This window comes from Cyrtonyx montezumae, unplaced genomic scaffold (genome assembly GCF_038088225.1).
Source record: "Cyrtonyx montezumae isolate F1298 unplaced genomic scaffold, pur_monq_1.0 scaffold_3, whole genome shotgun sequence".
In the NCBI taxonomy this organism is placed as follows: domain Eukaryota; kingdom Metazoa; phylum Chordata; class Aves; order Galliformes; family Odontophoridae; genus Cyrtonyx; species Cyrtonyx montezumae.
In genome coordinates this window covers 114,366,683-114,480,392 of record NW_027072034.1, presented here as the reverse complement: position 1 = coordinate 114,480,392, position 113,710 = coordinate 114,366,683, and the positions used below count along the sequence as shown (strand labels likewise).

The window sequence follows — 113,710 nt, the reverse complement described above, 5'->3', positions numbered from 1 at the left end:
GCTGCATGTGGGGGGATCGTTGTGCCACACCTCTAGGGAGCTGTTCTGGCAGGAGGGTTGGACTCGATGATATCTACAGGTCCCTCCAACCCCTACAATTCTGGGATCCCCCTCCACCTCCCCTCCCGTCGGGGCTGCCCGCTGAGAACTACAGCTCCCATCATGCCGCGCGGCACCGCCTCGCTCAGCACGCCGGGACGCGTAGTCCCCTCCTGGCGGCTGGGCGGGGCTTGAGGGAAGACAGCCAATAGGAGAGCGTGGGGGTGCGGGCGCCCTCTCCTCGCGGCCAATAGCGTTGGGGCTATCAGGAGGGCTTCTACGGGCAGCGTCGCGCCGCGTCAGGGAGCGCGGGGCAGCAGGGCGGGCGCGGCGGCGGCTGCCGGCGGCCATGGAGCTGGGCGCGGTGCTGGAGGCCGTGGAGGGGCACGGCGGCGCCGCCGAGACCGCGGAGCGGGCCCTGCTGCGGTACAACGAAGAGGTAACGGGGGGGCTGCCCGCCTCGAGCGGCTCTGACCGACGCGCAGCCCGCGGGAGGGGCTCAGGGGCGGCCCCGGGCCGCTGCCGGCACGGGGTTTGGTTCTGGGTGTGAGCCGAGCGAGCTGGGCGTGTGGGTGTTGTAGGTGCATCGGGTGAAGTCCGAGGGAGGAGACTGCGGCGTCCGAAGGGCGGTGCCTCTGGAGGACTGTTATCTCTGGAGGACGCTGCCCTCGGCTGCTGTAACTCTGTGGCTTCTGAGGCGCAGAGGGCTCAGGTCAGGGGTCCTTCAGTCTCCGGTACTCACGCTCGGAAACAGCCCCGTGTTAAATGCGTTGTTAGAAAGCGTTGTTAGTGCCAGGGGGCAGATTGGGTAGAGCGCTCCAGATTCCGGATCTTCCTTCCATTTCGTCGTCTTTTTAAGGCATAAACAATGCTTACGCTGAAGAGGAGTGGAAAATGTAGTTTTAAGGTACAGGGGGCTATAGAAAAGCTCAGAGAACTCAGTAGGACTGTCCCGTTTGCAATGCTTATTCCGAATCTCTCTTTCTTCTCTTGTTATTCCTCTTTTGTTAACCTTCTCTTGGTTAACTGCTTATCAATTAATTAGTGTCTTCCCGAACTTGTGTGGTTTGTTGGTGGTGTTAAGAGCCCCGTGCCAAAATGCGAGTCATTTAGGGCTGGAGCACCTCTCCTACAAAGACAGGCTGAAGGAGATGGACTTCTTCAGCTTGAAGAAGAGAAGGCTGCGAGGAAACCTCATTGCAGTCTTCCAGTATTTAAAAGGGGATTATAAAAAAGGGGGAGAATCAACATTTTACTCGGGTAGACAGTGATAGAACGAGGGAGAATGGTTTTTAGCTTAAGGAGGGAAGGTTTAGATTGGATGTCAGGGAGAAGCTCTTTACAGAGGGAGTGGTGATGTGCTGGAACTGGCTGCCCAGAGAGGCTGTGGATGCCCCCTCTCTGGAGGTGTTCAGGACCAGGATAAATGGAGCCCCGGGTAATCTGGTCTAGTACCAGGTCTGGAGGTTGGTGGCCCTGCCTGTGGCAGAACAGTTGGAATGCGATGGTCCTTGGTCTTCCTTCCAACCCAAACCATTCTGTGATTCCTGCCACCCTTAGCTTAGTTCTTTGATGTAATTAACTTGTATTGCTGCTGTTCTGCACCAGCACTGAGGTAACTGAAGCTGCTTTTCAGAGGCCCTTGTGAAGCCTGTGCTGTTGGGTAGAGTGGGAAAAGCTCACTGGTTTACATGGCTGCTCTCTTCAGCTGAGACTGATTTTGATCAGACCTTTATAGTTTCGTAACTTCACAGCTGATGTTCATGCATAACGAATGTTTGTTTGTTTTAAACAGAATCGAGCTGTTTTCAGATTTGATCCAGCAGATGAAGATAAAAGAAAGGTAAGTAAAATAGGCTGTTGAGTTCCATATTTGCTCTGATTATTAGGTGTTGAGATGGAGGGGTAAGTATGGAGCTGTGAAGCTCTGTGGGAGACAGCGCTGCAGAAGAGTGCTCCTGCAAGGGAAGCTGTCCTCATCAGAACACACACTGTGCATGTGATGGGTAGCAAGTGTTTGTTTTGTAGTGTGGAGCTGTGCAGGTGTGTCAGGGCCTAACAGGACCCATGAGATTCAACCACATCTTCACATTTAAGGCTTCAGCTGCCCTTGACTGCCACCACCTGTTATTCTTATGACATAGGTAATGACAAACCCTTTTGGTTGTTTGTTTTTGTCTAATTAGATTTTTGGACTGATTTCTATAATTATTTGGAAAACATTGATGAGCAAATGAATGAGGCTGCATACTTCCTCTGCTTCTGATTTCAAACTTCATTTCAGAATTAGTGTTTCTGTAGAGTGGTGAGTCTCCAGTTGGACATTCACTCCATGATTTTAGTGCCAAATCTAAATATTTTCAGGTCTTAAATCTCTCTGGTAGGAATGTGTGAGATTGTAAGTCTCTTTGTCTGTTCTTTGCATTTCCAAGACCATGAGCTGTGTGTGCAGCAGTATTAAATTACAGTTCTTTGTGACACAAATGACTTGTATACAGGAATGGAGTGAAGCTGAAAAAAGGCCTTGGAGTGTTCAACACAAAAGCAGTGCAGTATGTGCTGCTGTTGTCTCAAATCAGAAAAAAAAAAAAGTGTGGAAGTCTCCCCTACAGTGTTCCTCTAGACTAAGTTTATATCACAAACATGGGAGCTCCCTGAAAGTGTCCTTTCGTGCTTTCCTTTTTGTATTTTACAGAACAGCTTTTTTTTTTTTCCTCTGTTGGTGTTTATAGCCTTCTTGGTTTGGATTTGGTTCTGTGTTAAATATGAAGCTATAGCTGGATTTTTATGGGCAGCACCTTTACTTTGTTATCGGATCTGGAAATTTCAATCAATGTTGAATGCTATAGTTGTGCAGTAGCCAGTATGACAAAACGATTGTGCCAGTGTGTTTGTAAGCTGAGTGTTTTAGTGGTGGATGTAGAGGTCAGTAATGTTTTATTCAGTGCTCTAAGCCTGTTGCTGTAGTTGGTTGGGGTTTCTGACTTAATAAGAAGTATTCAGAAAGCACCTGATAGAATTTTAACTTAAATGGGTTAAATTCTTGCATGTTTTGGGGACAAGTTGCTTTTCTGTCTGTGACACTACATAGATCAGCAAAGGTCATCAATGAATAGTCAAGATAGAATTGTTAAGCCTGTTTACTGTACTGAACAATGTTTTTTTTCCTTAAGTTTGTGCTTTTGTAGTGTCACTTTCTGAATGGCAAGTACCTTTTAATGTTAGTCACATAGCATTAAGGCAGCTTTTGGTTGTATGTGCATGGTAATGAAAAGCTGCATCGTTTTGTTGTTCTTGAATCCACCCTCATTGTTCTCTCAAAGAGTAGATGATAAAAATACCCCATCCTGGTGTCAGCTGAAACAGTTAATAGGACACCAGTGCTTTGGGTGTTGGGTGCCCTCCACTCAGTGTGGCACAGCCAGGGCAGGTGGTCTGAATTAGGCAGGGGATTGTCCCATGCCATGGGATGTTAAGGGGAAGGCTGTAAAGCTGTGGTGGGTTGGCTGAGGGCACAGCTGGTGTTTGGGGGCTGTTGGAGGGTGGTGAGGCATTGTGGTGGTGTTGGGTGTTGGTGGGTGATGAGTAATTGCGTTGCAGCTATATGTATTTTCATCACATTTGTTTCCATTTTTCTTTTCTGGCTCAGTAAATGGCTTCTGTCTCAACCCTTGAGTTCTGTTTTATTTTTGATTCTCTCCCTCATCCCACCAGGAGGTGTGAATGAGTGGATGGCTTGTACTGTTAAGGTACCTGCTGGGCTAAACTGTGGCAGAGACCTCTGAAGAGATGCCACTGAAAAACTTATATTGGTTCTAAAGCTTCAGAAGACACGCGTGCAGTAATAAACAAGCCTCACTTTCTTGTTTAGTTGTACCAAAACACACTAGAATTGATGGGACTTGCAGTTCTGTTATTAGCTGAAAATAATTGCAGCAGAGAGTTTAAATGGAGGGTCACAACCCATAATGAAGTTGTGTGTTAGTAAGTTCAGGTACCAGGGAGAATAAGGACAGAAATTCTCTAAACTGTGATATTAACAACAGTATGTGCTTGTTAGCAGTCTCTTGTTGCATATTTTGTTTATTCCTGCTTGAGATTAAATTTTCTTTTAGTTGTTCCCTCTGGCAAGCCTAGCAGATGTTGTGTACCTTTCTGGGCAGTACAGGAGTACAAGTAAAAGATGAACAGCAGCGCAGTGCATTCTTGGTTTTCATGCCCCTTCTCTGCATCACCACACAGCTTCAGCTGCGATTTTAAGCTTCTAAGGTCTGTAGTGCAATTGTATTTGGTGTGTGTAGTACAGCAGGCATCCCAGAGGTGACTGCTGCTTGGCCTCAAAGAGGAATGTTTTCCTTAGAACCACTTTCTCCTCATTTAAATAGTGGAGTAAATAGGCTTAGCTTTGTTCTCAGTCATGTGTTGGGTCAGCCCTGTGGTGTATAAATCTCCAGTCAGAATACCTTTGTGTATTCTTAACTTATTGCTCAGGTTGAGTTTGAGCCTAATAGATCTGAAACTGAAAGCCTGCTTTAACAGACAAAAATTTCTAGAGCACTCTCCCTCTCGAAATGATGAATGTTTTAAAGATGTCAGGATTGATGGTGCTAAATCCACAAATGTACTGTGGGACTCTCCCTCTGGTTAAATTAATGATGTTGTTGAGATTCCTTGAGGCTGTGTGCTGTACTGCATTTGAAGCAGTAAAGTATGTTGACATAGTAAGATGCTGTCATATGTAATATATATTAAAAAAGCCCTTGTTGATAGGCAGTGCTGTTGGCACTGTAACACTTCTGGGAGGTCTGTAGGATCCTGTAGGCACAAAGGCATAGAGCTTCTTCGTTCCCAGTAATTTCAGTGCAAGTTTTTCAAGTCTGCTGGTGAGTGTCCTATAAAAAATATTTAGCTCAGGCTCTCCTGTGGGCATGCTGTGGTATCTCAGTATTAGTTGTTACAACTTCACTGAAATCTCTTAGAGGAGTACCAGTCTGTAAGGGAAAGTGTCCCTCATTATCCAGAAGCATTTGTTCTAATTCCTTCAGGTCCTGTCCAGTCTCACCCAGCACTCTCTTTTTAACTTATCTTACATTTTATGTCAAGCCAGTGAAACTCATCTCTCCTTTGAAACTCTTCTTCAACCACTGGACTATGGAGGCTGCATTGGGCTTTTCCTTTCCCTGTTGGCGAGGGAGGAAAGCAGGGCTGCACAAATACATCCTTGCCAAATTTCACCTCACCTCTGTGACAGATGGAATGAACACACCTGGTTTGGTTCTTGACAGCACAGATTAGTGTGCACTCCAGACCTTACTCACGGAATGCAGTCCAGCCTGGGCTCAGATATTCAGACCTGCAACTTGAGCCTCTGCCAGAGAGGCCAACCTCCTGCTGCCAGCACAGGATGAATGATGAGATTTCAAAGTGAAGCAGACTGAATCCCCAAGGAGTATGAGTGTTCACCCTCCCCCACAGGAGTCAGTCTGCAGAGGCCAAGCAAAAATTGGGTGTAGACTTCTTAGAGAAGGTTGTCTGGTTCTCTCTTTATTCAACACAGTTAGATCCAAACATCAGATGATACTGTACTGGCTTCCTGAGAAAATGAAAGATTGAACTGTTTCAAATACTTCTGAGCTTGCTTGCTTGATGCCTTAGGTGATTGACTCTGGAACATAATGGCAGAATAAAATGATTAGTTTATTCTTTTAATGCTGCTCCTCTCAGCAGAAATGATCAGCCAACTTCTTACAAAGCAATTCCATGTCCCTCGGGTCCTGAAATCTTAGTTTTGATTTGCTGTTTCTCTAACCCTCTACGAAACTGTGTGCTTATAGCAAAGTAGAAGATAAGTTTGAGGAACAGATAGCAATACAAATGAGGAAAGCACTAGCAGAGCTGTGTGACTGGTTGAGCAGATGCGTTTTCTTGGGAATGTCTTTGTCACTGAACAGCTGCAGAAGCAGATTGAGTTAAATCAATAATGTGCTTCTATTGAACTTCCAGAGGGAACTTAAACTGAGATTTGCAAATTTTGAAAAGCATGGTTCAGAAGATGAAGGTGAACTAGAATGATTCCAGCCAACACAGGGGACAGCAAGCATGACTTGGTGCTACGTGCCATTTATTTAGGAAAGTGGGAGCATCGTGTGCTCTGACCTCCCAGTCCTTGTTGGAGCCAAAGACATTGTGGCTTCTGGTTCACCAGTGCTAAGACAGTAAGCATGCAGTCACTGTAGTGTCTGTCACTTTTATTTCTCAGCTTTTGAAGAGGGATGAGGACTAATTGCATCCTGTTTCCAGTTCTTAAAAAAATATTTTTAAGTTCAACCTCATGAGTATGGTTAAAAAATGATAATACTCGTGTTGCTCCTCATGTGGTATTGCCTCGTCCTGTTCTGTGAAGATGGATGTGTTTGTGCCTTGGAATATACCAAGAAGTCCCAGGAACACCTGACCTAGGGATAAGTGGCAATGTCACAAAATCAGGCGTATTTCCTGTGTTCTGTTACTGTAGAATTTCTGTTCTAGATGGACTCTTCTGGCAGTTCTGTTAGGAGCGTGCTATGCTACTAAATAAAATGGAAAATGGGAATAAGTTCTATTTCCAAGTGAATTTGGCAACAGTTTTTTTTCCTTTGCTTTAATTTAAGTGTGACTGATAAGCATACCTCTTCTGCTACTTAGGAATCTATGGCATGCTTCAAAAATAAGTGTGCAATATCAGACATGCAGTTCTGTTGTGCTTAGCAGAGTTCTTGTTCACCTTTAAATTGCAACTTCTCCAGAATGGAGTACTCTGTATCTAAATTAATTTTTTTATTCAGTGAAGCAGTACTGTTTGCTTGGATTTGGATACTCACTGAATGGAAACTGTATTGCTTTCTCTGCTCTAATCCAAAGGCATCAGTAAGTAAAAGTGATTTGCCAGAGGGGAAGGAGCAAAAGAAAATAGTTTCCTCTTCTCACTGACACACTATTGATGCTGAGAAGCTGCAGTAAATTTGACATCATGCAGTCAAATTTATCAAGTGCCAGATTTTTCAGTAACATCTGCTGTTCCCAACTGAGAGAGAGCCAGGAAAATATAAGCACACAGAAAGAGTCTGCTTAACAGAGACTGTTTTAAATATATAATTAGCCTGTAAACAGAAGTGGTGGTGTAGAAGTTAAGCCATGGTACTTTTTTGCCCAAAGCCACATAATAGGTCTATGGCTCAGCAAGGAAAGAGAGGGAAAGCACCACCTGAAGAAAATGGGAAGGGTGACAGTGCATTTGTAGCTCCTTCCTTTGTTGTTGTTCATCTCTGCACAACCTTTACATCATCCAGAAAGCAGAAACTGGTATGTGGTTTTTGCTTTTGGTTGTCTCCAAGGCAATTCAGTGGTAGGATGAGTCTCATTCCTTTGCCTGAGAAGTTTCTATGAGTAACTCTTCAACCAGCTTCAGATCCTCTTAAGTTTTTCAATCCTCCTCTTTGGCACTTAGGATGAACCAGCAGTTTCAGGCACCAGAAGCAGCACAAGGGAGAAGCTGTATGCTGGTTCCTTTAACATTGTTCTTGATACCTTGCTGGGGTCTAACTCTGGAGAATTTTGTAAGATTTCTACTCCATGAGTCTTAGATCTTAAAAATACAAATATTGCTGTAATGACTATGAAGCTTAGTAACTTATTCTGAAGTGTGTCATGGTTTATTATGTATTAAAGTTATTAATGTAGTATGTGTACGAGCATGTAATGCTTTTAGAAAGAAACTCTATCCTTATATTGTGGGATTTTTATATTGCCAAGGCTTCAGGAAGGTGCAGGAGATGAAGTACTGTACAAGCATGCAGATTCTTTTTTATTTCCAGTTTTAAGTAGGTTGCTAAATCTCAAAACATCGCTTCTGTTTCCAGTTCAATATTTATCTTAGTTACAATTAATCACGTGGTTGATTTTAATTAATCATAGGTAAGAATCTTCCACTGCTGTGTTTCACTAAGGTTTGAAGCCATAAAAGGTGATGGTTTTGATAACCTTTAATTAAATGTAAAGGCAGCCTTCAAATGTAGGTAAGGCTTCCATCTCCCATGGCCACTCGGTGGGAGTTTGGTTCCCTTTGGGGTCCCTCCTGTGGTGCTTCTGACACTTTGCAGTGACTCTTCCTTGTTAAATAGTTAAAAGCAGCAGGGTGGGTGTGACTTACTATCAAGAGTGGGTGGAAGCTCCCTTCAATTTCAAAGACTGTTGATTTGGATCACATCATTTATGAGTTGGTCCCTGTTATTTGAAGTCCCATCAGAAACTTTCAGTCATTTTACGTTAGCACTAGTAATGAAAAATCAGGTAAGTCTGTAGTACTGCTTTTATTTATCCTAACAGAAGTGGGCTTGGGAGGGGGCTCATGAAATTCATGCGGTACAAACTTAAGCTCCCATAAGCTGGTCAGATGCAGTCTGTATAAACTCTAACCAAGAATAGTCATGTTGCTTGTGCAATAGTAAGAGGTGGAGCTCACCCCGTGTTTCCAATTCCTACCAGCTAGAGCCAGTTAGAGCTGCCAGGATGGAGTCAAGACCTTGTCTGGCTGGATGTGCTTTTGGGTGGGCTTCACCCTGGAACAACACACTTCCAATTATACTGACTTTGTTTACAGAATATCTTTTTAACACTTGGAGATTTGTTGTTGGTTTTTTTTATCCCTTATTCTTCTGGAGCATCTGTTCTAGATTTGCTCTAGACAACCTTTCTTCTTTATTTTGGCTTTAGTTGTAGTGATTGTGGTAATGAGGCTCTGCTTGTGACAAGTGGAGCTTTTGCTTTGATCTTTGTGTTGGGGTGATGGGATGCCATGCAGGTATTGATGATCAGCCTGGAGATTCTGGGAAGTATTTTTTGTCTGGTTTTTTCCTATTTACCCCTACAATCACACTTGGGTAAAGTATCAGTGAATATTTCAACTTAAAGGGCAAGCTGTGTTGACAGAGCAGTGGTTTTAGTGCTTTAGTGGACTGCTACAGCTTAAGTATTCCAGTAAGTCCTTTGGAGGTCCATGTTTTCAAAAGCTAATATATAATACCTGTTTTCCCAAACCAAGTCAGCTGAAAATTCAAAACTAGGAGCTTAGCAAAAGTTTTCTACCTGTTGCTAGCAATGTTTAAATAAAACTGGTTGAGTTTTTGTTTCTTTTTGTCTTTGCTTAGAAACTGTGCGAAGGAATTCTGAACATCCTGGAAAAAGACACAAGAACCTCGTGTCAAACTGCCTGTCTGGAAGCACTGCGGATTCTGTCCAGGGACAAGAAGGTTCTAGTGCCTGTAACCACAAAGAGGAACATGCAGATCCTTATGAGACTAGCAAAGCTGGATGCTGTGGAAGATCCTTTGGAGAGGGTGTCTGAATTCCCTGTTATAGTAGAAGCTTTAAAATGCCTCTGTAACATAATTTTTAATAGTGCCGTTGCACAGAAGCTCAGTTTGGAACTGAATCTTGCAGCCATGCTCTGCAATCTTCTGAAGAAATGCAAGGACCAGCAGCTGCTCGGTGACATTAAGTGCTTTGATTTGCGTCTTCTCTTCCTCTTGTCGCTTCTGCACACAGATATTAGATCGCAGTTGCGCCAGGAGCTACAAGGGGTGCAGGTTTTGACTCAGGCTTTGGAAAGTTCCCTGAGCGTGAGATGGACAGGAGAATATAAAGCAGCAGAGGACCACGACAGGCTGCCTTTATCTTTGCAAGAGACAAATTGTGCCATTGAGGCACTGAAGGCTCTTTTTAATGTAACGCTTGACAGCTGGAATGTCCACAGCAAGGTAAGGTTTAGTTCAAGTGATTTTTTTTCTTTAAATGGATTTTGCTCACCCTGCAGGGTGTAGAACCAACATAAGCAGCAGTTTTTGTCCTAGCTCCGGGGCAAGGATTTTAATTTTTTTTTCTGCTGCTGTCATACTAATTAGAATATAGATTGCATTTTTAAGAACAGCAGCTGAAGTTACTACTGTAATTTTGTATTGGTGTCATAGCTTTTCTTATGGAAAACCAGTTGGAGAAAATTCCTCTAATATGTGAATATTGATTGTTGTATATTGATCAGAAGTAATTGGAGAGCTGGTGGACCTCTCCTATGAGGAAAGGCTGAGAAGGAGGGGATGGGCTTGTTTAGCCTGGAGTTGGGAAGGCTCTGGGGAGATTTCATTGTGGCCTTCCTGTCCTTAAAGGGAGTCTACAGCAAAGATGGGACATTTTACCAGGAACTGTAGTGATGGGACAGTGGGAAACGGCTTTAAACTATAAGAAGGAAGATTTAGAATTGATGTTAGGGATAAATTCTAGATGTAGAGGCTGGTGAGGCACTGGCACAGCTGCCCAGAGAAGCTGTGGTGCCCCGTCCCTGGAGACACTCAAGGCCAGGTTGGATGGGGCCCTGGGCAGCCTGAGCTGCTGGCTGGCAGCCCTGCCCACGCAGCAGTCTTGGGTCAGGCTTTAAGGTCCCTCCAAACCTGAGCTGTTCTGTGATCTTGGGATTTTAGGAGGTGTTGAGTCTCTAATGCTCATTTTGCTTAGAATGCAAAAAAAAAAAAAAAAAAGCCAACATCTTTTTTGCTCTTATTTCTACTTGGGCAAAAAAAAAGTCTTTTCAATGTGTTTCCTGTTTAACTGAAAAGTAGCTTGGATGATAGAATGCAATAATTAGAAGTGTATGTTTCCAAACAAATAATGCAGAATACAGTAGAATGTGTCAAGGAAGACTGTTTAATGAGAGTCCGAGATTTCTGAAAGAAAATAAACTGCTCACCAGCAATTAGTTGGCTAGGAAAAACTCTGTAATATAGTTGTACCAGCTGGGTGCATCCCTTGAGATTGTGGACTGTGGCAATAGAGTAACAATTAGAGCTGGGGAGTTTCACTAGTTTTGTTTCTGTTTTTCTGGGCTTGAGGATAAGCCCATCAACTGTAATTTCCAGCCACAAATAAATGGGGAAGAGAAACAGCAGATACTGTTTTGAATGTCTCTTTCTTCCATCATCGCAGCTCCAGCTTTATGTTTAAACATAACCTTTTAAGATTAGATCATATACAAGAACCAAGCACGTAGGATTTCTCTACTTTTTATGGGAACAGTGGGTCTATATTTTTTTCTCCCAGCCAAATATGCTTGTTTTCTGTTGTATCCTCAAATTTATAAACAAACAATAACAACTTTGTTGAATGACTTAAGCATACTCGAGAATAATAGAACTAAATAGATTGAAGGGCGTTCTTAGGCCACGTCATATTGTCTCTGAAACAGTTTAGCTAACTTTTCATTGGGTGTTGTAATCTGTGGTTTATGAAGCAAGTAGAGGGTAACAGTGGTTAAGACAGATGAGTAATTGTTCATTTTAGTGCGTTGTACTGAACAACAAATACAATACTAATTATTACACATTCCAAAATGTAAAACCATATAGAAGTATGACGTATTAATATCTCAGGGACATTTAAAATCCTTACATTTAAGATTAATTGGGCTTGAGTCAAAAAGAATGACCCAGAGTCAAGTGAAGACATGAATGTTCTGCTGCTTAGGAATTTATGAGTCATCATCTCTGTGAATTTTGACTTCTGTGTGGAGGAAGTAATGTCAGGTGTTAAACTGGAAAATGAGCCATTACTACACATTGGCCTCTTGAGAAGCAATATCTTGAAATCTCAATCTCAAAGTTGGTATACTTGCCCAAGATTTCTAAGATGAAAGACTGAGCTTACAACAGAAGGCTGGGTGGGAGGAGGTAGATAGTTGTGGTATTACCTGGTGAGGTTTCATTCAGCACCTGCCTTTAGTGTAAGGGTTTTCTCCCACAGATCTTTTCCTCGTTGAAAAGCCCGTGTCAGCAGCTATTAGAAAAATTCCCTTCAGATTTCAGGACACTTTTGTTATTAACCTTTTTTTATTTAGGTGGCTTATTGTATGGCAGCTGAAATCATTCTGGGACAGGAGAAACTTCTTTTGTGTTTTGAAATGGAGTTTATATAATGAGTTCTTAACATTCCTAAAAGCAAACAGCCCTTAAATTAAAGAGGTGTTTGATAGTTGTAAACTCATAACAAGGGGTTAGGTGGTGTTCTGCTTAGCCAGTATCCCTGTGGAAGTGTTAATGATCTGTAAGAAAAGTGAAGGGCATGTTAATTAAGGAGGCTGAAGATGCTGTATTTGGAAAGATGAGAGACAGGCAGGCTGGAAAATAAAAGGAGACCTGAGAGAGGTTAGGTGTGTGGGTAGAAAGATAAATGGAACTCATCATAAGGATATGAGAGCAATCTGAAATGCTGCTATTTAATGACTGGAGATGATTTCAAAGTAGCAAAGCCAGGCAAGAGCTGCAGCTGGTACGGTTGGCAGATTAGGGTGCTGATGTTACAGTGATGTATTTGGGGGTTTTGTGTGAAGACAAGCACATGAGAACATATGATGGATGCCAGGAAGAGCTAATAAAAAGGGTGGGACAATGGTAGGCACAGTTTCTTGATTACATTTACTGGCACACTTCTGTGTGACTGCGCTGTGGTGCAAGATCAGAAAGAAGAGTTGTTTGGAGAGAGCAAAAGTAGGGCAGATAAGGTTGCTGAGTGTAGAGAAGTTAGAGAAATGTAGAAAAATGTCAAGGGAACAGAAGCAGGCGAACTAAGAAAGGAAATATTGGGTGGGAGAACAAAACTGTTGGCAGCAAAAGGACTGAGTGAGAATGAGGCAAGCAAAGAACATATGTAATTTAAACTGATGAAGAGACATCAGTCCTGGGTGTAAACAGAAAAGAAGATAGGCATGTTATGTTAGGAACAGTTGTATGGAATTAAGCAAATAGTTCTAATGGGGTTTTCTACTAGTGGGCACTCGTTTGGCTGGAGGAAGGTCCCCTTGCCTTGTAGAAGGCCTCATTTATTAGAAGGCCAGCATATGAAAGGAGGTACATTGCATTAAGCATTCCGTGAACTCTAGGGTGTGTAGTCCTTTTACTGACAGGGATGGATGTTGTGGTCTAATAGGTATTTTCCATTTTTAATTTTTATTATTCTAGTGACCTGAAACCCTCACTTGCAATCTTCAAAATGAAAAAATATCTTCATAATTTATATTTATATAGAATGAATCTCATCAATTTCGTTACATGGCTGCCATCCTTCGATACTGCTTATTAACCACGGGCCCCACTGAAGACAAAACTGAAGAGTTGCACAGGTTGGTAAAATTGCAGAGACAATCTACTTATGCTGTTATTACAAAATAAGTCGCTTTCACTGATATCTAAGTGGGAATCTGAGAACCAGTGAAAACTGAAGTTTTGCAGTGGAATGCAACTCTTGTTGTTTTGCATAGAAGTTGATGGGAAATGGTGAGGTTTTTGTGTGCAATTTCTGCTGTTCTGATGCGTAGCAGAAGCAGCGTGCTGATGATTTTATCTCCAGTAGTTCAAGAGTACAAGTATCAATTCATAACTATCTGTTCCAGTTAAGACATCTTGCAGTTTTAGGTGTGTTAGTTTCTCCTCAGTCCCACACCCAACTGCTTTCTTTGTATTTGCCTCCAATAATTCAGTCGAAGCTCAGTGTTCTCACTGATTTCTGGTGGTTCTTCTCTGTTCAGCGTTAGTAGCTTTTTTCCATGACATTTTTATTTTTCATTAAATCAAGCTGTTCAAAGAGCTGAGCAGTACAGGAGCTTCAGATACCATCCCACAATATCTTGGGCAATGAAAACCTGTTTTGTAGTTTTCTTTTTCTGAGATGTCAATTTATCTAAGTGCAAGATCTTTTGATGATCCTTCTATGAACCTACAGTATCCAGCCAGGAAGGCAGTCTTGAAAGCATTAAATGAGCTTTACTAAAATCTTGGAAAGCTCTTAGAGATCAACAGTCGTACTAGGTAAGCACTAAAACCCCAGAGACCTTCTCAGTTTTTGCAGGCTGGTTTGGAATGATTTAGGAGACTGCTACAGTAGTTGCCATGACTCAAGTTAGTGCTGAGTGTGTCCTAAAAGGCAGTCAGTATTTTCTCTGTGCTGCTGCTTGTGGTGGGTTTTTTTTTTTTTGCTCTCTCATCCTCCTCAAGCAAGGACTGATGGGTCCAAGTTTCCCACTGCTTGGAAAATGGGACAGATTAAGTGTGTAAGTTCCACAGCTACTGAGAGATAGAGATGGTTATCATTTCAGCTTGTACAGTCAGCAAGGATTGCTTGATATTTTGATGAATTATTATATAGTGGATGCTCTTCTCATGGAAATGTGCCATGTTTCCTTGTTTGGGAATGTAAGACTAGCCTAATTACCCTGTAAAATATATCACCCTTGTAAAATTTTGCATATTAGGAAGGTCCTTTTGTATTTACCCCTTGCAGGTCAGGACCAAAGAGGGCTTTGTAGATAGAGGTAAGCAGCAAAGGAGAAAATGCAGTATTAGTGTGATTTCTATCTTTGCTTTTTTCAGTCAGAAGGAATATGTTCTGTAGATATGCTACTTACATAGAGCATCCCTCCTTATGGAAATGTCAAATCAAGGCAAGAATTCCCCTCAATTCTGAGGAGGGGAAGCAGAAGGAGTGAGGATGATTCATGGCCTTATTCCTTCAGTTGTCTCCTTTTCTCCATAAAATTCAGCATACCACTGCATTGGCCTTCTCCTGCTGTGCTGGGAATACAGCTTTCTCCGTCTGTTAGCCAACTGTAACTAGTTTGTTCAGCTCAAGCTGATAGAAGAAAGAGTGCAAGTGTAGTGTTGCTGTGTGTATTATTTGATATTGATTTATGACACGCTCAGGGTTGTTTTTTTAAACGTGTTAGAGTAGCACAGCACACATTGAGAACTTTGTGATTCAAGTATTTCAGCCCATCTGCAGAGCCTGAGTTTTGTCTTGAAATGCTATGTGCTGCAGTAGAAACTGAGTAGTTTAGGATGCTTTTCTGCTGCTTAGTGTCAATCACAATCTGGAACAGAGGGTTACAGTCAGAGGTTATGACCTTATGGATCTCAGGGGTTGGGTATCTCACTTCAATCCTCTGTGGTAATAACCCAAGAAAATCTTTCATTCCAGATTGCAGTTCCTGTAATATGTGGCTAAACTTGTGTTAGTCATCTATAGCTGGTGTGGGATAGCAGGCTGGGTTAGTTGGGCTGCTAAACAGGCTGGACATTGACCGTGGGGTCCTTATTGCTGGGTTCAGATGCAAGTCAGAAAGAGTTTGACTTTCCAGGCTTCATCCCAACTGGAGCCTAGAGGCAACACAGTTACAGTGTCATTAGAGTAGAATAGCTTAAGTTTATGCCTGGAATTCCTGTTCATGTCTAAGTCTGCAGAACATAAGATGTGTAATTGAAGGGTTTGGATGGCCTGTTATATTGTGTGTGTATATATATAGTATGTTATAGTATCTTGTGCTCTGAGAGTCTGAGTTGAAGATTTATTTTATATGAGCATCAGGTATTGGATACGTGCCCTTAATTGTGTTGCACTGATTGTTGGTATGACTTCTTTTTCTAAGAAATAAGCAGAAGCTACCTACAAAAAAATCTCTTAGCTAATTTAGTACCTGCTGTTGTTGTCATTCTTGTGGTTCTGTTGTGTCGTTACTTAACGTATGAATATGAACAGCTTACAGTACCACATATTACAGTACCACATTATATATACAGTACCACAGCTTGCAATACCACATATACAGTACTGGGGAAGATTTAGATTAGACCTGAGGAAACATTTTTTCTCTGAAAGAGTGGTCAGGCACTGGAATGGCCTGCCTAGGGAGGTGGTTGAGGCACCATCCCTAGCGCTGTTCAAGAAGCGTTTAGATGAGGTGCTAAGGGATTTGATTTAGTAGTTCAGTGGGTAGGGATGGCATTAGGAGGATGGTTGGACTAGATGATCTTGTAGGTCTTTTCCAACCTAATGTATCTACGAATCTATATTGGAGTGAGTGCTGTTTTTGCCTGCTAACAAGGCTCTAATCAAGGCATTCTGCAACTCTAAATAGGCCTTTGCTTCTAAATTTGCATATCAGGAGGGGGCTGGGAGCATGAGTGGGTGGATGTCATGTCCCAGTGATTAATGTTCTCTGGGAAGCCAAAAAGGGGAGAGTAATATACGCAGTATTTCTACCCCCTGGAGTAGGAATGCAAACACTATTGTGCAGATCTGTGCATAGTCGCTGACTTCCTGGTAGCTGGAGAATTTCATACACTCCTCTGCCACAAATAAAACTGTCAGTGAAGTGACAAAGATCAGAAAGCTGGGCTTCATTTATTGAAAAGAATAGCTCAGACACAGTGATCCAGAAAATTAATTTTGTAGGTGTTTGAGAACTCGGTTGCTTAATAAGGAACTGGTTAAAAAGAGAACTTTTGATGAAAGGACGAAAGCCACCGAATATTTGTTGAATTTCAGTCTGCTTTGCTTCTGACTAGTCCTGAAATATTGGAGAAGAGTGACTTTTGTGATGTAGAAGATGTCTTAAACAGGAGCGAGAATAATAATCTTTTTTTGGAAGTGCAAGTTGTCTTTAATTCAGTTCTTAGAAGAGCAGAAGGAGGGAGACAACACAGCGTGGAGCAGCTGCCCAGCCTGGTCAGACTCTGAGCAGCACATTTGTTAGAAATGCTCATTTAATTGCTGCATTTTGCTCTGATGTGCTAGATCTTTGTTAGAGTATTAATAACATAAAAACTAGGTGAATATCATCTAAAGTATTAACTGGAGTGAAGAGTTTCCTCTGTTCTTAGAGTTCTTGGTCACTCATTGAAACACTGTCACCTAGAGGTTTTTGGATAGCTTTGAGGTCTGCTTATCTAAAACCTGTATTGTTCTGTAGTGTTCTTAAATGCCTCTGTTTAAAATTGCAGTTAGGCATCAAAAGTAAATAATGACAGTTCTGTTTTGTTGCATCTGTGTCATTTAGCTTCCTTCAGGAGAATACAAATTGTGGTTTGTAGAATGAGAACAGGATAGATAGCAAACTCAAAGGATAGGTGACAGAGAAGAGTTCCTTGCGAAGTTAAGTTCTGCATTGTACTCTGCTTTGTGGATGGCAAAAGCTGCCAATTAGTGCTTTCTGTGCAAGTCTGATATTTTGGAAGTGTTAAAGCCTTCTGTATTTCCTGTATGCTGCAAGCTAAGGAGGAGTGAAAACATTTCAGGGAACCTGAGGAATTACCACCATGCCCCACTGATATACAGAGCAAATAGTTTTCCATGGCATACCTCTGTCCTAACAGGACGGAGGCCAGATTGTAAAATCTTTTTCAGTTTCAAGGAGGAAAAAGCTCTGAGCCCTGCAAGTCAATGTGAGGGTTCCCCCTGCTGTCCTGCCAGCTCAGCTGCCGTAATGCAGCGCTGGTGGCCATGACTTATCCTAGGGATAGGGTTCTGTGGGGGCTAGAGGTAATGCTGCACTGCTGCAATATTGCTTTTGGAGCTTTGTTCATTCCTTTTTCTTGCTTGTTGTGACAGCTAGCACTCGGGCATAATGTGTGCCAGAAGATAGAAAATAAAGTACTTCTTCAGTTGTAGGTTTTTTTGATTGTTGTTGCAGATGTTCAAACAGTATGGTAAGTTGTTCTGTTTGTAATTCTTCCTTCCACATGAATAACACATTCTAACATCTGTTTCAGCAATGCGATCAACCTCTTAAGCAATATTCCCGTTTCTTGCTTGGATGTCCTTATAACTCCATCATCCCAGGAGGAAACAGATATAAAATACAACGGTATGAGCATGGGAGCAATCCAGATTTTATTGGATTTCATGGAGAAGAGAATTGACAAGGTATGGTCTGTAAAGATTCTTCTCAAAGATGGCTTCTTTTGTCACATTAAGAAGTGGATGTCTGTACTGTTTGTAAGAACCTTTTCAGTCAGCATTAGGGGAGATGTGGATGTCCTTGCTTGATTCTAGATCGTGAAACACTTCAAAATTGAGGATACATTCCTGTGAATACCTGAAGTATACTTGTTTTTTTCAGACCATAAGAATTTGGCTCTTTGTTTATATCTCTGTAAGTTCATATTTTGATCACCATAGCACGTTATTGAAGAGTTCACAAGATTTGCATCTTAAAAAAAATGTTTGTTTTTATTTTAGGGAAGCAGCTATAGAGAAGGTCTTACTCCAGTTCTCAGTTTATTGACTGAATGCTGCCGAACACATAGGAATATCAGGAAATTTATCAAAGCTCAGGTATGTCAAATAGCCATTCAAATTTGAATATGAAACTAATGACATATTTCCTGAGATTTGTACATCAGTGCAGGACACTAATACTTTCAAGGCATGGATGGTTTCCTATTAAATTACTCAGAGTTCTCTCTCTGGTATTCATTTTCTTTCCATTATGTCTCAGATCGGTGAGCTATAGAAATATGCTTGAGTCATGTAAATCAATAGATAGTATAGCCTGAGTTCCATGATACATGTTGAGCTGTTAAATAATATTAACAGTATTGTAAAGCCACGTTAAGGGGGTCACTGTGGATGGAAAAGAAGCCTGGAGATGTCTGATCCCTTACATCTAGCATGTCAGAAGCACTTCAGTACAGTTTATCAAACTTTGTAAAGCTGTATGGCAGCTGGTGAGACTACAGGCATTTTGATCAGCTCTGTTTCAGCTTTAATCTGAACTCAGCAGGCAGGAATCATGGGAACTGAAGCTTGTGAGCCAAGCATGGATTTGTTGTTCCATTAGAGTAAAACGCTGTCCTTCACTGCTTAAAGGTCTCTTAAGAGAGCTGTTAAAGAAGTACAGATCCTGATGGATTCTTTACAGGGAGAAATTATTCCTGCGCTCTGGTTAAAGGTTAAACAATCACATGATGGCTGAGTGTGGTGGGTTTGGGGGTTTTATTTGCTGCTTTTCCTGAAGTTGAGGAGAGAAAACTTAAAATGCAAGCAAGGAAGAGACAGCTGAGACCAGCTGTGTGCTGTGTTTTTCCTAAACTGTGATGCTTTTTGGTTTGCATCTTAGATGCCTCTCCTGGATCAAAGCTGTGCCTGAATTCATAAATGGGATCTGTAACGGGGAAGAGCATATTTTGCATATATTCTCCCTTTCCTTCACCAGACAGTGTTTTTAGATTTTAAGAAACACGTTTGTGTTGGAATATTGTGTTTGCAGCAGTTTTTTCCTGGAATGCTCTTCTGATCTGTTAAATTTCTTTAAAAAGTTGCAGAGCAAAATGTTCTGAAGTTAGAAAGTGAGGTTGTCTGCGTGTTTCCACTGCATCTCAGCATCTAGGTGTCAGGATGCAGTTGGATGCTACCTCTTCCCACAGGAACACTGCCTTGTAGTGCAGAAAATGGATGGGTGCTGCTAACTGCACGACTGAATGTTCGATATTTTGCATTATCTTCATAGTTAAGCATTGGCCTTAGGCTTTATTTAGTGTGCACTATTCAAATTCTGATCTGAAGACAGAGTGATTAATTTCCTCATGGACTGTCCTGTGGCACTCATCATGGTATTTAGCGTTCAGCTATTCTGAAAACATTAATTCATTCTTACAGCACTCTGGGAAATGGCAGTCATGGTACTATCCCCTTTGGGGAAAGTAAGTGGGGACAAAGTAAAATGTTTTTGCTAATTATTTCAGTACTAGATTGGGGGAAAAAAAAAAAAAAAACAGGCACTGTTTCTCAAAGTAGTCAATACATAGCATTCATTTGTGTTAAGCATCAGCTCCCAGTGAGTCTGATCTCAGTAACTGTGCAGTAAATCTGCACGGAACACAGCGTTTTATGTTAAACATGTAGAAAACAAAGGACCTGCAGTTCTTAATGACAATTAGTGGCTGGCTTGGTTTTGTTAGCTATAGTAAAATGTAGGTGATCCATAATTCTTACGGGGGTCTTCAAAGTGACAAATATTTGATGTTACAGCTCAGGTTTGTTTGTAGGTCGTCTCATGTCCTCTGAATGCAAATTGATAATAAAAATGTGGGGTTTGAGTGCACGGGCAAAGAGAGGCCGAAGTTAGGCTGCCAAACTAAACACTTCTGGCACCATTTGTCTTTCTTGAGGGTTAAAGTTAACAATACTGATGATATGTAATGAGAAAATAGTGCATTTTAGGGTATGGTAAAGAATATTCTCTCCTAAATCTTTTGGAAAATGAGCTTCAGCTTTCAAAGGAGCGTTACTTGGGAGAAGGGCAAGTTTCCTTTCTACATGCAGGGACAGTTTCTGAGATTTGTATTAGAACTTGCTGTACAACTGACACGGAGAAAAGCAGGAAAGTATATTTGCTGTTCTGTACGAATTATGTATCATGCTGAGGTAGGTATCCTTAAGCTGTTATTCTTAATGCTTTTGCCAGAACCTTTAACAAAACAGAAGAACCTAAGAATGTGAGGTGGCTGTTGCCTATGGCCAACTATTTTGGGACAGACATTTGTGCTCTTGAGCTGTTAACAGTTGTCCCTTCTCAGGACAACTTGCTTGAGCTTCAGTATCCATTTACCCAGGATGGCAGACCAGAAGGGATGAATGTGTGATCAAGCAAGAGTCATGATTAGTCCATGTGAACACAACTGGTTTTGGCATTTGTCCCTTCTTTAAAGCAGCAGAACTCCAGTATTTTCTTACTCTCTTTACAGTGTTTCTGCCAGGATTGACAGGTGTTTCCATGCGTGCTCTGTCACTACTCTCTCTCTTTGATGCTGCTAGGTACTGCCTCCACTAAGAGATGTATCGAGTCGTCCAGAAGTTGGCACAACAGTGAGGAACAAGCTCGTGCGCCTTATGACACATGTTGACCTTGGCGTAAAGCAAATTGCAGCAGAGTTTCTTTTTGTTCTTTGTAAAGAGAGAGGTATGTTTGTTTGTTTTTTCTTTTCCCTTTTACATAAAGTCTCACTGTAACTCTTTGGATTTTGGCAGAACGATATGCTTTTTGTTTTGTAGCTGATTCTAAGCTGAATAATTCTTTGTGTCACTCTTTGCAGTTGACAGCTTGTTAAAATATACAGGCTACGGTAACGCAGCAGGATTGCTGGCAGCAAGAGGACTGTTAGCAGGGGGAAGAGGAGATCACTGGTACTCAGATGATGAAGATACTGATACTGAAGAATACAAATCTGCAAAGCCAAAGTATGGTATTGTGTTAAATTCTGTGTTCTTTCTCCCAGTCAAGGTGACTTGGCATAGTTTTGTTTCCCCTTTTACAGTATGGCCTGTTGTTGAATTGTGTGCCTCTATCACCTGTGAAAAAGAAATAAGAAAAACTCAAGATGTTTGGATGGCCTAAGATCTCAATGTTAGAAGTCCAGAATACATGTGTTGTCCATCTAAATGCTACCTTAAAATCTGAACTTGTTAAATGAGAGTAAAGGAGGGTGTAAGGGATGATACTCTTTTGGGGCGACAAGGCAGAGTGGAAAAGTTTTGCAGAGCAGAAGATTTGTTTCAGCACTTTAGGATATTTTCTTCTTTGTCTCTGCTCTTTCAGAAGCTTCATATCCAATGTATACATATAAGTGAACCTATAATGTCTCTTTAGTTAAAAGCTAGCACTGAAATGGAACATTCAGGACAAAATGTCAGTTGCATTTGATTTTCTGTGTTGTTTTTGTTTGTGGTCAAGCTATTTGAAACAATTTTTTCCTGAAAATGTGCTTTAAAACTAATTCTCTGCTTTTGTTACTCACCATCTCATCATCACCATTCACTTAGTTTCTCAGTGAAAATAACTGAGAATATAAGTTCTCAGTGTAATACTAATATGTTTTGAGCAAAAATGATCATGAAAAGGAAACTGAACTAATTCAACACTTCTTCCTGAGTAAGAAAATTTCCCTTTTGGTCTGTGTTTTTAAAATCAAGCCTGTAGGAAATTAGTTGCAATCACATATCTGTTACTCTGCTCACCACAGTGTGTGTCATTATTACTAATGACATTGTCATTAACAGTGTTATTACCTTGCTCTCAAACTACTACTTGTATAGTTTAGAGCATAACAAGAACTAGTGGAATGTGCACTACCAGAGTAGTTAACAAGAAATTATTCAGCATCAGCAGGAAGCTCATATTGTGAATCACAGGAAAGGACTGCAGAAGTATCAATATGAAAGTTGGCTGTTTGTGGTAAGAGCTTTCACATGCAGATCAGACAGCATTAGTCTTAGTGGTGTCTGTGTGTTGCTCTTAAGAAAAAATAGAGCTTACATGTGTTTTTCTGTAGAAATGTAAACTATATTATCTTTCCACCTCCAGCATTAACCTTATCACTGGTCACTTAGAAGAGCCCATGCCCAATCCAATGGATGAAATGACAGAAGAACAAAAAGAATACGAGGCTATGAAGCTTGTCAACATGTTTGATAAACTTTCCAGGTATTGCAATTCAGTACAGTGTAACAGCTGCTTTTATGGAGGCAGCTTACATCCTGGTTCTTTGCTCTTTACTAAAGTCTACAGCTTCAAACAGCACTATAATCAACTCTGCAGAATTAGGGCCACGTTCACTGCGGAGAAGAATAAGTGATATCTTACAGGATCTCGGAGGAAACCCCATTTGGAAAGGATTGGACAGAATCAGGTGATGGAACCTGCCTACTAAGTGGGCAGGCTGATGAATAATTAAAAGAATTTCTCCTTTTGATGTACAAGGAAGTGTGAGACAGGTGTACTTGCTTACCCCAAGTCAGTGAGCAGGATCTGATGATAACTACATCTTGCTGCTTATCTGAAGAACAATTACTGCATGAAAACAGCTGTCAGCAGAAGAAACGAGTTATCTGTTAGAGCAATTACAAGGGAGTATACAATTAAGAATTCGCAGGGACTTAATGTGGACTGGGTTACAAAGGAGGCTTAATTTTTTCTAGGTGGATATGGTAATGCCATAAAATAAATTGGGTATGTTATGTGACATTACTGGTACATGAAGTTGATTTTTATTTCCAGGGAACAGACCTGTGTTGTTGGTGATAGCTGCTTCATTCTCTGACTCATGTGCCTAGGATGCATTGGTTTTCGTTCACCCCATACTTGTAGGCATGCTGGAATGGTTGCTTGTGTTGTTTTCTGTGTAAGCAAAGTACTGGATTCTCAAGGAATGCCTGACATAATAACTCTGATCTGAGCTGTAGGAATTCAGGTAAATATGCAAGTGAATCATTTTTCAAACAAGGGGATGAAGATAGAAGTATGTGTTTTATAGAGTATCAGTGTCAGTGAGTATTCAAATAACAAAAGTTCTTGACAGACATTTCAGCCAGCTCAATGTTTTTACCTCTCTGCTAAGGATTATGAAATCAGCAAAAGCTGTGTGTGATTCTGTATTTCATATTAGCTGGCAGAGTCTAAAGCATAAACCAGAGTGTGAATGGGGAACAATTTGGAGACAGCTGAATCAGGGAAGTAACTGAATACTTTATCCAGGTTATCTGTGAGGGAAGCAAGTGTCATAAATTGGTCTTCTTAATAAGGAGAGGAAAACAGAATGCACGTGTAATTCTACTTAAACTATTATGTAAAACCTAATAATTGCTACGTGAGGTAGAGAAGTAAGATGTTGAGCATTAGAAATAGCATAGTGAAATGGCTAAATGGTCTACAACTTTTTCTTCTTTAAAAGGAAGATGGAGAGAAACAAAAAATGAAGACAAGTCGGTTGCTGCCACTATAGCAGTTGCACATAAAGTCCAAATGGCATTACTGTAGCCTAAGAGCCTTTTCTGTTTGGAGGGCTGGAGGCACCTGCTGTGTTGCCTGATAAAAACTGACAGTATCTAAGCAGCTGGTGCCCGGTGTTGCTCCTTCCCCTCTTGGCCAGCAGTATTGCTTTCACCTTGGGCTTTGTGTCATTACATCCACCTGCAGTTCCTTCTATGTTACAGGGACTTCAAGTTCTTCAGGGCTGCTGCTCTTTTTTGCTGCATGCATGGTTGGTTTTTAGTGTAATGATTCCTTTGGGCTGATTTTGTTGATGTGACCCTGTAGGTGCTGTGGTAGCTTGGTTTTACTGGAGAAAGGTATGGAGAACAGTTAAAGGACTGACAAAATCACTTCCCTTTTTGATTGAGGGTGGTCAAGGCAGTCTGTCATTGGGTTGTTTTAGACTTCTAATGACTGGCTTCTATAATTTTTGGAAAGCAACCTGAGGGACAGATTGAACTCCTCAGAAGACGTATTTGTAGAACAGTACTCCAGTGTGAATATGCAGCCTTTCATTAAAGGCTATCTGTTTACACTGTGTCCTTTTGTATGGATTTATTATAACTAATAGGTGTATTTTTTGCCCTTGTTCCGTGAGACACCATTGGATTGCTGCTTTCCAGATTTCTCTTTAATTTCAGTCATTGTCCCTGAAGAGTTGAAACTGCTTTGAGGTACTGTTAAATTGTTCCATGGCTTTGGTTGTTATAGGTCATATATCTGAGGCTTTTGTTTTCTATTAGGTTGGTGGCACTTAGGTCTGTCTGTGAGGTAATTGACCCTCAATAAGGCTAAGTTAAAAATAATCACCTAGTTGTATCAAAACATATGGAGGAAAGCTGAAAGTTACTTGTGAACCCATTTACTCTGCCCAAACATGGGCTTGGGTTCTACCAAAGCTTTTATGGAGGCTAAACTCTTGCTCAGATTTGGCAGGATGTGTTGGTTGTTTTTTTTTTTTGAAGTATTAAATGTGTAAATTATCCAAATTTTCATCATCGTTAGTGTTTTCTGCTGCAGCACTTGGAAGATATAGATGTCACTTAGGTTGCTGAATGCCTGAATTTGGCTCTAAAGTAACTTCATGGTCTTTGCCCGCAGTAAGAGCGGATGTTGGCTCTCTGAGAATTGTTGGGTAGCTGTAAATCAGTGTTGTCTACACGTGGTACACATCCCCAAGTCTGCAAACAGATTTAACTCAACCTTTATTATTTTCTTCTACAAAACATCAAAGAAAGTCAACTTAAACCATTGTTGTATGGTATTCTGTCTGTTTATATCATAGACCATTGGAAACGGTCTCTGTTAATTAAAATGTTCGAAGAAATATGCTAACATTATTTTCCTATTATAAATGGTAGGTAGAATTGTATATTAATTGACTAATTTAAAATGTCAGGATGCTTTTTCCAAGCCAACCTTGTGTTAATAGCAAGAATCCTTTTGCTGATGAAATGGTCTCCAATTATCACAGCTTTGGTTTTGTTATACATTCAACACAAGTCAACAAAAGTATGTAAGAGAACCTGCCTAAATAAGTAACCATACTCATTAAAAACACAAAATTAATCATAGGATGAATGAAGAAAGCAACGTTACATAGATATTTTTTTTCTTCCCCTTTCTAATCATAGAACAAAATAATGTAACATGAAAGGGTCGGAACTATTATGTGGTACTCAATTATAAGGAGGTGAATAGGTCCCTACCATCCCATTTTATCAAAGGAGCAGGCTGGTGTTTACATGATGGCTGCTTCATTACAGACACCATCATTAATTCCATGTGTCAATACTGCCCTATAGTACACAGAGCAGACAAGAAAGAGTTACCCTGCAAAACAAGGGAGTGATTTTTTGAGTCGTTATCAAGCTAAATGGCAAGCAGGAAGCTAGACCTTGTATAGATACATTTGAAGGGACTCTTGGGAGATCTGCAAGTGGAAGAAGAGAATGCATTTTACCAACTGTTTAATTATGGTGTGTTTCTAAGTATACTTGAATAGAATGCTTTGTTTGCATTAAAAAAAAATGAATGTTGCAGGGAGGATTGAGTGCATTGGTGGTCACGTAAGGATCTTCAACTATGTGTAAATATCCATACTGTGTACCTGGATATGACTTTGTAGATTCAGAAGTATTCACGCTGCCACCTACTGGGGTGAGGTGATCTCTCTTCTACCCTACAGAAGTGTCTAAGTAATGAAATTATTTCCGTGAGCATATGTTTCAGGGGATTACTGTGCCACTTGTATTTCACCTTAAACAACAAACAGATCCTCAGCTGCCCCATGCTGTCAAAACTCAGCTGAGGTCTCTTAGCAGCCAGTGCTAAAGGAGAGGCTTGCTGACAGTGGTAGAGCTGAGGTGATTTGTACCAGGTACGGGTCAGCTCATGTGTTCTCGTGAAGTGTTCAGAGCCTGCAGTCAAATCTTAGCCATGGAGAGGATGTCCTATTTTACACTTTCTTAGGTCTAGCTCGTAGTTACGAAAAAAAAATGGTTGGTCCCTGTCTTCTGCTCTGAACAATTAATCCATACCTATGCTTGTGGTGGCCCTGTGTATCTCTCTTCATACACTTCAGTTTTCCTTCCTTGTCTGAAGGAGTGTGCATGGAGCTCAGCCTCCTAATACAGAAAAAAAGGGCAAACTTTTTGCAGCCATCCTTCATCCTGTTGAAGGACTTCTGAAGCAGGAAGCTGGTGCAGGCACAAAAAGGTAATCGATAAACATCCTTGTTATTTTATGAAATGTGAGCCTAGCTCATACTGAGCCTGGAGAGAAGGAACAGAACTCAAATGTGGTATGGTACCATTCATAAAAGTGTGCTTTGAAATGAGTACAGCTGAGAGATGCAGTATCATGAAAAATCTACAAGTGCACTGCATTGCTTCAGACTTCTGACACTGTCACGCAGAACTTACCCTCAAAAACCTGACATACCAACAAGCCAACACTTGTATGTAAAGATTTGTCTCAGCTGTTGCACCTGCAGCATCTCCTCAACATTTCATGGGGAGAGAAAAAAGTTTGTGTTATGTTCTGGAGCATTTGTAGCGTAATGTAAAAGTGAACTGTGAAAGGTGAGGTACAGAGGGAGAGCTCGATGTCTTCACAACTGACTGATGGTGAGGGGTAAGGCTTCTTGACAGTATTTACAGATGGAAGTATCCTTATGTGGGCAGATGGAGGATTAAGGGGTGGTGGAACTTGCTTGTATTTCTCTGAGGTTTGTGAAGTTACCTCACTGCTTGCAACCACCTGTCCCTAAGCTGTGTTGTGATCAGAAAACTAGTTTAGCCAAGATGTGTTTTACAGCAAAAACATTGCAGAGAGGAACAGAGTTAGGTGTTGACACCTTCACACTGTGTCTCTCGTGTGGGTACTTGCTCTCAGGCTTTCTCTTTGCTTATCAGTGTTGGCACTGGAAGGTTGCATCAGAGCTGCTGTGGGATAGTGCTGAACTGGCCCATGTTCTCCAAGCAGTTTTCATTTGTAAGCCCATGTCTGTGTCCTTCAGCAGCAGTACTGTTCTGACCAGCAGTATTCCTCTTGGCTCTTTTTTGTGCTTTTACCATTTGTGTTTTTCCCTTTCTCTGGACTTGCAGCTTTGCTTAGCAGTAGCAAGTTGTAAATGTCTGCTGGTGGCAGTGCTGAGCGTTGCAACCTAAGTGTTGTGGTTTTGAGAAATTTAGGATCCCCTCAGCTTAGGGGGCATGAAAAGTGATTTGGGTAGAATCTGCGTGCTATAGCCTGTACTGCTGGAGAATGAGGAGTGCTCAGTCCTGAAGTACAGCAGGCTAGCTCTGTTTAGATGTCTGTTTAGAGGTGGATTAGGGTATGTTCCTAACAGATGTCCTTTCCTGGCTGCCCAACCAGATGTGGTTGACTGAACCACACCAGTTCCTCCAGGGCCAGTTTCTCAACGTTCTGAGGTGCTGCAGGCAGTGGGATTTCTGAGCTTAGTGCTGCAGCATCTGATGGTCACATCTGTGCAAATAGGTGAATTTCTTTTCCTGTGCAAAAAGGACTCTTAGCGACTTCAGCTGCTGCTTTGCTGCACTGTATCTAGCTAGTGCATGCCATGTAATTCAGACATTACCTTTCTGTTTCTGTTGCTGTGTTAAGGTTAGGTTGCCAGCTGTGTACAACCAATTTCTGTCCCTTCTTTCCAGCCAAGGTAGAAGTGCAGACCAGCAGAGAGCTGGTGCTGTGCTTTTGTCCTCCCCTAAACCACACTGAGTGTGTGATTTACTGTCCCTGGCCCTGGGGGGGAGAGGGGAAGGGCATACGTTGTATTAAATAGCCCAAATTTTGCTGGGCTGCCTTTAAGTGAGGAGTGGATTGACATCAAACCTCCTCTCCTTTATTTAAGGTGACTTCTGAATATTTTGAGGTGTTTTCCCTCTTATTTTTTTTTCCAGGAGAAAATCAAAATGCTATCTTTGCCTTTGCAGGTTGTGCTATAATCCACACATAAATGAGGTGATAAAAGGCAAGGATTAAATAAATCTTTACTAATACTTTTTGATTGGCTTAATCAATAATTAATCATCTCTTAGATGAGGCTGTAGCTTGTGGAGTAGATGTAATTGGATTAGCTTTGAGAGGCCTTTAGAGCTTTGAAGAGATTAAAATGGCTGTCAATCCTGTAATTAAACTGCCGCAAACGGAAGCAGTAGTGTTGGAATCAGCCCGCTTTTGAAACCGAATCAACAAGTACTTACACAGCCCTGGTAGTGGTGTGGGCAGTCTGCTCTCCTCACGGAGTCCTTTCCTGCAGCAGGAGGGATGCGCGCCGCATCATTACCTTAATTGCATGTGGGTTTATTGGCCGGAATGGCAGGTGGCATTCCTAGGTGGGAATGGCTGGCCGAGAACTCTCAGAAGAGAAGCTGGCTTGTGTGTCTGAAACCGTGAGCCTGCTCCTTGCCTCGAGCCTGATGGCCACTGACTTTTCACCGTGTCTTTAATTGGCTGAGGAGGTTTGGCCTACATGAATGAGGTCTTTATCTGTCTCGCTCTTCCCCTCCCACCTATTTTGGAAGGGGTTTTTTGTTCCTCTTCCTTCAAAACAAGGCTTCAGCAGAAATAACTTCCTTTTAAAGGCTTATTATGTACTGTATGCGGTTGTATTATACACATGTGAATTGATATGTGTACATATGCTAATGCATATTCTTCTTTGTCAATCTCTTACAGAGATGAGCTTATAAAGCCAATGGGAGTGCGGCCCGATGGTACAATGGCTCCTTTGGAAGAAGCAGTCAGCCAGTACCACACCAACAAGCAAGACAGCTCAGATTCAGACTAAAGCATCACCTGCTTCGCTCTCAGTTCTCTAATCTACGTTTTCCTTAGAGCCACGGCATCTTTTTATTGGAGCATTTTATCTTCACATTAGCTGGCATCACTTTAACTGTGCAATTATTGGGATATTTAAACGATGGATCCTGTGGCGTGATGTCTGTTTAAAGAAAATGTATTAGCTTGATCTTTATTAATTTAAAACTCTAATGTATTTCAAAGGGATGAGAAAGTGAAAGCCTACAAGGAAAACTAAAATGTAAACGTTTTGATTTTTCCAGAATCCTCTTTTCCAAAGTCTGTAGGTTTTCTCATTCTTTATACATTTTTTGTATTGTCTTCCTGATCTCTCTCTTTGCCTTTGTATAATTCTAATTAAAGAAGCAAATTTGCTTAATGGCATTAGGAGCATCAGAAGGAGGACTTGGAAGTTGGGCCGACCTTGTAAAGCTGCTTTAACTGGCGTTCAGCAGTGGCTTCAGAGCTTCCCCTTTTACGTGTCGTGGGATTTCTTACCACTACACACGTCTGTGGTTAAGCTACTGCTTAAGATTTTACCCACGCCTCGGTCACTGACTGCTGCTGAAACTGCCTTTAAGTTGGGAACAAGAAGACGTATGTTGTATGTCCTCCCCCTCCGCAGTGAGACCACACAAGTGTTACTGCTGCACCGCCCCCCTGCTCTGCTTAAATAAAAACATCCCTATTCAAAACAGCATTCAAGTATATACACTTAAATGTTGCTGTGAATAGGAGCGGAGTGAAGAGCAGTGCACGTGTGAGTGTTTGATGGAATTGGGGCCTAGTGGGAGCTGCTTCACTTGAAGGGAAGTCAAACTACTCACAAAGAAATAGTTCCCTTTTTAGGGGAAAAGGAGGAAGTGATGGGACAGAGAATGGAAAGGTGGGAAAGAGAAGGAAGTGTGATTTTTTTCAATCCTGTACTCTTTAAAGATTAAAGTTGTAGTTGTGCTGCATTGTTGTTGCCTCTTTGCCTGCTTAGTTTCTTTATCAGTGTGTTTCTCCTGACGGGAATTTTGTGAAGATAAATCCATATTTCAGATTGTAATTCCTGCTTTTCGCACAGGACTGATGTGCATTGTATTCTTGAGCCCATCCTGGGTGTTGATGCAGGTTTTCCAGTTTGGTTTTCCCACATGAGGAGCTTCCACAGCTCTGTTCACCCTTCTGAAAGAACTGAAGTAATGCGCTGCCATCATCTCAACAGTTGTTCTCTCAGGGAGTGCTGTGTAGCCATTGCTCTGCCCCTTTTTCTTCCTTTTGTTGATTAAAGGCAGCTAGGGTCACTAATTCTGTATTATTTGTAGATGCTGGCATCTTCCTGAATGTTAGAATAATTGATATTTTGGGTAATGACTTGGGTTACGTTGTCTGCTGCATCCACGTGGAGCATCACATTTTCTATACAGAAAAAGGAAGCCAGCTGCAGTTCCCTCGCATTTACAGAGGAAGCAACAGCTACAGTAAAACCAAGTCAGGCGTTTCTAACACCGTAGTCGTGCCAGGAACCAGCTACACCTAAGCTTGGTCTTAAAAACTTGATTCTGGGTTTTGCATCGTCCTCTGCCTGATATCAACTCAGCCTCTCAGGCAAATACTAAGTGGCGCTGCAGGCACAATGTATTCATGATATTTTGCTGAATAAGGAAACTTAACTATGTTGATGGAGGTCTGAGTCCTTTCGTGGTATCAGTTGTTGATACACGGGGCTGGAGGAGTTATTCCAGTAAGGAGCTTTCACAGATCAAGAGAACAAGCTAAACCTCAGTTTGTTGCTGTATGTGTTGTGCAATATGCTCGTGCAATCAGCTGGTTGAAAAGAGAAACAGTATTGGCACCAGGCACCTTGCTATAAATGATACAGCATCTGGCTTTTGTGATCTGGCTCCTGGCATTTTGAACAGCACAGTGATAGGTGCCCCAAGTAGTTCCTCTATTCAATGTGTCTTGAAAAACGCGTGCTTGCTTCAGGTTTTTCATTAAAAAGGAGACCTGAAGATCAAGTACAGGATGTTCTGCCTGCACGCTGCAGCCCAGCAGTGCACAGCTGGGGCTGCCTGTAGAGAGGGTGCCTCTGTATGAGCTGTATTTCTAAACTGCCATCTAGCGCAACTCCTGCAGTGAGCGGGGACCCCTGCAGCTCAGTCGGGTTGCTCAGAGCAATATGAGGAAAATGATGTCTGATTATATAAGCTCACGTTCTCACTTTTCCTCTCATGAGTGGAGTTGAGTGAGAATCATAGAATCACCAAGGCTGGAAAAGCCCTCCAAGACCATCCAGTCCAACCATCCACCTATCACCAGCATTTCACCACTAAACCATGTCCCTCAGCACAACATCTAAATGTTTTTTGAACACGAACGAACCTAATGTTACAAAAGTCATCTGGGACCCTTCTTTGTCCTTTAAGGTCAAGTAATGACTGATCAGAAAAAGGAACTCGTGAATAAAATGTCGTTTGATTCTCTGGTGATGACTAAAGGATTTAGTCAGTGGGTTTCAGCAACGGACACCTTCCATTCTGAAGAAGCCCTTTGCAGGCCATCCCAGACACAAAAAACTCGTGCTACAATCTTTTTCTTGGTGCCAACGCTCAGAAATAACACGGTTCTCATTAAAGCTCACCAATGATCTGGAAGTTTTGCTTTTCTTTGTTTCCTATTAAATAGAGTTATGAAACAAAAGATGATAGGAAATTGCTGAAATCTGTCAGAATACTTTGTTCTTTTGCGAAACGTCTCAGCCTTATTTGTTGAAATGTTAATGAGAACTTCCTGGCAGGTATTCCTGATGCTAATGAAATTTGATGTGCCCCAAACGGGGTTTTCAGGAAAAAGGGGACAGTCGTTTCAAAAGCTTTGTGAGAAAATTACAAGAACTTGAAAGAAATTTGCAAAGAGAGGAACACCATGTTAGCTTGGATGTTTTGAATACACACTTCTATATGTATGCATGGACAAAATGGGTTTTTCAGCCTTTGCGTGTGGACTTTTCCCCCCCCCCCACAAAAAAAGTGTGTGTGTGGGGGGGGGGGGAGAGCAACTGGGCAGTATTATGGTTCTCTTATAGTCCTTCAAGCACCGATTTTCCTCTAATTGGGTGAAAAATCTGTTGTCTGGGGTGGCTTTAAGGAAGAGAACATTACAGTGAAGCGTGCTGTCATAGCAGTTGGTTGCCAAGCATCCCTGTCCGAAAAGTAAAGGACATGAGAACCCAAATCTCCTGAAGGAGCATTCCACAACATTGTCCTTCACCACGTTGCTGCAGAACAGCTAATAAAGCCCTGCGCCTTAATCAGGCCGGCTGTAAAGAGACTGTTCAAACAGCTGAAAGCCAGACTTTACAGGTCTTTGACGAGCAGCAAGTTAAACATCCAGCGGCCCAGGCCGGATTCTTCTCTGGACAAAAGTGTAAAAATGATGATTTAGTGATGGTACAAAGGTGCATCTCAGAGTAGGCCTGTTGGGAGGAAGGGATGTCATGGCCCATGCTCTGATGGGTGAACTTAGGCTTGCAGATGGGCTCAGGTGCAAGGCCCTGCAGGTCGAGACCCTGCGTGGTGCCAGGCAGCGGGCTGGGGGCAGCCTGGGGTCCCTCTGCTGCCTGCAGCCACGAGGAAGGTACAGGCAGCAGTGTCCCTACAGCACTGGTACTTGCTTTCGCCGTAAGTCACTTCTAAGGGCCAGACCATCCTGCAGCTATTCCCACCTTTGTGGTGGGATGTTTACGTGGGCTGCCTAGGTTTAAGGTCAGCAGGTTGACTAGGAAGGTGGGAAACCCCAAAAGCAGGCCATGGCCACAGCCAGTCCATCAGCACCACCTGGCAGCTCAGGCCCACTCCCCAGTCCAGCTGGGAGCTTCAGCATCCAGCAGTGCTGATGGAGCATCTCAGCTTTCCCTAGAGCAGGCGTGAGTGCAGGCACTGAATTGCTGATGTCCCTCCACCAGCATGCCAATCTCTGTGGGGTACCTAGGCAGGCTTTTAGAGGTTGGTGGGGAAGGAATTATTCAGACCACCCAACTTAGCTGGCTAAATTACCCGGGCAGCCTCTTCAAACTCCTTCTGCAGTCACGGATGAGAGAGAGGACAATTCAGAGTTAGGCTAATTTGGGTGCACTGAATGACCCTCTGCAGGAGCTTTGCTTTCCCTCCCTTGACTACAGAGGGAGCCTGGGGAGACCAGCTGGTTACATTTAGCTGCTGAATTGGTTGCCAGAAGATGGGTGGTGAGCATTCCTTCCTGCTTCCCCTTTGCTGTGGAGTGCATCCTTCCCAGAGCAGGATGCTTGCTTGCTCTCTGGCAAATTTGGAGAGTGCTCGTGCAGTGGGATATGGGCCTACGGGAGCATGCTGTGACACGGATGGTCCATCATAATGCTGATAGGTACCACATGTCTGTGTAGGATTTCAGGGGCCTTTGCTTAAATCAATCCTTTGGAGAAGCATTGCTTTGGGGAGCCTGTTTAACAGCTTGCCTTGTTGTAAGCCAAGTTTTGCATGTGTTCTGAGACGTAAGAAGCAAAGTGAAATTGTAATTATGGAGGTACAGATAAGAGAGAGAAAAGGCGTGCAAGTTCTCTCCAGATGTCTGAAAGGGAGAGGAGGGCGATGCTGTGTAAAACAAACCCTGCTGAGATTGCCCCTTTCTCTGGGCCTGATAAACCCATTACAAATTCAAAGAAAGCAGCCAGGATCCACGTGCTTCAGGGCAGCTGTGAGCCCTCTTTTACCTTTTAAAACTGCTATCGGATGCTAGCTGCGGGCATCAGCCCTGCTCTATCCAGAAAGGCTAATTCCTAATTCTGGGAGGTTAAAAATACAAGTTTCTGCCGTGTGAAAGCCAGCAAACCTAAGGGTGTCTTTCAAAATTCAAGCCTGAGCCTAAACTACTGGAATTCTAAGGATTAGGCGTTATTTTATGCTCCAGAGGTGCTCCTGTCCTGTAAATCACAGAGCTGAACGTCGTGCTCCTACAGCCATTTGAGAAAATAGTCATTTATTATTTAGTTCTTGCGAAGAGTGGTGGCTGCCCATGTTCCCTCCTGCTTTCTCAGTCCCAAAATGTTCATAACACCCTGTAGGAGTGGAATAATTCCTGTTTGAGTTGTAAAACACACTCATAAGTAGATGGGAAAAGCAAGAACGGAGCTGTAAGGAAAACAAAACCACCAGGAAGGAGATCTTATTTTGCATGCTTCTCACTGCTGTATTTTTGCCCCAATTAGCATATTTTAAAGACAAGGCTTTAAAAAAAAATTCTGCTATCTGCCTGAATCGTTCTCAAGCTTTGAACTTTTCCATCTTTTCCATTGGTGATGGCCAAGTGACCCATATTTAAAAAGCATTTACAATAAAATTATAGCACTTTCTTTTGTGCTGCCGGCTTTCCCAGTGAAAAGCTAAAATGTTTTAAAATTGTCACTTTTTGACAGAGGTAATGGCTGTAATATATTTAGTCTCTTCCCCCTTGTTGTGCTTAAAATGGCTATGCTAATAAAGGGCACAGCTGTCGATACTTTATGGCCTGCTGGGGGGAAGAGGGGGAACGAAGGCAAAAAACAGATTGACTGTGTGTCAACAAATGCAGCTGGGAAAGAAAAAAAGGAGCCCCTTGAAGGCCCCTGCAACTTAAAGTCCAAGATAAATGATGTCCCTATGCTTCAAAAAAAAAAAAAAATGGAGGTTGGAATTCAATAAAGGGAGCCTGAAAAGGAAACTGCTTAAAACTGAAAGCCTTTTCTCTGCCTCTAGACAGCTTACAAGAGAAATGAGCAAAACTGACCACAGCAAGAGGGTGAGCGGCCAAGAAAGAAAACAAAAGCCTATCCTGGAAAATATATTGCGTCAACGAATTATCTGAAGTGCATTATCGCCGGCGGGCGGAGAGCGTACTGTTTAATAGAGATGCGACAGCAAACTTTTGCACGCCGCTGTCTTTTGGGGGAGCGGGCTGCTTTGTGTCCGGGCTGGAGAGGAGGGGAGAGGGGAGCGGTAATTATTCATAACAAATAAATAAGACAGGGACACAACAGCCCACAAGGCACTGGCGATGACTGCTTCTTTGGGGGCCAAACTCCCGTCCTGCTCTGCGTCCCCTGCGTCCCACATCTAGTGATCTTTATGAAGTTTGAGGAAGAGAGGCCTGGAGGGAGGATTTCCTTCCATGTCTGGGTGGGATATAGAAATCCACCAGCGTGACTTCACTGTAGATATGTCTGGTGTTTCCCAGAGGCACATTGACTATGTATTGCTGCACTGGTGCTGCTGCAGCTCCTGCAGCTTCATGAGGAAAACCTGGTACCCAGACACCTCCTACTTCTTTTGGGCCTGGAAAGAGGTTTCCTGGGAAATAAATTCTTGGCAGCAGGTAAGGCCAGGAGAGCTGGTCAGCCTCCAGATAACCTGTGGGAGTCAGCCTCTTCTCCCAGCTAACACCAATAGGATGAGAGGCCTTAAGTTGCACCAGAAGACATTCGGGTTGGAGATTGGGAACGATTTCTTCACCGAAAGAGCGGTGCTGCAGTGGCACAGGCTGCACAGGGAGGTGGTGGGCTCACCATCCCTGAAAGTGTTCCAGATCCGTGTGGATGTGGCACTGAGGACGTGGTCAGTGGGCACGGTGGGGATGGGCTGGAGGTTGGACTACATGATCTCAGAGGGCTTTTCCAACCTTATTGGTTCTATGAATCGAAGTTCTTCTTCCACAGCTGGAGAGTAAGTGCCGTATGGTGTGGAGTTTCCTGCTATCAAGAACCTTCTTCTCTTCTACTTTACATTCTTAATTCTGCCATTTCAGTCCTCCTTTTACTTTTCTGTCACTCATTGCCTTTTATTAACCTGGTTGGTAGTTCCCATTTAAAAATAAATAAATAAATAAAGGACAAATCTGGAAAAGGTAATCAAATGAGTATGGGTTGTTTGTTTTCTCAGTTTCCCAGGTCTTTTTGTGTGTGTGTTCTTCCTAACCTCTGCAAATTCTCTAAGAATGGAAGGAAGGAAAAATAAGCAAAGACGCGATTAAATCAGGAAATCAGAAAAAAATCCTGGAATTAAATAAAACAGTCGTGTCAAATTTTTACTAGAACAACAGGACATTAAAATGGCACAGAACATTCTCATTTCCTTTTGTAATTGTTTGAGAGAGTTTTAAAAGGTTGTAATTTTTACTATTCCCACTAGATTTCTCTTGGTAAAACCCTAGCACCAGCAGACATCAATACCTCCCAGAGGGTGTGTGTCTGTGGGATGAGCAATTTGGAGTTCCTTTTCAGGAGAATGGAGTTTGGTGTGGCCAATGTGAGGGAAGGGAAGGGAAGGGAAGGGAAGGGAAGGGAAGGGAAGGGAAGGGAAGGGAAGGGAAGGGAAGGGAAGGGAAGGGAAGGGAAGGGAAGGGAAGGGAAGGGAAGGGAAGGGAAGGGAAGGGAAGGGAAGGGAAGGGAAGGGAAGGGAAGGGAAGGGAAGGGAAGGGAAGGGAAGGGAAGGGAAGGGAAGGGAAGGGAAGGAACTGTTCCCAAGACTATCCTTGGAGGTGCCCAAGGTCATGCTGGATGAGGCCCTGAGCAGTCTGACCTAGCGGATGGCAGCTCTGCACATGGCAGGGGGTAGAACTGGCTGAGATTTAAGGTCCCTTTAAACCCAAACCATTCTGTGATAAGGTCAGAAAAAGCTGCTTGCCCATATGCTGATTCCTCTGATTCTGCCTTGCTTTGACTTTGGGAAGAAAACTTCACCCACGATTGTATGTCTGCCTGTGAGAATCCTACTGCCTCTTTGTAATTCATCATTGAAAGAAGAAAAAAAAAAAGGAGAAAAATGGAAGAAAAAAATCCCTGAAATCTGTGTGATACAACCTAGACATTCATCAGTGTCAGCTGATATAATTATGCAAAGAAAAGTTCTCCTGAAGCACAACTTCCTGATGGATTAAAGGCTGGTGTGATGATGCTGAATAGACTGCAGGCTTCTGCTTTAGTAAAATGTGATTTTAGGAGAAAAAGTAGTGCTAAAATTGATGCAGTGCTTATAGCTTGACTGTAGGTAGCTCAGTAGTGCCTGCACAGTAACAGCTGTTGGAGAATGTTATCCAAAGGACAATGTCCACCAGGTTCCTGGAAGACCTGTGGCCCTTCTATATCCATGACTTGGAAAACAGCCTGACAGTGCTGGAGATAGCCCAGAGATGGTGTGTAATGTCCAAGGCCAATGAGTTATGCAGCAGCTCCCTAATCCCTGTACAGGGGATGTAGGGAAACACAGCCAGCTGTGAGGAGATGATCCCCTCTGTACACTGCTGGCAAGATCATGACAATGGCTGTCTTCAGTGCCCATACCTCACGGGGCTGCGGAGGCCTGGAAAGCCCAGTGGGACACTTTATGGTCATGCTGCTGAGCAGCTCAGGGGAAGGCTGAAGGGAAGGTTGTGTTGGAGCCAGCACAGATGTTTTCTGTAATTCCTGACTTGCAGACCACCACAATTTTCCAGGGGAGACGCAAGCCCAGGATAGTGGCTGTTGAGCTCATAGCCTTGCTTTGTTTAATTACCACTCACAGACTGTTTAACAGGGGCCTGGAGACCCCAGGAACTGCCAGGGGCTGACTGCCACTGAATACTGCTGTGGGAAGAAGGTATGTTACTCCTTTAGTTAATGTAGCTATGGAAGAACAAAAAATAATATTTTAAGTGCATAACTGGGAAACGAAGAGATAGACTGTGGGGTCTGGTGGGCTTGCTGTCACCCAGAGCTCTTCAGTTGGTTGTCTCACCTTCGAGTCTGGGCAGCCCCGCTGCCACCATTGGTGTTATGGAGGCCTGCAGGACCCCAAAACACCTGTGCTTTGCACCACTTGCCTGCAGGTCTTCACATTAAAGCTTTTTAGGTAGTGTCTCCACTAGTCTTTTTAAACTAAAAACTCCCAGTAAGCAACAGGTCAAATGTTACCTCTTGTTTTTAGTGGTTTTTGTTTGTTTTTTAATTTGGGGCACTTCACATTTTTCTTTGTTTGGCCTGTCAGTTTCAATGGTTCTTGTTTTCTCATGGCACTGTCTTACTTGTTAATGTCTTCTCATGGTTTTTCATGGGGCTAAGGTACTTGTCTTGTTTTCTACTTGCCCAGTGCACAGTTTGCTTTCCCTGTGCCCCCTCTAAACCTGCTGGCCGGTTTCATACATGTTTGGCGGTGTAGTGGAGGCCACGGCCACCCCACATTTGTGAGCAGCAAGGAAGTTGAGTGCCTGGGAACACGATCCAAGCTTGAGCCACTGCCATCCAAACAGCTAAAGAGAGCAGGGTCCCAAATGCCTTCTGCTTGCAATCTTGTACTGCCCCAGATGAATTGGAGTTGTTTTGTAGGGGAAGATGTTACAGCGTGTGAAACCTTCCTTGTGATGAGTCCTTTGGTGGGAAACTGTATAAAAAAAACCAGAAATATAAGTTATGTGATAAGGTGTTCAGGATAACAAGGCAAACCTAGACAAGAGGCATTTACAAGTCAAAAAATAAATAAAAACTAAAAAAACCCTTGGGATTTCTTTCAGCTGCAACTTTGTGCTCAGTTGAATCTCCCCAACCTTGGGCTGATCCCCGCAACCCCTCACGGGTTTTCAATCTGTCCAACAATGAAAGTGAAATCCAATCCCATCCAATTAGAGGAAAATGAATGGCTCATCTACAATAAATGGGCTCTGAATAACAATAAGCCAACAAGAGAGCAATGAACTGGAGACAGAGTACAATCTTCCTGAATGTTAATCGGCAACTAACTCCACAAGCTTCTTAGAGGTGGAAAGAATTAGAGGAAAATAGATTAGGGAAGCTTTTAACTGCTTAGGCCTCACATTTTTACCTAAATACAAGAATGTTTTTGGTGCTGTCTTTTGCAGGGTAAGTTGGTGGAGGGGCTCTTTTCAAAGTTCAGTGTTTTTGGTTTATTTACAGTTTGACACGGCAGGTCCTACTGTATAGTCTCTAGTATCATTTCACAGCTTCATTTATTTGAAAGCCCCTTTATAAAATGACAGTGCAAACCTTGACAATTTCTTCTGTAGATTTGAAGTTCTGGGGAATGAATCACGTGAGCTCTGATATTGGCTTGGCACTGATAAGAAGCTGGGGAGGCACAAGAGAAAGCATAAAGAAAACTGTCTGCAGTTCAGGGCCTCAACTTCTATCCGTAGCCAGCAGGCTGTTCCAATGCTGACCACTGTCCCACATAGAGCCCTTTTTCACTCTCTCAAGGCTAATAGCTGAAGTAGCTGCAGAGCAGTCCAGCTGCTGCTTTCCACTGCCCTCAGCCGACAGGCAAAGCCTGGGAAGATGCAGGATTCCTGAGCCATCACTTAGAGAGGCATCACACAGTCAAAGAAACTGGGTGATGCTGAGCTGAGCTGGATTTGTCCTTCCTCTCTATCCACCTTATTCACTTCCCAGAAAGCTCTTTCCTCCTCTTCAGACAGGCAGAAAGGTTATGCAGCAGAACCAGCACTGCTATCCCCTCCTGCCCACCCTCACCCACAGAAGCTCAACTCAAAGGCCTTGGAGTCCCCGGACAAAACTCCCACTGTCCAGTGGGCATCTGACCAGGCCCTGCTGGGTGACAACAGGTGAACTGTGCTGGGCATCCACCTCGGCTGCTGCAGTGGAGGTAAGGTCAGCTTTTAGCTCCCAAAATAGGTGGCCCTGAGCAGACTGTCTTCTATGTCTTCCCTCTCCTCACATGTGTAGCTCCTCAGGTATGCAGAGGCTGCAGTGTGGAGGCTTTGGAGAGTCCTCATCAACATGAATGACAAATGCATAAAACAAACAAACAAACAAAAAACCAGAATACATTTTGAAATAAATTCTGCAAAATAACTTCATAATTCATTCCATCAGCAGGGGTTAATGATGCAAATGTGTTTCCTGTGTTTCATTCCATATCAGAAACGTCTTCCCACAGGCAGCTCCAAGTGTGATATCTCATGGCCAAATAAAGCTGGCAAATGTGTCTGTAGGAAACCAGAGTACGTTCTCTCTGATTATGAAAAAATGGGAAAGAAGAGAGGAGCCATATCCTCACTTCCCCTCTACTAATTTGCTGTACAAGCAAAGGGTCGCACATCGTATACTGTCAGATGTGAAAGAATTTGTTAGGCATATAGATAAGCTATTAAGTAATATACATGCAGAGCTAAAAGGGAATTCGGAAGGGAGAATTATTCATTTGTTAAATTAAATAACAATCTGGTCTCGGCAGCATTAAAATAAATTTCCAAAGACCATTGCTTGATTGAACAAAGAGGGGAAAGGAGCTGTTAGGAGCAGTTTACACGGTCCAAATACGAGGGGCTGTGAGTGTTAATAAGGGTAAGCCCTGGTGCTCAGCATGTAGTACAGAAAATTCCTACTTTTGCTGTAGCGTACTGAACACGCTTTGGCCAGTGCCTGTGCCTTGCCAAAGCTTAGCACTGATAGCAAGACTTGCCAAAAGGAATTTCAAATTTCACAGATACATTTTTTTCTGAAAACTGGCTTAATTTGTTGGACCACGACAAGGCATCAGCAGTGGTCAGTACGAGCCCCAGGCTTTGCAAATTTGACAGCAAAATAATGTTTGTTTCCCTTCCAGCAGCCTCAGGACACCACAAAGAACAATCTTCCTTCCCCCATCTTCCCTCATCAACTCAGCAGTAATCATGGACCCCTTACTGGAGCTTCCCGCTTGCTTTTCTTGGCCACGGTCTTCACTAAATCTGCAGTGATGGTTCTTTGGTTACTCTGGGAGTTTCAGTGCAAGGGATTTTCTCTGCAGAGCCCGCTTTGCTTCCCAGATCTGGTACAGTTTCAGATTTCGACCAGAACCAAACATCTTAAAAATACAGGTCTTATCACTCTAGCCTTACCATGCAAGAAATTCATAACTTTATGCTCATTTTTTGATCAAAAAGGCAGCGGCACCAACAGGTCAGATTGTTGGTACAAGAGCTTATACAACCAGATTCTGGTAACTTGCTTTACCCAAACGGGCCTCATCTGTCCTCCACGGTGATGTCTGTGGAGATAGTGGTACTGCTGATGTAACAAGTCGCTACTCACTGTGGGGGTCACAGTGAAGGGACAGAACAGGGGGAAAATGAATCAGGATAAACCCAGTTTTCTGTGAGAATTTCAGAGTGAACATTTAGATTTAGAACAGCAGTATCTCCTGAAAACACTTTCCACAGGTGCCCATCATGTTTTTCATTTTTTGGCAGATGAGGAACCATTTCAGCTTGCCCACATGGCCATTATACCTCCAAAGAACCGTGGTCTCAGGCTGATGTCTCATTTTCTTCTATGACAGAGCACTTCTCCCAAGAAGACTGTGACAGAAGCTCCCACTAGGCTCCTGCCCTGCTCCTCACAAGATGCCCAAGAGATGGATGACCTTCTGGCAAGGAAAGCTTTCTTACCAGAGACCTCAACTACGGTCCTCATGTGTCAGCCCTGAGGTAAATGGGCTGTGGTTGTTCATTCTATGCCCTGAACCTTAGTCTTGCTCCCTGCACCAGGATGTCTTCCCTGTCCCTCATTCTGACTCCCACTCTCTCTGTTCAAACTAAGCTGGTAGAGAAGTATTTCAAGAACTTGCTCAAGGCACAAAGCTAAGAAATCAGACAAGTTCTGATCTCCCTGCCTCTCTGTCCTCCAGATCCAAAGCATTTTGTTCTTGAGGTCTCACCTCTTTCCTCAGGTCACTTAGCAAACTGATAAGCCTATGTCCACGTGGTGCCCAACCCTGGCTGCTCTCACCACATCCACATAAAATGCTGGAAAAGTAGCTTTTAGGTGCCTTTATCAGCTGCACCCCTATTTAGAAACTAAGAAGTAAAGCCCTATCCCTTTAACCTTGTCCAGTCTTCGTTGCTACCTTTTACCCTTCTTTATGACAGACAGGTTTGCCTTGTCATATTTATTATTCCCAGCACTGCTCTGGTGCACTCACAGGGCTGCTTCCTCCAGAACTGCATGAACAATGTGTCATTTGAGAGTGGCTCTGGCGGCCCAAGGCTTCCTACAGGGATTTCTTCCATTTCTGAGGAAAAGTCTGGCAAACTTTCACTTCTTTTGCCACGGTATTTGTGACTGGTTGGCTTCTTCAACTGAACTCCACTGGTGGTGGTGAATTCACAGTACTTGGGGGGTGTGCTAGGTGGATGCTCAGTGCCCAGCTCTGCAAATAACCCATTCCCACATGAGAAAAGAGAAGTCAGGGGCTAAGAGAATTGGGTTTTGCAGGCTCCCACCAGACACCTTTCCTCTGAGAAGTTTTACAGATATGGCAAAATGTGTAAGTTGTTAACTAATGACTATCTCCTCCTATGTTCATTCTCTGTTTTTGCTCCCCATGAGTCAACAGTCTGAGAAGTCGAGCTAGGGAGAAAAGTGCTGTGATTTCCTCATTAGGTAAAAACAGTGCCCAGGTAGATCTTGGAGGAAAAGGTCACTCAGATGACTTCTTTAGTCATTGGCAACATGGACATCTCTACTGACTCCACTGGTTCTGCTTGTCTGAAAGGGAATGCTTACTGAGAAGGACTTTCTCTATTAATACTTTGAAAGACAAACACTTGTTTAAGAGAATATCTCAACTGGATGGAGACTTGTTCTATTAGTGCTGAACTAGGCCTTAGGCATGGGACCAAAAGCCTCCTGAGGGCAGCATATAATGCTGCCCGACCATGGGATCAGCTGTACTTGTCATGGCACCTATAGTCAGGGTGATGTGGCACTTAGCATATTATTCTCTCATTGTTTAAAATGCTAAAAAATGTAGGCAGATCCTCATTTTTTGTGAACACCTTTCATTCAGACCTTGGAGGCTTTATACAGGGCATCAAGGCTCGGACCAGATGTGCAGTGGAACTTGGGCTGAAGCACCCAACAGTCATTATTGCAGTATCCAGTTCATTTTCTAACTTCGGGCATTCACCTTCTCCTACATTTATCTTACAAACCTGACAGGCTCAAGTCACAGTGTGTTGAGTACACACCAGGAGGATGTAAATCAAAAAAAGGAGCCACTGATCAATAGAAAACATGTTTATTGTCTCATGTTAACTATACACGTTAAGCATCTCACTGTTTTTATCATCTGGGGAGCAAACACTAAAAATAAAATGAAACAACTTTCTACAGGGAAACATCTTCACAAAACTGCACCACACAAAGATTTTCACTGGCATTTTTATGGAGGAGGGGAAAAGTGACTCTTTAGGCAATACACCTTTGTTAATTGTTCATCAAAATAAAGCTGTGGTTAGCAGACAGGGATTAACCTAACACTCTTACGTTAAAAATTAATTAAAAAGAAAAAAAAAGAAAAAAAATAGCTAGAACACCAGGGTAAACTAAACTCAGTTTTGGCAACTTTGGCAGAGTTACATTGTTTTAGGGAACACTGTCAAAAATGAATGTGATCTCAAAGTTTGCTATAGGAAAATGGCTACCATTTTAGTGGGTCCAGCAAAGAATCCCCAATAGTTTGTTAGAGAAAGAGGAACAGCCAGCCAGTCCCTAGAGTTGTATAGGGCTCAAATTTGGCAAGACTCCCCAGGTAATCCTTTTCCAGCAGAGACTTGCAGACATACTACAAAGGCAATCCAAGAATAATAAAAGCATTAATTATAGGCTTTCTCTCACTACAGAACACACGTATCTTAATGCCTCTTAGCGGGTTTATCACACATGAGGATGAGGTTTATTTTTTACTACTCCTTCTTTCTCTTTTGCTCGTGGAATACTGCAGTTTTCCAAACACGATGCTCTGCTCCCAAAGACTGAGCTGGTAGAAAACAGGATAACGCAGCCGATTCCCTCCGCAGCTCTACTGATTTGCACCAGCTGGGAATCATCCCATTATACTGCCTAGGCACAGAGTACAGCTGCTTTCATTCTTTATTCTCATTTGATTTCTGTTTCAAAAATTAAACTGTCTCACAAAGTGAATGTTTGCAAGTGAATCCAAACCCATTACACTGAAACTCTTCAATTGTTAAGGAAGTTAGATCAGCTTTCTTCTGATGACTGCTACTGATATCGGTGTCTTTCTTGTGCAGGCTTGAAACTTTGCTTGCAAAATCTCCTTGCATCCCTTTGAACTCTCTAGGGAGATTAAAAAAAAATTACTCCAGTTAACACTCCCCTGTTTCATTTGTAAAGGTCATGCTTAGAGCTGGCAGTTGTTATAGGAGCTGTCCTCTGTAAAGAAAAGTCTGAACTAGCCAGGCACAGACTTAACCTCACCATCGAAAAACTAACATTGTCACTAGGATATGGAGAAACCATGGTGAAGAGCTAGCAACAGCTAGGCCACGGCAGAATGAGCAGTCGGCATCTGCTCGGTGGGCCTTTATCATGCAGTGTTGTATGTACGATTCAGAATGCACAGGACGATTGTTGAAATGATGTAGACAAATTGACTCAAATTAGTTTTGCATGGGCCACGCAAAGTTTAAGCTTGTTGAGCTCAGACACATAGCAACAGCCGCCGCACGTTGGGCAACCAGACGTCGGAGATGCTTGCAGCAAGCACCACGCCAGCCCGAGCTCAGTCTGCTTTTGTGGCCGCCCTGAGTTCTCCTTGTAATGCTGCCCGGCTCTCGAAAGCCTTGGCAGAAGCGGTCCCTGCTGAAGGCAGCACCGGCACTGATAATTTTATAGAAGTACTTGTGAGCTTTAATGTTGTTTTATACTTCCTTAACCTTTTGACTGTTACTTAATGACAAACAAATCCCCAAAGAACAGGGATGGGGGGTGAGGAGGGGGGATGGGGGGGGGGGGGGGAAGATTAAAAGGATTTTGAGACTGTGTTCTCTGCTTTCAGTCAAACTGTCCCAAATCCTGCCAGCACAATTCTCCAGTGCCCTATGACACCCCTCCCCAGACCACCAGGAGTGAGTTTCTTATTGTATTTACAGTAATCTAATTACAACAGTTCTTCAATTCACAGCCAGCATTGGTATACAGACTCCAGCGAGAACTCTCCTCACCACGCAGATCGCAAATCTTAATCTTTTAAACCAACACACTCACAGGACCCACCACCTCCCCAAAAAAAAAAAAAAAAAAGAAGTGGAGATGCCTGTGGGAGCTGCTAAGATGCATCCACCCCCCCAGTGCTCCTCTTGCCTTTGTGTTGAGTTTCCTTTTGTGCCAATTTACTGCCTAAAGGTAATGCTGGAGCTCTTAAGACATCATGTTCTCTAAGTCTGTAAAATGGTGATCAAACAAGTCGCCTGCCAGAAAAAAAAAAAAATTCCCTTTAAAAATATCTGTTTTCTCAATGTGTGTATCTCCCTGACTGTTTTGTAATGTCTTTACTGCTGTAGTAGAAGGAGCAACTAAGTAGAGAAAATAAACACATCTTCCTTAAAAGTGAAACAGTCGCAGCTTAAAATTGTCGTCGCTGAAAATGATTCGATACAAATCTGAAAGCCCATTAGCTTTATTTAGAATATTCTTATTTAAAAAAAAAACAACAAAACCATAGATGGAGCCTGCGTGTGATAAAAGTGTCAAAAAAGCGAATACAGAAAAGATGGTTTTATATCAAGGGAAATATAAAGCAGAGCAGTGTGCCATGAATTAGGAAATGTGGCTGTTCTCAGTGGGCCATTACAGCCATCTAGCTACGGGGAGAAGTACTGCACTCCCCAGCTTCGTTTCTGTCACAGGTTTTCCACTGAATGATTTAAAAACAATATTGGGTTTACCGATACACATCGGGAAGTTCGAGAAGGGCTTCCCTTTTCCTCAAGTCCAACACTTGACCCTCTACCCTATGTGCAAAGCCAAATCTTCAAGTCGCTAAAATTTTTGCTCCCAAAGACATAAGAAATAGCACAGGGTCCATCTTCACCTTAAAATGTCGATCTCCTCCATCACTGTGTCTTTTAGAAGATGGCCATAAGGCAAATACACATATGTTTGTACTTCTTCTGAGAGTATTTCACATTCCCTGTTTGGCTTTTGGTATCTGTTCAGTTGGTCTCTGTGAAGCTCACCAATCATTTTGCCTTCAGTTATGTACCAGCATTCCTTGACACATCAGAAATGGTTTGTAACTTGGTTCCCACCGTTTCGATTCAACCTCAGCTGCTTCCAACTGCTTCCTTTGGAAAAACCGGGAATGTAGAAGTGTCACTGCTGGTCTCACATCCACAATTGAAAAATTATTTTGAATGTACTTTCTCAGCAAACTGGCCATGACAACACTCAATACGTGAAGCAATTCTCACTCCACTTGCAAAATCATAGAACCATAGAATGGTTTGGGTTCAAAGGGAGATCCCTTTGAAGATCACCTCGTTCCAACCCCCCTGCTATAGGCAGGGACACCTCCTGCCAGACCGTAATGTGGTTCCTACAGGCTCCATATGCTCTGCTCCATCTTAAGAACTCCAAACAATGACGTGGCTTCAAACAGGTCAAATGAAAGAGTGAGAGACAGCAGCTGCTTGGAAACCTCCCAGCTTTCATCAGAGTGTTGCAAAAATGACAGATTGCGTGTAGCAGCTTATTTCTGTGAGATCTAATTTAAATTTTAATCTGTGGGATAACATATCTAATCCTCACAGTCCAGTAATTTATCAAGTTGTACAGTGTACAGGAAATGCTCCTACCCTTATGAAAACGAAGCTCTGCACTGATCCGGGAGAAACTCTTGTGCAAGGGACTCCATCTCCCCTCATAAAGGGAGAAGGGACTGTGTTGCTGCAAAAGGAGCAGAGCAGGGAAGCCTGCAGTGCTCTAATGCCATCTGCTGGTTTCACTAAAAGATATGAACCTCCAGCAACTGCTACTGCTGTCGTTGGAAGACAGATGTGTACATTTAGATCTCATTCCATGTGATGGCATAAGCCAGTCACACTGACCCATTTAGCTGTGTGTAAGTAGAAGGCTGAGGTCATATGAGCCATACCTGCCTTAATGCATCTGTGCTCAAGCATCAGGTTTGTTTGATGATTTATGTCATCAGGGCTTAGTTAGATTAGGAAAAAAAGGCATCTGTGCTTGCATTTGGGAAGTATTTTTGCTGCATATCTTGCTTAGATGCACTAATCCTCACATAGTTTTATTCCTGTTGGACTACTGTCTCAGCTGACGTATGCCACGCTGCACAGAAAGGGCTCTGCGCCACAAAGCCAGCTTTAGCCTGGCAGATTTCATCTCTCTGGGTCTTCTCTCTCAGCCAGCAGAAATGGATGGGGTTTCTACAGCAAGTCTATTCCCCTGTGCACAGACATGCAACACAGTGCTAAGATGCAGCTTGTGTGATTTTGGAGCCACAAATACTTGCAGTATTGGGAGGGCCACGTTACAGCCAGACAGAGCGGTGATTTTATAGCCAAGGGTGTGCAGCGTGCCTGAGGGATGGAAGCAGCTGAGGGTGTGAAGACTGCTGAGGGAGGATGGAGGCCAAAGTTAGCACAGCTGACACCCACATCTGCCACAAGCAGGCCCTGTGGTTAACTGTCCTACCAAACGCACCTAGTTAAAATCAGCTCTCTTTTTCAGGAAAACAACCAGACTCATTCCAGAAAGAGCCTAGAGAGGAGGAGATTCCCAAGGTGAAACAGGTCAACCCAAGGAGGCACAGAGGGATGTCCACCTTCACCTGTACAGCTTGTATAGGCTACAGGGATCAGCCTCTGTGAATATACCTTAAGGTCAGTGATGCAAATAACAGCAGGAAAACCATGAGTATTTAATTAAACCATAGGCTACACAGTGGCCTTGTGGTGGTTAAATTATTATGAAATTTAGAAATATTTCACGAGTGCTTTAGGGTCTTTCTTCTCAGCGTAGAAACTGATAATTCAGTCTGGAGCATGATGCTAAGAGGCAGTCTCTATCTGAACGCAGTTTGTGCCTTGTGCGAGTGCTGGCAGAGACCTGAAACTCATCTACACTAACAGCGATGGACTGAAAAATCAGGAAATAAAAACTATTCTTACTGTTCTTACTGTACTGGGTTCTTACTGTTGCTTTTCCTCTCCTGGGCTGCACTCTAAGTCCAAGTCAGGAGGAGGATGGTTCCTCACCAGGCTCAGCACTGGGTCAGCTAGGTGTGGACCCTGCTAATCCTGAGCCACTCATGTCTGCAAGAAAAGACTTCTGCCTCATGTCTCAGCCCAGTGCAGAGGAAAATCATAGAGCAGACTCTCCTGAAAGCTATGCTAAGGCACATGGAAGAGAGAAAGGTGATATGGGATAACCAGCATGGCTTCTCCAAGGGTAGATCCAAAACTTGTTGCTTTTTATGATGGCATAACTGCATCAGTGGACAAGGGAAGAGTCTGTTCTGCCTACACTTCAGTAAGCCCTTTGACACAGTCTCCCATGACATCTTTCTTTCCAAACTGGAAATACGTGAGTTTGATGAGTGGACTGTTTGATGGATGAGGAACTGGTTACAAGATTGTACCTGGAAAGTGGTGGCCAATGACTCGATGTCCAGGTGGGGACCAGAGACAAGTGGTATCACTCAGGAGTCAGTACTGGGACCAGTACTCTTTAATATCTTCATCAATTACATCAACAGTAGGATTAAGTGCATCCTCAGCGAGTTTGCGGATGACATCAAGCTGTGTGGTGCGGTGGACATGCCTGAGGGAGGGGATGCCAATCACAGAGACTCAGACAGGTTTGAGCAGTCTGAGGGAAGAATTAGGTTGGACATAAGGACAAAGTTTTTTACAGTCAGGGCAGTGAGGCAGTGGCAAAGTTTCCCCAGAGAAGTGGTAGATGCTCCATCCCTGGAGACATCCAAGGTCAGGCTGGAGGGACTCTGAGCACCTGATGTAGCTGTGGGTGCCCCTGTTCATGGCAGGGGAGTTGGACTAGATGACCTTTAAAGGTCCCTCCCAACCCAAAAGATAATACAATTCTATGAAAATCTAACAAGAGATGGACTCAAGCTGTCCTCTCATTTCTTTCCCTTGTTTGTTTGTTTGTTTGTTTTGAGACCAAAGCAGAAAGGCCGATGCTGCTTAGAGATTTTCCAGATCACATCCAAAGTATGTGAGGAAACATCAGACAATGTCTAGAGACAGAGTCCTCTATCTCAGCAGAGCAAGGCCCAACCTTCCAAAATTTGACACGGCCTCCAAATTCAAAGCATTTCAGAATACCAAACTTTGAGTGAGTTTAACTCGCACTTACGTTCCTTCTGGCTTTTGAGCTGTTAGGATTCATAGACAACCCCTTTTTCTCTCCACTACATTTGCTCCAGACATAGTATAATATCGGTGCCAGCCAGCATATGCAATTTTATCTTTTTAGAGATGGGACCGATTTGAGTGGTTTTGCTTAGAAATATTTGAGCAGATTTGGAGACTATAACTGAAGTTTATGGACAGTCATCATGTTTCTATTTTGCAATTAATGAGTAGCCTGAACTTTCCCTTTTTATGTTTAATTTATTCTCTGTGGTATACCTATTAACAAATGGTACCATCTCCCTTGTATTCCCTATCCTTGTAAAATGCAGAGCACTGTATTTTTCTGAGAATAATACATTCTTTAAAGGCTTTTGCCTGAATAATTGTTAGTCTTTTATTATTATTATTATTTTATTCTAGGTATGTCTTGTTCAGAAATCACTCACAGTCAAGCAAGCTGAGAAGACTGTCATTTAATGTCTGAACTCTAAACAGGATCAGGGATGATCGTGTAGCTAATGGTGGTCAGAGGTTAACAATGGGTCGATTAAGGGATCTGACTAATGAAGGGAAAGGATTGCAAAACTGCAAAGTCACGCAGTGCACTGGCTGGCAAAGACCCCGTAAGCCCTTGTAAGCCCAAGCCTGCAGCTACCTTTTTGCCATCCTGGCAAATCCATACAGCACAGCAAGTATTCCCAAATCACTCATGGCAGAACCTTGAAAAGCATCAACTCCCACCATGAGGCTGACCACATATCCCACCTCCTACGCCCAGCCCCGTGGGATGTCACAGCTGTACTGGGACATCCCTTAAGCAAGTGATGGGGAACCCTATCGCTTCATTCCTGAAAGAGTTCTGCATATAGACTTAACTGCATTATAGGAGAGTCGGTGCTATAAAATACGTAAGGTGTTACACCACCATCATCCTCATCATCTTTGTTATTATTTTTACTCTTGAAGAGGAAAAGGAACTGAAAGAAGAATAGGTTTGATTAGAAAATGAGGAGAAGGAAGGAAACTGTACTCCACATAGAGAAGAATACAAACAGCAGTAAGAGTCTCTGGTATGGGAGCTGCTGAATCACAGCCTGAACCACTGATTGATCACTGAGGCAAGCTGTGGGAGCACAGGTGAAGGCAATGCACTGTGTGACTGAAGGGGACCCATGTAAGGGCTGACCACCACTGGGAAGGATCTCTTGTTGGAGATTGTTCCTTTGAAGTTTCCTACTGTGAGTACAGGACATAGGTGAACATTTTCCTTTATTTTGATTGTCTCCTTCCATCATGATAATCTTTCTAACTATACCATCTGTAAAATATCTTGGCTACAATACTATTGGCATTATTCATTCTGTTAACCATGCAGCACACTTTGGGGATCAGTGGCAATCAGCACTGTCTCTCTTGATTAATAGCTAGCAATAATTAAACTGTTAAAGTCAAATCATGGAGTACTTTACACCTCTGGAAGGAACCAAGAGAACAGGAAAGCAGTTGTTTATTTACAGTTGTCAAGTACCTGTAACAAAGTAGGGAGATATCTGATTTCCCATCTGCTTGGGTGTCTCATCAGTCCACGAGGAAGAAGGAAGCAGAGAAGAGAGCTGAATGTCTGAACTGATAGAAGGTATGCAGCTCTGCAGAGACCCTTTGGGAGACAAAAACAAGAAGAAAAGTGCTTGCAGGCCTGGGTTTCATCTGTGCTTCATTAGTAACCTCAAAAACATGGAAGGCCTTCTTGCTATGTAGATCTGTAAATCCGGTCACGGTAATGTTTTATTTCACAAGAATGGAGGCATGGCAGAGAGACACTTGAGCTGACTTAATGTTTAAGACAGCTTGTTCAGCTTGTCATCTGAAATGTCAGTCTTTTGGGAGAGGTTTCCTTGCCAGCGGTTTTCACCAGAAGATACAAAAGCGGGCAAGCACACACCCAACTCCTAGTCAACCTTCAGCCTTAATAGCACACAGCAAAACACTATGCACACACACAAGTAAGCAGAGCACACAGATGGAAAACAGCTAGAAGGACTTGTTTAAAAGAGGATTAAAAAAAAATAGTTGCTGTGCTTCTGTGCAGCACACCACACCTAGGAGATTAAACAGCAGTGTTACAGCTCGCCTTATTTATTCAAGGCAGGGAGCTGACCTTTCCGGGCTCATTTCTTTCAGCAAACTTTGCTCGTGCTACTCATGACTGCTCATATTCATAAGATTGGAACATCAAATAATTGCTGATAAAGTAAAAAAAATGCATGATAGGAGTTACAATACTGTTTCCTATTAGAATTTAATCTGTGCTCTGAGAAATTGCTTCAATTACTTTGGTCACTTTCCTATCAAAGGTACCTTTTAAATTCTCCATCACACTTCCACAGATATGAAGCCTTCCTGCGGTTCTGGCAACAAAACTTAATGAATAGATTAAACAGGTTACTGTTGCTCAGTTAAGTGATATTTAATAATAAGAAATTATTTTGTTCCAGGTTTGTCAGTGCCCACCCTGCAGGACAAGCAGGAGAGCCAGACTGCTGCAGGGCTTGGGCAGCTTCACTCTTGGCACTTGACCCCAGAAGGACACTGTTCCTCTCCTATGAAAGCAGATGAGAAAATCTATTTGCCTTGGTAAACACCAGCACACCACATGGTTAAATACCAGTATGTAAATTTAAATAGCAATTAAGATGACGCCGAGTAATCAACTTGAACCAAGTGCATAAATGGCTTCGCTGCTGGAAGCAGTTGTTTAATGGCTCAGTAGTGAACTGACTGTATGACCTGCAGCATGATAGAATCGTAGAAAGGCTTGGGTTAGAAGGGTCCTCGCTGTGGATCTTGATATATATATTTAAAGTATATATTCATATTGTGATAGTGGTTTGAACCGGCGAGCTCACATGTAAGAAAGCAGTTACAAAGACTCAGATGTGTTCTTGTTTATTCCCAGTTTGTACTGGTACAACTCTGATGTTGGCTGGGTTATTAAAGACATGAGGACGCTTAGGCTTTATGCTGGTATCCAGTACTGTACTTCAGCAGTGTGTGTGACCTGTTTCTTTCTGAACCATCACCATGTGTACCTCTGACTTTCTTTCCCCATGCATTGCAATCAACCAGTACTCCTAGCAGACAGTTTCGTTTTCTGTGAGGCAAGATGCAGCTGCAGGAAAGACATCAATCACACTTAAGTAAGCATGTCTCCTCATATGCAATGAAGACGCTGTATATATGTGAGTGCTGCGTGCTGCTCTTGCTTCTGTTTGTAAGGTAACGTTGGCCAACGGCCTCGCCATTCCCAATACAACAAATCTTGGATACTCACCTTCCCTCCTCACACCCACTAACCATCCATTCATCCTATGTGGTCTTCATATTTGGCCTGGAGACAGTCTGCTCTGCTGCCCCCGTTGAGTCCAGCATGGCAAAACACAGAGCCTGGCAGTAGGCCGCAGCTACTGTAGCCAGAGCAGAAACCACAATCGGAATAATGGGATACAAAATGTTTTTATCTTTTTTTTCCTTCATAGATAATCATAGAGCATTCAGAGACATAACCAAAAATCATATAATTTAAGGGAAAGGACCACTCCTCCACAGGGAAGGACCAAATGGTTTTCCTTTTCTGTTTTGATATAGCTATTTTTAGCAAAAGAAGGCTATTTATGTAGCGCAAAAACTAAGTGCTCAAGAAGTCTTTCGGGAATATATTCACAACAGATCATTTGGAGATCACTGACGATGGAATGGTTCCATGTGTGAAAAATGGAATGAGAGAGGAAAGTCACCATGACGCCTTCCCTCTGCCGAGGTGTGGGTTGAGGAGCAGCGGGCCTGCATCCCTGTGCTCCCATTCTGCCTGCAGAGCTGAGTCCTGCAGTGCTGCTGCTGGGGGGCTCAGGGTGTGCAAGCCGCCCACTTGCCCAGCACAGCGCCCTGACTTTCAAAATCTGAAGGAGAGATTTTAATCATTGCGATGCCTTTCATTTTCAGTTCCTAGCAGGCAAAGCGTTTTCAGATCATAGAATCGCACCATGGCTTATGTCAGAAGGGGGCTCAAGGATCATCAAGTTCCAACCCCCTGGCGCAGGCAGGGCTGCCAGCCGCTACCTGCCTCGTGCTGAAAGGGTTACGGGCGAAATATTCGACGCGAAGAGACGGCACCGGGCCTCAAGCCAAGGGATGGCCGGCAGCCTCGGTGAGCCCCGCGTCTGGAGGATCAGCGCGGGCAGACCTCCGGGAACACGGGGCTACTTCCAGCGCCGGAGCCGAGCTCGCTCGGGCTCTGCCGGCTCGTCTCCCCCCACCTCGGGGGTCGCTCCGCACCCGGGGTCGGCCCAGAGCCGCTGGCCGGGCAGGGGGCGGGAGCGTCGGCGCCTGCGTGCCCCCCGCCCGCCGAGGGGCCGCGCCGGGCGCTGGGGCGGGGTCTGCGGGCGCCGACGGGGCGGGCGGCGGAGGGCGCCACGTCGGCAGCGGAGGACGGCGCGAGAGTAAAGTCTCCGCCGGGCCGGGGCGCGCCGCGCTCGCTGAGACGCTCGGTGAGTGGGCGCTGAGCGGGGGCGGCCGCCGCCGTTATCCCGGGGCGGGGGGACGGCCGCCCGTCGAGCGCTCCGCCGCCCTCCCGCTGCGGCTCCGGGACGGGGAGCGGGTGGGGGTGGGGGTGGGGTTGGGGGGGGTCTCGGCCCCGGCCCGCGGAGGGTGCAGCCTTTGTGCTTCCTGCTGGGGCACCGCGCCGCGAGGACGGGAAGGAAGGAGGGCGGGAGGAAGGAGGGCGGTTACGGTGCTCCGCTGCGGCCTCGGTGCCACGTCAGTGCCGCCGCACGGCGCCGGCCCGCGGGGCTCGGGTACCGGCAGCGGGAGGAGCCCTTCGCTCTGCTCTCCCTAAACTCCTCCGCGCCGGGGACGCGCTGCTCCGCCTCCGGTGCCGTCCGTTTCCTTAGGCTGCTCCGCGTTGGGATGTTTCCCATGTAACTTTCCTTCTGTTTCCACCACCCCCTCCCCCCGGCAGCGCTTCGCTTTTGTGTCAGCGAGCGGTGTGGGGACGCGGTGCGGCACATACCCGGCGATCGTAGCCTGGTCGGGCGCTGAGCGGAGGCACGGCTCCCTGCGGAAGATGAAGGCAGCACGGAGCCGGCCCGCCCCTGTTGTAACCAGCAGGGAACGTGCGATACGTGAGCTCGGCGCACAAATGCTGGGGTCTGCTCATCAACCCGAGGGCCGCTCGGTAGATACCGGCCCCTGGGCAGCACCCCACTGCTCCTGGGAAAGCAGGAGCCCCCTCCAGGCTCTGGGCTGAGCTGGGACGGTCAGTGTGCTCGCAGCTCTGCCCGGGGAATGGTTCCAGTGCCGGAGCAGCGCAGCGCTGCCAAGCGAAATTGGCCTCATCCTTTGGGTCGTTGCGCTGCTGCCCACAGACGTCTGCGCGGTGGAATTGAGAGAAGCCAGCTCCTGCTGGCGGCTGCTGGGCCGCGTTTGCCGAGCTCAAACAGTGGGGCTGTTTGTCTGTAAAGTCCAACTTTGTCCAATAAGACAACAAGGGAGGTCCACATGCTGCTCATCAGAAGGCTGATGGTGAGCAGTGCCTGCAGCTGTCCAGGAGCTCCACTCGTGCTCCTGAAAGAGGGATTCTGTCCTCAGTGTCTCGTTGAGCTGAACCTCATAGTGCCCGGGCTCCTCAAGACCATGCTGAGTGCTTGTCCCTGCTGTGGGCTGTGCACGTGGCAGGAACACAGGAGGAGCACTGCTCTGTACGATGTATGTCATTAATGTAGCGTTTCTCTTGTAGGCATACACAGAATATCTTTGGGAAGACAGCTGACCCAACACCTCCTTCACAAAGGAATATATTTGGTGAGAAATTCTTGTGTTTAACGGCTTGGATGTGGATGTATGCATGGCTGTATCGGGACCCCCAGCACTTCCAGGAGCCTTCACTCAGGGTCCTGTAACAGCATTAGGTCTCGACCATAAGTTCATTTTAAACCACTTCTTTCCTTCAAAATGTTGAAGCTTCTGGATATTTCATATTCTGACAGCATGGGAGTGTGGGCTTTCTGCTTCAAAACCAACTGAAAAAGTGAATTCGTTTTTTAATTATTTTTTGTGGCATGAATGTTGACAGGTATTTTAATACTGTATTAAAAACTAAAATAAACTCTCTCTTGAACAGTGTTGTGCCTTCATGGGCACAGAGAGAGGAGAAACACGTTCAGTCGTTTGTGTTCTTGTTCAGAATTTCCCACAAGCTCTGCATATGTTTCTGCTTCTTTACTTAAGAACACACAAAGCTTACATGCTTATCTGCACAGATGAGAGAAGTGGCTGGGAAGTACAACTGATGTCCCAGATGCTTTGGTTGTGGCTGTCTGTCTGTTACCAGGGCTCAAGATCCCATCTGTTTGTTTCCGTGGGGGTCACTTAATCTGTGCGGTAAGGGGAGCAGGGGTCTTCCACCAGTGACCCAAGACAGTGAATTCAGCATCACAGGATGAACATGCCAAGGAGAGATCTGTTTGCTTCCTTTCTCCCACAGCCTCCATTTTTTTTTCTTCCTTTTTCTTCTTGCCAACCTTAGCATAATTTGAATGAGATTCTACAAAACGTATCAGAAAAGTTCCCAAGCTCAGGCTTACGATAAATCTTTGTCTACTTGGGTGTACTTTTAACACTGATAATAATTTTACTATTGCATTCTGTGTGTCTGCACGTTCAGAGTACAGGGAACTTGAACTTGGACACTTCCAAGATGCTTTAATCAATACCGTGTCCAAATGATCTAGTTCTCCAGGCAAAACCTTATCCTTGCACCTCCAGCTGCCATAGGAGTTGGTTGAGAGTTAACAGTTCTGTTGTGTCTTGTGAGTTATGCTTTCTCTTGTTTGCAGTGACACACCTTTAGTGGGGAGAGTGAAGAGGAGCCTCCCTTGGGAAACGCAGCAGTCGGGTGACCGTGGGCTCCCTTCCAAGGTGGGAAAAAGGCTTGGATCTCATCACACCAAGGGGACACTGAATTGTAGGTGAGTGCTTTTGCTCTGATGGTGTTTTGTAAAAGACAGAAAAGCAGAACCCACTTGCTAGCTCCAGGTTTTTAAAGAAAAATGGTATTCATCCCCCTTTCTCTGATGATTGGTTGAAGTCATTGCCACTGAGAATTGTTACAGACCTTTGACCTCCAGTCAGTGAAGTGCTCACCTTAAGTCTCTGGAGGGGAGCCAGATTTGAGATGTGCTTCTGTTCACCAGATAAGCTGCTCTCTGTTCAGCATGCAGGATTTGTGCCAATTTTTCAGGGGTTCTGAAGTCTCCTGTCACATTAAATAGGCTACAAAGCAGCATGACTTAAGCTGTCATCAAGATATCTGAAACATTTCAGTCCTTTGCTGGAGGTAGTTCATGATTCTTTGCTTCTCTGGAGAGCTGCAGAAAAACAAAAAGACTTGAATTGTGCTTTGGGAGCTCTCTTCTGCAGCGAGAGTTGTTTTGGGACAAGCTGTAGCCTTTTCTGACATAGTGATCCAGTTTTCCCTTTTACACTGTAGCAGTGTTCAACTTTCTGATCCCAGACCCCTCAAGGCTTCCTTCCCTTTAGAATGCGCTCCTACCGAGGGTGACTTGGATTTCACTAGCTGATTACAGACATAGAAAAGACTTTCTGGCTTTCTGGGGTCTGGTAACAGCAGGTTTCCAGTGCTGACCCATGTGAAGTAGGACACAGCAGTCCATGGAGTTGGAGGAGAAAGAGGCACTTCAGTGGCTTAGAAGGTGTCCTAATTGTGTTAGATTGTTGAAAGTGAGTGATATATTGTGTAAAATTCTGCTCTACCTTTTACAAAGTACTTCGTACTCAATTTCCGTAACCTTGATGTTCTGAGGAAGGTAGTGAGGGGGGAGAATCCATCACTGCTTTTATGTAGTGCTGCAGTTTTGGGTTTTGGTGGCTATTTTTTTGTTTGTTTGTTTTTTGGGGGGAGGAGATTTTTTTGTCCCTAAATACAGCTCTGCTGTGAAGCCCCCATGTCAATTCATTACTTCACTTGTTTCTTTGCTTGCAGCTGTGAATCAATCTGGCAGTGGCCTAGCCTGGGTTACAGACAGTGAAGCTGTCTTTTCCTCATGTTACCTGTTTGTCCACCTCACTCCAGTTCTTTCCATGGAGCAGGGCTTGTCTTTATTGAATACTTGTATGATGGTAGCATAGTAGCTCCTCAATCCTTCTGTGAGGCTGTACCTGCTGTCAGTGCTGTTGTATCCAATAACTTCTTAACAGTGGAGAATACTAAAACACTCAGGGTCTGATGATGCTTCCTAGCATTCTACCATCTTCAAAAACAGTTTCCAATTGCCCTCTAAGCTCGCTGATGATCTCTAGATGGAATTCTGTCTGTGATGATAGGACTAAATTATTTTTCTGAGGCTTTTAAGAAGAGTTGCTGACAAAGTTCTTGGAAATTCAAACAGAGGATTTCATTTGGGATTCTTTTGGGAGCTGCAAGCAGGCTAGATACTGGGGATTCAAATACATTGTAGAGGTAGTTCTTCATAAATACAGATTATTCTCTGTACTAATTCTTTTGGGTTTCCCTGGAGTTGTCTTGAAAATTATTTTCATCAGTTTTCCTTTATTTGAAGTAAGGCTTGCTAGGTTGTCCTTTCTATTATTATTATTATTTTTTAATAAGGAAGACAAATACTAAGAAATGGCTTGGTGCTGAATCCAGTCCTTTCTCAGAACTCATTTCCCTTTCTGTTTCTCCCTAGGATCTGTCAGGCTCTTTTCAAACTCACTGAGTTGTGATTAAATGAAAGAACAAGGAATTACATAACTGCTGTTTTTCCAAATTGCCTCTTAGCTTTCATGTGTTTAGTCTCCCATATTGATGTGCTGTTAATCACTTTCCTGTTTCTCTGCTTTCACATCAAAGGACAGAAGGGCACCTGCTTGGCATTGTTGTCAAGTGGTAGATGCTGTTGCTCCCTTTCCTGTTCAGCTTCTTGTGTGGAGGTTCCCATGTTTGCTGAGTTGTGAGCTGATCCCCTCAGGGCTGATTGTGAGGACTTGTTAATGTTCGGTTTAGGCTTAATGCTCACGCAGAGATCTATCACTTAGTGTGTGGGTGCTGTTTTGATTTCACAGGTGCACTGTGAGGGTTTGAGCTGCTCTTTTCCAGGCGAGTGTTCCCACTTTTGAGCTGTGATTCTGCCTCCTCATCCTTTCTTCAGATTCATCCTCCTGAGCTGCAGAAATGGACGTGGCAGGAGGACCCACAGTTCTTGTGGTGGTGGTCAGTGATCTCAAGGGCTTCTGCATATGTGCAGGGAGAAGGAAAATAAGAGGGTCCATGGCAAGGCAGGAAGGTAGAAGGATGTTGAGCTGCACTAGGAAGCAGCTTTTGGTGGCTTTTGTGTTGTTTTGGTTTGCTTTAGTATCACCTGCCTCTGAAATGTCTTCATTGGAAAGCTTGTGTATGGTTAAACTCCAGTTGTGCATGCAGTGCAGCTGCTAGGTAACTGGAGTGTTTTCATTATGTTTATTTCACATTTTGTGGGGTTTTTTGTTTGTTAGTTAGTTTGTTTTCTCCTGGCCTTTATTCAAATCCTCCTGCAAGAACTCATTTCTTTAAACTGCTGCTTCCTAGGTCCTAATGGATCTTACAGGCAGACTACTGTTGTTTTTCCAGTGTCTACCACGATGGTTTCCAGTGTTTCACAGCACACAGTCAGAAGCTGCTGTATGGTGGTTTCTGCTTGAGGTGTGTGTGGTGTAACGTGGCTGCTCTTGCCAAGGCTGCTGACTTGCTGCTGGAGGTTGAAGAGTTCAGCAGCACAGTCTCATAATAAAAAGTACAGTAATTGGGCAACAGATGCTGGCTTATCTAGTAATGAAGAATAAATTCCTTGTCTGCGAAATCAATGCTATATGAATTTTAGATTCAGGGATTGCATTTTTGCTTTGGCAGAAGAGAGCTGCAGCTTATGTGAACTTATTTTTTAGGCAACAATGAATCAAACAGACAAAAGTCATCAAGAGGTCCCATCCTACCTCCACGATGAAGCACCAGAAGGTATGTATCAGTTTTCATAATACCAGGGAAGTTTCCAGAAATGCACCAGAAGGTCAATTCTCTTTTTAAAAATGGATCTGCAAGTTAAACTCTGTTAACGTTTGAATAACAGTAAGCAACTCAGTCCTGGGATGGGATAGGCCTGGATCCTTCCTCAGTTCTTTGTTGTCCTGATACAAACCAGTGAGTATGCTGTGCTTAGTAACTCTGTTGATAAGTTACAGAGAAGGTGGGCAGATACTGAGTGACAATATTTGCTGATCAGTTCCTGGAGGTGTGAATCAATCCATTTATTTCTGCTGTCCATATATGAGGTGAAAAGAGCCCAGCTGCCCTTTTGGATGCTTGCTGAGTTTGTAGTACTTGTGACTTATAAACAAGATGGGTCTGCTGCTACTTTGGAGACTTCTTTTTCCAAGATGTAATTAATCGTGGTTCTCACTGGTTGGCTTAATCTCATAGTTTTGTGAAGACAACAGACCACTTGGCTTGCTGAATGCAGGGATGTGTCGGTCCCGTGAACCAAATTAATTTGAAATATCTTGTTATATCTGCAGAGGAAATAAAAATTCCAAATGAGCAGTATTCCCTTCTAGGCTGTGGTCTGTGAGGTTTGCATAGCATGACTGGGGGCATAATGGATCAAAAACCAGTCTTAACACATAGGTTTTCTGTATTTTGTCTTTTCTTGCTTGAACACCAGACATATTAAACAGATATAGAGGTCAGCAAGTCCTGATTCCTCTCTGTTCCATTATTCTTCAGTCTATAATGACACTTCAAAGCTCTAGTTGTTTGCAGGTTATTTTTTTCTCAGCTTTTACATATTGTATAACCAAACAATTTACTTGAACAGAAGTATTATCCACAGCTGAAGCAGAAGGGGTTCAAGTAGAATAACTTGCTATATTCTTAACACAGGAAGCACAAGTACAAGAGGATGAGAGGAAAGGAATAGATTTTGGTAGTGCAGTGGTTTTTTAAGGATATTGTTAGGAGAAAATACTTCTTATTAAGCTTTTATAGGGTTGTCAAGATCTTTGAAGCATTTCTGAGAACAGATGTCCTCCGTCCTAGTATGTCTTATATTCAAGTCAAACTTCATAGGCTGCTTTTCCATATATTTTTTTCTTCTCCCTTGAAGAGTGAATTGTGTTTCACAGGTGCCAAACCATGTGCATAGAACTTGAATGGTGGCCTGACTGGCAAATTATAATAGATTCTTCATTGAAGAAGACAGTGTAAGAACTGCTTTGTTTTTCTTCCTACAATATTGAGTAGTTTCATAGAAACGTTTGGGTTGGAAGGGACCCTCCTTGGATTAGGATCATCTAGACTTGGACTAGGGCCATCTGGTCCAACTCTCCTGCAGTGAACAGGGACACCTACAGCTTAAGTCAGGGTGCTGGGGGCCCCTCCAGCCTGACCATGGCTGTCCAGTTTGTCCAGATACAGAGTGTTAACAGCAGGGCCTGGTCATTGCTTGCATCTGGAAGGTTTTATTTAAAATTGTAACTAAGACTTTCTTTTGCACAGTATATTAAAATGAAAATAAGCATTTGAGTATGTACTCTGAGCAGATGGGAGGGGGTTGGTGTAGCTAGAGGGAATGGAGTGATGCGCAGCAAGTTTTAATGGCAACACCATCCTTGAGGGCTTATTTTCCATTTTGCTTCTGTTTCATGTACAGTCCTCAAGGTTCATGAGATCAGTTAAAACACTGAAATACCCTTGAACATCCTTTTTTTTTAATGTCATGCAAGATCTCTGTATGTGATATGCTTAGAGCATCACAAAAAGATGGACAGATGCAGATGGAATGCCACTGGTTTAAGATTGGCAAGAAGACCGTCTCTGTGAACTGGCAGCCAGCGTAAATTGTTGATGCCAAAAAATCTTGATGCCTTTTTCTGCTGAACCCTTAAGTTCTTGGATTTAGACAGCAGCACACTCTTTAATTCTGAACTTTTTTTTTTAAATTAATTCTGACTCTTGGCATTACTATGAACTCTGGATGTGCATAGGAAGTCATTCACTGTAGTTTTCCTCTTGTAGTGCAGTGCACAAGTGCTGGGAGATGACTCTTAGAAATGGTCTTTTCAGGTGTCAGCAACCAAGATGAGCCTGAAAAGTTACTGGAAACAGAGACCTGTTCTGCTGGCACTCCTATGGCACGTCACAGAATATGTTGACAGGTCTTTGGGTCTAGATCTGATTTTTCTTTGCTGCAGCATCTCTGTAAGTTCATTGTCCTCTTCTGAGTGTGTTCTTTCTGTCTCAGACCCCTGTGCCTCTTTATTTAAGGTCTTCCCTGGCTCTACCCACTGTGTTTCTGCTTTCTCTCTCTCTTAGTTCCTCCTCCTGTTTTTTTGCTAAGGAAGGAAGGTATAGTCCAGACTATACCTATATAGTCCAGACTATTGGAGCAAACCAAACTGCTCTGAAAGTCCTGTTTCTTCTTTGAAGGTTAGATGATGGTCACGCAGTAGTAGCATGTGGATTTGAATCTTAGCTCGCTTCAGAGGCGAAATGTATTCATCTTGGGATTTTAAAGCCTACAGTTAGAAGTATGAAGTGCTTAGCAAACCTCAAAGGGACTAAGTAGTGAGTTCTGGGAGACTTTCTGTTACTTCAGTATTTTCCATCAATTTGAAGCTGTTTAATAGTACTATAAAAAGAAACTGTGAATTGACTTAGCCAGTACACAGCAAGGAACCGTTACTCGAAACACAGATTAACCATAACAGAAAGGAAAACCAGGCTTACATAGTTAACAACATGCAGGAAAAAAAATGATTTTTGTTTCTGCGTGTCATAGTGGGGGGAGCCTGTCACTGCCTGCACAAGCTGTTAATGCCTTTGGGAACCACTTTTCATGAGCTTCGCCAGGAGTTTTGTTGTCACCTTGCCCTGTGGAACTGGAGGGGAGCAATGTTCCCTTGCTATTAATGAAAGTCCAGAAGAGAACTCTCTTGGCTGCAAGACTTGGCAGCATCAACGAGGCTGGTGGTGTGTACAGGCAGAGGACAGATTTCAGCAGGTAAAACTATGTGGGAGCTGCGTGCCTGATATTTGTAAGGCCCTGTGGTGACTTGCATTTTAGAAATCAGCATTGAGGTGTATGTATCTCACTGCACTGCACTTTCCTATTTGGAACAATGGTGTTGTATGAGCATCCAAGAAAAATAAACTGTAAGGTAAGTATGTACTGTGTGCAGTGGTTGTTAGACTATAAAAGGAAGTACTTATGAATAACTCTTTTGAAAATGCTTTAATTGTAGCACCGTGATTGATTTGATTGCTCTTTCCTCCCTCAGGTTCGTTAAAAGACCACCCGCAGCAGCAGCCCGGCGTGCTCTCTCGTGTGACTGGTGGCATCTTCAGTGTGACTAAGGGAGCTGTGGGTGCCACGATTGGGGGTGTTGCTTGGATCGGAGGGAAGAGCTTGGAAATTACCAAAACAGCAGTCACATCAGTGCCTTCAATGGGAGTGGGGCTGGTCAAAGGAAGCGTTTCTGCTGTGGCTGGAGGCGTTACAGCAGTAGGATCTGCTGTTGCAAACAAAGTGCCTTTAACAGGGAAGAAAAAGGACAAGTCTGACTAAAGCCAAAACTGAGAGACATACTTGATTTTCTAAAATATTACCTTGGTGGCATTAAAATCTGCTAAGATTTGGACCATGAGAAGCCATGTGTCTTAGACACTATGTCTTCTAAAGAGAAAGCTGATTTCATCTGGAAAGGACAGAAGAAGCTTGGCTAGCACAGCGTATGAAGATTTGTTAAAGCCTAGCTTTGTACCTGGTGAAACGTTACACTTGATAATGATAGGAGCAAGTATGTGTATCTGAAGGGGTAACGCGTGTTTGAATATTCACTTACTGTAAGTCTTTTGCAGTTCTGGACTGAAATGTGAACGTAGAAACTTAAGTTGATAACCTGCCGTACCATCAGTTTGTTGAGGTGCCACTTACTGTCCTCAGTGGTTTCTGCATCCTCCTGCTGAGGATCCTCAGTAGTTACAGTTAGAAAACAGTACACATGGGCAGCCTGACAGTCTTCAGTGACTGCACTGTGCCAGTGGAAGCTGGTAGCCAACACAACTGGAAGTGTGCAGAAATTGGAAAGGACGGGGATATGAGAGGTGAGAAAGTTTGACAGTGTTGTAGAAGGGGTAATAAAATCTAACTTAATGCCTTATTAGAAAATAATCTCTTTACAAAGCGAAGCTTTGTAGTCAGCTGTCTTGTTGTTTCTGTGCAGTTCAACGAACAAGCTTCAGAGACTATATGATATCTGAAACTTGCTCAGTTTTTAGTGAACACAAGATTGCTAAATCTCAGGTGTATTTAATGGCAGGCATCCATCTCCTGCAAGTGGAAACTTGCTTTGATGAGCTTCTGAAAGACACCAAAAAAGAAAAAAAAGATGGCTTAGTGGAAACTGAGCAGGTGGTTGTGGTCATCTAGCACAGCTGTGGAACTTGGAAAAATTACTCTGTGTAGCTGGAAACCACTGAAGAACCAGCAAAGCTGTTGTCTCAAGTCCGTGATGCGCCAGGTCAACTTCTTGCTCTGTTCAAACAAATGCAAGGATTTTTTCATGGCATCTTTATCTTATACTTAGCATTTGGAGTAAAATGCAGTACTTCTATTTAAACCAAAAATGGCACGTGAGCCCCCTTTAAAAAAGTCATCGTCTGAGTGAACTGTATACTGACAAATGCCAAACTTTTCCACTCCTCATATGGGAACACCTGTTGGTCCTCTGCAGTGTATGAGGCAAAATGCACTCCTAAGACACAGCTGGAGGCTGCCTTAAAGTAGAAGCTGTTGGTGATCTTGTTGTGTGCGTGCTGACTTCGCAAATAAGAAGGCTGTGAACGTTGTATATGCAGTATTTCCTAAAAAGTTTTGTTCCTTCAGAAAACTTCTAAGCCTGTAAGCTTACTTTTCAGGTAGCTATGGTTGTTCAAGAATATATAGAGAGACTTTTTAGAAATTAAAAAATCAAGAGTATATCACATGTCTAAACTTGCTCCCATTTTCGTGGATGTTGAAAGTAAACTGTGTACATGATGGTGCAGTGTCATTCTTAGCCACTGGTGCTTCAGTTGCAGCCTGAACAGCTTTACTGTCTATCAGTAATTATGATGTATTACTAGGTGTAAGGATGGGGGCAGCGGGGGGAGCAAAACCCAACACGTAGACCTCTCTGCTCCTCTCATTAGTTGCACCAGTTGCTTATCTCTAAATACTGAAAGCGTGTAATGAGGTAAGGTCAAGCAATAAATGCAATACTTAATCATTTTTATAGTCAGAAGGTGACAGTATGGAATGCTGCATAGTTTGAAGATCCCAGATAGCTGCAGGAGTGAGCAGCTTGGATGCAGCAGCACTCGAGCTGCAGCAAGTAACCAAGCCCAGGCTGCTCCCCGCAGTTTCCAATGTACCCCAGGGCACTACCAGTTCTAACACTCAAGCAAACCCTTCGTTGTTTTCTGGACACTCAAACGTTTAATTAGTCTTACCCCCTTTTTTATGACATCCTTTTATTTTCATGCTATGAAACTTGCTGCAGAATGAGTGTGATAGGAGAGACATGATGTTAGAACTGTAAAAGGTTGCCAGCGCTTCGATGTGTTTTGTTCTTAGCATATCCTGTAGTTGTTACTTCTGAATCTTGTAACTGAAATGCTTTACCATGGCACATGGTTTTAGTTTTTGAGAAGAGCTTTTTCCTGTATTCTGCATATTTTGCATTCACTTAAGAAAGTCCCTTCTTAAGAACTTGTTCTGACTCTGTCCTGACACTTGTGAAACATTAAATTGTTGCTGTTTCAGACTTACTGAAAGTTTCCTTAGTTACTTTGTGGAGAAAGGCAGATCAGTCAATGTATAGGTCTGAATCTTCGTGCTGTGGCCCGGGCAGTCTGCAGCTAACTAGCACTAAGCTGCTGTAAACAAAGCCCATCCTTCGCTGTGGTATTGGCTGCGCATACACACAATGCAGTATCATTTTCACTGTGGTGTTTTTTGTTCTACTTTTCTCCTGGGAGCTGAGGTTTGGTGATGGAACTCTCATTTTCCCAGCCCCCCCATTTCAAAAGAGGAAATGTTTATGAAGACAACTTGTTTGCGTGACTGCTAGTTCTAAAAAGAAAGACTGGGCCGTGGCCTTTGAGTAAGAAGGTTGTAGCTAGATGGGGATCAACCTCTTCTCCCAGCTAACAGCAATAGGATGAGAAGTAGTGGCCTCACGTTGCACCGGGGAAGGCTCAGGTTGGATATTGGGAAAAATTTCTTCCCAGAAATAGCGGTGCTGCAGTGGCACAGGCTGCACGGGAAGGGGTGGGGTCACCATCCCTGGGTGTTCCTGAACCGTGCGGATGTGGCACTGAGGGATGCGGTCAGTGGGCACGGTGGGGGTGGGCTGGTGGTTGGGCCAGGTGATCTTACTGTCATTTCCAGCATTAATGGCTCTGTGATTTACATGCAAAACATAATGGTAGAAACTAGATCACGTTCACTATAACAGCTATGAGTGAAACACTATAGATTAAGGAGTTCAAAACTGTAGCAGTCACTGTGTAAATGTTTTGGTAATCAAGGGCTCACCTGAGGTTTTGTTATTGAGAAGGTCTCGGGAAGAGCAGAGGGATGGTCCCAGGCATAGTTATGGATGGAAGACTGAATGAGTTTTGGCTGGCTGGTATAGAAAAGGAGTCTTTATGTTTTTGTGGTGAAACTTGCAGAAGGGAAAATGAGTTTGTGAATACTTTGGCAGTGACTGTTGAGGAAACAGGAAAGCAACCTATTTCTTTCATTGCCATTGGGAGTACTTTACATGATGGAAATAGCAGTAGCAGAAATTTTAAAACCAGATATCAGTAAAAATGCTAGAACTTTTTTATGGAAAACATTCTCTTATGTCTCAGTTTCCTTTTAATCCTGAATGACTGGTTGTTTCTGGGGCTCAGCACTACAGTAAGATGGCATTACGAATACTTCCAGAGAGCTGAAATGCATCCTTGTCTCTGAGGGATGGAGGCTTTTGAATCAAAATATGGTGATCACAGTAAAAGCTGAGCACTGGAGGACAGTGAAACAGAGGGTATTGCTGCAAGTTTTTCATATGGATGTCTTCCCTGTTCTGTTCCCTCATAAATCAATTGTGTGTTTTAAAGAGTTGGCCAAGAAATGGCTTAGTAAGGCAGGTGAACATCTATGGTGCCTGGAGGTGGTGTCACTTGAATCCTGGCTGCCACCACGTGTGCTCTGGTTAGGAGGTGCTCACCTCCACAGCCTGCTGGCATCCTGTCATGGCTCTGACCAGATTTGGCACCAGTTAATGTGGCAGGCTGTGCGTCATCACCTTGCAGCTCACTTTCTAAGCAAGTAACTCAACACCACTGTTCCTCTGCATTTTTAAATTCCTCAAGAGAAGGAAGCCTGGATTTTCTGCCAAAATGTCTGTTAAAAAATGTCTAGGAAGAATGGGCTGGGGTGGGGCTGTGGCTGGTTTAGCTCCTGATGCTGAGGGGCAATCTGTATTGCACAGTTGCTTAGGAAAGTCTGCCTTTATTTTTTAGATATCACTGATCCTAACTTTACTGAGAGGATCATTAATGGTGCTACTATTTTATATTATTATTCACAGCCCATAAATGAAAATAAAAATCCTCCAAAGACTTAAACACTGTAGGACAGGTACTGTTTTAAAAGCCAGCACTTGTCAGCAATTACAGTGATATATGAGAAACTGTCAGACATACATTTAGAAACTATGGCAGCTGTTTCCAAATCTGATGACCCGCCAGTGTGATCGGACCCTAGTTCTGCTATACCCATGCAAAAATCGGACTTTTCCCTTTCTCCTCCAGACTCATTTAAGTCTCTCCGTAGCCTTTTCTCTCCCCATGCCTTGCTAGAAAAGAAGAAATGAACAACCATGTAACAGGAATAAATTTATTTCCTTTAGCCCCCTGTCCGTTTGTGAAAGGAGCAGTTTCTGAAGTCTTGGAAATTCGAAGGAGGTTGTCTTGTAGCTTCTTTGCACTACAGTTTGTAAATGAATACGCTAGGGTATCACTGTGGAAGTTGTTAAATACAAACACTGTGTTCTGCTTGTTCTCAGACTGTGCTCTTGCTGGGTCCTGCCACCCAAGAAGTTGCATCTGCTTCAATTCTTCAATTCAGGATGCAGGAGCTGGAGCCACTTCCTGCAGCAGTAAGGAATGGACCCCGACAAACATCTCCAAAGGCAGTGGACCAGTGGGTGGATTAATATTACTGGCAAAATAATCCTCCTTTTCTTTCTCAGATAAAAGATTACGCTAAGCACTACCACAGACAGTGCAGTGATGGAGCTGAAAAGCCACAGAAGCTAGAGGCCAGGCAGATAAGGAAATCAGAACCAAAAAGATAAGTAAGATGCTCCCTGGGGGAAAAAAAAATCCTTATGTAAAGGATTAATCAACCTTTCTCATAACCAGCATTAAAAAGCTGCAGTTTTGTAATTAAGTTGTGCATAAGGCCTGCTGCATGACAAAGACAACATAATATAATCTGGTTAAGATGATTTCTACTTCAACTCCTATCAAAGAACCAAGACCTCTTTCCTCTTTGATCATTTCCTATTGCATAATTTTAAGTACAGTTTCAAATTAATCTTCGATGTTTAGAGGAGCAACAGGATTAAACAACGGTCTCTCTTTCTTTGATTGTATCTTACCATAACTGGCTTCAAAATCTTTCTTAGTGCCATTCAAGTTTTCTAGATTTCCACTCTTTATACTATATCCCAAAGCAGAGAGTTTTTTAATTCTGTACTGAACAATTTGTGTCGTCAACTCCAGCACTGTTGGTGTCTCCCTAATCTGTGCTATAGAAACTCCTTCCTTCAGCAGCCCCTCAAGTCTTTCTTCCAGAATTGGAACAGAATAGTAGAGAAGGGCTGGGCATTTCAACACCAGCTGTTTGAATTCTTGGTCACTGCACTTAAAGACATTTTTGGAAAAAAGCATGCTCTTCTGCATAGTAGAGGGAGTAAGCTGAAAAATAAAACCTTTAAGTTTGGACAGCAGCTGTAGGACTTCATGGCCAGTGAAATCACTCTTTCGCAGAAATTCCAAGTTTTCCTGAATTGCTGAGGAGGTACCTAACAAAATAAATGGATTTTGGCTCAGTAACTTCAGTATCCAGATCTTCATATTTGCATCAGAACCTCCTAAACTTAAATAATTTCTTTGTAATGTCTCTATCATGTGTTTGTTTTTCTCAGCTGGATTGTGGAAGATATTGGGCGCGCTTGTCAAGAACCTGGTGATGATATTATTCTTAATTCCCAGTTCCTGAAAAAGTAGAATATTTGCTTTCTGGTTCTCGTGATGCCCAGTAGTGAAGAAAGAATCTGGAAACTGCTCTATTAACTTAATCAGCTGGTTTTCCTTCGGGCACACCAGTTGCCACAGAGCTCTTTGACAGTTCACCTCCGCAGGGCTGCACAGAATTGCCTCGGGGCAGCGTTCTAAGATACCGGCTATAGCAGGCTCATCAGCACCCATTCCTCGAAGAAAGCTGCTGATTTCTGGAACGTAGGTCACCTCCTGGAAGAGGACCCATTCCTTTACTCTGCGTATTTTCTTAATGTCAACTGACAGTCTGTGCAGGTCCTCAATGGTTTTTTTATTTTCCCCTCTTGACTTGATATCAGTTGTGTATGTTGAATGGAATAAGAAGGTTCCGTTTGTTATCTCAGGCCGTGATGACAAAAAATTCAACCTAGGGTTACAGCAGTGAGATCTTGCCAACACAAGTGTAGCTGTATCTTTTGCACTGTGAGCAACTCTTCTCAACATCATGGAATACAGCCCTACGCAGAGAGGAAAAACAATGCTGTGACAACACTTTGAAGACACAAATTATACCTCATAATGTTCTCAGAGCCAGTGATATTTAGAATGAGCTGGCAAAAGAAATCACTCCTAACAGTAATTTTTGTTACTAGCACACAAAAAAAAAATCAGCATTCATTCTAAAGGGAAAGAGATTTTTGAAAGGTTAATGTTCTGACTGATGCCTCACCAGAACATAACATGCAAATGCAACTGTGCTGCTATGGGGGCAGCACTCTGTCCATGATATGCTGCAGTCATACAAGAACAAAGCTGTCAGCTATTTCCTGCAAGTGACGGTGTTATTATGTTACAGCTCACTCACACTGCAGAGGAAGAACGTTATATGCAATTTCATTTGACAGCAATTACACTAAATGAATAATAAAAAACCAAAACAAAACAAAAAAAGTACAGCTTAAAACATCTTTCTTAGCGCTTATGAATCTATCTGCTTAACTGCTTAGGTATTGTTTACAGTATGACATGTTCCTACATGTGTCAGAGTCCTCCCTGGTGCTCCTTCAGTAGCACTTCACAGCCTAACTGCCTTATCAACACGTTCTCCTTGCAGTTAAGGAAAAAATCATCAAACCTGTTTGTGCACCTATGCATTTTTCATTAGCTGAATCTGTTAACTGGGGGTAAGTAATCAGCCTAATATCTGAGGAAGGAAGCAAGCACAGTGCCACATCCTCAGGCTTCAGCTTTCCTCTACAGTACCTTCTTTCCACTTCTGCTTCCTTCTGTCCTTGCCTGCCTCCCCTAGTGGTTGGTCCCAGAGCCCTTGTGCAGCCCTTTGGGTAGGTGCACAGCTACCGTGCAGCTGTGGATAACCCAATGGGACAGCTCTGCTGCTCCTGAGTGCCAGGTATCATGAACAGCAGAGGCAGTGCTACCTGCTCTGCCACGGCCAGCGGAGCTGCAGCAGCAGTCACACATGCACAGACACCACAGAGTGTATCCTTAACTTCCTAGGGGGTGGTTTTGTAACAACCTTTGGGAAGCACCGAGGTGGAAGTGAGAACCCCTGGTCTCTGAAATGCTTGACCTAATTGTTGCTGCTCTTAACATGTTGAAAATTGCTCTGGCTGAAAAGAGGAAAAAAAAAAAAAAAGATACAATGATGTTGTGTATTGGACAGTCCTATTTATACAGTCACATTCACCTCTCCAAAAGCATACTGCACTTCAAAAAGTACCCATTGAGTATTAAGTAAAGCTTTTTTTGTTGTTGGCTATTTTTTTTTTCCCATAGAGAAAAGACTTACAATCACCCAGTCTGATCTCTTGCATAACGTGTCTCAGGAAGCCTCATGCAGAACAGCTACATGAAACCCTTACAGTCTGACTTCTATCCATCTTTCAAGAAAATACGTGGTTTGTTTAGGGAACCAAAGTGATAGAACCTCACGTAGAGTTAAACATTCTCTAGTGGTAAAATGCTATTTTGCCAATAAAGCATATAATTGCTTTTAAGTCGATGTTTTTCGGTTTCTAGAAGCTGGACTCTTTATTATGTTGCCTTGTTGTAAACTAGTAAATTAAGATATCAAAATGTACTATATTTAAGCTTGTCATCAGCAGAAAGCTTTTCACTAGTAAAACGGTTGTTAGTCTTATTTCAAGTTTCTGAGGCACAACCTCACAGCTCAATGAAGCTGTGTGGCATAACTCCAAGGTTAACAATTTTATCTTCATACACTTTACGGCTTGAGAAGAGCTGCCCAGTGAGCTCTTTGAATCACTCAATGAGTGATTTTCCAAGTAGCTCTGAAAGCACCCAAAGTGCAGGTAAGCCACAGACTTGACCTGTGTTGTTCCTTTCGTATCCTGAAAAAACGGCTTTCACCAGGGAATGCTTTAGCTCAGCTGGAAATTGCCATCTAAATAAAGTATTGTTAAAACTGGAGTGTCAGATGACACTTCCGAAGTACAAAATGGGAAAATAACTAACCATGACTTTTATTTCAATGTGTAATCCAGCTGTTAGGCAAAACTGCCTTGTGAGTAATGCAGTCACTTACAATAGAGAGTCATCTTACCGATTAGTTATGGAGCCTTTTAAAAACAAGGCCAAATTCTGCTACAGTAAATCGTGCTTTTCCAAAATCTTACATGGAAATTCTTGTTAAGTTTGCTTTAAATATGCTTTAGGTTGTCTGGAAAGATGTTTGGCATCACAGTCGTTTTTTTCCTTGGTGATAGTTACCATGCAGAAACACAGAATGCTGTACAAGGAAGGAAAGCTTTGTTTGCTAAACCACATTTGACTGCATAACCAGGAAAGTTTGTGAAGCAGCGAGCAAATGACACTGAAAAGAGATCAATAATGCTATGGTGTGCAACAGGATCTGAGGAGGAGCTTAAAGGTTACGCTTGGTGACTGAAATGCATTTGGGATTCGGTAGACGACAACAGCACACGTCCTGGGTGTTCGACCTGTGCCAAAAGTGTAGAGTTCTCTCACGCTCACGCCAGACTGCGGCGGATACCTGTATCCCTGCGGGGACTGCAAGTCAACGGGGAGATTAAAAACCAAAAAGGCAGTCCAGGTGGGCTGCTGGATCTCACCCAGCTGCACTCCCCCTACAGCACGGTCTCTCCCCACAAACCCCCTCCCCCCGCACGGCCCCGGGCCTGACCTGGCTCCAGCCGAGCTGTGCAGCGGGCGGGGCGGGGCGGGACGAACGGAACGCGCTGTACCACGTGGTCAAAGCGTGCGGAGCCGCCCCACCGCCATGGCGCGGCGAGGGCGGGCGGAGGAGGGTTGCTGCTGTGAAGAGGGACTTTGCAGTCCTGCAGCTGCAGATTTGGTGTGCTGCAGTTGGTGGGATTTGTTCTTAGGGCGCGCTGCGCGGCGCTGGAAATCACCTCAAGCTCCTGAGGAGAGGCATGCTGATGCCATTTTGGGGAGGCTTCGCTAAGCTTAAAGCGTGTCCTTCCGTGTGATTACTGCACGTAGTACAGAATACAGCAGTGCGTTCGTAGATGCGGTCACTGGGCTCGCAGCGTGTTTGAGAAACTGAGCGCACTGTGCTGCTGACAATCTGCTTCCTCTGGGTGTCTAGAGCTGTGTCTGCCTTAGCTCGTTTCTGAAGTTAGAAAACAAATCGCAGAGGTGGGGGACACCGCCTGAGGGGAGCGGCGAGGCACCGCCGCGCATGCGCACCGTCTTCAGCGGGAGCGCGCGGAGCGCGATACATAACAGTCAGCGGGCACGCGCCCGCCCAACCTGGGCGGGAATCCCGCCGCGGCCGGCAGCGAACACACTTCAGAAACGTGAGGGCCGGCGGTCACGTGGGGGCGGAGGCGGCCAATCGGCGGTGAGGGGCGGGGCGCGTCGCCCGGCGGAGCCCCGGCGCAGTCACAGGGCGAGCGGCGAGGTGGCGGCCGTCGGCGGCGCGGCACGAGGAGAGCGCGCGGCTGCTCCCCGTTCCCGAGCCGTCCCCACCCGCCGAGCCGCGGGGCCCTGCGGGGTGATGCGTCCCCATCGAGTGGCCGCTTCCGCTGGGTCCTAGAGCCGTCACGGGGCGGCGGCCGCCCCCTGCTCGCCCGGGCGCCGGGCCATGAGCACGGCATGGGGGTGAACGCCGTGCACTGGTTCCGCAAGGGGCTGCGGCTCCACGACAACCCAGCGCTGAGGGAGTGCATCCGGGGCGCCGACACCGTGCGCTGCGTCTACATTCTGGACCCCTGGTTCGCCGGCTCCTCCAACGTGGGCATCAACCGCTGGCGGTAAGCGCGAACCGGCCGCGGGCGGGGGGAGGGGCGGCCGCGCCATCGGGAGCGCGGCGTGGGGCTGGAGCGGGCGCGGCGTTACCGCAAACTTCTCCTGGGTGATCACGCCGCTATCGCTGACAGCAGTAAGGCTCATAGCACTCGATAACTTTAGTTATCGTTTGTTCCGTATCCGAGGTCCGTTACACCTTTCTTTTTTTTTGCTGTTGTTCCCTTTGAAGGGAATAACCCCTCTTGCATAATGCTCAGCGGTGTTGATCTTTGTGGACCACGTGTGGTCAGTGCTCGAGTTTTAAAAGAATCCAGGCAATGGGAACGGGCCTGCGTGCTAGGAAAATCACACGTCTTTGGAAAACTTCATAGGTTTCTGATGTGTTTTGCAACTGAAATACTGCGTAACAGCAGGCCGATGGGTTGTGCTGTCTGAGCTGTGAATGATGGACCGGTATGAATTCTGATTCTAGCAAAAGGAAGCTCCTGTCTGTAGTGCTACAGCCCTGGCTCTGCAGTGAGCATTTAATGAGCTTCAGCTAGTACAGACCTTGAGTACATTTGTGTAAAATAATGCATCTGCTTTGACTAAATTGTTTACTTTAGCACAGTTCTTGGTGTTCCAAAAGACAGTCCTTACATTCCATTTTGCTTCTGAAGGAAATTATCTCTTTCATTTGATGTTAGAGACTTTGTTGGTTTTTTTTGTTCTCCTAGTAGGGAAAGATTTTTCTTTTCTTTGTTTTTTGGGGGGACTCTCCCCATCACTTCACCCATTAAGAGCAGAGGCCTACAGAAAAAGACTGAGTTCTGATTCTGCTATCCTAACCAGTTCAGATGGTCTCCTGGGACTCGTATACCTCAGGGCACACGCTGCATATGGCTTTGGCTAGAAGATCTCACTGCCTTCATAGCCTGGTTTTGTAACTTTTTTTTCCAATTTTAAATAAATAGAATAACTTTTGTGGAGTAGCTGTTTGACAGAGCTTTGTGTTTGTTAGAACGAGCTCTGTAAAATCCTATTTAGTTTGGAATGGGTCCGTTTTAGGTTCCAGTGCTTTTAAGGAGCTATTTTTAACTGGTGGTAATGCACCCTCTCATAGCATACATACCCAAACCTTATGGTGGAGTTTTTTGGCTTGCCAGTCTCAGCACTTGTAACTGATAACCAAACACCTTATCTCCTTGGTCACTGGATGACTGTTAGCAAGATACTTGCATGTCTATGCTGTAGGGTGCATTTGTCAAAAATGTGCATTGTTTGAGATTAGGAGCAGAAACTTCTCAGCATTTGGAAGATGGATTAGATTTAATCTTTAGCAGTAAGTTTACCATGATCTTTCCTTGGTTTGGGTAGTTCTATGCCAAGAGTTTACGTTATCCTGAGTATGTTGTTCCAGTGACCTAAGCAAAACTCTTGTCTATTGGAGGTCAAAGTATGACTAACAGGGAACATGAGGAAAATGGTCTAAGAACAGCAGGAAAACAGGAGGTTTATCTTGTTGGAAGCAGTATTATTGCTCTGCAGACTCAACAATTAAGGTTTATTTTGAAAATGTGTTTTAAATCTGGTAAATAGCAACCTTGAATGCATGGGTATTCCTGTTGAACTTTTCTCTTTAAACAGCCATGTAACACTCATGAACTAATATTTTTGTGTAATGCACTATTGAGCAAGCATAATTACCAAGCAGTCACATGGCCTTACTGACCTCCTTTCTCCTGGCATGCAGCCTACCTGTTCTAAAATCATGAATGCTATGTAACAGACATGAGGGCCTTCATCAGCTTGTTTCATTTTTTCTGTTTCCCTTCAGTTTCTTATTATTGTTCCTTCTCTCGAGCTGTTAAATAAATCATGACAATGTACTTCCATTGAGACATGCTTTTCCTGTGTAATGAGTCTTCCTCTGTCAGTCACAGATAAAGGCTTGCATGAGACAGGTTACTCAGTATGAGGAAGAAGGTGATGGAGAAATGCTAGTGGAAAACGATAAACAGAAAAATGGTCGGATTTTGATAACTGCCCTTAAACTTTTGGCACCAGAAGTAGTGTGCATCTAATTGTGCCTGCAGAATAGGCAAAGAACGTAACTTACGTACTCATACAAGTAACTATTACCTACTTAAGAAAAAATGTGTTGGCATGTACTCCCAGACTTTTCCATATTAAGGAGAAAAGAATCTCATGTGAGTGACATGATTTAGGGGAGGGTTTCTTTAGCCCTACTTTTAGTACAAAATGGCACTTCATCAAAATATGGAAGAAGAAATGCAAACATTCCGTTAGTTGCTGGATAAGGGTTTACTCTGGCTAATTATTTACTTGTTCCAGTTTGGTTTTTCTGAGTCTGCATGTATGTTTTTGATATGCCAGTTGAAAGGCTGTCGATTTTACAAGATGGATAATGTAATCTTGCCAGTCCTTGAACTTCCATTTCTAATCATTCCTGGAGATAGTAACTTTTTTTCTTAATAAGAGAAATAAGACTTTTCATAGCAGACTTCTGTGAGAATATCGATATGTTCAACATCTTGCAGTTTATTGCTGTTGTCTCGGATAGTCCTATTGATTTAGGAAAAGGGAAAGGTGATCCTTTAATACACTTTGAGATATGAATATCAGAAACTGAAGACCAAAACAAACATTTAATTTTCAGGGCATTCACTGTAATTCATGGAAATTGAAAATTGCTTTGAAAGTTTCGTTCTTGAGCATCTTTTTGAGGCATCGAATCGCTTCTGCTGTTTTTCACACCTGGTTTTGTGAATACACCTGTTTTTCAGGTCGTGTAGGAAGTGGTTTGCACTATAGAGGACTGATTATTTTGTGTGAGGATGGTAGAAAAAAACTTGTCAAATAAATTATTTTGAATGATTTCAGTATTCAACTGTACTGTGTCTTTAATTCAGATAGGCAAAAATTATATAGAATTATTTGTTAATTTTGGTGAAACTCTTGGTGTGGGAAAGGGAGTTAGTTTTGGTGTACCTGCTAAAACTGTTAGAGAGCATCCAGAGGAGGGCTGTAAGGACGGTGAAGGGTCTGGAGAGGAAGACGTGAGGAGCAGCTGAGGGCCCTGGGTTTGCTCAGAGCAGAGGAGCTGAGGGGAGCCCTGATGGCGGCTGCAGCTCTCAGAGGGAGCAGAGGGCAGCGCTGAGCTCAGCTCTGTGTGACAGCGACAGGGCCCGAGGGCACGGCATGGAGCTGTGTCAGGGGAGGGGCAGCTGGGGGTTGGGGACAGGGGCTGCACCGCAGAGCGGTGGGCATGGAGCAGGATGCACAGGGCAGTGGGCACAGCCTCGAGGGCCGGAGTTCAAGGAGCGTCTGGGCAGTGCCTGTGTCCGGTGTCTGGACATAGGGTCTGACTTTGGAGTGGTGCTGTGTGGAGCCAGAGGTCGCACTCTGAGAACCTTGTGGGTCCCTTCCAACTTAAGATTCTGTGGTTCAGTGAACATCCTTCTGTTTTCGTGGTCTAATGCTTAGGATTAAAATCTCTATGAAATGCTTAACATCAAGCCAGTCATCTAAAGTATATATGTAGGTGTCTGAAGAACCATGAGTCTTGTCACAAAGCTAGACATGCATCAGCCTTTGGAGAAATGTTAGCTTATATACATTCTGTAGATATATTGTGGTTCCTTTTACATGAGCTGATCACAGCTGCTATAGCTCGTGTATGAGGTCCTCAAGTGAAGTTGGGTTTCGTACTCTTACTGACGTACCTGTCATGCCTTTCAGCAAGTTGCGTCAGTGCCCATTCAATGCGTAACTCAGAACTTTTGTTCAGCCAGCCCTCTAAATTGTGGGTGATTAATCAGTAAATTTCTAAGTCTGTTATTTGGGAGTAGTAACTTGCTTTTAGAGGTCACTTGCTCAGGTTAGAATGTTGCGATACATCCTATTAGATTGGGGAATCCCTCGGTGTCCTATCCATAAGTTGCCGACCTGCCCTCTTTCCCAGAAAGGCATGCCTACCCTAAAAATGCCTACAGTGCAGTGTTTCCCTCTGTGGTTTACAATGTTTCCCTCTATGGTTTACAGTGTTATACGATCCAGTCCTGTAATTTACCAAGTACGTCACAGAGCCGTGCTGACGTATGTCCTTGCAGCTTTAATCCCACACTGCTGATGAAAGGGCTGGTTCCACCCTCTTGTGATACTGCCAGCGCAGCCCTCTGGTGAACCAGGTTAGCTCGTTGATCTGTTGAGGAGGGATTAATTCCTAGTTTTGGTAGGATTAGATTGTGCCATGAGAAGGTGGTGGTGCTGGTAGCCGTGGAGAGGGAGGAGTGGGAAGGTCAGGTGCCTTCCTTCCATGGCTTGGTTGCAGGTGGAGATGATCGTGTAACTGCAGCCTGCGGCGTTTGTGCGTGGTAACCACTGAGTGGTTTTTGGAAGGTGATTATTGGTTTCTTCTGTGGTTTCTCCATTTGTTGACACCCTCTGAAGTTTTATTGTTGAAAATAAGTACTGGCCTTTTTACTGTGTTAGGAGAAAGGCCCAATTTATTTTTTATCATGCTGTCAGAAGGTGAGAAATAACTCTGCTGGCTGGGAAATTACCCTAAGCTTGCCTGTTTCGCTTGGTGAATAGCTTTGTATCACCAGATTCTGCAACGTAACTGTTATTAAACCAGGTGACAAGTCTATGCTGGTTGCTCTGGGGAGAGCAGGTGGTACTGCAAACCAAATCTTACATAAAGTGCTCAGTACATTGTTTTTCTGGGTGGTGGTTTTAGGCTGGAATAATTCCATTCTGCCTTTACACGATGTGCATGGTAGCTTCAAGAAGGATCTTGCAGGAATCTAATTCTTCAAGTAAACCAGTTTTTGAGACCTGGTTTTATACTGTGAATCTATAGGTCTGAGGACTGCAGGAGAAGTTCTGGGTAAATTATTCTTGATACATTAGAGGAACACGTAGACTTTGTGACTGAGATCAAGGGACATGCTGTAGGATCAAGTCCATTGAATTACTTGTCTTCCTTGGGACCAGAAACTATTTCCATCTTATTGTACCGAAATATCAATAAACCGATGTCTTTGCTTGACTGGAGAGGTAGTCTCTCTGTAACTGTTGCCGCTACCTCCTCTGGTCACGGAAAGGAGAGGGTGACAAACCCCAAACAGGTGCTGCGTGTGGTGAATGTGCAGACACTTCTTTTTAATGTAATCAAGAATACAGATGTTTTTAACTGATGAATATGTGTCAGTATCAATGAATTCTGCATCAGTTCTTGAAGACAAATCTTTACTTTGTCTTTCTCTTGAATTTTCCCATAAGAAAGTGTATTTCCCTCCAGCTTGTGAAAAATGTCTGAAATACTACAAATAGCAGATACTCTTGAAACATATTTCATTATGCAGGTATTGCAGGAGAGCTGTTCACATTGTGGCACCTGAACTGTTTCGTTTATGACAGCTAATCTACAGAATGAAAGCCTTATTTTCAAGGAAAGTGGTTCTCTTCCATACCCGCTCAGTTCCTGGCAGGCTTTCAGGTCAGTTATATAACAAGTGATAGGAGGAAGGTCAAGCTGCTGGTGAAGTCAGCCGTTTTTTCACTGTAGAAGTGGCACTGAGGTCTGTAATGTATTAATCTGTATACTGAAAGACACCCTGCACTTCAGGGCTTCTTGTGATTCTAGTGTTCCCATAGCAAACTAAAAAGGCAAAAGTCAGTTTAAGCCTGGATTGGTTGTGTAAGCAACGTGGAGTTTGTGGCTTTGTGTTTTATAGGTTTAGTATGCTGCGTATTACCTTTTAGCAGATTTAATAGCAGTGCCTGTGGTTACGTCTAGAGAGAACTTGATTAGTGTCATGAACTATATGGTATTTTGGTGAAATGCACTTTGTTTTCACAGCTTTAAATGTGGAACATGGCTAGTTCATGTGCTTCCATGTGCTTATGGCTTTCAGGTTCTTTGCAATCTAGGACAACAGGTGAACTATAATTGCAGCGTTCTGACCCCAAAGCCTCCATATATTTTCCAGGTCAGCTTTAAACAGTTGCTTCCACTACTTTGGAGTTTAATGTGCATGTGACAGTTGCTTTTCACTGGGATAAAGGTTTTGTGAAGGATGGTGCAGAAAGGACTGGGGAAAATAGGTCAATATTGCACAGTTCTGCTTTGAGTGTGTAAATGGAGACAACTGCAGCAAGTAGGTGTGTGTACTTTTGGAGCAATTATGAATCTGGGAGCATACTAATTGTTAATGGTGAGATGACCAAAAAAAAAAGGGAGCTTTGTAGGTGTAGTTAGAGACAATAGCTGAGCTGCAACCAACATAACTTACTGAAATACGCTTTTTTTTTTCTTTGAATTGTGAACTGAGATCTCTTTTTCTATTTTGCATTAGTATTTGAAAGGTCTGAATGTCTGTGTTGAGTAGGAAATAGGGATTTCATAATACAGCCTCAGACTGCAATTCAGGTGTCAAGTGTCAAGACTGCTGGTCATAATTTCTTGAAAAGTGCTAACACCACAGATTTGTTGCTGTGAGATGGAACTTGTTCAAGGTATCAAAGAGGGAAGGGACTTTGTTAGTTGAACATTGGTCACGATAGTAACTGTTTCCAGCAAATCTAATTTCTCAAGTGACAAGCATGTGATGTTTTCATTTAAGCTTCTGAGCTCTGTGTTGCTTCTTCCTGTAACTGAAGCGTGGGCCTGCTTTGAAAACTTCCATTGCCTTTGTGTTCCTCCTGTTCAGTCATGTACATCTTTGCAAGTGAGTTTGTATACTTGTGACTCTGGCACAGCCATGAAAATGGAAAGCTGTAAAGCTTTTGTGCTGTGAGTTTGATTCTTCCCAGCATACAAACTCCTGTCCTTTACGAATGAAAACCAGAAATGTTGGGTGGGTGGAAAAAAATATCTGTATGCTCAATTGTAGAAGCTGTGAAGCATGAATTTGAATTGTTATTGATGCTTTGCTAACGGGGAGGAAATACCTATGGCATGAGCTACTTAGAAACAACTCCTGTTATGAACACTTGCATTTTTATTATCTTTTTCATCATGTTTGCACTTGAAAAGTTTGGTTAGTAACTATGTTGTTTGTAACTTGCTGTATTTTTAGCATGTGGAACTAGGTGCTACATCAAAGTAATCTGCTTTGTTTGTGTTGGGTAAGTTTGGGTTCTGTAAGTGTGCAAGCACTAGAAGAAAGTCCTGACTGTGAGATGTCTCTTTCCAAAGCGTGGAATCCCTGGTCTGGGTAAAGAGCCTGTAGTTCCAGAACTTTTTTTCTTAACATGCAGAAGTCAACACTCTGCTTACCTTACAGATAAAAGGTGTCTTGTGTCGGAATAGCAGACCTGAAGAGAGCTGCCAGTGGTAGGGAAAATTACTAGTTTTAAGTAAAATGAGAGAGCAAGTTGGTTTGCAATGAGGATGCACAATTATTACAGCAAATCCAAGAGAACTCTGAAAGTACCTCCAGTTTATTCCTAGCTGTGTTTGTGAGAGGGGCAGAAGAGGGATCAAAAGAACAGAAGTGAGAGGGCAGCCATTATCAGAAAAAACAAGTACATTGATAGGTAACTCTTTCATGTTGGCTGCTTCGTGGCTTGCATAGCATGTAAAGCATGGTCGTAGGCTGCACAGTCACAGTTGTGCTATGTGCTACACTGCCACGGCAAGCTTATCTCAGTTTTGCAAGGTCTGTAGTTCTGAAGTACAGGAGAAATGTTCAGAGAATTGTGGGACACCAGCTTATAGTGCAGCTGGTCTTAAAAATAGCTTGTATGTGTTCTCCAATATGTTGGATGAATTGAAGAATGAAGAAAAATCTTTGTAGTGTTCTATTGCAAGTTTCCTCTGAGCTGAAGGTTTGATTTTTCCTAATACATTTTATGTTATTAGGGGATCTTTTTTTTTCCTTTTTCCCTCTCCTCACATTTCACATTTTTGGGAATAAACAAGTGACATTTTCTAAGACCATATTTGAGTGTCTGGTCAGGTTTCGGTGACTGTTTCTTAAAACTGTCTTAAATATACAAAGAGAATAAAACAGCTTTTAGCATAGAGAGATGGCTATTGTTTTCCTTTATAGCTCTCATAGGAGAAGCATGACCATACATTGAAAACTTGAGATGTGCTTTTAAAATGAAGTATTCTAAAGTGGAGTTTTTGTCATCCAAGTTTAATGGGTTTTTGTATGGAGGTGTTGTGTTTTGGTTTGGTTTCTCATGAATGCTTATCCTGTGACATTCATGAAATCTCTGAATGCTTTGTCATATGACATTTTTTTTCTTTTCTTCAGTAAACTCTTAACTGTTGTGATCTGGAAACGTTTTCTGATGTGTGTTTTCTTCAGTTTGCGACCAAGGAGGAAATCAGAAGGCACTGTGGTGCAGATAATTCAGCTTTCATTGTGGTTATTTCCCTCCCCGCCCCCTCACTTTATTCCAGAGCTTTCATAATTTGAGGAGGCCTGTATACAAACTAAATTTGATCATCTCATCATGATATTATGTATGACAGTAAGGAAAGCTTTTTCATTACTGAATTCGACTTAAATTTCCTTTCTGTAAACCAGTTGCCAAGAAATTCACTGAGTATTTAATTTCAGTGTTAGTGCTCTTTTTCCAGACTACGAAGGAAATGAAAGCTTGGTAAGGATGAGGATCTTTGTCTTCGTTACATTCTAGATTTTGGCTCCTCATGATATAACTACCAAATGTTTTTGTTGGTTTTTTTTTAAGTGCCAACTCTGAGACTTGTTAGTTTGCTGAAGAAATGTTCTTCAGTTCTGCATTTGCTGACAGTCTTACTGGAGTTCATTTGTTCTTCTATAGGAGTCAGCACGGTCGACCTTGCAGTTTTGGCACTGGAGGTCAGCCTTTCAAACGGAGCAGCATTACTAGTGATCAGATGCTGCTCTTGCAGCAGCAACCTTTCTGGTTTTTTAATGATTTTGCATTTTTATCTTCTGCTGCTACGTCCTTCTTCCAGAATCCTGTCTTTGCAGATGCTCTGGCTGCTGTTGCACTACTCATCCAGTATACTGGTAAAGTAAATAAATAGATTTTATTTTTTTTATGCTCTGCTTGAGGAGAGTAATTTACAGCAGTATGATCGTTACATAATGATTTGTTCCAAAATGAATGTTTGGGGAAAATTCAAAAGCTTTTCCACTTGCAGTGCTGTTGTTGCCAACTCCGGCTGTCTTCCGTCTGAACTTAAAATGTTTAAGCCGACTTGAGGTAAAGGAGGCTTTGGAGGGATGTGGTGCATGTGCATTGTTTTCCTGCATTTGTAGTATGTACTATGTGTGTCAGAAGCTTTCTACTAACTGAAGTTTTAATTAGGATGTGCTGAATGGTAATATGTGGCTTGCTTTCTGTTGGACTGTGTTGACTCCCAGTTGAAAGATATTTTCTTGTGTTTACTTCATAAAATTTAACTTGAATGTAAGCTTTTGAACTCAAGGTTGCATGGATTGATCAAAAATACCTATACACAAGTCAGTGTGGTTGAAATGTGAATCCCTGTAGGCTTAGCACTGCAGAGATGGTCTTTGTTTTCTCCATGAGGTTAGGATACAGGTCAGTGAAGTACCGGTAATGATTTTTTCCTCTGTTGTGAGGATAATGCCTGTTCATAGCAACGGTAAGCAGGGAGTTAAGTCTTTGTCAGTGTTACTTCCTGGGTTTGGTTATATCCTTGTATGTTCCTACTGCACCCTTCCTACGGGGCTAAATAAGGTTCAGAAATGTGCTGGCTTCACCTGTTGTTGACAGAATGTTTTGTTTTTTTTTCCTTTTGTAAAGATTTAAAATGATCTTTAATCACAGGTCTAGATGAGGCTTATTAGCTTTTGAGCAGCTTGTCTGTATGGAAGACTGCTGCCAGATACTGGCGCTGCCTCAGAACACGTCGTTCACAAGTAGCTGTTCGTTTTGACAGCTTCCCTTTCTATTTTTCGTCAGCTCCTAGTTTTGCATATTGGCTCAGTGCTTTTTGAGTATTAGATTTCATTTAACCTTTTGGTGGCAGCGCTTCTAAATGCAACACAGGAACAGAACAGATCTGCTTCTTGTAAACGCTCCCAGCTTTTATCTGTCTTTGTTAGGAATAAAGTTCAACTGCAAGTTATAAATCCTCTTGCAACCCTTCGGAAGTGAACTAGAATTACAGCTCCTACTATAACAGTTACATATAACTAGAAAAGTAGGTCATTGTGGCAGGGAGTAGTCCAAACAGCCAACTGGTTGCTGCAGCGACGACCTACTTTAAGAAACTATTTTTGTTGATTCATATTGAAATGTTCTTACAAACGGCATAAGGAAATGATCAGGTTATGAGCAACGCAGTCATGAAAGCTGCAGAGTTTGGAGGCTTCTTTTTGTTTCTTTCTCCTGTCCTTATGTTTTCCCTTGACCTTGAAGTGTGGGGATTAAAGTAAATAAGGTTTGTTTTTTCTTCAGTTTGACCTCCAGTGGGGAAGGAAAATCTCTTCTTGTGTGAGGCTCTGCATAGCAATAATACTCCTCAATGGTGATTAAGTAAGTTTCTATTCAGAGGCTACAAATATTCCCCTATCATTTTCATCTATGGAAACAGCTTTAAAGCAAAAAAAAAAAAAAAAAGTGTGTATATATAGTTACTTAAGAGATGCAACTCCTTCCTGGAGTGCCAGCAGTTTGCTAGATATTTCACTGTTGTTTTTTTAAGCACTGTCTCCACTGAAAGTTATCCACTTTTGAGAAGGTGGGGTTGGAGTGCCCTGTCCTGTGCCTTCTACTTGTGTGTTTACATTGGCAGTGCTCCCTTCTGCATCTTCTGTGGCTGCTGTTAATTCTGATCCTGGCACAAGCAAACTGGAAAAAACTGATAGTGTGGAGGATGTTGTTTTCCAGCTGTCTACCTTTATTCTTTCTGCAGTCAAGAATCTATGATAGTGTTGTTCTTTGGCAATTCATTTGCTTTTTCTGAAAGCAGCGGGTCGACAGCTAACATAGAAAAAACACAGTTCTTAGAAAGACTTCATAAAAATAATTCCTAAAAATTCCTAAAATATCTTTACTTCATGAGAAGTGGTTGTATATCTTGCATATCACTTTTTAGTGATGTGCAGTTAATGATGTACAGTTAACTGATGTACAGTTAAGTTGACTGCTGCAATGGCTTAATTTAGGTAAATTCTGTTTCTTTGAGTGAAGTATTACATGTTGGTCCCTGGCATTGGTGTTGGTCCCGACCTTTGGTGAATGGCTTTTGCTGTGGCAGATGGAGATTGTTTATCTAGATGTTACTCTCACTGTTTTATTATTTCAGCTATTACCCCTTGAACTACATTTTGGTTTCGTATACCAGCACTTACATTACTGAGCTCAATGTCTTTTTTGACAGTTTCTAACTTTGAATTGGAAGGCCCCTGTGGAGTGAATGGAGCCATCCCATCCAGAAGCCTGCTCATACAGGAGGAGAGCTGGGGAAGCAAAGGAGTGTTTCTGGACTTGTGCAGCTTAGTAACCAAAGCTGTTATTTGGGACTTCTGATGTTTTTTAAAAATGTAGAATCTTCCTAATCATGTTCTTTTCTTAGAGATGTGAGAGGATTTTTGTTCATTTATCTTGTGTTCAGATGCAAGTGGGTAATTTCAGTTTTTAACAACCAATTCAGAAGCTTTTTGGCTTTCTTGGTTCATTAGAGTAGCAGAAGTGGGAAGGTAAAGTGATGCTGAATGGCTGGCCAATGCAAGGCCAGCAATAGAGACATGAAATCCATTTGCTTTTAATAAAAAACTTCAGATATTTTCTATTTTCCAAGCATTCTGCTAATTCCTATATATGCTAATTGACTTCATCTCTATCCTTAATCTGTTCAATTGATACAATTGTTCTGAAGTGGGGAACCAGAGATTTGTGATTTATACAGTGTAGTTGAGAAGTATTTATTTCACTTAGTGCTTCTTTTTCTGATAAAGCTTGTAACTGTGTAAGATCATATTAGCAATAATTGTAACCTCACAAAGCTTACTTCATCGTAAGGAGAGCTTTAAAGAGTTCCCTCCAAGTGAGGGACAGTTTGGGACATGTCCTTCTGAATCAGACTGCAGGATTGTGCCTTGCTGAAGTTCTAGCCTCTCTTCTTCTTTTAAAATGAGCCTTGACTATTATTTTCTCATGGACAGCACAGATTCTGGAGAGCAGCGTGTCTGAACTACTACTTTATTCATTGACAGGAATAAAAATCAGGCCAGCTCTGGTTTAATTACATGAAGTCTTATGAGCAGCTCATTTAAACAAGGTTATTTGGGTACATGAGAATAGGGAGCTGTAAGTTATTTAAACATGAACATGGGTGTACTGTCAAGTACCTACACTTTATAATTTGCTTTTTAGGTCTTGTTTCCCTAGCTGTCCATACTGCAGATATGGTTGCTTGCTCCTGACCTTTCTTCTGTACGGATCCAAGTAGTTTCATTCTGGAAAGAGTCAGCATAAGGAATTAAGTCAAGTCATGAAGTCATGAGGACTTCAGCAGATTGGAATTATGGCGCTGGAAAAATAATAAACACAGAATACATATATTAGAGTGGAAGACTGTGGAGAAGGGACTCGAACTGCAAGCCTGTTAGTCTCTTATCACCAGAAAGCTGACCTTTGTAACAAGTAATTTGAGTTGTTTGTTGCTTGTTAAATGGAAATGTGTCTGGATGAGTAATAGGTGTTCTCTAAGTGTGGAGGTCAGATCCAGATCTTTACAAAGACTGGATATGCTATTTACTGTGAAGTAGGTCTCGCAAAATAGGAGCCAGATATAGATTGCTTTTGGGGAGGTTATACATGTCTCTTGAGTAGGACACCTTTTGATAGGGCATCTCTTGTCTACTCCTTTCTTCTGGGTAGTGCTGCCCTTGAAAAGGTAGCTCGCTTGTGAAGAGATCAGTGAGAATAATGTGGAGGGAAATAGTAGATTGGTATTTTAGGGTAAGCTAGATTGGGTTCAAATAATTTTTCGGGGTTTACTTTAATAGACTGGTATTGCATGCTGTAGTTGTTGTTCTGCCCAGCTCCATATGTGAGATGGTCTTTACTGCATAGTTTCCAGAAGACCCACTGAAAAGAACTCAACTTGAATGCGTGTGAAGATGAACCACGATAAAGCACTGCTTATTGTTTGAAACCCCATCTTTCAACCTTTTTTGGAGAGTTCAATTTGTTGTTGTGTTGTTTGCTTTTCTTTAAGAGCTTCTTTCGTAGCAGTTACGAGCATTCCACAGTCTACTTGGGCTTGGGTGCACCTTGTCTTCTTCATCCATCACAGCTTAGCTTTGGCTTAAAGATAATAGCAGTTGTCAATGCCAGAAGAAAAAAGGCCAGCGATGCACTTCTTGCTTTGTGCATGGATCAGCTCATAGTAAGTTATGAAAGGTGCTGAAGTCCTGAGTTGCACTCTGAAGGAGCCATTCTTCCTCTGCTGTCTGTAGAGCAAGCCTGCAGGAGATTAGTTAGCTCCACAGCCAGCTCACCTCTGTACCCACTGTTGAATAACATGAGCTTTTTCCTGCACTTGTGTGCAAGCCTACTAGCAGAGGTATTACTGTATACCTTTTGGGGAAATTAAGTCGTATGCTGTGTATTCATTGAAACAGCGTATTACAATAAGGTATGCCTCTATGTGACCTTGATTTGGTAACAGGAAAATACTGCTATGGCAAGCTGCCAAAGGATGCTGTGGAGTGTACATAACAATTAAATCCTGTCTGAGCTTAATCTTCTTATGGTTTCATAAGAATATACTGCTTGCGCTGTCTAAGATGCGTTGGTTGGTGGTAAACAGAAAAATGCACTGATAAAATATTAAGCATATCAAATTTGAGGTACTTCTCAGTGTTTTACACACAGTTGCAATATTAGATGAGATTGTGCAGAAGCTAATCTGAGAAGTGTGTTTACCTAAGCAATACTGGAATTTCATAATGACCCAACTGAACATAGGGCAAAGTAGAGGATATGTATAAAAGGCCAAATCTCTCTCTTTCCGTGAGTAAAGATAAATGTTGCATGATCTGTTAATGCAATCCTGCAAACTATACTCATTCAAATATAAAGGTGTGATTGATGCTGTGCAGTGTGTAATATTCTTTCTTCTAATCGAATCCCATTCTTTATGAACTCTGAAAGGCAGAGTAGTATCTGATAGAAGAGCTGAAGAAAAATTGAGTAGGAAAATAAAGCCAGTAGCCATTATGGCTGTGTAACATAATTCTGAGAGACAAAGCCTGGACGGTGACTGAGTATCAGCGATGCTGCAAATATCTTGTTTGACACTGCTTTTCCTCATTGGAGAAATGGAAATTAAGGACTCGGCCTGAAGACTAGTGGTAAGGGAGGAAGCATTTAGAAATACTGGTGAGACAGTGTTTTGGATGGACAGCTGCAATTTGTGCAGTCCTAAGTAAAATATTTAGTGACTGAGGAATGAAGCAAGTTTTAGTTCATGTCTGTCCCTTCCCCGTCCTGCATAAGCATAGGGGCAGAAGGCTTGGTTCAGCCTTCAGTCCTAAGCAGGATTTGCATGATCAGCAGCAGGAAAGGTTGTGAGGTTGGAGCTGTCTTGTAAGGAATATGGCCTTCAGAAGGCTTCATGAAAATTATGGATATCATAAATGCAGTTAGATGACCCTGAGCAAATATGTGTTACCTGTCTTCAAGCACTGTTCTTAGTGTGTGTATGTTTCTCATGTTTGAGGCACTTTGGATTAGCATCTTCACCAGGGTGCAATAAAAAGGTTCTTTCTGCCTCCTTCTGTAAGCTGACATGCATGTACTTGATACAGTTTGCTTATGGGAAATTAATGTTGAGCTTCGCCCTCTCTGGTTTGTCCAAGGGAAGCTGAAGACCAGGCGAAGAAAATTATTTACCTGCTAAAATATGTTCATCCTTTTTGTGCCTTTTCAACGAAGGCATGTTGTGTACTTTATATATATATACATATACACATTTTTATATTTATTCAAAGTGGAAAAAGAAAGTGCTTTCTCATTTTGACTGTTAGATTGAGAGGACAAAGTTGTTTCAGATTGCAGACTCAGGAACTGACCTGTTACTACTATAGGGAGTGATTTAAATAGCTCCTAATTGCCACACTTGGGGGGGAAAAGTATAACAGAGTTCAAGCCTAGTAATTGTTACTTCAGAGCCAGTATTAGGAAACTGCTCCACGAGTTCATATAACTGAGGAGAGATTACTTTTTAATGAGATTGGAGGGTTTCATGCTGGTTCCTGTTCACAGACTAGTTTTGAAGTATGTTAAGCTGAAGAGGGAACACGTTTTTGATGGTTTTGGTGAGAAAACTCAAATAAGTTTGCTGTGTCTGTGTTAGAGTGCTGCTCCCAGTTCCGTTTAGATGGCTGCAATGGAGGAAAATGCCTGCATCATGCTGGTCTGCATTGTGCCCATGCATGGAGTTGGTCCTTCAGAACCACGCTCACTTGTAGTCAAGTGCTACTGTTCAAAGTGGAACCTGAGAAAGCTAGTTCTGTAACTCTTCTTTCCAGATCCCATAATAATGCACTGTAACAGTGTTGAGTGCTGAGAATTACTGTTTTAACATTTTAGTTTGCTTAATATGGGGGACTTGCATGTTGAAAATATCTTATTACTCTTCCCCTGAGTGTATGTTATTGATAGTACATTGAGTTGTTAGGGTGCGCATGACAACGCTGTGCCAACATTAAGGAAAGTGATGTTTTAAAGGCATTGAAAAATATGAGTACTTTGGTTATGACAAGTTGTTAATTCAACTACAAATTTCTTGGTAGTGGTTATGTCTAGAAATGAGCCTTCTTTATTGCTTCTAATTGAGGAAGGGAGAGTGGTATAAAGGATTTTTTGGGTAAAATTGATGTAATTCTAATGAGAAAGTGCCCTTTAGATATGGTATTGCATAAATATGGTTGGTGAAAACAAAACAGATGAGTTTCATCATTTGCAGCACATCTTGTTAAACACATCTGGTCCAGCTGAAAGGTTCAAATAGGCTTAATAAATTGTACGTTTATTCTGAGTAATTGCTTGCTGTAAACTGAGCCCCTGTTCTCCAATTCAAAAGCAGTGTTCTTTTGCACTGATGTTACTACAAATACCCTGGGGTCGCTAGGGCTTAATTTGGTCTTTATCTCTGAACAGTGTGTTCTCAGTGACAGCCCAAGCTGGGACTTGGCTGGTTTGCTTCTGTTTTTGTTTGGGTGAGAGGAGATAGCAGGGTGTGTGGTTTCTTCCCTGTGTCCCCCTTAGCTCCCCTCTCTCTTCCTCCATGTATTTGACAACTCCAGTCTAGACCACTGGGTTTTTAAATATATGAAAGTTCTATGGAGATAGAGGGAGATATTAGAGAAGATTTGGGAAACCAACAAAATAGAGATTAAAATGTATTAAGGATAAGTTTAGGGACCTTGGATGTGAATTGAAGGCTGGGTCAGTGCGTGTAATCTCCTTGAATAGGATTTTGTGTCAGGTCCAGACTGAAGTTGTATGCTGTGGTCTGTTAGTTAGGAAGAAAATGGGTTGAGAAAATAGGGGGAAGGAGATGTAGACAGGAATGAACAATTCCCTTAGACCAATTTTTGTACTGAAATAGCCATGAGTTTTATATCATCTGTTTTATTTAACACCTTTTCCTCATATTCTGTGAATTGAAGTTTAAAATCAAACAAACAAAAATAAATCTCTTATATCATTCCAGTGCTATTTGGGACACTATTGCAGTCCATAGTGGTTTGTGAAGAATTTGTGAATGCATATACTCCTGGGAAGCAGGACTGAGAAAGATTGAGATGGGCAAGATTTATGATAAGGACTGTAATTCCAAGTTTAAAACAAGAATAGCAGCAGCAACAAAAAAAAACCCCACAACCCTCTACTTTCTAGACCCATTCTGGAAGTTACTTTGGCCAACAAACTTAGTTCTCTTTTGAATAGTGGTCTTGGTACCACACAGTGGGCATCTCCCCATAATTGCACTTGTACTGCTACATCCCCAGAACTTCCAGATGCAATTTTCTTAATTTTTTGTCTTCTCCCAAAAAATCTTTACCGTTAATTACCTTTACTTACTGAACCCACTGAAAATTCTTCAGTGCACAGATCTCTCTCAGCACCCTTTGTGCAGCTCCCTGTTCTGCTTGAAGACATGCAGATTTGCAGAACCCCATTCTCTCTCCCTTTTCTTGTTTCCTGGTTTGCACATTATAAATTCAGGAGAAGGTATAGCCAGTGTGGTACATTCCTCCTTGTAAAGAGAGCTATTTTTATAAGTGAAGGCCAAAGGCGTAGTTATGACCATCTAGTCCCCTGACGTGCCATTTTTAGTAATGGGTAAGGCCCCTGTGTTGTAAGGGGCACTTGAATTAAGTTTCATTGCTGGATGCCAATAGCTGATTGTCTCCTTTTTTTTTTTTTGTGGTGTGCTATTTTTTCCCCCTTCAAGGTGACAAAACACTTCTAGGTTCAGTTAAGACTCGAGTGTGTTTTAATGTGTTCTGGAACTGAATAGCACTGAGGTGAAAACTTTGAATGAGAGCTGTTTGATTATTTTTTTTGTGTGTGTGCTGCTTAATATAAATTACAGAATTTGCTGTAAGCTAAGTGTAATTAGGATGTGGACAGGCATACATCACCAAAATATGCACAAAATATGGAAGATCTGGTAACAGTTGGGCCGTTCCTCTAGATGCCTGTTTCTACTGAAAAATGTCTGGTCTACCTCAGAAAGCAAATGCCTCTTTACATTTCTCTGCAGGTTTCTGCTTCAGTGTCTTGAAGATCTCGATGCCAATCTACGGAAATTGAATTCACGTTTGTTTGTTATTCGTGGACAGCCAGCAGATGTTTTCCCCAGGCTTTTTAAGGTAAATTCAGTCAGTTGCATGCAACTAAAATACAGGTTTCATTTTACCTTACAGTTTGTTTCTGTCCATGCATATAACTGACAAACTGTTTTCAACTAGAAGTATCTCCTGTACTAGTATACTTAAGTGCAAGCTGCTTTTTGTGCTTAATATACTTTTGCAGTTTCAGGATTTTTTAATAGTTGGATTTCCCTTCCTCTCTGCTGTGCATATCATCAAATGACCAGAGTTTGTTTTAGACTTTACAGTTCTAATTCCTTTTTCTTTCCAGAAATAGTTTCAATTCAACTAATTTCTCATGTTTTGCTATGTGTAGGTACTGGACTAAGTTTTCCTTTCTGGGTTCCCTCTGAAATAATGCATATACAAATTCAGAGATTCAAAGTCTGACCTGTAAAATCAGTGCTTGATTTAGACCAAATCTCTGGTGTGCTTTTCAGCTTTTTAGAAGTGGTTCACTGCATTTTTCACTGGTGATAGACTTGATCAAAATGTGAGGTTAGTGCTCATGTTTCTACATACTTGGCTGAATATTTTTCTGAGGTAGTTTATGAGTAAGTTGCAGTTGCTCATTATGAAAATGCTGAAGTTAAATATAAAATTGAAATTTCTCAACTTTAATTTGTCAGATTCCTGTTCTTTACAGGGTATTTAATGATATCAAACTCCTTAGATCATAAATTGATTTTTAATTAATTTATTTTATTCAGGAAAAGTGTCTTACTGAAATCTTGAGAAATTACTTCTGATGTATTTAAAGTAATACTGTAATAGGATAGTGGAAATGATTCATAGGATGGTTTGTGTTGAAAGGGACCTTTAAGGATCACCTAGTTCCAACCCTCTGCTACAGGCACAGACACCTCCCTCTAGGCCAGGTTGCTCCAAACCCCGTCCAGCCTGGCCTTGAATGCTTCCAGGGAGGGGGCATCCACAACCTCACTGGGCAACTTGAGCCAGTGTCTCCCCACCCTCATGGTAAAGAATTTTTTCCTCATACCTAGTCTGAATCTACCCTCTTCCATTTTAAAACCGTTTCCCCTCATCCTGTCCCTTCCCAGCTTTCCTGTAGGCCCCCTTCAGGCATTGAAAGGCTGCTGTCAGGTCTCCTTGGAGCCTTCTGTTCTTCCGGCTGCTCAGTATGCTTTGCGTACTGATTTTAAAAGGTTTTATGGAATAACTGGATTGAGGTGAATGAGATAAGCAGGACTCCAGATATATTTTTCTGGAAAGGCTATCTTTCTCAAGTGATTGAGTTCTCAAATCTTCCAACACCAAGCTAGACAAATTATCGAGATGGTATTGTATCTCTTGGGAATGTTAGTCTTTTGGCTGAAGTCTACCTGTCTCATGATATAGAAGTATCTATCTCATGCAGTTGCTCTCACAGCCTCTTCTGTCAGAACAGGTATCTGTACATCAGGTACTGGCCCTGCAACAGGAGACATAGAACCTTGAGTCAAGCTTTTTAGATCATTCTCATTAAATGTCTCATAAAGGTGAGCAACAATCCTGACCATGAAGAACATGTCTGTTTTTTTTTGTCTGAAAGATGATATCTTCAAGCCAATAATAGTAGTAGGTAGCGAAACTTCAGTAAATCCTTGTGTCAGAATCATCATCCAGGATGCCCAGGAGTGAATGTTTCATGGCTGTTTTTTTGGTAGGGCTCTCCTTTTTGCAGATTGAAGGATAATCTTTTCAAAAGACTGAACACTGTTATTTTTTAATGGTTAAAAAAGACTGAAAGGACTCTAGGATTTTTGGTAGAGGGAGACAGTTGTGTTCTTGTTTCCCACCTGCTTTCAATCCCTCAGAACTGCTTTGTTCCCCTAAAGACTTAATTCAGCGTCGTCCATTCTCTGCAGCACTAGCTAATAGTGCTGTTGAAAGCAGCAGTAGGTTCTCATTCTGTGGAGCACATAGAATATTTTTATCAGCAAACTTTGCAGGTCTTTGCAAAATTCAAGAATTCTTTTTTTTTTTGTCAGAAAAGGTGATTTCTGACTGCAGAGTTGCAAGTTTCATTAGTAGCAGATGCCTACTTGGTGCCTGTTGATTAATTTGAAACAGTGAACTTTGCTTGATTCTTGTTATTCTTTTCAGTTTGTCCTTGTTTGCTCTGTATCTCTAGTGCTTTGGGACTGGCTTGATGAAGAGAATAGAGCTGGGACCATTTCTAATTTATTTAAATGCATCAGTGTTGCTAAAAGCATCCATTATGCTGAGCAGCATGTGCAAAATGATGTGTCCTTGCTTCTACGTGCATAGCTCATGCTAATGTGAACTGATTGTATTCACATCACATCTCTCTTGTCTCCGAGTTCCTTGGCTCTCCGTGTGATGTGGCTCTGGCCCTTGGATACTTTTTTCATGGTTTTCTTTTCAACATGCCAGAGGAAAGAAGGAATTAAGAAAATGTGCTACCCACTGTTAGATGGTTGTTTTACAGCACCAAATGGAAAGTAGATGTTGCGTAAGAGGGGAGGCTGCTAAATGGTTCAGGGCCTGCTGTATCAGTGTTGGCAGATGTAAGGGTGGAAGGATGCCAAGCATTCCCTAGAGTCCGTCTATCTTCAGTATTGTACCTGTGCTCCATCTAGGTGAGAGCTAAAAAGTCTAGAAGTGAAGCTACACCTTAAGTGAACGGTGTCATGCCCCCGTCCCTTTGGTATAAGTCTAGTTCTCTGGCTGGTGTGCTTAGGACTCACAATTAAGATAACTAGGATTAGAAACACATTTCTCTAGAGTTTGATGGGTAAGATGTCTTCGTAGGCTCATTTGTGCACATTTCACCTTACCCACTTTCTGCAGAAATCACAGCTGTGAGTGATGCCTTCCTTCAGTTCTTTTCCCCTACCTGTTGCTGTGAGCTTAATAACAGCATTTGTAAGTTTTTGTGGTTGGAGGGTTTGGAACAGGAAGGAGAAATATGTGGTGTCTGGTTTTAGCGAGAGAAGTTATTTGCTTCTTCCTTGCCCTCCCCTTTCATGCTTGAAGCCGTTTTGGAAAGAATTTGGTTACCTCAGATTGGTTTCTGTCCTGAAACTTCAGCTATTCTGCTGAAGTTAATGGGCATACATGAAGAGCTTGCAGAGCAGCAAGACACCACTGCTCAGAAATGTCCAGAAGACAGCCTGTGTCACCTTTCCCTTCTGTTATGCCTCTTAAGTAAGTGGATCCTAAAGTTAAAAGCTCAATTTTCAGGATTGCTATGGAAATGTAATGGGACCGATCAATAGAGGCTTTTTTCATCTGATTCCAATCCCAAAATGTTGGCCGCTTTTTTCTGAGTCTGGGTATCTGTATCTGTGTATTTTTGTACCTTTTGTGTATTTTTACCAGCTCTCCACAGACAATAGCTGGTGTTACAGCCTGTCCTTTCCATTCTTCTTTTCCTCACCCTCAATGAAGCAGCTGGCTTGCTGAAGGACCACATATTTTGTATTTCAGGAATGGAGCATTGCAAAACTCTCAATTGAATATGATTCTGAACCATTTGGGAAGGAGAGAGATGCAGCAATTAAGAAGTTGGCCAGTGAAGCTGGAGTGGAGGTCATTGTTCGAATTTCTCACACATTATATGACCTAGACAAGTAAGTCACCATTACCTCTGATTTTATAAAGAAAATAGCATGGCTTTATTTTGTTATATAGAAATCAGCATATGCTATATGGAATGCTTTTCATTCTTTCTAACTACACGTTTGTTTTATATTTTGTTAGTCCATCTACCAATTTTATTCTGCACTGAGCAAAATTTTTCAGCTCCAAAATTGATACAGAAAGATATAAAATACGGCTTGATTTTGTGTTCTTTGGAAAATAGTAGTTTTCTGAATTAATAGTGAAGTGGTGAAATGACTGTAACTCCTGACCACTGGTATTTGTTCCTGTTCAGTTGTTTAATTTTGGATTGTTCTGTCTCAATTTCATTTCTACACAAGTTAGCAGAAGGTCCTCAGCTTTTTCTGGAACTGTTTCTTGTAAGCTATGCATCCAGTAATGCTCTGGGGGTTGTCTGATATCCCTATGTTGTGTTACTTAATGTGGCGTTTGCTATTCCACAGATCTATTTAAATGCATTAGTATTAGCTCCTTATTTCAGAAACATAATCTGCAAACTGTTCAAAAATATGACTTGGCTTCTATTAACATTAAGTAATTTGTAATGGTAGGTGCTGGTTTTAATATTGTACGTCACATGTATGGGAGATTGCTAGATGCGTTGGGGGGAGGGAATTTTTACACTGATTTGAAACTGGTAACTATTTTTTAAGTCTTAAATTGAGAATCCACTCTACTGTCAAAATTCTGTTGTTTCCCCCTGCCCTTAAATGAACAGTTAATTCTGTCTACCACTTTGTTTTTTTGAACCTTTACTGTTTTCAAAATTGGATAATGAAAATGGACAGTGCAGAATGTAAAAACTGTTTTGACAAGTCATTGCATATAAATGACAGCCTAATCTTTTCTGAGTATTAATATAGTTGTAATGCTGAACTCTGCTCTCAGTGCCAGAGTAGAAAAATGCTTTCTTTTTATGCAGATAGCATGATCAAAGATGTATGCTGCTCACCTATGTTACTGTTGTTTCTCACCTGCTTTAATAATCTGTATTAGTCCTTTGCCTCAAGCTTTTTATATTCATCACTCTTTCTTACAGAACTTTTCCCAATCCATGAGTTAGGAGTAACTTGGTTTTAAACAGTTATTTTATGTTTTTCTGGTGAGGAAAAATAATTGTGTAAAATTAAGGTTCAAACTGTCTGGATAAGCACATGTCATTCTGTGTAGCACAGTATTTCTTCTTCATGTGTAGGTGTATATATTAAAAAAAAAAACAAAGAAAAACATTCTAGTATCCTGTTGTCTAACGTCTAACGTCTCTATTCTTTTTCCTTTTTAAACCAGAATAATAGAATTAAATGGAGGACAGCCACCTCTTACTTACAAGCGATTCCAGACTCTAATTAGTAGGATGGAACCACTGGAGATGCCAGTGGAGACTATAACCCCAGAGGCAATGCAGAAATGTACCACTCCAGTTTCTGATGACCACGATGAGAAATATGGTGTCCCATCACTTGAAGAGCTAGGTAAGTTCTAACACTGTTTAGGTGTTGAGAAATGAGTAAGAAGTAGCCTACTACTGAAAGCATAATACTTACAATAACCACTTAAGGAAGGTTCTACTTACAGTTAATTGATAGCTGATGCCAATTATGACAAATATGTGGAACAAAAAAGGATAATGAGCTCTGCATTTCAGGTGTTCGTTTTGTTTAAATGGGAGGTCAGACAGATCAAACTACACTAAATACTGTTGAGTTTCTTGAAGTACAGCACAGCCATTTTTTCAAGATAACCAATCATCATTAAGCTACTATAATCTTCATTATTTCTTTGCATTAAATGTGTTTGGTGACCTTGTTTCATGTCATCTATCACGCTACCATTTAATTTAATACAAAACAAAGCCCAAAATGTTCATTTTGCAATACTGATCGTAATATGGAAGACCTTAATAAGGGAGATAATTATTTTAAAAGCTTCAAAAATCTCTTGTTTGTATGAATTTTAATTTAAAAAATATAGTTTGTATAAATTTTAATTTAAAAAATATACACAAACAAGTGTAGCATGACCACCAGATCCCTAACAAAAAGCTCTGGGCAAATTTTGGCTTTGCTTTTGCTACTCTGTCTAGTCCATTTGAATTCCATTGGAACACACCTTGCTTTTAAAGCTGCCTTCAGAAAGAAAGATCTCACTCAACATGTTACCTCATGTACCTGGTGAACAGTCCTTGGGGGAGAGGAAGGGGGGAAAAAAGCTTGCTTCTTTTTTCATCCTCTGCAACGGAATTACTAATCGTAATTTCAATCTGTTATTTATGTCAAAGTCAGTGAAACATAGCAATGTTAGTTCTGAAGATAATGTGGGTGCTTTTAGTATGATTGGAAAAGTTTTTAGGCATCCTATGAATTAACAAAGCAATTCTTGTTTCTTAGCAGTGAGATAATAAAAAGTTGTAGTTTAGAGAGAGCTCTTGTATTGCAGAGCTGGAAACTTGAAAATAATTTGGAAAATGAAAGGAAAGTCACTTTGGGCAAAAACAAAAGAAGTTGAAGTGAAATCATTCAGCGAATTGAGTTTTCCTGCAAGTTAGAGCTATTGAATGTGCTTTTTGATGAGACTTAGTTGCATGCTGTTATAGAACTTGTACTTTGCCATGTGCCAAGGCTATTCTCAAGATACAATAAAATGCCATCAAGTTATCAATACACTAGAATTTGTTGCTCTTCGGTAGAGGCAAACAAAGACTTTCCTTGTTTTAATTTGTTTTTCAGGTTTTGACACAGATGGTTTGCCTTCTGCAGTATGGCCTGGGGGGGAAACAGAAGCTCTCACACGACTGGAAAGGCATCTAGAACGAAAGGTATATTTCATACTATAGTGAGTATGACATATTTGGAAAATAGAGCTGTTCTTAGCAATGAAATGGAAAGAGAATTGAACAGATAGTTAAAAAAAAATAATAATAAATAACGGCCCCTCCCCCCTGAGAACACCTACCAAAAAGAAACAAGGAGTAACCCCTTATACTCAGGGTCTTTATGTAATGATGTAAATCAAGTTGCTGTTTCTCAGTTTTAAAGGATGACAGCAAACCGTCGCAAACCTTGGAGTTTGGAGGAAGTCTGTCATGCTGCTGTGCATTTTAAGAAACGGACTTATTTTTCCTTTGGAGATAATCTCATTCGAAATGCTACTCATAGCTTTGAAGGGCAGTTCCTCTAAAAGCTAACGTACTGTTAGTTGTCTCAGTTTCCTTTATGTTTAAAGAAGGGATAAGTATTTCTGGAGGACAGCTCATGCCTTCTTCATTGAGGTGAATTATCTACTAGAGATTCTGCTGATTTGAGAGGAACCCCTTGAACATTTGATCACCTTATCTTAGCTCTGAGATGATGTGATCACCTGTTTGGCACGTGAACTCGGTTACAGATTGTGCATGATTTCTCCCTTAAGCCTGCTAACTTTTACATACTCTGTAGTCTGACGTTGGTGTGTTTTGGGTTCATTTTATTTTTTTAAGGCTTGGGTAGCAAACTTTGAAAGACCACGAATGAACGCAAATTCCCTTCTGGCAAGCCCTACAGGGCTTAGTCCCTACCTCCGCTTTGGCTGTTTGTCCTGTCGACTCTTTTATTTCAAGTTAACGGACCTGTACAAAAAGGTATGATTTCTACATGCTCAGCCAAGTGTCCTTAGATGTCGTGATTTTTTTTCCCCTTATCTTTTCTTAATAAAATGTTTTTCTTTAATAATCTTCAGGTAAAAAAGAACAGCTCCCCTCCCCTCTCCCTCTATGGCCAGCTGTTATGGCGTGAATTTTTCTACACAGCAGCAACTAACAATCCACGGTTTGATAAAATGGAGGGGAATCCTATCTGTGTTCAAATTCCGTGGGATAAGAATCCTGAGGCTTTGGCCAAATGGGCAGAAGGCAGGACAGGTTTTCCTTGGATTGATGCAATTATGACACAGCTTCGTCAAGAAGGCTGGATTCACCACTTAGCTCGGCATGCTGTGGCATGCTTTTTGACTCGAGGTGACCTCTGGATTAGCTGGGAAGAAGGAATGAAGGTATTCTTTCTCATTCTTGATTGATTTTTATTTTTTTACTTGTTTAGTGAGCTTTTAAATGGTCATTTTGCAGTTATCATTACTGTATGGTTGGGTGTAAGTTGAGTTTTAAACTTTAAATTGTGGCCAGAATTAAATCAGTTCTGATCAAACAGCAGCAAAATTTAGCCTACTGCATAAACCCTTTTTATTGGAGTGGGGTTTTTTTGCATTCATAGTAGGCCTGCAATTCTTTTAAATTTGCAGTTTCTTCCTAAATCTTGGCAAGTATTTTTTTCTTCTATTTTATTTTATTTATCTGTAAATTCTGTGGTGGATGCCCTATCCCTGGAGGCTTTCAAGGTGAGGCTGAATAAGGCCCTAGGCAAGCCTAATCTAGCTGTGGTATCCCTGTTCATTGCAGGGAAGTTGGTCTAGATGGCCCTCAGAGGTCCCTTCCAACTTGAAGTTGGATTCTGTGATTCTAAGTAAATATAGTTTAATCCTGTAGCTGAAATGTCTTCAGTCATGTTTCAGGTACTGTTCCTGTTTACAATGTATGTTTGCTTCCCCGCTAAGAAAAAACATGGTAATTAAAGGGAGAAAACTAGAGCTGAGTGTGTCCTTTTAGCCACTTCTGTCCTTTCACCTTGTGTTAGAAGAGTGAATATGGGTAGTGTGATTTAGCTGTAATTTCAGCGCAATTAATTTCCATGCGAATACCCAGGAAACATTGAAGTTGAAAGTACACGTGTCTGTTTTCTGAAGAAAAGAAAGCAAGAATTTAATCTTAGCATTTCAATCAGCTCTACATGTTTTGAAGAGTTCTGCTGGATGATGATAATGACAAATATTTTTATTTTTGAATTTTTCTTGAAAAATGTGCTTGCCTCAGAATTTTGAGCTTCCATCTTATATATCTATCCAGTCTTAGGAAGTTTCATCTGACTTAATAAATCAGCTGAAAGTAAACCTGTCTCAATTAAAAGAAAAGCCTTGATTTCATAAGGACATAAGCTGCCTTAGGAATTTTCGTTTTACAGTTCATTGAAGATAGATAAATAAATGCAGGTAATTCAGCCAAGTGAAGAGGCTGTGTGGCACTCATCTATAAAACCTTGTTCTTACTCTTGAAACAGTGCAGGTATATGGAGAGACTAGATTTGTGCAATCAAAGTATGTGTAACCAGTACACCCATAGCTAGCAAGCACTAATCTGGTCTGCTGAGGAAATGTGTTCTAAGTCTTATTGCATGGCAGCATCTAGTGGAGCAGCTGAGTGCAAGCATTTAGTGTTCATCTGGAAATCTTTTGTTAGTCAGTTACTTGAAAAATAGGGTTCTTTTTAATCAACTATTGCTTAGATATCTCAAACTGCTAGAAAATATTGCAGTGTACGCTGAGTGTTACAAAAATAGTGTGAATACTTTCATGACTATCTCTCTATATATAGAGAGATCTTGGTTAGTGTTATCTTGTTTAGCTTTTATACTGTAATAAAGTTAATTTAAGTTGTATGGCAATAGCAAGCTGTTACTTTTTAAAGTCTTAATGTGAAGAAAAGTGATTATTCTTTTGGAAATGTGGAGCTTCTTTCTTGTTAGCTTGCATTGTTACATGATGTGATCAGTGAGCAGAAACTTATGTGATAGGTTTGTTTTATTAATTAAAAACAAATACAAAATGCAAGAAACTTGAATGGTTTGGAAGGATTGAGTTCCAAATCTAAATCATTTTCCTCATATATTTTACATAAATAGTAATGGCCAGAGAAGATGATTTTTTGTCTGGTTGGTTCACGTATCTCTAAGTGTGGATCCTCAGAACTGTGGTTTACTAGATTAACTAGTGGCTGTCAAGAATACAGCTTCTGAATGTATTTTTTTTTCTATCCTGAAACTCTGGATTGCTACTCATGGGTCTCCTCGTCTAGTGAAAAGCTGCTGCACATGCTGAGGTATTTGGACTGGCAGTTTGGAAAGTTCCTTGTGTTTTCTGCTTTGTAGAAGGTAGCATAGCTTACTCAGTTGTAATGTGAAGAAGCAGCTCTTCCATGAGCAACAAATGCACTTAAAAGCAATCGGATTCCAGCCATCCTTGAGGGTTTTTCTTTTTTTTTTGAAGTTTGTATTAGCAGAGATGTACAATTTTCCAGTCTCCCCTTTCTGAGATGTCTACAAGTTTTTTTTTACAGGGTAAAAGTCAAAATGGGCTCTCACACTTTTGTTCTTGAGTTTGGCATTTAGGTAAGTATTTGCAACCCCGTACTGAGCACTCTGAATACTGGTGTTGAGTAGCTGGATTGCCTTTGGAATTGAGGACCTGGATCCGTTCTTGAGAAGCAGGTGCTTCAAAGATGTGCCGTGTTCTGACTAACTTGTGGCCCTAATTTCTTGAGGTCTTTGAAGAGCTCTTACTTGATGCAGATTGGAGTGTGAATGCTGGAAGCTGGATGTGGCTATCCTGTAGTTCCTTCTTCCAGCAGTTTTTTCACTGCTACTGTCCAGTGGGTTTTGGCAGAAGAACTGACCCAAATGGAGATTATATCAGGTAATTCACAGTCCAGAGTTTTCAGTAATTCATCAATGCTGTCAAACAGCTTTATATTTCAAAAGGATTGATTTTTCTTTTCTTTTTTTTAAGACGTTATTTGCCTGTACTTAGAGGTTTCCCTGCAAAGTACATCTATGATCCTTGGAATGCCCCAGAGAGCGTTCAGAAGGCTGCAAAATGTGTCATAGGAGTCAGCTATCCCAAACCAATGGTAAATCACGCGGAAGCAAGCCGTCTGAATATTGAGAGGATGAAACAAATCTACCAGCAGCTTTCACGATATAGAGGACTGGGTATGGTTATAAGCTATTGGCTTTATTTATTTGTAAAGGTGTCTCCTTTTCTAGCAATTAACGATATAATCCCATAGATAGGTGTGAACTCAGTGTTGTAACCAGGGTTGTATAACCAAATAAAAGAAAATATCAGATACAACCAAGGAGGGTCAAAAGAGTGGGCTGTGGACAAATCTTGTCTAGAAGATTTTATTTGGATTTATGGGTATTTCTGGCTAATTACTGGCCAACGTATGCTCTTCTGAACACTCTTGTATGGATAAGCTTCAGTGCCAGTTGTTATAAAATGAATGTTATTCATAACTTTAATCATACCATATGTTTGCAAGTGCTCTTCAAATAGGAGCTGCTGCAGCCTCTGCTAACGTTCTAATTAGGAAAGACCTTTGCCTTTTCTCTGAGAAGTAAACCATATGCATTTAGGTTGTTCAGGAGGGTGTATGTAGTCTTTGTTCAGATAATACGAGATAGTGAACCAGGATACATTGCAGTCCAGTGCAATGTAGTGAGCACTTGTAACTAATATATACTAGAAAATATATGCAGATTATTATGTGGAAAATGCCTGCTATGTCACTGTGAATTAGCTGTCAAGATCTCAGCAGCAGGGAAGATACAGATGTTACCCTATTATAAAGATGCACTACTCGGGATGAGGGTGGAGAATTGCCTGCCATGAGGAACAATGGATGCTATCTTTAATCTTTTGGTTTGTTTGTTTTCTGTCTTTATGGCTACATATCTTATCTCATTGCTTAGGTCTTCTTGCAACAGTGCCTTCTAATCCAAATGGGAATGGAAATGGTGGCCTAATGAGCTTTTCACCCGGAGAAAGCATTTCTGGTTGTAGTAGCACAGGAGGTCAGTCATATTCTTTTTCAATACACAGAAGTACTGGAACTCGATTGCTGAAGTGTCTTTTCATAAAGCCCTTGGCATTATGTGTCAGAAGAGCTGTTTTCACAAGACAGTTTCCCGAGCAACTTAAACTCTTCCAGTTTTATTCAATATAGGTAGTATATGTATAAAGACAGTTTTTAAAATCTCAAACAAAGGAGTTTTATTCATGTTTTTCTTTCTCTCAAAGTAATTTCTTAACTCACATCGAACAGTTTGATCTGCCGAATTGAAATCCTGGTGGGTTTGTTTTTCCTGCTTCACTAGGAGCTCCGCTGGGAACTGCTGATGGTCAGACAGTTGGTGTTCAGACATGTGCCCTGGGAGACTCTCATACAGGAGGAAGTGGAGTTCAGCAGCAAGGTATTGTGGGAGTGCCCATCTGTAGAGCATCTCCAGATCTATGCAACTAGGGAAAAAATGGACAAAACATCAAAATAACATGGATGTTTTTTGGTGGAAGCTGTTGTGTAAGCTTGAACTGGCCTTGTTTCTGTCCTTGAAACATGAAAGTTATTTCTTAGAGTGAACTTGTTTCATCATCTTTATCTCTGAAATACAAATAGTGTTCTGGGTAAGTGTGTTTGGAAGTGAGGGGAATCACAAGTGTAACTACACAAATTATTGAAATTTATTCTAGGTTTATTTTAAATGAGTGATACTGGAAGAAAAGTTCACTTTGTATATCTGATTGCAAAATTTACATGTTGCCTTTTTCCTGATTTCATTAACACTTTTCCATATATAATCAAATTTTGCAGGTCTTTTTTTTATAAATATTTTCATAATGTGTTAGCAAATTTCTAGTTACTTTTCAGAAACTTAAGATGTGGTTGGTAGTAGGTCAAAGGTGCAAGCAAACGGAGCACAACTGTATTCTCAGTGTATGTTTATTGGTCGTGGAAGATTGTAATCTTTGTTTTGTTTAAACATGCAGAACATAACCCGAGTACAACAGAAAGAAACAACCACAGCTGCTCTTGCTAATTAGGACTACTTTTTCAAAAAGCTTTTATTTATTTGTTGGTTTTTTTACAGCTTTGTTATGATAAGGATTTATTTCTGTAACCAGATAGTTTAAGAGGATGAGGAGACTTCATGATACCAATTAAATTATATTGTATTATAATGTTAAATTTTATAACAACTTTAAAATATATTACTGTGTCCAAGCAGACTACTTTACTCTGCTTGCTATGAATGAAGTGCATAACTGTGTTATAGACATCCTGAATATATCTGAGAATTTTTCTTGATGGGGGAGTAAACTGTCTTTTTTGTTAGTGTAAATAATGTAAGTGTACACTTTCTGAAGTTCTGAATTGTCATCTACTGTATCTGAACAGGTTACTGTCAAGCAAGTAGTATCTTACGCTATGCTCATGGAGACAGTCAGCAATCACACTTAATGCAACCAGGTAATTAAAAAAATATACACCACCACCAAAACCCAAACCAAACTCTTTTCCTGAGTTGATAAAAGTTCAGTAGTGTCTTGATTATAAATGCTGGTTTTGAATTATCAGGAAGAGCATCTCTTGGTCCTGGCATTAGCGCCGGAAAACGCCCAAATCCGGAGGAAGAAACTCAAAGTGTTGGGCCCAAAGTCCAGCGGCAGAGCACAAATTAAGCTGGTAAGAACTGAGAAACATGAAACGTATCCTGTTCATGCATGAATTACTGTGCAGGTTCACCGGATGTACTGTGCAGCATCTGTGATGACATCCATGTTGTTGCAGTGTAATGGATCTTAAATTTTTGCTCCAGCCCTTTCAGTTGTAGGTGCTGTGCAATCACAGAATACAAGAAAAAAAAAACAAAATGAAAGGATGTAGTTATGTAAATAACCAAAGGCTATTGGACACCTTATTTGAGATGTTAAGGAAAGGAAGATAGTTAAAGTGGTTTCATACATGTTAGCAGAGCTGTTTTTATAGCTTCAGTTACTCTCTGCTCTCTGCACCTTGCCTTAGATAGTGCCAACAGCTTCTAACATGAATCAGAAGACTAATGCAACCTGTATGGAAAATCTCAGTCTGGATTAGTCCTATATGCAGATGGACTAAGGAGAATATATTTTAGAGAGACATCACAAAACGTAAAATACTGTTGTAATTACTGGATGAAAAGGCCTAGGGGTGAGGAAGATTTGAAGTCTTGAGCACTTCGCATTGGTTTGCAACCTGGGCATGATGCTTAGATCGCTGATGTTTCTCAAAATGAGCTACGATGAAGAGTACTTGAATCCACGGAAGATGATGTCCCTAGATATATATGAACAGATGTGATGGTGTGCAGAAAGGAGTAGACACTGGGGAAGGAGTTGGATGTGCATGCAATCATCAACATAGTTAACTGGATTTTGTTTTGGGTAGAATTAATGATATGGAAAAAGAAGAGCAGACCAAAAATGTTAAATCCTTTCTCTCAGTGAGTGTGAATTGAAAGGAATGAGGGAGATAGTCTGTGAGACTCACTAAGGAGGAATTAGGAGAAAAGGCAAAGAATTAAGGGCTGTCTGAAGGAAAAGGGGACAAGATTTGATGGTAGGAGAGTCACTGTTGACATGTCTTTCCATCCTTAACTTTCAGAGAAGAGGTTTAAGATTTGATCTTTACTGTGTTTGAGGAATAAGGAATAAAAGTTGAACGTGGTTAGGCTTTGGTGGATTTGGAAGATAGGAATTCCATGCAGCAAGCACAGAAAATGCAGTCAGCATCTCTGGAGATAAAAAGGGAAATTCAATCTACTTCATTTGGTTTTGACAGCAAGATCTAATCTTGCTTGTTATGTGGTGTCAGCACTTTGACAAAGTCATTGGAGTGCATTATGAACAATTGTATTGTGCTGATTTGATTCAGTGAAGAACCCTGCTTTCGTACTACCTATTGCTTGTTTCTAGAAGATGAGAACCCAGAGTCTGATCAGTCTGCTGTTCTGGCACATACATGAAGCCCTGTAGACTGTGCTTCTGTGTTCTCAAACTGTACTTTGGTGTTCTGGTGGGCCTGAGTGGAATGCAACTTAAGAGTCCATGTTTCAGTAGACATCTAATCCTTAGTACATGCAGATTCATTCAGCATCTGTGGTTGTGTTGCAGCATTCTCTAGATGCTCATGTCTGTGCAAAAATGCCTTTACAGTGAATGTTTGGTTCCCAACTAAGTTTTTTCCACTGAGAAACGAGTTGGAGGGTTATCTAGTCTGGCAGAGAAGACTGCCTTTGGTATGGGCGTTCAAAGCGTTCTGGAAGAGAACATCACGGTAAAATGCAGAAATCAGCCAGGAAATTTTGAAAAGCACTGCTGGTAAAAGGATGTTTACATTTAGATCGGTATTAAAATACTGAGTATGCGAATACTTTTTTTCCCTTCTCCTTCCTGGTCTCTAAGGAGAAAGAAACAAGAACTGAGTATTTGAGCTACTATGAATGGGGACAGGGCTTACTGCTCTGAGAAGGGGAAGAGTATTGCTTCCTTGAATTATTTCCACCTTCTTTAAAGCCTGTGTGACAAACTGTTTAAGCAGAATGTTTCTCTTTTTTTCTTGTAGTGTTATTGGAAGAGGAAAATACCACTCAATACCCAGGACAAAGTTTCTGCTACTCTGTATTGGATCTAAAGAGTTGTGAGAGTACTCAGAATAACATGCTTTTTCATAAATTATTTTCAATTGTTTGCAGTTGTTGTAAAGTCCAATTTTTGGAACGCATTATTTCTAACTGGCATTTCTATGGTTTTTAACTTTTTAATGACTCTTTCACAAAGGACAGATTGAGTTTTGTATATAAAGTATTTGGTGAAGTATTTGCTAACTTAATGTAAATACAAGCATTCATCATTAGTGATAGACCCATCCGATATATTTTTGATAATCTTTCATGTATATGGTATTAGGAAGAGCTGTAGTGACGTTCTGTAAAAATGGATGGACATAGAAAGCTTTGAAGTTTTTAAACTGCCGTTATTTTTAGATTCCAGAATTTGACTTCTATATGATCAACTCCATATTTTCATAACGTAAGTGATTAGGACTGTGTTTAATCAAATACAGTAGAGTTGTAATCTTTATTAATCACACCTGTATATAAGTCACATGCCAATTTTTTTGTCAGGTTGTAAAATTTTGATGTATATGTCCAGTCCTTGTATTTCTCAGTTGCCTTGTTCAGTAATGACATACGTTGTTAATAAAAAAGAAAACTGTATGTATGGATACATATGACCTCGTGTGTTGTTGCTCTGATACGTATTTCCAAACAACATGAGGAAAAAAAGGAAAGAAGTCTAATTTTTAGACTTACTGTTTGTGGCTTCCAGATTGAAATACATAAATTTCACTCAAGCTTAATGATATTGAAGGAAAACACTATCCAAATAATTTGGACCTTTGTTGAAACTGTATGTGTGTGTTCTGAGCATAGAATGCTTTTCATCATTAAATTCATTGTGTTTCTTCACAATCTAGCTTGGATTGGGGTTTTTTGTTTTTTTTTTTTCTTTGGCTGTAACTGGAATTGTCTTGATAGCCTGGCAGTCTTTTCTGCTCTGAAGCAACTTGCTGTTTTTTGAGGATGTCAATTTCTAAGAAAGCATGTTTATTAGCTACTTATTCAGTACTCTTCATCCATCCAAAATGAAAAGTTGTACCTGAGTGTTTTCTTAGGCCATTAAGATCTGTCTGAAGAAGCAATCTGAGTTGCATCTAAGTCAGCTATCTGCTTGAGTGGATGCACAGATTAATTTTTGTCTGGAAGGAGTTAATTACCTGTTCTTAATATCATATGATTGACTCGTAGTCATGGGGCACTTGGGTGTTGGTTTGGAAATAAAATTCAGTTTTGAGAACGTACTCAGCACTGTATTTGGTGCAAAATAAGTTGCCATGATTCTGGCTATCCACTGATATTAGATGATAATTGGATTTTTGTTTTACAAAAATTAGATTTGCAGCATGAGTTAATGAAATATATTTGCATACTGATTAGGACACAGTAACCGCATCAGAATTACTACTCAATAGTGTTTTGGGTTGTTTTTTATTGAGGCTGAAAAATCTTTTGACTGATCTTCAAAGAAAAATCTCAACATGGAATGGAGGAACAGTTGCTAAGTATTTTTCACATCTGAGTCCAAGTGGGATGGAGAGGTTTCTTAGGAACATAAGCAACCAGTAAAATATAAGCAATTCTTCTGTTAGCTTAGGGTGGAGAGGAGGGGGAGGGAGAAAGACTATGGTAGTCCAAAAGAGAGAATGTTTTAGGAAATGACTTCTGTCAAGAGAAGGCTTTTCCTGTTGGCTTTTCCTAGAAGAAAACCATGCTATTTAGATGAAATGCTGCACCATGCTTTTCTGAATGTATGGGCGAAGAAAGGCCTGCGGGGGAACTCAAGGTACGAAAACACCCTTCAGTACCACCTTTCTTTCCCCCAAGCGGTGTGCATGTTCAATAGGTAATTAACTCCTCAGAATTTTGTTTTTCCTGTGCTAACTTATTTTATGCCCTCCTTAACTGCTTGAAAGGTTTCCTCTCCTTGGTGCGGACAAGGACAATTTGCGGCGTCATTTCAGTTGCGTTCTCCCACTACTGCCCCTTTGTGGTTGTTGAGGAAGAGTTATAAACCCAGTAGGGATGAGGGGCACAGTAGTATCACTTGTGGGGAGATGGTGGTGGTAGGTGGATGGTTGCACTGGATGATCTCGATGGTCTTTTCCAACCTTGGTGATTCCGTGATTTCTTAGCAGACGTGGCTGGAAACCAAACCCTTCAGGGCGAACCTTTGATTCAGAACGAGGAGAAAATGCAGAAAAGAGTTCAGTAACTGTGCTTCCCGATGTCAGTGACCAGTTTGTGTTGTAAAGCGGCATTTACACGAACCGTAACCCGGATCTGTAACTTTGGGACTCCACTCCCCCTGGCCGGGAGCTCGTCACGGCGGGAAGGCGGGCTGCTGTTGCCGCGCTGCCCTCTAGGTGGCGCTGTTGGCTCGGCCGCACAAAGGCACGCGGGCCGCTCCGGAAGCAATGCCTCCTGTTTTACGCTGCGTCGGAGGCGCGCGTTGGTCGGATGGCAGCGCGGGCTGAACCTTCCCACCGATGTGCCCTTACGTGCTGCCGTGTGACAGGTGGCAGCGGGGACAAGGCTGACAGAACGACGTCTGACACAGAGGTGCGTATGAAGCAAAGGTGTGGCACTGAGTTTAGCTACATGGAAGAAGTGGCACCCACTGACGTCCATCGATGCTTGCTGGGTGCTTATGGTGACTTAATATATGCTAACATCCCTTAGGGTATGCTCAGTGGTGTCTAGGGTGGTCAAGTGCCCACTTCTTCCTCATTTTCCACCATCAGTTTCATCACTGAGACCTCTTCCACCCACTTTTCCCCAGTTTAGAAGGTTTCCATTGCTTATGGGGCCACAGCAAGCAACTTCTAAAACAATATATGTGGAATCCGAGGAAGATGACCTTGCATCTACCGGGTGCAAAAGATGAAAGTATTCCACTACGTCCCCAGTGCAAAATTATTGAGGGAAACAAGGCTGTTTACCCACTGAAGTTGAAAGTTTTACAACTATCACTTGTGGACTCCTTCACGCTAAACTAATAGATTGGTTCTTAAAGTAACCTGCTGTTGCTAAACACACCAACCTGTATCAGTGGTGCATTTCAGCAGTAGCGACAGCAATGTGAAAGACAAGCTATGTTCCAGATGGCTCTGTTGTTCTTGGGGCGTGCTCTCCCACTAGCATAGCCATGTTGTTCACTTCTAAGCTGCGTTGGGTTGGATTGAAAAGGAAGAAACAGGACAGAAAGAACCTATTTCCTCATGCAGTTTCCTTATTTTTACAAGCAAGCGTTGCTTGGGAAAGACAGACAAAACACCCCTTATACATTGTCTCACCTTTCAAGTTGACTGTTTACTGCAATTTGTTTCTCAGGAAGTAAAAAAGAACCAAAAAAAATCAAGCATGGAAAAAAAAAAATCTGGGCTCTACCCAGAGGAAATTTTTAGCAGACATAACTGTAATTATACTCCACTGCCAGACAGGAGATAATGTTCAAGTGATCTAGGCTCCTGAAGTGCAATTGTGTGTGTTTCAAATGCAAATTGAACTCAAATTTAAAAATGCAAGTGGAGTTCATTTCAATGATGTTTACAAAAATGCAAGGCAGAGATAGAAGATGCAGAAAAGGAGAAGATAGAGGAAAGCAGCCTGTCTCCTCGGCCTGACACTGCTCTGCTTACAACAGATCTTTGCAAATGCCATGATTTAGCAGGGTCTTTTAGGGTTGGACGAGGGGAAATGGTTTCAAACTAAGAGGGGAGATTTAGATATACGGCATAAGCTTTTTTATAGTAAGGGTGGTGAGGCTCTGAAACAGGTTACCCAGAGAAGTGGTGGATGCCCCGTCCCTGGAGACATCCAAGGTCAGGCTGGAGGAGCACTGAGCACGCTGCTGTAGCTGTGGGCGTCCCTGTTCATTGCAGGGGAGTTGGGCCAAATGAGCTTCAAAGGTCCTTCCCATTGACACAACTCTGTGACTACAAAATGCTTACAAAAGAGTTGCAAAATGCCCAAGTTCAGCATATGTGCAGGATTACACCCCAGGACCTTGGGTTAGTGGCAACTCATGCACCAAATGCAGGTGAGTTATCCTTATCTCTGTTTCTCTTATCTCTGCTACTCACATCTGGGGTAGGAAGATAATCCTGTTAAACGTGGTCGTTCTGACTGGGAGTAGCCAGTAAGCAAGTCAATAAATATTTAATAAAAGAGCAATTTACAGACAGCAATTATAGAGAGGGAGGATCTTATTGAGGATCTTATTGCTCTTTCTAGAGCTCCAGACCACTAGCCATCTCAAGGTCTTTAATTACTTGTTTTGTAACGTGTTTCTCAAGGATCTTTTATCCGGTATGAACTAGCATCCCTCATCTTGACTACCTTGGTAACTGCGTCCAGTTAGCACTGCCCTTTTCTGAGGGGGTGAGAAAGGAGGAAGCAGTGATCATTTTGGGGTACTTTAGGTACTCAATAGTACGATTTTCTTCTGAAGTATTTTCAGGTTGTTCTGCTTTGGCACTTGATGAGCCTCTGCCATGCTCTTGGTACTGCAATTCTTCCTGAGCATCTGGAGCTCACAAAGAGCTTTTCCTCAGTGTTGTGTGCTGGTGGGGCTAACTAAGCCATGAGGATGCTGTGTGGAGCTAGGAGTTGGACTTGATGAACCTTATGGGTCCCTTCCAACTCGGGATGTTCAGCAGTTCAATGAGGCTGGGACTGCTGGTGCTTACTGTGGTGCCTGCTGAGCATTCTGGTAAAGTGAGACAGCTGGAGCATCCGGTTTATCTTGGGATAGCATGTGAAACCCTGTTTTAAGGACTGGAGTGTTGAGCAGCCATGTGAAAAAACAACTCACAACCAGTAAGGGAAAAATTACCTTAATGCATGTTTGACTTAGCATCTGAAAGATTTATTATAGTTTCATGCTCCATGTGATAAAATGCTGTGTGAAGTAACGATGTCCATAGATGGGAAAGGATTGGAGTGTTATCTTTATGACTGGACAGCATCTGTACTGCCTGGCGTTTTGTCATATGCTTACAGTCCTAATCGTGTGCACCCATGGATCCAGATAAAGAGTAATGCGATTTTGAAACTGCAGCAATACAGCTTGATGAACCCTTATTGAATTCATGTTTTACCACCACTGGCTCTGGGTGGATTTTTAGCATGTGTGTACACATCCCTTTGAATAAGTGGGCGATTAGAGTGCATCATAAGAGAAATCACTCTTCTTCTTCTTCCTCATTAGTATATGTGGAAGCTTGTGACAAAAATGAAGACATGGGAGATGTTTCATGTGCAAAGGCTTTCAGATTTGCATACCCAATCTCAGGACCTAAACCTGGTTTTAGACAGTCTCTGAATAACAAATGACAGCAAAATGTAGTCACTCTCAGGTTTAACCAAATTAATTATCCTCTGAAGCTGCTTTCAGTGGGAATTGGCAGACGCGCTGGTGGAGGAGCTGACTTTGATTAGATTCCTGTGGAAATCAGGCCACCTTTGTGAATATAAGGCTCTCTTTCATTGAACTTCATTCTGCTGCCTTTACGCATGAGGAACAACGCCTTACTGCTTCATTGCGAAGCGTTTAGTATAGCATCACACAAAGGACATGGCTACATGGAGGGAACACTTGGGTGCTGGAGATGCTCAGGAGTTCTTAACTTTGCTCGAGTACATGATAGGATTTTGGAAAAATACAGGTGCACGTACGGGTACCACAGATCTGTGACTCTATGCTTGTGTATAAACTGAGGCTCTCTTTACCTGTGCGTTGGCTGTTAGACACGCTGAAAGCACATAATCTGCCCAGAATGAGCTAGCAACAAAATACACGAGTGTGTAAGGCAATCTGTGCCAGTGGTTACAGAGCTCACCTGGTAGGTGGCCTCCCCTCACCATGGAAACAGACTTGGCTCTTGTCTCCAGCCGCCCTCCTGGATGCTCCAACTTCAGACATGCTTCTCCGAATGTGGAGTCAAACCTCAGTTGATAGGCGTTTTGCATTGTTTGGTGGGTGCTGTTCTGAGTTAGCGTGATTTATGTTTTACTATCGCTCCTGCGAGAGCTGGCATTGTGTCGTATGGAGCGCGTTTACAATGGGAGGAGATTCCTGTGGCTTCAGAGAGGTGGTGATGGATTCCATTCCCAGTGTATCTTAGCTATTTTTATCAGATGATCTGTGGTGGGTTTCTCTCTCTGCAGCTATTGTGACTTGATGCATTTTAACGTGGCAACAGTTAATGAACCCTGAGTTTCAGCTCTGAGGGGGAGACTGAGATCCCCTCAGCCCAAAGAAATCTTCTGGTATGCAATGACACTCGTTTCCAGAACAGCCTCTTCTCACAAGACAAGCCTATATGAATGGGCCCTTTTTTCTCTGATTATAACTGCAATTGTGGTGTCTCCACTGGATTCTGAAGGCTGGGCAGGGGTGGGATCTCTTCCTGTTGAGATTTCTTCCATGGTGTGTGCTGTGAAGAGAACGCTCTGGCAGAATTTCTTTCTGAAAATCCTCTTTAGTTTCTCTCTGCAGCTCTTGTACCCAACTCTGCACAGCAGAGAAGGCTTTGCATCTTCTAATTAAGAAGAGAATTTTGAAATATCTGCTGAATTCTTGACCTTCCCAATTCCCTCTGCCACTGTCCCTCTGATCTGGGCTCTCAAGGGCTTCCACAGTTCGTGTGAAAATAGGTAGGGTGTAATTTGCAAATATTTATTAAGTTCTGTCCTGGGTAATTGAAACTGCTGTTAATTGCTGGTGATTTCAATCCAGACAGCTGGTTTGTTTTTCAGTGCCACTCCCACAGGAGAAGCTGCATTACTCAATGCCTCAAACCCCCCAAAGGCTTGCTGCTTTGCATAGCATATTGTCTATCTGCCACATTTTCAGTAACACTTGACTGAGTAGCAAAGGCAACTGTGTCTTGTTCCAGGCCAGACAGAGGATAGACAGTATGTAAAGCTTTTGACTTTGGAAATCTGGGAATGATTGTGCTGGGAGCTGACTGAGCCCGAACGAGAAAGGAAGCAGAGCTGTCTCTTGGGGCTCTAGGTAACACGGTGGACCTAGTTAGGAGGGCAGACATTGCAAAATCTCTTAAATGGTAATCTGAGGCTAGTTAGAATTCAGCTTTGAGTCAGATAGACTCCCTGAAGGTCAGGATAAATACACTTTACTGCTGCAGAGCGTATTTCACCAGAAAACTATGTATGAGTGGGTAGATCTCATCAGGCAACTAACAAGCAGGAGAAGACATGACACAGAAGCTGGTTAATACTTTTCCTGAGAGAAATGTATTAAAAAACAGAGCGTTAAGAGCAACTGGGAAATTTCAGGCAGCTGCAGAAAGGAGGAAAGATCATTCAGGGCACAATAAATCAATAAGGTAATCAACAGTCATGTAATTATACTAGTGTTACAAACTTGACTTAAACACAACAAAGAACAAAAAAGAAAGGAACCTACAGTATACACACATTATGTATATGCATTTGTGTGTATAGCTCTGTATATAATAGAAGAAAACAGAAGATCAATATAAGTGCTCTTGAAGGGAGGAGATTGATGAGTTAGATATTGTTGTGGAGCTGAATGTCTCATTAAAGACAGTGAATGAAAAATGGTTTCTGTAAATGGAAAGTACTGAAGTGATATGCAGGCAGCAGGAGATTCAGAGCACTCCCATGTGAGTAAAAGCACTGCTCTGGTTATATCTATGGGATCCTCTCACATCTCTGCAGAGACGTGTGCAGTTGTCTCCAGCTTACGATGCTGGGCAGTAGCCTTCCCCAGCTCTGGGACTGACCTGCAATGGTATCCTCATACATACATCTGAGGCTCAGCCTTAGGACAGGGATCAGGATCATACAACAGCAGGCAAACATGCGCTGTGGCATTTCATAGGAAGGGCCCAGAAGCAGTTTCTGGAGTCAGCTGTGCCCAGTTGACCTGAGTAGGCTGTGCAATTTGGCTTGTACATTGGTT

General features: G+C 42.3%; 4 protein-coding genes across 5 annotated transcripts; 3 read left to right on the top strand and 1 right to left on the bottom strand.

The window, feature by feature from the left end:
* The first annotated feature begins 369 nt into the window (after positions 1-369).
* RIC8B (RIC8 guanine nucleotide exchange factor B) lies at positions 370-29,228 on the top strand. Of its 2 annotated transcripts, XM_065743082.1 has the most exons (10): positions 370-478; positions 1,835-1,882; positions 9,225-9,833; positions 13,146-13,240; positions 17,661-17,814; positions 18,130-18,225; positions 20,707-20,851; positions 20,985-21,129; positions 22,253-22,372; positions 28,901-29,228. In XM_065743082.1, the coding sequence occupies exons 1-10, from the start codon at positions 389-391 to the stop codon at positions 29,010-29,012; spliced, it is 1,614 nt and encodes a 537-aa protein (XP_065599154.1). In that variant the 5' UTR covers positions 370-388; the 3' UTR covers positions 29,013-29,228. The 2 variants fall into 2 exon arrangements, with proteins under 2 accessions (XP_065599154.1, XP_065599155.1); XM_065743083.1 differs by lacking the exon at positions 28,901-29,228 and having other exon boundaries at positions 20,985-21,172; positions 22,253-22,313.
* Positions 29,229-53,668: 24,440 nt separating this feature from the next.
* On the top strand, positions 53,669-64,354 carry TMEM263 (transmembrane protein 263). Its single transcript, XM_065743094.1, has 5 exons — positions 53,669-53,751; positions 54,999-55,063; positions 56,098-56,229; positions 59,204-59,273; positions 62,591-64,354. The coding sequence occupies exons 4-5, from the start codon at positions 59,210-59,212 to the stop codon at positions 62,875-62,877; spliced, it is 351 nt and encodes a 116-aa protein (XP_065599166.1). The 5' UTR covers positions 53,669-53,751; positions 54,999-55,063; positions 56,098-56,229; positions 59,204-59,209; the 3' UTR covers positions 62,878-64,354.
* Positions 64,355-67,184: 2,830 nt separating this feature from the next.
* On the bottom strand, positions 67,185-69,553 carry MTERF2 (mitochondrial transcription termination factor 2). The gene is made up of 2 exons (XM_065743070.1): positions 68,006-69,553; positions 67,185-67,711 (listed from the first exon to the last, which is right to left on the bottom strand). The coding sequence occupies exons 1-2, from the start codon at positions 69,132-69,134 to the stop codon at positions 67,608-67,610; spliced, it is 1,233 nt and encodes a 410-aa protein (XP_065599142.1). The 5' UTR covers positions 69,135-69,553; the 3' UTR covers positions 67,185-67,607.
* A 2,983-nt stretch (positions 69,554-72,536) lies between these two features.
* CRY1 (cryptochrome circadian regulator 1) lies at positions 72,537-106,377 on the top strand. The gene is made up of 14 exons (XM_065743080.1): positions 72,537-72,904; positions 90,664-90,772; positions 94,226-94,368; positions 95,687-95,871; positions 97,126-97,214; positions 97,875-98,015; positions 98,114-98,425; positions 100,803-100,954; positions 101,048-101,250; positions 102,013-102,114; positions 102,418-102,513; positions 103,497-103,568; positions 103,677-103,784; positions 105,702-106,377. The coding sequence occupies exons 1-13, from the start codon at positions 72,747-72,749 to the stop codon at positions 103,778-103,780; spliced, it is 1,866 nt and encodes a 621-aa protein (XP_065599152.1). The 5' UTR covers positions 72,537-72,746; the 3' UTR covers positions 103,781-103,784; positions 105,702-106,377.
* Positions 106,378-113,710: the final 7,333 nt, after the last annotated feature.

Bases quoted from the DNA above. Each gene is read 5' to 3' on its own strand.
- RIC8B (XM_065743082.1), top strand. From the start codon at position 389: ATGGAGCTGGGCGCGGTGCTGGAGGCCGTGGAGGGGCACGGCGGCGCC. The intron at 17,815-18,129 runs GTATGGTCTGTA...TTTTTATTTTAG, and splicing joins TGGAGAAGAGAATTGACAAG to GGAAGCAGCTATAGAGAAGG. The intron at 18,226-20,706 runs GTATGTCAAATA...TGATGCTGCTAG, and splicing joins GGAAATTTATCAAAGCTCAG to GTACTGCCTCCACTAAGAGA.
- TMEM263 (XM_065743094.1), top strand. From the start codon at position 59,210: ATGAATCAAACAGACAAAAGTCATCAAGAGGTCCCATCCTACCTCCAC. The intron at 59,274-62,590 runs GTATGTATCAGT...TTCCTCCCTCAG, and splicing joins CCACGATGAAGCACCAGAAG to GTTCGTTAAAAGACCACCCG.
- MTERF2 (XM_065743070.1), bottom strand. From the start codon at position 69,134: ATGATGTTGAGAAGAGTTGCTCACAGTGCAAAAGATACAGCTACACTT. The intron at 67,712-68,005 runs GTAAGATACAAT...TTTTTCCCCCAG, and splicing joins AGATTTTGAAGCCAGTTATG to GGAGCATCTTACTTATCTTT.
- CRY1 (XM_065743080.1), top strand. From the start codon at position 72,747: ATGGGGGTGAACGCCGTGCACTGGTTCCGCAAGGGGCTGCGGCTCCAC. The intron at 102,115-102,417 runs GTCAGTCATATT...CTGCTTCACTAG, and splicing joins TGGTTGTAGTAGCACAGGAG to GAGCTCCGCTGGGAACTGCT. The intron at 103,569-103,676 runs GTAATTAAAAAA...TTGAATTATCAG, and splicing joins ATCACACTTAATGCAACCAG to GAAGAGCATCTCTTGGTCCT.